We start from the raw sequence: 121,896 nt of genomic DNA, 5'->3' as shown, positions 1-121,896 counted from the left end.
CTGCTGCTCACACGATACTGACGCGCAATAATATTCATTAGCACAATGACCCCCACACACACACGATAATCTGGAACTGATTCGAACAGTAAGGTACACTCAAAACCAGAAGTATCCCTCAAAAGGATACTTTCTATCCTTTTTTCAAGTTCACCCGGCGTCACCCTTTCAAAGGGTATGTCAAAATCAGTACATTTTCGATACCCTTTTAAAAGGGTGACGACGGGTGAACTTGAAAAAGGATACTTTTGATTTTGAGTGTACTGTCAGTCATCCTTGGCGTCGTTCTCCAGGTACCGGATGCTGTTGGAATAATGCTGGTTTCTGGCGATCGAACATTCGAAGCGAATGCGGTTGTCAGGGACTCGACCACAGAGCATTGTACGTTTCTCTCAAAGGTACACGCCGCATGGCATTTCAGAATGTGCCACAGACTTTGTTGCCAGCGATTTTCTGCACTTTTGGAGCAATAAAAAAAATACCGTCGACTCTCTGGTTGTCAATATCCAAGGGACCTTCGAGGAAGAGAATCGTCAGTTTACAGAACGATGCAAAATGAAGACTCGATTGAAAATATTGTTTTCTTGATACCCAGCTATGGGAGAGAATCATGGCAACGTCCAGCAAACAAAAACAAACTAATATCAAACACCCTTCAAAGCTTCGTTTCGCAAAGAAAAATGTCTATGCAAGCCATAAGAAAGTGAAATTATTGACAACGGGACGAGATTTTTAAAGCAAAAAGAATCCAAGGGACCGTCGAGGAAGAGATCCTTCAAGCAAGAGAAAATATTGAGGAATGAAAAGAATTAAAGTATGCAGATTGAAGGGACTGAAGAATTCATCGAATGATGGAGTAATATTGAAATCGAGAAGATCGACAGCCAGAGAGTCGACTGTATCTGGCAACCAGGCCAGCCGATTCAAAGAAGAAGATCAACAAAAACAAAACGCGCGGTATGAGATTTGACAGCGCGCTATTGCCGAAAGTGCGGTGCGTCGTTCCGAGGCTGGTTTGCCACGTGTCTTTTTCGGGAATACGCGCAATACTCATGATTTACTGAGTAACTGTTACTTTATGAATCGACCTTGGACTCGACTTATTTTATCATTTTGTCTGTGAATCTTTCAGAAAACTGATCACCCTATCGTTATGTTCCATGACTTGTTCCACACTGGTAAACAGCATTACACTTTTTTCAGTTCACTTTTACACACTTGTATGAGATTTTTCAGTTCAAGTATGATTACACACTTTCGTGTAATCATACTTGAACTGAAAAATCCCATACAAGTGTGTAAAAGTGAACTGAACAGTGTGTAATGTTGATTATCAGTGCATGATCATTTCCCCCGTTTATTTTTCAGTGGGTTTGTTTGCTTTTAAAAATGACCGAATCAACTGCCAAACCCACCAACGAAAAAACGGCCCAGTTCAGCGTTCGCGCACACAAACAGTCAGTCTGTCGGATCGCGTTTGCATCATTCGTGCGTCGTGCGTTTTTCGTGCCGAATTTCGGAGTTTTCCGGGCGGATTGCGTCGACTGGTAATGTTCGTGCGATTAGTGACGGTTTGGGTGCATTTTTCTGTGCAACAGTGTTGGATTTGAGCTAATTTCATCCCGTGCAAGGCGAAATTTGGGAGAAAAATTTAAATAACCTCACTTTTCTTCCTCTTTCTGTCGCATTTTTCTCGCGGGAGGTTTTGCGTTTGTGTGTGTGTGTGTGTGTGTGTGAATCTGGGGGGAAGTGAGCACGCACACAAGCGAAAAAAGCAAAATTCCGAAGGACGAAGTGCAGTGCTGCCAGATTTTAGGGAAAAAAGGGCAAAGAAGTTGTGTCAAAGACAACTGGAATGGTGTAGGACTACGTAAAGTTTTAATGTGTAAAAATAGGGATTTCTATCTAAATTTCAAGGAATTAGATAGAGACGTTTATCGTTTTGGCATTTCATACAAGTGTACTTACTAAGTGTGTACAAAGTTGGTTGGTCAAAGTCAAACTAAAAACCCGATTTACCTAATATCACCAGAGGTGAAATAGAGCCTTTCTTACAAAATGATGAAACTCCGACAAATATATTGGTGCAATTAATTTTTCAGAAACATAATGATACCACCCAGTGAGAATTTTACCTAAAGCTTCGAATCTTTTTAGGCTAAACCTACTAAACCTAAGAAAAACATATTGGATTGACAATATTAGAAAAATATAAAGGTTACTCAGTCTATAATGTTAGTCTCTGATTAACTTAAAAAAATATGTATCGCTATTGCACTTTGTCGATCTATTATGAGAAGCCAAAAAGAACACTTTCACGCGCAAGCGTAAATGTGCTGGCGTTTATGCTTTGACTTGACGACTTGTCGATCTTTCTAGCGAGAACGTGCCGGAACTTCGAATTAGATGTTCAGTTTATGATTTTGTATAAAACCAAAAATTTTATAGGAAAAAATAAGGTAAAAGTAAGACGAAAAACACTAATATGGCTATATCTCTGGAAATACATTTTGGAAAAGCTCCAAATTTTGAGCCCAAGCAGTTTATGGCGCATTCGTTTGGCTTTTTATTTGAAACTGAATTCGTTTAATTCTAGCAAAACAATGCCAAAGGGCCGTTGTGGGTTTATAAACAAAGAGTGTATCCCTTTCATGACAGATGTAAACATTCTCTAGCGTGAGCAGGACATACTCTTTGTTTACAAACCCACAACGGCCCTTTGGCATTGTTTTGCTTGAATTTGACAGTGTTATCTGTCAAATAGTCCAAAAAATACCTCTAAAAATGGCTTTGACCACATTTACTGGTCGAAAATTGTGAATCGAAAAATAAAATGTTCGTCGTTCGTGCCCACGGCTACAAATCTGAAATATAAAAATTGTGGGTTTTACGAGCGGTTTTCCAGTGATGGAAGACACACATTTTTAAGAGCGGATACAGACATCGCTCATGTATTTCAGTAAAAGAGCTCCCAAAAATCAGACTTTGAGTTCCGGGTTTCGGGCCAAAAGTCAATCGAGCGCATCTTAACCTTCAATTTAGTAATAGGATTTTTTCCTGGGACGAATCCTCGCGGTGTACGATTTTTTAAGATTTCTGAGAAAAGCGTTTTTCCAAAAGCAAACCTTAAACCTTTCTTTTGTAAGAAAGGCAAAAGTGATGAACTGTCACTTTTTACACGGCGCTCACACACACTATCAAAACAAGCGTTTGGTAGTGTGTGAACTCCGTGTAAAAGGGTGTCAAACTAAAAAGTGACCCCGTTCGTTTGACAACAGTTGGTGGCAAACCATCGGGGTTTGAGTGTATTTGAATGAAAATATGTCGGAAACGCCATTAGGCTAAAAAAGTCAGAAATTTACCAACACATTCAAAGTATGTTTACATGGCAGCTAGCGGTTTGTTTGCATTAGATTTGCTATCTCTTTCTAGTGTTTTTTTTTTTTGCCTGACCGCCCGATATGTCAGCCAACATATTTCGCCAGGGCTGTAACAGCTCGAGCGGGATCATTATTTGGATCAGGACACTATGACAAAAAGTTCGTCATTTTTGGGTTAAATTATATTGTTTGCACTGGGCCTAGAAACCCTTAAGGAATGACTAGCCTAGCCTAAAAGAGCATTTAGCTAGCAAAATCTAAACTTAGAAACATGTATTCTCCCTGTAAAGGCTTATAAATTGATCTCAGTTGAAAGGTTCTCCAAATCTCTGAATTGCAAATGTAACATCCTGGAGAAGAACTGTTAAATTCTAATAAACACTAATTCTAATATTTCTAAACTGAGTTTTAGAAGGAAGCAAAAGTGAAAAAATAAAAAAGATAAGATTGGAAAACAAAATAGTGTACTACAGTATGTCAAAAAAGTATTTACACCCCTTGGGCACAATGCACATTTTGTGATGAAACATGTAAAAAATTTAAAGTTTTACAAGAACCTAGTACTACGTTTTGTTCAGAAACTCATGCCAAACATTTTGCTACAAAAAGCTCATGAAAAGATGATTTCTATAAAAAGTTATATAACAAATACTATTACGAAAATAAAAGGTGCAAAAAGTTTGTACACCTTTCGAAAAATTAACATAAATAATGTTATTTGTTGACAAATCACCATAAATCCAGTCTCCCAACTCCAAATAGGCATCCTTGACTGATTAAAAAAATAATTTGGATTGAATATAAAGTTTACTTACTACTTAGTATAAAAGTTTATATAACTCTGGAAATTCTATATAAAACTTATCTAAACTTGATTTTGCAAACTTTCAATTGAACTAAATGTCAATATATTACCATAGAATTGCTAAATAAACATTTTGGAGAGGGTATAACACCGTTTTGGGGGTATTTGTATCGATAGAATAGATTTTTCGTTGGAATTTCGTACCAACCCGGAATTACGTCGTCGGAAAATCCGCCGGCATCTGAACCGGTCCACAATTCACAAGTCAACCTATGTGGCATCAGAAAGGGTATAAAATTTCCGATCTTTTGATACCCATACATCCAGGTTTTCTATAAAACCCACGTTTTTAAATACCTGGGCAAAAAGTAAGTTTGATCCACGAGAACAAAAATTACGAAATTCCATATATTTTTGGAAGGTTGCTCAAACGAAACCATAACAACGTTTTTGCTTAGGTATTTAAAAACGTGGGTTTTATAGAAAACCTGGATGTATGGGTATCAAAAGATCGGAAATTTTATACCCTTTCTGATGCCACATAGGTTGACTTGTGAATTGTGGACCGGTTCAGATGCCGGCGGATTTTCCGACGACGTAATTCCGGGTTGGTACGAAATTCCAACGAAAAATCTATTCTGTCGATACAAATACCCCCAAAACGATGTTATACCCACTCCAAAATGTTTATTTAGCAAGTCTATGGTAATATATTGACATTTATTTGAATTAAAAGTTTGCAAAATCAAGTTTAGATAAGTTTTATATAGAATTTCCAGAGTTATATAAACTTTTATACTAAGTAGTAAGTAAACTTTATATTCAATCCAAATTATTTTTTTAATCAGTCAAGGATGCCTATTTGGAGTTGGGAGACTGGATTTATGGTGATTTTTCAATAAATAACATTATTTATGTTAATTTTTCGAAAGGTGTACAAACTTTTTTTGCACCTTTTTTATTTTCGTAATAGTATTTGTTATATAACTTTTTATAGAAATCATCTTTTCACGAGCTTTTTGTAGCAAAATGTTTGGCATGAGTTTCTGAACAAAACGTAGTACTAGGTTCCTGTCAAACTTTAAATTTTTTACATGTTTCATCACAAAATGTGCATAGTGCCCAAGGGGTGTAAATACTTTTTTGACATACTGTATGTAACAAGCAAATCGAAAGGATTTAAGGATGTGATCAATAACTAACGATGGGGGATGGGCCATATGCCAGAAAGTTGTTTGCCAGAACACCAAATGGCAGAAAATATCAAAATGTCCCGCTGAGAAGTCGCCGTCTGGAACTGAACGGGGCAATTCGAAATTCCAAATATTGCGTTACGTAATGAAAGGCACTCCCATTGAGGAATCTTAACAAAACAGAAAATGCTTGAAGGAATATAAGTCAAATCTGGCAGCACTGCTAAATTTTCAGGGTTTCTTTTTCCTCGTTCGCAGTAAGCGTGGGAGAGTGGTTCAAAATAGACGGCGGTGGAAAAACAGGAAAAAAACCTCCGACGAAACACATAACAAACAAAAAACCCAAGTGACAGTTGCCAGAGTGAAGCGAAAAAAATCAGTGGAAAAACAAAAGTGAAGTGAATCGTGAAGAGGTGCGTTTGGGAAGTTTCACCCGGAAGAATCTAGAAGCCGTCGTGTTCCGCGCTGATCACACATCCGCGCGGTTCCGAGAGTCACGCCGCCGTCGTCGTTGCGCTACTCTAGTGTCTCCTGGTGGTATTGGTGCGGTCCGCCGCCGCGGGGGAACTTTGGCAAAGTATTGGTGCAGGAATGGCCCAGCAACAGCAGCAAGAACTGCAACCGCACCAGCCGCAGCTAACCAGGGACCATAATCGTGGAGTCGCCGGAGGAATCGCTGGCCATAGTGAAAAGCGCAAACATCGCGCGTTAGAGTGTGAGAGTGATGAGGACGACTTTGCTGGCTTCGACGAGGACGCCACGGCCAGCGGCAGCGAAAACGGTAATCGATTTCCTACTCTCGACTCGTAATTCTTTTTTTTTTCTGTTCTCCGTTCCTTCTTTCGTCGTCGTCGTCCCGTGCGTCGTCCGACCGACTCGCGTTCCCCTTCGAGAGACACACAGCACATTCGCGAGGGTTTGCGGTGCGCTTCCATTTTAGATTTTCGCAAGGCAAGCCACGGCGAGGACGGGGACCACGACCGAGGAATTTACAATTTAAAATGTCACCATTCCGGGTCACGTACGACGGATTGTAATCGCTCCGAGTGCGCGCGCCCTCCCCCATAAAAGAAGAAGACCCGTGAAGAGTTTACTAATTATGTAATTTATCTTGTTTTTCTCCGATTTGTGTGGTTCCGGCAAAAAAAAAACTAGGAGTGCTAAATTCGCCCCGCTCAATCACTTCCCTTTCCGGTGCAAGTTTGAAGAAAGCTCGAGAAAGCCAACTCGGGGGCGGAACACTTCCGGAAGACGGCATCGGGGGCGAATCCCCCCTCGGAGCAGGCAAACAGGTATTCTTTTTCCCCCCATTTTTTTTTCTTTCTGCGTTGGCAGTTTTCGTTTCAGTACGATAACGCGAGTTTTTTTTTCTCTTATTTTTTTGCGTCGTGCCAACACAGGACGATATGGAGTCGCTATTGGCTGCCGGCGGTGGGGGAGCTGGGGCGGGAGGAATGTACGCGGACCCAACCAGCAAGATGGCCATGTTGGCGGCCAAGCAGCAGCGCAAGCCAATCGCACCGGTCAATCCGAACGACGAGGCGTTCAAGGTTCCGTTCACGTTTGGCTGGAAGAGAGAACTGGTGAGTGTGTGAAATTGCGGGAATTTGGCACTGGGTTGTGGTTCAAAATGCTTGGAGAGAAGGAGGGGAGTGAAAGTATCTCTTATCTTAATGCGATTTAGCAAAATTATAGTTTGCACGTCATTATTTTGTTGTAAATGTTTTCATTTTAAAAATATACTTGATGTGTATCTAATTTTAAAAAGGTAGATATAAGTAATACCTAGCTATAAAAAAAACTTACTCCATTTGGGAACCATAGTGGAAAGAGTGTCAAAATGTTCAAACTTTGTGCTTCGTTGGCGGTTTATTTTATTACACTGGCCAACAAAAAATTAAAGTTACTGAAAAAAGCATACACTAGAAGCAGGCCAAGTGCGAATGATGCTGATGATACCTCTTCAGTTGACGCTCAGGCGAGGAACATCCTGGAAGGAGCGTCACTGACTACGTCCGTAGTCCTGTTAGATCATTCTTGATCAAGACATATAGCTCTGGTTCCTTGCAAGTCTGGAGTTTTTTTTTGAAAAGGTCCAATAAACCAAATTTTCAGTTGTTGCTTTTTGGGTGTTTTTTAATACCATTGACTCAAGGTGGTTTCAAAAACACCCAAAAAGCAAAAACTAGAAATTTGGTTTATTGGACCTTTTAAAAAAAAACTCCAGAAGTGTCCTATTTTCTTACCTCCACGTTGGCTTGGTTTTCATGATGACCTAGCTGGTGGCCTGTGGAAACGGATTGCAAACCTTTGACCACCGCGGGTCAGAGTCGAGACGGCTGAAAAAAAGGGGCGCGACAATGTGGGAAAGGGAAGTAATTTGTAATTGTAGACGGTATTGTTTTGATTCGGCTGTTGAGTCAACTGCTGTGGATGTACCTGAAACATCGCACAACGGAGTTTCTCTTCTTTCCATTTCAGCTACCACCTATCTTCTGTTTATTTTGTTTCACTGATTTTTTAACGCGGCTTCTGTTTGTTATCCTCCATTTGATTTCGGTTTTACTCATTTGATTATCTTATTTCTCAACGCTTTTCCACTCTATTTTACCAATTGATGCTGCTGTAACAAACTTTCTGCTTTCCCTTAATTTGGCAGCGATGTAAATTTTGTTAACATGTGCCTTTTCTTTATTTATCTATTTGAATAACTTCTCATCTTCCCTGTTAATTGCCCTCAATACAATCTAAGCTTGTTTGTTATCTCAATTTATTAATTATTGTTAATTTCTTTATCGACTTCATAAATTACTACCTTTCTTTTACTATTGATTCTTTACATAGTATATTTCTGGAGTTTTTTTTAAAAGGTCCAATAAACCAAATTTTCAATTTTTGCTTTTTGGGTGTTTTTAGAACCGCCTTGAGTCAGGGGTATTCAAAAACACCCAAAACGCAAAAAATGAAAATTTGGTTTATAGGACCTTTTAAAAAAAACTCCAGATTTCTTTCACTGTCCATTGTTTTCAATCTTCACCTATTTCTTCAAACAAGTGAGGTTCGAGTCCTTACTCAATATATTAAATGATCAAAGTCACACACATAACATTATTGTACTTTTCAAAAGCTTCTATAATATGCTTAGGACCAAAATATTGTAACAAAACACCGCGACAGAAGAAATAGCAACATATAAACACGACTCGACATTAGGGAAGATTTCAGGAGAACACAATGCACAGTAAATTACAATAAGTTTTTGAATTCAAACTAAAAATAAAACAGTTTTTGCTTTCATAAAATTTGATAGGCACACTATAAATGGTTAGGCGCGCTTATACTTGCATCAAACCCTACGTAATGTACCACCCCCGGCCGAGTTAAAATGCGTAACTGGAAAAGAAGGTGTGCATGCCTGGCACGAACACTCAAAGCGTGTTCTAGCGTGTTGCTCGTACTGACTCAGAGCAAGGGTGAGATGTAGGTGTAAGGGCAGTGCGTGTTCGTCGGGAACCTAGTGCATAAGATCGGTCAAGGCCCATTCTTACACTGAAAATTGCGAATTGCGAATTATTGGAGGTGGACAAAACCCCCCTTGAGCACACTTCGAGCCAAACATTTCATTAGGGCACAAAACCAAAAACCGCGATTCGAGAAAATCGCTTGCAAAAAGTGGACAACTTGTTTCAATTCCTATTTAAAAAAGAAGCTTGACTGATGGTATTTTTACAAATGATACGATAAAACACATCATTATCCTTAACTCTGCTTGAATGCTTCCTAATTTATGTTGATTTTCGCAATAAAACTCATAATTAAAAAAAATCTCGTTATTGGGCCCTTTTAACGTTCCAACTGTTGTTCAAAATGGGCCCTTTCTGAATGCAATTTCGAAGAGAACTAAAAGGGCACTAAAGCGCTGTCACCCGATTGTTGTTTTGAATGATGTTTATGGGCCCTTTTGTTTAGTTAGAAATAATGAGGAATCCAGCGGAAATTTTGATAATTACTGAAGTTTTGTGATCGAATGGTGTAGATAAGGATGTGAAACATAAAAATTCTTCAAAAGTGTACTGAACAGCAGCCGCGGGACCGTAACAAATATTGTATTTCGACGAAGCTTTTTTCTGCAGAAATCCTTGGTGAAACGTAAGTCAAACTTTGTTTTGAAGTGAATTAGTGTTAAGAATGTATGAAAAGTTCACTTTATAACATAGAAAGTTCCTCAACTACGAAAAACTAACGAAAAAGAAAAGGGCACAATTGAACTTTTTGTCTAGTTTGGAGTGAGCATTGTTATGTGCCCTTTTGTGTTTGTGATTTTTTCAATAGGAAATTGTTTGCTATCAATCTGAATCTTGGAGGGCATGTAGAGAGTGTACTTATGAATGGAATAGTGGAACAATCCCGAATGTTTACGTTTTGGTTTTGTGCCCTAATGAAATGTTTGGCTCGACTTTCTCAAAAAGGCACAAAACCACCTCATCTTATCGCATCAACAAGTACACAAAACTCAAATGATACAAGACGTGGTCACTCTTAAAACTAACTGAATAAATTAACATAAAAATCACAGTTCTAAAATTTACGTGTGTATAGCGTTGTGTGTATCGTTGCGTCGAAAACCAGTTATCACCTCGACAAAAACTGTTTTTTTTGTCTGAAACTTTGTTGTATATTGATTTTATACGATTACAATGTTCAGAACAGATGTAAGTAACATCAAAACAATGAACTTTGTCGATGACACTGAAGTGATTGGAGCTAGAGATATGATGAGTTTTAGCAAGATTTTGTGATAATTTAGTTAGTTTCCGAGCTAGGTGTACAAAGCCTCGATTAATTTAGGCAAAAACCGTAAAAAAAACCGTACAATAGGTTTTAATTAAAAAATGTCGGGTGAATTTTTCTCGTAAAAATATGCCCAAAAATACTCTGGTTAGGGACCATCCATAAACCACGTGGATACTTTTTTGGGAATCTTTTGCTCCTCCCCCCTTCTTGGACAGTTGTTCATAAAAAAAAAATGTATCACGCTGAAAAATATATTTTGTAGAATCCTGTACAAGGTTTGATTCAACAAAATTTTTGTTGAATATAATCAACGCCAATTTTGCGTTGAAACAAACCTTGATTTTCTCAATTCCACAAAAATATTTTGTTCGCAATTCGCAATTTTCAGTGTAAGAACGGGCCTTGACCGATCTTATGCACTAGGTTCCCGACGAACACGCACTGCCCTTACACCTACATCTCACCCTTGCTCTGAGTCAGTACGAGCAGCACGCTAGAACACGCTTTGAGTGTTCGTGCCAGGCATGCACACCTTTTTTTCCGGTTACGCATTTTAACTCGGCCGGGGGTGGTACATTACGTAGGGTTTGATGTAAGTATAAGCGCCTAACCATTTATAGTGTGCCTATCAACTTTCATTAAAGCAAAAACTGTTTTATTTTCAGTATGAATTCAAAAACTAATTGTTATTTACTGTGTATTGTTTTCTGCTGAAATCTTCCCTATTGTTGAGTCGTGTTTATCTGTTGCTATTTCTTTTGTCGCGGTGCTGTGTTACAATATTTTGGTCCTAAGCATGTTATAAAAGTTTACCAAAAGTACAATAGTAATATTTGTGTTACTTATTTGATCATTCCAAAAATTGAGCAAGGGCTCAAACCTCACTTGTTTTTAAAGAAAAGGGTAAAGATTGAAAACAATGGACAGTGAAAGAAATATACTATTTGAAGAATCAATAATAAAAGAAAGATATTTAGGTATGAAGTAAGAAATTAACAATAGTTAATCAATAGAGCTAACAAACAAGCTTAGATTGTATTAGGGCAATGTATAGGGCAGATGAAAAATTATTCAAATAAATAAATAAAGAAAAGGCACATGATAAACAAAATTGACATCGTTGCCAAATTAAGGGAAAGCAGAAAGTATGTTACTGCAGCATCAATTGGTAAAATAGAGTGAAAAGGCGTTGAGAAATAAGAGAATCAAATGAGTAAAATCGAAATCAGGAGGAGTAAACAGAAACCGCGTTAGAAAATCAGTGAAACAAAATAAACAGAAGATAGGTGGTACATGAAATGGAAAGAAGAGAAACCCCGTTGTGCGATGCTCAGGTACATCCACAGCAATTCCACAAAAATATTTTGTTGTTTTGAAAAAGTTGCTTTGACGATTAGCGTTGATTCAACAAAAATCTTGATATTCAAATCAACAAAACGTTTTGTTGATTCAAATATGCCTTATTTTTCTGCGTGATGGATCGTGGACAATCGCCTTACTTAGGAAAGACTTCAAAATCACTCAAAAATGAACTTCTTAATTTGACCTCCTGGACCCACCTTCACGTATACATATCGACTCAGAAACAAATTCTGAGCAAAGGGACCATCCACAAACCACGTGGACACTTTTTTGGAAATCCCAACCGGAAAGAGGCAGTTTACAAGGTTCGGTCGGGGTTTTATAGGCCAGGGGCGTCTATCCAAAACAATAAGAGATTAGGGATACAATAGAGCAGTTTGGGAGATCTTCTTGGGGCCGTGTGCAAAATATGGTGATTAAGAGAAGCAACTCTCCAGGCCGAGTGCAAAATGGGGACCTTTCTAACGAATCCAAAACATTGAAAATCTGAAACCCTATCAAAAGTTATATAAACTTAAGTGTTATTTATACACCTATTTGATGCCGGATCTCAGATATTTTGATAAAAACGTTTTCCGGATCTATTGTCTGGCCCATTGTTGGTGGGTAATCAGAAGACCTCTTCAACACTTCAAAAGATTGAAGATCTAACAACCCTATCCAATGAAATATATAACTATATCAATGTAAGGAAGGCTTCAACCACCTTAGGGTGGATTAAGTAACATTTTTGTTGTTGTTAGTTTTTACTATCTTTTGCATAAATATTCGAGATAAGTTATTACGTAAATTTATCAACATTTTACATTTATTAGATGAATAAAACAAAGGTTTACTTGACCATTCTAACACAACATAACAGACTAAACTAAGAAACTTAATAGCTTCAGTTTCCTGGAAACAAAATAAAAATAGTTTGATCCTTCCTGACCGTTGGTTTAAAATGAATTACGCTCTAAGAATATTTTTTTAAATTGCAGTCGAAAATCCTTAAAACTAGCTGTAATTAAATACCAAAGTTGTAATTTATGTCCAATGCCCATACGACTTTTTCAAACGCCGCGTGTAAAAAACTTGATTTGGTTTTGACATTACTCGCTTTATACTGCCGTTCTACGCATAATTGTTCCATGTTCAAAAAAGTGCAACTGAGAAAAACGGGATTGAAACTTTTCGACCGTTTTCTGTGTTTCTACGCATAATTGTCCCGTGAGTTCCTATCCGCCCTATTTGTCCCCAATCGCCTAAGTTAGTAGTTTATCACTCTTATTTATGATCCTCTTGCTATCTAATAGGTAAACAAGACACAATGCTTCGTTAAACTAATGATTCTATGGTGTTGTTTTTGATGAATTTCCGAACAAAGTACTAGATTTTATGTGTTTTTTTAAGTGTACGATAAACTAAACTTAAAAAATGTCAAAAAGTCAAAATCGTCCAAAATTTACATGGAACAATTATGCGTAGAACGGCAGTATACCTAGTGGATGACAGTCGTGACAGAAAAAAATATGTGAATTTACTCGAAACGGAAAAATGAATCACATGTAAACTCAGTTGATGTAAACTTGAGATTCGACGTAAACGGTTGAATCAAACGTAAAATCATGTAGGTATTGACGTATAATTTGTCGCAAATTTACATCAAATTGCATTAAAATTTAAATGTTTAATGACGTGCAAAAGTGTTACATCATAAATGATGTAACATTCGGAAATATTTTTTAGTGTGTAGCCGTGCATCAAACACGACTCGTGCCGTTATTTTGCAACTTGTTGCATAAACTACTGTTATATACACTCAGAAGATGCTATCAAGATCGATCTCAACTAAACTTCAACCTCCTTCCTTCGTTTACAGGTTTACCGCGCCCACATGGACGGTAACAGCAAGGACAAGGGCGAAGTTTACTACATTACCCCGGCGGGTAAGAAACTGCGCACTCGGAACGACATTGTAATGGCCCTGCACGACGGCCTCACGATGGACAACTTTACCTTCATCAAGGATCCGGTCGGTGGCTCACCGGACGAGGAAATTATCAGGTGAGGCTTTTGAAAGGTTTTTGATAGAGCGATAGTGGCTCTAATGTTATTTTTTGTTTGCTATTCACAGGAGTGCTAAGACGTACGGCAGTACGCCGCGACGTTCGATGAGTTCGTCCACGGCTGCAGCAGCAGCAGCAGCGGTTGTGGTCGAACCACCGGTGGAAATCGGCAAGCGCGTTCCGAAGCCCAAAATGCCCAAGGGAGCAAGCCCGCCACCGTTCGGGCGTGCCTCCCTTGGTCAGCAACGTACTCCACCTTCGTCGCGATCCAACTCGCAAACGTCCCCCAAGTCTGGAGCCACCGCGCAAGTTGCCTCGCGAGCTTCTCTTGGGTTGGGCGGTTCCGCCGTGGGGCTGAAGCCGAACGAAAATTCGTTTGGTGGTGGCGCGCTTAAATCTGCCAAGCTGAAGAACAAGTGAGTATTTCGATCTTTTCTTTGGAATGATTTCTTTCCCGCCATGTCCCATCGGCCCCCCACAACCGATCCTCGTCCTCCTTCGCCCTCATTGCCCCGCATTCATTTCACCGGTACTACAAAAAACACTTTCAATTCCCTTTTCGCAAAAAAAAAACTCCACCCCACCGAACAATAAAAAAAAAAAAATCCCGAAACGCTTACGAACAAAATCTGTTTTGGGATCTGTCGTGCGCGTGCGACGACGTTCAGGGTGCAAACGTGCTCGATCCAGTGTCTCCCGGCGATGGGGATGATTCCGCAGCTGCAGTGCATTTCCTGCGCCTGCATGTACCACCCGGAGTGTGTGGAAGCGACGACGGCGGAAATACTGGCCCGCCGGTTCACGTGCAAGGTGAGATAGAGACAAAGAGAGAGAGAGAGAAAGAGTAAATAATTCCGTGCAGATTTGCCCATCTGTTAGTGTGTTGTGTTGAACATTCTCAACCGATTGTCGTGTAACTTTGTTTTGAGGAGTAATTATTGCTTATATTTGATTTTTGGATACTCGTTACTTACCGGTTAAAATTTGGGCCAACTTACGCCTTTTTGAAAATTCATTGCGAAATTTTGAAATTAAGTTGACAAACAAAATTGCATAGAGCTTTCCAGTCGAGTAAATTTACTTGTAAAACGGGTATGTTTATGGCACCGTGTTGTAGGATAATTATCACTTCCAAAAAATCACTCGGTTTATCTATTAACCTTCAGTTGACACAATTTCAATCTAATTTTGAGCAAATGGCGATGTGGACTGTAATGAACCTGTGCGGTATTTTATGGAAAAGTAGGTTTAAATCACTCACAAAAACAAAACTGTGTTGCAAACACAGTGTGTTAGAAAGTCTTATAGGAATTTAAGTTTTTTTTCGCAAAAAAAAAACTAATTTCAACCCAATTTATCGTTTTTTTAAGACATGGTTAAGGAGCCATTAGACTATGGCAAACAAATGCGTTTTTTTGTGTTTGACGGTTTACAAAACTCGCAAACAAAGCCAAATGTAAGCAGGCTAACGTTTTTGCTAACAAACAGTGCAGGCAAACTGTCAAAAAGTTTGCTTGTTTGCGTCTTTGTTTGTTTGTTTACCACTAAAAATTTCCAAAAAAACTAACTCTTAGGAAAAACATGAAAATGTTTGTCAAGCCAATGCAAATATTTTTCAAAGTTTTTTTTTGCTGACCTCCCGATGTCAGAATAAAATATTTCGACGGGACTGTGTAAAGGAGATACACTTTTTCATGTTTAACATTTTGCCAAACTCGCAAACAAGGCAAAATTTATGCAGGCTGACGTTTGTACAAACAAATTCAGGGAAACAAACAAAGCAAAGCAAACTGTCAAAAAGTGCGAGTTTGTTTGTTTGTTTGCCGTAGCTCCTTGACAGTTTGGCTTTGTTTGTTTTCCTGCATTTGTTTGCAGAAACGTCATCCTGCATACATATTGCTTTGTTTCAGAGTCTTCCGCAAACAAGTTTGCGAGTTTTGCAAACTGTCAAACACAACAAGTGTGTTTGTTAGTTTACCATAGTCTAATAGCTCCTTAATACGTCTTTTACCTAAGAAATCCTTTGAAATGTATGAAAAATCATTGAAAAAACGTTACCTAATCCACCCTTAGGTGGTTGGTACCTTCCTCACATTTAAAGGGTGCTATCCAAAATGCAAAAAGTGCGTAAATAACACTTAAGTGCTTATAACTTTTGATAGGGTTGTCAGATCTTCAATGTTTTTGGACGCGTTGGAAAGGTCTTTTGAATACCTATCCAACGATAGGTCGCTTAAGTGATCCGGACAGCATTTTCATCAAAATATCTGAGATCCAGCCTCGAAAAAGTGCGTAAATAACACTTAAGTGGTTATAACTTTTGATAGGGTTGTCAGATCTTCAATGTTTTAGGCGCATTGGAAAGCTCTTTTGAATACCTATCCAACGATATGTCGCATGAGAGATCCGGACAACGTTTTCATCAACATATCTGAGATCCGGCCTCCAAAAAGCGTATAAATTACACTTAAGTGCTTATAACTTTTGATAGGATAGTCAGATCTTCAATGCCTTGGGAGCGTTGGAAAAGTCTTTTAAATACCTTTCTGAAAATGTATAGCATGGCGGGTTTTCTTACAAAAATCACCCTTTTAACAATCTTCCGGACTTTTGCTAAAATTGTTTTTTTAGCATAACTTTTGAAGTACTTAACTAAACTGTATAATTTTTAATAGTGACTTATGGGACCCCAAGACGGATCGAATGACGTCAAAACGGACAAAATCGGTTCAGCCAATGTCGAGATAATCGAGTGACCATTTTTTGATAAACATCCCACCACACACACAGACATTTGCTCAGAATTTGATTCTGAGTCGATAGGTATACATGAAGGTGGGTCTACACAGAAAAAAAAATCATGGTAATATTACATCTGGGAAGGGGTACATCTTTTAGGTCAGAAAAAAGGTGTAATTTTACCTCTGGAAATGTGTAATTTTACCACTTTTCTGGTGTAATGTCACTTTTTCAGTCTAAATTGAGGTAAAATTACATCATAAACGAGGTAATATTCAACCTTCCAAAATTACAGCTTCCAAATTTACATTATTTTTTTCTGTGTAGGAGGTCTAATTGAGAAGTTCATTTTTCGAGTAAAAAAAAGTAAAAAAAAACAACTTTCGAATAATCTAGGATACCATAGCTTTTTTAAAAGGTATAACAAACCATTTTTGTGTGTTTTTAAATACCCAACACTCAAGGCTGTTTTTTTTTTTTTTTTTGTCGAGCCATAATACCACTGCGACCAATTATAGGAATATTGTGGTGTGACCCTTTTTTATAGCAGATAGGTTCACCCAGCACCATTTAGCGTGAAGAGCGTTACTTAAAAGCTGCATTCGTCCCAGTTAGGATCGACTCGTTTGATAAAGTCGATTACCCTACTAGGACTCGCTTCCCAAATATCTTTGGGTAGCAAAAATCCTTTCCTAAAAATAAAATTCTTCTTTGAATAAGAGCACTGCATTCACACAGCAGGTGCTCTGATGTTTCATTTTCAATGTTGCAAAAACGACATCTTGAATCCTGTAATTTGTTCATTTTAACTAAATGATACCTACAAGGGCAATGACCAGTTAATAAACCAATTATGATCCTGAGATTTCTTTTATCCAGTTTTAGTAAAACTCGAGATGATTTTTCACAAGGATAAATAAACCTTTTGATTGTCTACAAGCTATAGCCGCATTCCAATTAGACATTACCATAGATGTTTCCCAACGTTTTAATTCCATTTTCAAGGAACAGTCTGGTATTCCAAAGAAGGGTTCCGGTCCAATCAGGTTTGTTCCAGATCCTTCCCTGGCTAGACAGTCTGCCGCTTCATTACCATCTATTCCGCAATGTCCAGGAACCCAATATAGATTAACAGTGTTTTTTAAAGATAATTGTTTCAAAAGCATAATTGCTTCCCAAACTAGTTTTGACTGACAGGTATACCCTTTGAGTGCATTTAGAGCAGCCAGACTGTCTGAGAAGATACAAATATTAGAATATCTATAGTTACGATTTAAACAAATATGAATACATTCAATAATTGCGAAAATTTCAGCTTGGAAGACTGTTGGATATAGACCCATCGATATAAATTTCTTAATCCCAGGGCCAAAACTCCAGCTCCTGTCATATTATGCATTTTTGAGCCATCCGTGTAAAAGACAATAGAGCCTGAACGAAGAGTTGGGCCTCCTTGTTCCCATATGTAGCGACTTGTTGCGACCACATTAAAGGAACATCGTAGTTGGCCCTAGTCGGCATCCAGTCTACTATTGAGTTCAACGTAGGATTCAGATTAAAGGTTTTGAGGAGCTCTAAATGACCCGTCATATCTTTTTCCTGAATCTTTACGGACCGGTTCATCAATAATGCACTTTTAACAGCTTGTAATTCAATGAACTGATTAAGAGGAAGTAAATTCAACAGAGCATTCAGCGCCTCCGTAGGAGTGCTATTCATAGCTCCGGTGATTGAAATACATGCCAATCTTTGAAGTTTGCTTAATTTTTCTGAACAGCTGTTTGTTTAGTCTTTTGCCACCAGACTACGGCGGCGTAAATAATCCTTGGTCGAACTATACATGTAAATCCAATGTATCATTTTGGGACGAAGTCCCCATTTTTTTCCAAAAGTATTTTTACACACCCAGAAGGCGTTAATTCCTTTATTTATAACATTCTCTAAGTGAGGGTTCCATGTAAGTTTCTTATCTAAAGTGACACCAAGGTACTTAACTTCAGATTGAAACTCAATCGTTACCCCACAGAGAGAAAGTTTTTGTAAAGAAGTATTTGTTCGTTTTGTAAAAGGTACAATCACGGTTTTGGCAGGGTTAATCCCAAGACCTTCACTCCTGCACCATTTTGAAGTAAAATTTAACGCTGATTGCATACGATTTGTTATAAAATTATTTAACTTTCCGCGAACTATTATACAAATATCATCTGCAAATCCAACTACTTCAAATCCAAGTTCAGCCAACTTTTTCAGTAGTTTATCAACTACTAGCGACCACAATAGAGGTGATAATACTCCACCTTGTGGACACCCCTTCTGTGGTCTTATAACTAGCCTCTCACCACCAAAATCAGCTGAAATCTCCTGTTTCTAAGCATAGTCTCAATCCAATTTATGACACATAAATCAAAACTCCTTGACTCCATTGCTGAACGCATTGAACAATGGGAAGCATTGTCGAATGCTCCTTCAACATCAAGAAATGCGCATAAAGCTAATTCTTTGTTTAATAATGATTTTTCTATTTTCGTTACTAAGCTGTGTAATGCCGTAATAGTTGATTTACCACTTTGATAAGCAAATTGCGATTTGCTAAGAGGATAATTTTTTAAGTATGTTCCTTTAATAAAGTCATCTAATATTTTTTCCATGGTTTTTAATAGTAATGAAGAAAGACTTATGGGTCTGAAACATTTAGCATTTGTCTTATCTTTTTTTTCCAGCCTTAGGTATAAATACGACCCGTACTTCTCTCCAAGCTTTGGGAATGTAGCCTAGAGAGATGCTGGCTCTAAAAAAGTTCAGTTAATCGTATACTAATTTTATCTTTAGCGTGTTGCAGTAGGGCTGGAAAAATTCCATCTCTACCAGCAGATTTAAACGGTTTAAATGTGCTTATTGCCCATTCAACTTTGGATTGAGTGAATATTTCACAGGATTTCAAGTGGGCGTTTTCAGACCAATCTTTTGTCGGTCCTTCACCCTCCGAAGCCTGATCGCTTTCACTCGATACCACAATTGAATCTGGGAAATGAGCTTTCATCATAACTTCTAATGTTTCAGAACTGTCTTGAGTAAAACTGCCATCCGCTTTTTTAAGATTCCCTAAACCATTCGTATGGTCCTTAGAGAGAGCTTTCTGTAATCTTGCAACAACTGGTGTGCTCTCAATTTTCTCACAAGAGCGGTTCCAGTCTTTACGTTTAGATTTTCTGACTTCAATATTATATTCAGTTAAAGATTTCCTGTATGAATCCCATAATCCAGAAGCTTTTGCTTTGTTAAATAACTTTCTTGATCTTTTTCTTAACGCAGCTAGATTGTCGTTCCACCACGACACCTCTCTGTTTGAAGAATTGTGTTGGAATGGACAGCTAGCGGCATAAGAGTTTAAAATACCGTTTATCAGATGAGAAGAGGCGTTTTCTAATTGATCAACAGTTCGTATTTCACCGCCAGAATTAAATTCATAAACATCAATACATTTTTTGTATAAAATCCAGTTTGTTTTCTTAGGATTTCTATAATTTGTTTTAATAATATCTCCTGCATTATATTCAAACTCAATTTGTCGATGATCTGAAAGCGATTCTTCATCAGATACTTTCCAGTTTAAGATTTTTTCAGAAATAACTTCACTGCATAAGGTCAGGTCTAAGACCTCTTGCCTAGCAGCAGTGACGAATGTTGGAGTATTTCCTGTATTACATACATTAATTCTGTTTGTTGTTATAAAATTTAATAAGTTTTCGCCTCTTTTATTGATATCTGTGCTGCCCCACACAGTGTGATGGGCATTAGCATCACATCCAAGTACAAATTGTTTATTAGTTTTTCTACAATAAGAAACAAAATTTATTACATCAGAAGAAGGAACCTCTTCAACATCTCCGGGAAAATAAGCTGAAGCAACATAAACCTCAGTTTTCCCTCGTGTTGTCGGCACTTCCATTCTAATTGCAACAATGTCTTTAGTAATAAATTCAGTAACAGGAATGAAATTACAGTCATTTTTTAAAAGAATAGCTGCTCTGGGATTGGGTGAGCTGTCATCATACAGAAGCTTACCGGTTTGAGCTGAAATTCCTTTAATTTTATTATTATTTACCCAGGGCTCTTGTAATAGGCCCACGTCGATTTTGTTTTTGGTAAATCTTCTGCTAAGTACAGCGGAAGCCCCCTTAGCATGATGGAGGTTTACCTGAATAAATTGTATATATTTAATCATTGCATATTACTTCCGTCTTCGTGGGGCATCGGATGATCCACCTTATCGGTTTGACGGTTAGCCTGTATTAAAATATTGTTATTTGGAATTAATCTGGGAACTTCTCCAGCAGAACACTGAGCGTTGGTCACCCTGGAGTCCTGCATGGAGTTCTTCCCAGTAACATCATTGTCGGTTTTTAATCTGAGGTCTTCCGAATCATAACACTGGGCGTTGGGCACCCTGGAGTTCAGTTCGGATTGCTTCTCAGAGAAATCATCAAGGCTGTTCCTATAACACCCAGAGAGAAAATATTTTCTTATATTTTTTTTCTACGTGTACATACACGAATATAAAGTGAGCTTAAATTTTGTCAGCCAGCAAAACCAAATGGTGCGCTAGTAATTTTAAAACTTTGAAATTCAGTGAAAAAGTTATTGTCCGTTTCCTTCAAAGGTACACACCGCACGGCATTTCAGAATGTGCCGAAGACATTGTTGTCAGCGATTTTGTGCAAAAGTGCGGCGCGTCGTTTCGTGGTTGGTATGCCGCGTGTCTTTTTGGGCAATACGCGCAATACCTAAGAATTTGCTTCTGCATCGTCTTTTTTATCAAAAAAGTTCTAGCTGTCAAAAAACTTATACGCCATTTTCAAATGTTGCTCCAGCTTTGTCTGTTTATATTTTAAGATAGTTCTAGCTGTCAAAATGCAAAGAGGCCTTTTTCGTGTTGCTCAGCAACCCAAAATTAGAAAAGAAAATATCAGATTCTGTAGTTTACGCGAATACGTTCTAAAAATACTCTTCAGAACAAAGCTGTACTGCAATCGTAGCGATTCTCGGTAAATTTGGGCAAATTTGCGCTGGAATGACCCATTGGTGACAACATTTTGTGTCTTCTTCTTTAAGATCTGCCTGGAGGAGGAATCCGCAATGGCGTCGGAATTCGATGGCAAATCATCGACGAGCCTGGCCAACAGCATTCTGCCGCTGGCCCCACAATCGCTAAACAATGGCAACATGTCGGCTTCGGTGGCCACCGCCGGTGACAAACAGAAAAAACCAACGCCGCCCCAGCAGCCACCAAGAACCGGTCCGGGAACGGCAAAAACCGCCGGAAAGGAACCTCCCATGCAGGACGTGATCGTCGTCGGGAACCATCAGTTTATCGTCGTTCCGAAGGGCAAACCGGCTGCGGCCAAGCCCAACAAGAAGCAGGTCAAATCGTCGCAGCTGCCTCCGCAGCAGTCCCAACCGGTGGTGGCATCAGCAGCAGCAGCAGTAGCTCAACCGGATCATGCCCCTCTACCGTAAGTATTCCGGTTTGTCTAGATCTCGTGAAACATACCCATCTTATTAGTTTCTCTTCAGTTATCTCTGTGCTCTCTCATCGTTGGACAACAACAACAACAACAACCACAGCAATTCTCCACCACAAAACCAAAACAAAATTAGCGCGTGATTCTTTTCTTTTTGATTTCAGGATTCACGTCCTACTCCACAGATCCCCAAAACAGTTGTTCAGAACAAGACTCGTTTTCCCGCTCCTCCTCCTTCTCATTCATTCCCCCGCACACACCTCACAACTCATTGCACGAACTAGTTCCAAAGCGATCTTTTTGAGTTGATTCTACTGTTGTTTTTTCTCTCTCTCTCTCTGTTTGCTTTGTAGAACCGACGAGGTCCGGAAATCCAACACGTCCAAGTCGATGAACAACATTGGCCAAAGCAACAACCGGAACAGCAGCAGCAGCTTCATTGCCGCCGATCTGGCCGCAATCCGGACGAATGATACGGGCGCGGCGGCACGGTCGTCCTCGCTAGCCGCTGGTCTCGAGCAGAACCGGCTGTTTGCGTCCAACTTCTTTTCGAACGTGTCGATCGGGTACGACGTGCTGCAGCAGACGTTCCAATATCTGAAGGTGCAGGAGCTGTTGCGGGCGAGCTGCGTCTGTCGGATGTGGAACCAGGTGGCGAACCATCCGCGGTTGTGGCGCACGGTTCGGATGAAGAACTCGCATGTCAACGATTGGGCCGGGTTGGCGAGGACGCTGCACAAGAACGGGACGAAACATTTGGACCTGCGCAAGATGCTTATCTCGGGGAATAGTGACGAAATGTGGCAGAGCTTTGGGGAGAATATTGCGTACGCGGACCGGTTGGAGCGGATCGATTTGTGTCGGTGTTCGTCGACGGTGGTGGGAAGTTTGCTGCGGTCGAACCCGCATCTGAAGGTGATCAACGCGCTGGCTATTAAGAATGACCCGGTGGATTTCTCCAATTTTGAGCACGGTCGGTCGTTGGAGGAGTTGCGGTTGAAGTCGTCGGCGCCCGTGTCGGTGGACGGAGATTTGAGCCAGCTTGGGTACATGACCAGCTTACGGCACCTCTCGTTGACTTCCATCCTTAAGCTGGGCTCGACGTCGATCGAAGCGCTGGGCGAGCTGGAAAATCTCGAGTCGCTTGAGTTGGGCGAATGTACGGAGATTGGACAGAACTTGGCCGATATTCTGCCGAATCTGACCAAGTTGCAGCGATTGCGGCTAGAGAAGGGCCAGGAAGCGTTCAACATGTTCACCGTGCTGGAAGGCATCTCCAAAGTGCCGAGCTTAAGCCAACTCGAGCTGATCAACTGTGACGTGAAGGTCGGCTTCGATAAGCATCTGCACCGGTGTACCAACATCAAGAAATTGCTCCTCATCCCAACCTACGTCTCGCAATCGGCCGCCACGAACCACATGGTGCTGAGCGGGGTGGCCAAGCTGAAAGACACGCTGGAATCGTTCATCTGGACCGTGACGGTCGAGCTGCTGCGCGTGACCGAACTCTACATCGACCAATGTGATACCAAGAACCGGGACGACAAAAACAGCCCCGGTGAGAGCATACCGATCCTGAAGCCGGTGCCAGGCGTGGAGGAAATCCCCCCCGCGAACAGTGCCAACCCGTCCGACACGCCCGCCCAGGTCGAAATCGTACCGCTCGTCACCGTGACGAGTATCCTCGACCGGTCCGTTCCGAACACAAAGGTGAAAATCCTGAAAATTCCCTTCGCCAGCACCTGGAAGCAAGGTATGATTGATCTGCCCTAGACCGTCGACATCCAGCCCCCCGAGAGACATCCCGAGAATCAGAATTTGCGTCGTTTTAAGAAATGCTTAGCCGTGTAAGAACCTCTAGATGTAATTTATTGCTCCTATGTGTACGACATAGTTTTACACTTACCTAGGCCATAAGATCGATCCCATTTCCAGCGAAGGCTAGCTTCGCTAAATCCCCCGGAAGCGGTGAGTCGGGAGAATGTACATAACTGTGAGCATTTTCAGTTTTCTTTTTAAGAAAAAGCACTCGTTTTCACACAAACTGGGGACATTCACTTGGCTGTTATTTTGTCGAATGAGGCACATTTTTTGTTCTCTGCGATCGTGGTTGAGTTGAGAAATTGCCCTTTTGTTTTAAGGGCGAGAAGAGACAGCTAAATTTTACTAGTTTTGCATTTTTTCTTTGTTTGACGCGTTGCTGTGAAAAGAATGCCGACAGCGAGGAAATGTTCATCCCATACGTTAGGATTAAACTTGGTTGCATAACGAACGAAACTAAGAATAAAACAAACACACAAGATCAAAAGCTTCGACTCAATTCGTCCGAAAGGTTCCTTTTATTCGCGCTTCTCCACGTTACAAATTCTTGTCTTGCACAGCCAAATCGATCTCAAACTGCGGATCTCCGGTGTACCCGTTGTGCTTGACCGTTTCCAGAAATCGCACGTAATCCTCCGGCAGACCCGTCTCCTTGGCGCCCCGCACGATCACGTCCATGTACGTCTTGGACGGTTGTCGCTCGAACGGGCGCTCCTCTTCGCCACCCTCCAGCGGAGCCGGATTCTTGACCAGCTGGTAGACCCGGCACTCGAGCGTTTCCCCACTGGGCGTCCGCACCGGCAGCGTGAGCGCTTTGTAGACCTGGTTGTGCACGCCCTCTTGCTTGTCCAGGTCGGGCAGGTTGGTCGCGTTAATCTCCCACAGGGCACCCCACACGCGATGACCCTGCTGCTCGACGATTGTCGCCGGCGCGCCTCGCCAACGGGCCGCGTAGTGGAAAAAGTCTAGTCTAAAATTCTGTTACGACACTCGATTAGCGGAGGCGAGGAAGGGGGGCAGATTTGCCTAACAATTACTTCTAAATACCCGAATCCTTTCCGCACGGCAGTTGGACTGCCCATGTGAAGGCGCTTGGACCAGAGGTTGCTTCCGAAGGCAAAGTAGTTGAACGTACCCGTAACCGCATCTGGAAGGGCTGATTTGATGGCCGCTGAAACAGGAAAAAGTGTTAATCGACGGAAGTGACCACTTGGCTAAGCTTCTTACCCATTGCAAAGATTAAACTAGCTAGGAAAGAGGCTGAAGTGACCCTCATAATGGAGAGAAATCCGACGGCGACGATGACAAAGTGCAATGAACGAAACAAAAACAAAATTAATCATAAATCATGGCTCGTCGTCAGCGCGAAAGCAGAGCTTTAAATTTTAATCAACCAACAATCACCTCACAGAACGAGAACAAACTGATAACGGCTACGAACGATCCCCGCGAACAGTAAACTGCTGCTGCAGAGCAAAACAAATTTGACTGTAAACACGGAATGAATGGCATCGATGGTCATTCAAGCAGGTTGTCATTCTTTTTGGTCGGGGTAGTTGAATGAATTCATCAAGATCAAACAATAATCTGTACAGACATAGAAACACATATGAAAAGTCTGCAAAATTAGGTTCTACGCCGAATCGATTTTTAGGTTAGAAATTTGACAGTTCGGCTGCACTGTTTACATTTTTTGCACGTGTGTCTCTGTAAAAATGTGTGTGCGTGTGCGCTCGTGACGTCACGCTGTAAAACCTAATACGTACTGACACAAGCAAACATGCCTCACCTTTCCAAAAGTATCACTACCTTGGTTACAACTGTCACAACAACACGCGAGTTGCTGCTGTGTTTTGGATTTGATTGAGTTCGATTGCATAAACTTCCATCGCCGGATCTCGGAATCGGAAATGGCCACCCTGGCTAGATTGTTCCACCAGTTGTCCATCGGCAGCGCCGTTGTTCGCGATGTCCGCCTCCTTCCAGCGTGCAGCATCTCCACCGAGAGTTTGGCACGGGTGATGAACAAACCAAAGCCGGGCACGGGCACGGCCTACCGGCGGATCGTCCACTATCCGGACCAGTACACGGTGGAACCGCTCAAGGTAACGAACCTGGCCGGGCGTGATCCGGAAACGGGTCGACTTATCGCAAAAGGCATTGGCGGCGGAATCAAACACAAGTATCACTGGATCAAGTGGGTTCGGGACGGCCCGGCGGAGGGAGCGCCGCAGGTCGAGAAGGTGATTGACGTCATTCACGACGGATGTCGTACCGCCAAGGTGGCGCTGGTAGCCGTTGGCGACGAGCTGAAATATATTCTGGCCACGGAAAACATGAAGCCGGGAGATTTGATCAAGACGTCACGATTTATTCCGAGAATTCCAGGTAAGAACTCTAATACCCAGATTTATCTAAATTGCAACTAAATTGTCCCCCCCCCTCCAAAACAGTCCGCGCCAACGAAGGGGACGCCTACCCGCTGGGAGCGCTCCAGGTGGGCACCCAGGTGCACTGCTTGGAAAAGTTCCCCGGCCAGCCGTGCCACCTGATCCACTCGGCCGGAACGTACGGCACGATTCTGCGCAAGTTTGGCGACCTGGTCGTAGTGCAGCTGCCTTCGAAGCAGGAGTTTGCCTTCCAGCAGACCTGTATGGCCACCGTGGGCCGGGTGTCGAACATTTACCACAACAAAACGCCCATCGGGTCGGCGCAGAAGAACCGCGAGCTGGGCAACCGTCCGCGGTCGGGCCTGTGGCACCGAAAGGATGGCCGCCACGGGCGCAAGATTCGCAAGCTGCCGCCGATGCGCGTTATCGGCGCTCCGGCCGAGCCGGCCACGGAAGCTATCAATTTGACGCTGAAGTTGTGAATAAATTGCTAGCTTTGTGTTAGTTTGAATGATTACTACAGTTTTTATTTTAATTGGAATTTAATTGGTAAAAAGGGGTCCTGGGCGGTTATCAACTATTCTTTGTGTGAAGGACGGTCGCAGTTCTGTCGTAAGCGTTTAAGAATTCTCACCTCCTAAAGATAAGTGATAAGTTTTCAACGATTTTATTCAAAAGATAAAACAGTACAAGTTTTAAGTCTAGTCTTCATCACTCGTCGTCGGCATCCTCGGACTGCTCAGTATCCATTTCTTCTTCAATGCTGTCGTGATAGGTCGACGTAGAATAGTATGAGTCGTAATCGTCCGGCACGGGACACTCCGGACAACGGCCGTCAGATTCAAAGTCTTGGTTCAGGTAGATGATGTGAGTCACGTAGGTGGAAAAGGTTTCAATCTTTCGGTTAATTCTCGCATAACCATAATTGTGCAGAAGTGGCTGCACCCCGGAGCCTTTCCAACTAAAATTGAAAACCACCTGGGTCTCTCTACAGCATGCAATTTCCGGGAAAAAGATCGTTACCGATTGTTGCTCGTGCTGGGTAAAGTCGTAGAGAACAGTTAGATTCCGCTGATAATTGTCATAATCCCATTGTATTTTGAAACACAACTCAAGCTCCGATTTGATTCGTCCGTACTGCGGCCCAAATTGCTGGTTCGCGCCCAAGCAGATCTTGATTCCTCTCAAAGCAATGCACTTGAGGATGGTCATTTCAGAAGTGTACGAATACTCGTGGGTAGTCTCGAGCATAGCTTCCATCACTTCTGGGCGCTCCGGAAGCGATTGCACGTTCTCCGGCTTCAGCTGGTTCTTCTTCCGGCAAAGTGAAAGCACATTGAAATCGTGGCAAAGCTTCCCAAACTTGGCAACTTTCGTGTTCAGTTCGTGTGCCACATCGGCGGCGATTCCACTCTCATGGTGGCTAATCCAGGCCTGGATCGCTCGTTTCAGTTCGACTCGGGTGCAGCTGATGGGGGAAGAGCCCAACAGCATCCGAACAGCTTCCAGAGGCAGTTCCACAAACGCAATTTCTGCAAGGTACTCGTTTGCGATTTCGCAAATGTTTGAGTTGCATTTGGTCTTCAACGCAAGCATGTCCCACTCGAAGGCCAAGGCGAAGACCTTCAAAATTTCATTCTTCAACGACTCGTTCGTCTCAATTTGTCTGATCATCCATTTCTCAAAGTACAAGTTCATCTTTGAATCCATCAGCAACATTCGAACCAGCGAGTAAAACTCCATTACCTCCTCCAATGTTCCAGCACTCGGAAAGGTTTTCCCAAGATACACAAACTCCATTACTTTCACAAATGTCGAGTACGGAACGCCCGGCAGCCGGATCTCCTTCTTGGTTGCCTCCACGAACGATCCAAACAGCATCGACCGGAAGTAGTCCGACATGGTGGCTAGAATCACCCGATGACCGTGGAATGTTTTGGTCTCGCCGGTCGTGTCTTGTCCATCATCGTTGTCCAGCACGATTGCCACGTCGGAAAGTTCCGGATCGTTGAACAGCTTGTTTACGTTGTTTGAAAAGCCGCCTCCGATTAGAGCCATTTGTCCTTTTAAGAAAGTGGATACGTTAAAGAAAATTGTTTCATTTCAGGTCATGTTTCTAAACCTGATTAGTCTTTTCTCCTGATTTTAAATAAAGAACACTCGAGAACATTGAAAAAAAAAAAGAAAAAAAATCAAGAACTTTGAGAAAGCATTCCATAAAATGCACGCTTATCCCGAAATCATTTAAGACAAGTCCTATTTTCCCACATTACTTTCAGTTTAATCAGAATAACCAAAGTAACCGAGAGTGTCGGTGTGGACGTTAGGGTGGTTCAAATTTGTGCGGTCACGGTCACGACCGTCACAACAGGCTTGTGAATCGAAAGAGACCATCCATAAACAACGTGAACACCTTAGGAGGAGGAGGCGCCAGTATTTTCGCTTCTTCTTCCTGCGGGACGAGGATGTTTAGCTCTCGGCTCGACGGACGGCACCGCTCCAGGTAGCGGAGGAAACTCGGCCGCGGTAAACACGGCTCCTGCCGGCTTCGGCTTGAACGCCTGCTGCCTCGACTGCATGAACTGAACTGCGCACGTTTGGGACAGCTGCGGTCCAGACCCTCTTGGGATCCAGAGCAGTTGACACACTTCTTGGCTTGCGTTTCTTCTGCTTTGCACTTTTCTGTGCTGTGGGGACCCCCACAGCTGCTGCACCTGGGCTTGAGATGGCAGTTACTGGTTCCGTGACCGAACTGCGAGCAGTTTTTACACTGGGTCACGTGCGGTTCTTTGTTCCGGTAGGCCACCCACCGGACGACGACTGGTCCCACTTTCTTCACCTTGCTACTCAACTCCTTGGTACTGGTGTGCCCTTTTTTGGGAAGAGCACAATGAAAGGCGTCTCATCGATGGCGGGAAGCTGCTGCTTCTGCTTGATGGCATGTACTGCCAAGACGTCCAGCTGACGTTCCGTCTTGAGCAGCTCCTTGATGTAATCCGGTTCCACGTTCGGGAGACCTCGCATTACTACCCGGTGCGATCTCGCACTGCGCTTTCCATGCGTGTAGAACTGCACCTTGTTCTTCTTCAGGAGGGCTTGCACCGTGGAGCGCGTTCCAGTAGAACGGCCTTCCATTCTCAGCCCTGTGCTCCATCCACTCACTCTCCACTGTCGCGGCCGCCGCCATGGCCGTTGGCGAATGTTAACAAAACACCGTCAAAAACGCGCTAAGCTAGCTCGAAAGACGACCAAATCCAACGAAAGTTGAACAGGGAATGAATCGAGTGCTGTACTCTCGGCTGTACTAGAGTTTCAGTTCCAAGATGGCGGTAAAACTCGTGCGGAACTTGCGCGAGTTTCTTCAAAGAAACACTTTGACAGCTCTGAGTGCGGCACTCAGTGTGGGACTGATAGATTTCATTTCTAATCCGAGGGCAGGACACAGTTAATCAATTATTTTTACACTAATCAATTAGCGCTGATTTTCGTCAACTAGCTAATTGATTAGCGCTGATTTGACATTCCATTCCCATCGCATATTAAGTTATCTTGTCGTTGAGAAAAGTCATTTTGACAGCTTGAAAATGATCTGAACCGCAGGAAAACCTAGGAAAACACTAGACTAAGTAATCTCTTGTGCGGTTTTATCCGGTGCAGGCAGGTTCCAGGCACAGCCGGAGCATGGATTTCGGCATGGCCTCAACCAGCAGCAAACTCTCGTTGGAGGCCTGCTAAATCCGACCAATTTGGTGCTGCACAAGAAGGCGAATTGAAGATTTTGGCCAAATGAGAGCAGGAGGAGCGCGGAAAGATGCAGCAGGCCTGCCAGTTACGGAAGCTAGACGATGGGATCGATAAGCAGAGCACGGCCATGATGCCATAAGGACCAAAACAGCAGATCTAGGACGCCGCTAGAAAGGAATCGGAACGATGTCTAACCCAAAAAAAAGAAGATCCGGCACGGCACGGCTTTCGAAAGAGAAACAGATCAAGTGGAGGCGACATCGTCTGCGATGACCGTCGTAGAAGTGAACGTGAGATCACATGACAGTGGCATGACCGTGGGCTCCACGTCCGAATGATGCTTTTTGCAGGAGAACATATTTCTGTTTTTTTTTTATTTTTCAAATTTTGAGTTATTTAGTGTAACATTAAACAATTTCCATCAAATGTCCACCCCTAAGTTAGGCTTTTGCTTCAGCAGCGTTTCATAAAGCTCGACGGCCTCCTCGCCGGTCTTGACCCACAGCAGCACCGACGTCGGAACGCACACCAACATGCCGTTGTTCTTGTCCATCCCCTGCACCGGCACCGTCTCGTTCAAAATTATGTTAACAAAATCTGGCCGATGCTGGTGTCTGCCCGCACCAGGGCCTGCACCTTCCCGTCTATCTTTTTAATGTGCAGCGTTCCGATGTAGTTGCCGTTGGCTGTACGTTCCGATGTAGTTGAGTAGTTGCCGTTGGCTGTGACGAACAGATACTGCACGGCTTGGAGAAGATGCTGTCCTTTTCCTTGACCGACGTGAACTCCACCTTGAACGGTTCGTCCTCGTCGTCATCGGTGGTAGCCTTTTCGTCCGGCTTACTGTCCTCGGTGGGTTTGACCACGTTGGGGAATCTGAAGCCCGTTCCGGTTGTGGAACTTGTCGAGCCAAACTCGAAGCTGAATGGTTTGTCTGCCGGTGGAGTCGGTGCCGCGGCCGTGTTTGGCGTCGTCGCTGGCACTTTCAAACGTGAGTCCGCTAGTGGCCGGCTTTACGGCCGTTGGCTCCTTTGTGTCCACCTTCTAATCCAATCAAATCAGACCCTGGAGAGTGCCTTAGGTTAGATTACGCCTAACACTCTACTTGCCATTTATTAACATTTATAATGCGCCATTGCATTAGAATGCATTGAAACATCACATGCGTTAAAGCGGCCAGGCCTACTGTATTGTGAAGGCAGACAAAAATCAAAATACGAGCGCAACCTGTCAAAGCCTGTTGCGCCACAGGTTGATGTACACGCTTACCACGAATGCCCTGAACACTATTTGCCGTGGTTATAGCGCCACAACTCGCTCTCTGTAACAATATTTCTAATTCCAGTCCAAGCTCACCAAGTCGTCATGGCCTAGTTGTTAGCATTTTGGCTTTACAATCCAAAGGACGGGGGATCGAACTCTGCCTCGAGCGACTTTGATTTTTCGTTCATATTCATCATTTCAAATTTCTGTGTTCTAAACTTTCGCGTTGGGAGCAGATAGGCATCGAGAACCTAGAACCATTCGCTTATAAAGCGAACACCCTAACCAGTCAGCCACGGCCGCTCCTTGCTCCATACAAGATAGATTTCATTTGTATAAAAATTGTCCCCGATGGGGGAAGGGGGGTTGAGATTTCAAAAAAAGTGTCCACGTGGTTTGTTGATGGTCCCAAATAAACCACGCGTAGTAAAATAAAAATCTTGTTTTTGTGGTTTGATGTAGGCAATTTCTGCAAATAAAAATAGTACATATTCTATTGTTCATTTTATTAAATAAACAAAAAAGTTGTGTTCACCAACCGGCAGAAATTTTCGTCAATTGGGTCCTAAAATGAAGCTCAAATTCGGACCTAAAATTAAGCCTAGATCACAACAATAAAGCTTATTTTTCTGAGTACAATGACCCTTTCGTGCGATCGCAAAATATAATCGAAAAATTAAAAGTGAGAGTGTGTGCGTGCAACATGGAGTTAAACTTTTTGAAAAGCCTTGGAGAGCTTCACAGAAACTGCACAGAAAGATTAACTCCATGTTGCGATTTGACAGCTCGATAGGTCGAAAAAGCCCCCCCCCCCCCTCGACTTTGGTCAGAGTGGAGGGACATAAACTTCAAAAACTATTTGCAACGGCCTAAACATTAATGTACAGTCATAGACTAATCATCAATTGGCATTCATAAGCTAAACAACATGCGACATCTAGTGTTGAGTAGCAGAACAGAGCGAAGAATGTCGATTGAAATTTCTGCCCTTTGAGGTTATGTATGCGAATTCTGTTTTGTTAAATTCCAGCGTTCGAAACAACTTTTGAGCAAAAATTCGATACTTTGTTAACTTTTGATGCTCTATCATTTAAAACAATATTATTTTTTCAAAATTAGTTTTCTTCCAAATTTTTTTTATTGCGTTAATTTATAGAGGGCAAAAAGTTTACACTCGTACTACTTGAATTTTTTCTCAAAAGTTGTTCTAAGAGCTGTAAATTCAATTTTAAGTTTGCATTCCTATGTAACCGAACAGCGAAAATTTTAATCGTCATTCTTCGATGCTTTGCGCCATCTGTCGGAATTTTTAAGCTTTTAATCTCGAATAGACTAATTAGTATATGTTCGAGCCGTGAAATTTGCTCATTTTGAGCGTGGAAAATCACTAAGCCTAAATTAACTATACACAGGTGAGGAAGACAACAACAACATAATTGTGTAGTTTTCATGTATTCACAATTGGGTACTAAAGCCCTATGTCAACTTTTATGTACAACGGTAAAAAAACACGATTAAAAACCATTTCTGATCGCTTTTTTTCATTTTAATGCAAAATTTTTTTTTGACAAGACAACATTTTTTCGATGGATCAACTATGGTCCCCTTGGAACGAGCTGTCAAGTAGGAGCTTTTCTGTCAAGAAGGACCGCGAGGTTAATTTTTCAAAATTGATTTAAAAATCTATTTTAAACTCTTTGTGGTCGTACAAAGGGTCATTGTACTCAGAAAAATTAGCTTTATCGCTGTAAACAATAATATCAGCAATCTAAGCTTCATTTTAGGACCCAATTCACATGCTTTCCCTTGAATTTATTTTTTACTGTGCACCACACGCATACCGTGCTTTGGCTCTCGTTTCCAAATCAGTGATAAAACTTCAACACCAAACACGGCAGCCCGCCAGAATGGAGCACATTCCATTCGAAGCTGCACTTCCAGGTAGGTCGCTCTGATGCTTCTGGACAGTGATGTCAACAATCGCTACGCTCATTTTTGGTTCGCGGCACATTTTTCGTTTGTAGTGCTTTCCAGTTACGGAATTCGACAATTTGGTGTTCGAAGCACTTGTAGAACTCATCAACAGCAACATTTCTTCAGAACACTGTATAATTGTAAAATTCATACGCAAAAAGTTACAAGAAGATTTCAGACCGCAGGACCAATGGTTCGCGATGCGTTCGTTTGCCTAACGCATTTTTCGTTGTAACTATTTTTGTATTTATCAAAAGTTAATACTATGTTCAGCAAAGTTGTACGATTTGATGTGTTCTACAAGTCCTTCATACACAACGTTGTCAAATTCCGTAACTGAAAAGCACTACAAACAAAAAATGTGCCGCGAACCAAAAATGAGCGTCGCGATGGTTGACATCACTGCTTCTGGACCGTCGTCTTTTTGGAAAAGCCTGTACTTTGAAACAGCGCAAAACCACCGCCAAACGAGCAAATCTCACTCTCTGAGAGAGGGAGGGAGAGAGAGAGAGAGAGCAGCTGCAGGTGTTTCACTCTCTTGGCGTCCCCGGATGCACTTTGCGCTGTTGCGTGTTGCGCATCCAAAACAATACGCGCGCGTGTGAGTGTGGAGCGTGATTGGAGGTTTCTTTTGTAAACTTGTGATGTTTCTTGAAAAATTATTTAGATTTAGGAGATTGATAGTATTAGATTCACTTTCAGTAGATTTGCAATCAATGTTGATTGCGTTAAATTGTTTGTTTTATTGGTCAATTAACAGAATTGCCTTAATATGCTTACTAAACATCGCTACAGAAATTAAAACAAATAAACCAGAGAGAACTCTCTCGTGCTGTGTGTAGTGAAGATGATGCACTTGATGTTGATTCGAGTTTGATAACTTTGTGTACCCTCTCTGGCGCGTCAGAGCACAGTAGCTGAGTAGTTCTCTAGATTTTCGCAATTTTTGGGCAATTTTTTATTTGGATGAAACTTTTTCCATACATATTTCAAAAGACGCTGTAACTATCAAATGATTTAAAACTTAATATCGTTACTTGAGCAAAATAAATAGTTTTATTAACGGTTGAATTGTGTTTTTTTTTTGAGTCAGATGTTACCACATTTCAATTTTTAGATTTAAATTTTTTTAAACTCTTTTTGCGAAAACGTAGAGACATTGCAGTTTCGAGAGTAGTGTGCAATTTTTCCTTGTTGGTTTGCTCTCTGTTCACACTGTTCTGCTCAGCCTCGTAGACTGAGCAATAAATTCATTTGGAGTGATTTCTCGTGTCAGCAACGCGTTTGCTGGTGCTGCTGCTGGGACGGATTTTGCAATCCGTGCAATTTCTTGTGTAGTGTGGTAGAACTCTAAACAGTGATAGTGAAAACTTTTTTTTTCCAAACCTAAACCTATTTTGAGCGCTTCTAGAATTTAGTGCTATTTAGAGGATCGAACTGAAAGAAAAAGTTGGAGTTTTCGTTACGGCTGTTAAAACGAGAGAGTTTGGGCACTTTTGCGTGTGACTGATAACCTTCACGCGAGAAACGCTTTCCAATACGCTAGGGAAAAACAGGTGAGAAAAAGCTGGCTGCTGGACGACGACGACGCTGATTGATGTTTCGAGATAATAAAATTGATTTTTTCCCTTCCTGCCCTTTTACGTCGTCGTCGTCGCGCCTCCGTCGGAAGTGGAACAGCACATTAACATCGAGGGGGGATATTTTTTATGTTGGCGCTGAATTGTGATTTTTTTTTGTTCTGCCTTGGAGCATGGCGATTGAATGATTGCAGAAATTATTAACTTTTGCAGACGCAATAGATTGAATGTTACGGTGGTCATGGTGGAAAAAGTTCATAAATGTGATTTGTTACGTTTATTGTAGTTTATTGGCAAATGAAAATTACAAATCTGAATAAAAAAAAAATACTTTGACGAAAATATTCGCAGCACAAGCCTTGTCTCGTTGAATCTCCTCACACAGCAATTTACGAATTTATTGATCTGCTATTTTAACTTCTTTTCATTTCGCTTCTTGCACTTCATCAACTGGTGAATTTAGAGAAATGGGGCGTAAAGGTTCAGTTTCACTTTAGATTGGGTTAGAGATTAGAGAAAATCTTAGTCTTCATAATGAGTGCATAAATTAAAAAAAATAGAACAAAAGCACCTAATTTACTCTCCGTATAATCTCCCCAGTCGATATTGAGGAAGGTTCAAGTGTTACACATGTGATCCTAGATAATTTTTGGTGTTATAATAAAAATAAAAATTTGGAAATTTTGATAATAGTGCAAACTTAATAATAATGCTTCAGGTTTTAATTAAACATATCTTATTCTTATTGAATTAAGACTCAAATTCTGTGACCCCATTTTAGTAAAAAAAATAGTGATTGCCAGGTTGAATACCAAATGCATATTCTCAATATTTCATCACTGCCGGCATCTTCAATTTCAAAATACTAAATAAATGATTCTCGAGTATTGTATTGGTTATATTTAAGCTCAATAATGAAAAATGAGACAAAAAAAAACACCTTTTTGTGATTCTATTATCTTCAGATTCAATTATCCAATGTGTAATTTTTCTGAGGCCTTCGGGTTATCAATCTTAGACTGTGTTCTTAGAGCTGAACTGTACTGCCGTTGTACGCATAATTGTTTCATGTCATTTTTGGTCGATTCTGACTTTTTAACATTTTTAGGTTTAGTTTGACGTTTACTTTTCGAAAAACACAAAAAAAAATCAAAATCAAATTATTCGCTCTACAACATTGCCTTGGCGTTCTCGATTGCGAGATTCCTACTCGAAACAAGGTGTCTGAAGGCTTGATTGTTGAGGCAATTGCAAACCTCTTTTTACACCATAGCTTCCATCCATCCCGGGAATCGAACTGACGACCTTTGGATTGTGAGTCCAACTGCCTACCAGCGACTCCACCGAGGCAGGACCCAGGGAGACGATTCCTACACCTGAATTGAGCTAACGACCTAACATCTAGGTTAGACCGGGGCCAACATTTACTACCCATCCGACGGAAGGCGTGATCAGACAAATCTCGTCTCGAAAAATGCCACCGGGACCGTCTGGGATCTAACCCAAGCCGACTGGTGAGAGGCAACTACGCTTGCCCCTACACCACGGTCCCGTCTTTCGAAAAACACATAAATTCTAATAATTTGTTTGGAAACTCATTGAAAAACAACGCCAAGTCTGTTTGTCCCATCGTTGTACTTCTACGCATAATTGTTACACCAAGTATTTTCTTTCACGAAATCATAAGTTTTACTAAGTATTGTGGCTTGTTTACCTATTGTATAGCAAGAGGATTACAAATAAGAGTGATAAACTGCTAACTGGGATGATTAGGGACTTATGGGATGAACCCACGGGACAATTATGCGTAGAAACACAAAAAAAAACGATTGAAAAATTTCAATCGCTTATTTCTCATTTGTGGAGTTTTTTTAAAGGTCCAATAAACCAAATTTTCAGTTTGTTGCTTTTTGGGTGTTTTTCAATACCCCTGACTGGAAAACGTTGTTATGGTTTCGTTTGAGCAACCTGCCAAAAATGCATGGAATTTCGTTATTTTTGTTTTCGTGGATCAAACTTACTTTTTGCCCAGGTATTTAAAAACGTAGGTTTTAAAGAAAACCTGGATGTATGGGTATCAAAAGATCGGAAATTTTATGCCCTCTCTGATGCCACATAGGTTGACTTGTGAATTGTGAACCAGTTCAGATGCCGGCGGATTTTCCGACGACGTAATTCCGGGTTAGTACGAAATTCCAACCAAAAATCTATTCTATCGATACAAATACCCCCAAAACGGTGTTATACCCACTCCAAAATGTTTATTTAGCAATTCTATGGTAATATATTGACATTTAGTTGAATTAAAAGTTTGAAAAATTAAGTTTAGATAAGTTTGATATACAATTTCCAGAGTTATTAAACTTTTATACTAAGTAGTTAGTAAACTTTATATTCAATCCAAATTATTTTTTTAATCAGTCAAGGATGCCTATTTGGAGTTGGGAGACTGGATTTATGGTGATTTGTCAACAAATAACATTATTTATGTTAATTTTTCGGAAGGTGTACAAACTTTTTTTGCACCTTTTTTATTTTCGTAATAGTATTTGTTATATAACTTTTTATAGAAATCATCTTTTCATGAGCTCTTTGTAGCAAAATGTTTGACATGAGTTTTTGAACAAAACGTAGTACTAGGTTCCTGTCAAACTTTAATTTTTTTACATGTTTCATCACAAAATGTGCATAGTGCCCAAGGGGTGTGAATACTTTTTTTTACATACTGTATACTTCAAAACATATTTGCAACGGACTCAATTGGCAATCAACTATTAACTCAAACCGAACCTTGGATAATCGACACGGGACTGTATCCTGAAAAATTTGGTAATATTCTGCAAACTTTGGTCCCGCCCGTGTGGATCAATCGGACCGCGCACTGGGCTCACAATCCAGAGGTTGCTGGTTCGAGTCCTAAGTGTACGGACAATTAATACAGACATTTTATATAACTGCATGGCGCTTGCGTTTCGTTTTAACTATTAAATGCAAAATATTTACTGTTGAATTAATCTTGCAAAACTCACAACGAAAACAAGATTCAAAGCTTTTTTTGTGTGCCATATATGCTTTGTTTCTCACGATCTCCATCTTTCGATATTTTCCATCTAATTTCAGCGTTCTAGTAATCGCTAGTAGTAGCACGTGCACGCAACTGGCACCTTCAAAGACTGTTGATAAAATAAAAGCGCACATAAAGAGCAGATTTTAACCGGCACAAAAATGCGCGTCGAAATGAATCTGGACATCCAGGAGACGGGCTGCCTGCGGGACGACATCGACAGTCGCATCGCGGAGTTCAAACAGGATCCGGAAAAAATGAGTGAACTAGGCGGGTTTGTCGACGAGGTGCTCAACGAGGCTCAGAAAAGCGCCGAAGATAAGCTCCAAGATAAGTCGGTACGTGAGATGCACTCCACTCAACTACTAAACTGAATCGGTTTACTAAGTGGGGTTTTCTTTTTTCTCTTTTTCACTTGCAGGCGGATGATAGACCTAGGAATGGTATGTATTAGAGCACGGAGCGCGATACACTCTTAATGATAGTGTGTGATGACTTTGATGTTTTAATTAAGTGATGCGCGTTGGATCTAACGAATGGCTTCCGAAAGGCATCAATTATGACACTGTGCTCCATGATATAGAAGATGCATCGTGAACTATAGAGGGGGTGTATAATTTGCTCGACAGGTGGAAATGATACTCTCGCGAGAATGATTCGGCATCAATCAAGTATAAATTCGAAACAATTGGCTCGTTGATGGTTATTTCCTTCCTTTTTGGCGACTTTTGCCATGGGTACTAAAAGGAAAAAAATCTTTCCTAACTAACTATTCAGCGATGAATAGACACGATGGAACGGTTTACGTTTGTGATATTGGTGTTATTTTTGAAGCTGCTCGGACCCAGTGATGGAGCGGTGAGTATTTTGTGAAATCTGTGAAAAGTCCAACAACTGCTTGAATCCTAAATTGTGATTTAGATGACGATGAAGCAGCTCAAAAATTCACTAGAAATGATGCGAAAGGCTTGTGCGCCAAAATTCAAAGTGGATGATGGTAAGTCCAGTTACAGATATTTCATTAACATAGAGCATTGATAATGTATTTTGTTGTAATTTTAGCAAGCTTGAACGAATTGACAGCCGGAAATTTCCGATCTGATCCCGACCCCGAACTCAAATGCTACACGGTGTGCATAGCCCAAATGGCAGGAACGGTAAGCAATTGGGTCCTAAAATTAAGCTTAAGTTGGTGATATCTGGAGTTTTTTAGAGGGTCCAATAAATCAAATTTTCAGTTTTTCTTTTTGGGTGTTTTTTAATACCCCTGACTCAAGGCGGTTTCAAAAACAACCAAAAAGAAAAACTAGAATTTGGTTTATTGGACCTTTTCAAAAAAAAAAAAAAAACTCCCGACATTATTGTTCACAACGACGAGCTTATTTTTTCTGAGTACAATGACACTTTGTACGACCGCAAAAGATAAAAAAATGGGTTTTAATTCAATTTAAAAAAAAACTACTTCGCGGCCTCTCTTGACAGAAGGCATCCTACTTGACAGCTTGGGAACCATGGTAAAAAGTTGTCAACTTTTTTTTTTTTTTGCTATAAAAAGAAATGAGATCCGAAATTGTTTTTAATCGCATTTTTTACCGTTGTACAATGTCTACACACAATAAATTATTTTTTTTCTGCTCAGTTCTGGGTTCTTGTAGAAAATTATGAAGGAAAAAACAAATGTTTGTTCAAATCAGTATCAAAGTTTTGAAGTATCACCTTTTTCATTTTAATTTGTTAACTTTTTATTGCATTGATCATTTCAGTTGACCAAAAAAGGCGAAATAAGTCTGTCGAAAACAACGGCACAGATCGACGCCATGCTTCCGAATGAAATGAAAGCGTTTGCGAAAGAAGCCATGACCGCCTGCAAAGATGCACGTGTGTACTTCTGTTGGCACTATGCAACCGCCACAAATTAATTTTATTTTAATTTAATTTCAGAGGCTGGATACAAGGAAACTTGCGATAAGATTTACTACTCGGTAAAATGCGTTGCAGAGTTCAACAAAGACGCCTTTTTGTTCCCCTAAAACTGATGATGACCCGGCTAATGATCGATGACCTTCTCCAAACATAAATTTGTGGACAGTTATGGCTCTTCAATGTTTTTTCGTCTAGTTTTTCACTTTTTAATGTATTGTTTGTAATTGTTGTTAAACTTAAATAAATACCACACACACAACTGCGTAATCTGGCGATTTTGTTTATTTACTTTAATTTTTCTATGGATATGTTAATTCTTATATTTGATATATTTTTCAAATTTGTATTTCAGGTAACAAACTTTTAAGTGGACTGAAACAGCACCGAGTCGTCACGCGAACACGTGGCATCGTGCTAAGAATATTCGAAGCCATTTGCAACTGCACCAACTCGGCAACACTACCCAGGCCTGCCGCGGGAGCTGCACCAACTAACGCTAATGCTACCGCTTCGACCGAATCCGGCAAATAATTCGTCGTCGTCTTCGTAAAATGGTCACTTTTGAATAATGCAGGGCACTATAGTAAACCCCGACAGTATATAGGTAGCGCGTAGATCTCGTAATTTCATAGCAACTTGCAGTCTATGAAAGGCGTAATATCGTAAAACATTTTGAACCCTAAAGCTCCACAAAATTCCACATGCAGTAACTGTTGGGTGTTGAACATTGTAACGAAATGTTAAATGTACATCCCAAGTGTTTCTATAATAATGAGAAACATGATACGTATAATGTGTAACATTAATATCAATCAAAAGTCCACCTACAAAGAATCGTTTCAGAGGAATCTTTACACATTTCTATTGTTTTGTTTGGACAACCTTTAAACAGATCGCCATTTTTGGCTTTTACATATTTACGTTTTAATAAAGTGCTTAACCATCTACACCTTTACAAATGACTGGAAAAAAACGTATACTCCGGCTAAACACAATCAAAACGATTCAAAAATCTGGTTTCAAAGAGCCCATAACAATGTCCAATTCTACAGATTAGAGAATTTAGGAACAATAATTTTTCGATCTTCCAATGAGTTGTCTCGGTTAATTTGTAAAGCTAGATTTCTTGACAATCAAAATTACAAAGCAATATCAAAACGTTTATGAGTTTTACTAGAACATGTTGCTCATTTATACTTCATTCAATGAAACCAAATAGAGATGTTTTGATTCACTACAGCTGCATCTGATGTTGTCACTTCAATTGAAATTGTTTGTTAATCTTCTTGCGATTATGTATCGCGAACGCAAGTCGGCTTATTAAATTGATCTCATGATTGGATAAATTTGCGAAAACCTTAATACATGCACTAGAATAACGTAATTCCACCGACTATATTGGTATGTTTTGCTCTTCAGATGAAGTAAGCCTGGTTTCAGCTACATACTCTTTGTTCATTGTTAATTATCGTTGGCATATTAAGCGACTTGAACCACAATGTGAGCGTTATACTATGTAGATGTATTAATCGGTGCAATAAAGAATAATACAATTTCTGTACAATGTAACTAACGAGCCAGTCAGCCATTACTTGTTATGTAGTGACATATCACCTTCCTATTCAACTTTATTTCGAACAAGAGTTTTGTTTTTCACTCTTTCGTGACAATTGCATCAATAATATAGACACGCTTTAGAGAAACAATTCTGTTTCGTTACACTCATCCGACACAATCATAATATTGCACGGCGTGTTTTCTGGGCTACCTTAAGGAGAAAAAATAGTCATCACTACTTTCAAAAGTGTCTTATAGGAAATTTTCTCAGCTTTCCAATGCTTCTAAGAGCGAAATGTTTCATCGAGAAATTTGTGAGATATCTCTATTTTAAGTTTTTTCTTTTAAAATCCTTGATCATTTATTGGAAACTTTTAAATAACAGTCTAGGAAACTTGTCAAATGATGTGTTTCATATGTATTTTACTGACCAAATTGTGCAAAATAAGACAAGAAACAACTTTGTAGAAGGTTGCAAACCGCTAAACATTTTGAAAATTAAGTTTTAACCAAATTTTTGAATATGTGGGATTTATTCAAAAAATAAAATAATAAAACCGTATTGAAATATTATTTTTACAAGAACAAATAGATTATTACATAATTGTTGTGTACAAATAGCACCAGTCTGCTCTGATTCAGCTTGATATTAGCTGATACAACTGAAATTTCTACAGGTTGGAGATTGATAGGGTATTACAAGATTTTTTGAACAAATATCATATTTCCTTAATCAAACACTAACTAGTTGCATGGATACAAACCATGTTTTATACTCGAAATTATACTGCAAATTACTGTTGCTAGCTTTAGGAGAAACACTTTCCATTAGTATGGAATGATTGTTTCAGTTTTTTTTTTTGTATTAAATGATCAAGGAATTAGCAATATTTTAGAAGTTTATAAGACTCTCACCTTCAATCTCATCTTAAAAAAATATATATGTCTTGATTTTTGTTCAAATAGTTTGGAAAGAAAGTTTCTGTCAGATTTTTTTTTGTTAAAATATTATTTAATTTTTGTTCAAACAAAAATAAATGTTTGTGACGGTGTTTTCAGAATTCTGAATTGGAAGACTCGAGTTTAATTGCTACTTTTAAGTGCATTTTCTACAGAAAACATTTTATCTTTATTTTATACTCATAAAAATATGACTTTTGAAGCTTGCTACAGTAATATGTAGTACATTTTTGATTTCAAATCATATTTGTATTTATGTTCCTGGTTAATGTTTGCTTAAGAAAATATCAAATTTATTCATTAAAATTCAATAATACCATTAACAATTACAAACCTGCCAAAGTTTCGGTTGAACAAGCTAAATCAGAGTAGACACGTGATATTTCACGCGATAACCTTCCATCGGATGAGGAAGTAAAATGTCGGTCCCGGCCTTGGTTGTTAGGCCGTTAAGTCATTCCAGGTGTAGGAGTCGTCTCCATGCCATAAGTACAAACAACACACCAAACCAAGCCTACTCCGGTGGAATCGCTGGCGGCGGTTGGACTCGCAATCCAAAGGTCGTCAGTTCAAACACTGGGGTGGAAGGTTCCTTGGAGTAGAAAGAGGTTTGGGTGCTCTCCCCATTCAAGCCTTCGGACTCCTAGGTTCGAGCGAAACCGTGCAATAGAGACCACAAAAGACCCGGGGGTCGTTAATGTGGATGGTTTGATTTTTGACGTGATATTTGTACACAAAAAATATGTAATTATCAATTAATTCTTGTAAAAATTACATTTTTACACTGTTTTATGATTTTAATTTCTGAATAAATCCCATATATTCAAAAACTTAGACAAAACATAATTATCAAAATGTTTAGCGGTTTGCAACCTCCTACAAAGTTGTTTCTTGTCTTACTCATCAAAATGTGCAAATATTTTGATGAGTAAATGACTCGTGAAACACATCATTTGATAAGTTTTCTGAACTGTTAGTATAAAGTTTCCGTTAAATAATAAAGGAATTTAAAACCAAAAAAATTAAAATAGAGATATCTCAGATATTTCCGGATGAAACATTTAGCTTTTAGAAGCATTGGAAAGCTGAGAAAATTTCCTATAAGACACATTTGAAAGTGGCGATGACTATTTTTTCCTGATAAGGTTGTTCTAGAAAACACGCCGTGTATTGAACATTTCAAATCATAAATCAATATTGCAGTTATGCCTTGTAGAGGAAATAAACCCATTATAAGCGGTGTATGCACTTCGGAAGGGATCGGTCAAGAAAAATGTCAAATGGGCAGCAGCGGCAGCGAAAGCAAGCCAGAGAGGTGAAGAAAAGCCCCAAGAAAACGCTCCCTCTCCTTTGTTCTGCTGTTTGTAAAGCTGTTTCTTGACCCCTTTCCTTCCAATCTGCGTACTAGCCTTTAAGCCTAATGAGCGGTTGTGTTTGAATTATGCTGGATATTCTGGAGTGTTCCTTGAAATTTACTAAAATCAAGTACACCAACGAGCAGAGCAACTTTTTGTGAACATTTCTGTTTATTTTCCCTATTACTAAAAGTTATTCTATTCCTTTTACAAGCATTAAAAAAAAAATATTTCCCAAATGTATTCTAATCAAACGAATGCATTGGGCCACGCCCATTTTCCTACTTTCAGCTTAGTTTTTTTTTACTTCCAGCGCTCTTTTGGGTCCATAGACCTATCTAAAGCGGTATACGCACTTCGGAAGGAACCGGTCAAGAAAAAAATTAAATGGGCAGCAGCGGCAGCTAAAGCAAGACCGAGAGGGTGAAGAAAAGCCCCAAGAAAACGCTCCATCTCCTTTGCTCTGCTGTTCGTAAAGCTGTTTCTTGACCCCTTTCCTTCCGATCTCCATACTAGCCTTAAGCCCGATCTCACGCACACTAGCTTACCATTTGTTTTTGCTGACGGGTACAAATTTTAACCTAAAAACCCTTCGTGTACAAACACGCAATACATGCGCACGTAGATAACTCTATAAGTTTGCCTTTGACAGCATAAATAAATATAAGCTTAATTACATTACTCATAACTGAAAATAGAATTTTTTTTTTCAGTGTGGTAGAAACTTGGATAGTATCGAGAAATTAAAAGTGAGAGTGTGTTCGTGCAACATGGAGTTAAACTTTTCGAAGTTCCATGGAAAACTTCACAGCAACTTCACAGAAAGTTTAACTTCATGTTGCAAATTTGACAGCTCGAAACATATAAGCTTACGTAATAAAAACAAGGGAAATATGATTCAAAAAATAAAATCAAATTATTCGCTCTACAGCATTACCTTGGCGTTCTCGATTGCAAGATTTTTACTCAAAACTAGGTGTCCGAAGGCTTCATTGTTGAGGCAATTTCAAACCTCTTTTTACTCCTAAACTTTCATCCACCCCGGGATTCGAACTCACAACCTTTGGATTGTTAGTCCAACTGCCTACCAACGAACTCTACCGAGGAAGACGACTCCTACACCTTGACTGTGCTAACGACCTAACCTCTTGTTAGACCAGGGCCAACATTTACTTCCCCGTCCGACGGAAGACAAATCTCATCTCGAAAAATGCCACCGGGACCTTCTGAGATCGAACCCAGGCTAACTGGGTTAAAGGCAACCACGCTTACCCCTACACCACGGTTCCCGGGATGATAAGAAGTGTTAATTTTACACAATTTTAAGAGGATTAGGAAAGTCTCTACGATATCCTAAATTTAGTTTTGTTTCGAGTTTTTTTTTTTTTTTTTTTTGAAAAGTAAAAAGTCCCTAATGCGCCCTAAGCAAGCTCTGCGACCATTCTGGTTCTCTGGAACCATTTGAATTTCTTCATGAGGAATTTCTGCAGAGGTGTTTACCATGAAATTCGTGTTTTCGGATCACACTATCGCTCACCGCACCGCCCGAAGTGCGACTCTGCCTGCTGTTTCAGCGCCTGTCACTCTGCAGTGTCAAGATTGTCAAAGTCATTTTCTTCATGTAAAGGTGAAAAAAAGATTACTCAGTTCAGTTCGTTCGTGTGGTCCGTGAGTGTGAAAAAATCGTGAAAAACAGTGCTAATTTTCGCGTAACGATGGCAAATCCGTGCGAAAAGGTTGCCTAAATAGCCCGTGAGCACGCAGCACGTGAAATCCGCACCCCGGACGCGATGAATTGTCACCAGATCTTGAGCGGAGCCTGCAACGCTGGCGATCGTTGTTTTGCAGTCGGATCCGTCGAAGGTGTTCCATTTACAGTGAGTTTTTCCTTCTTGGCTGCTGCTGCTGCTGCTCCCAATATCGACGAATGCGACGACGACGACGATGATGATGAAGGAAAAATTCATTTCGTCTTTTCACTCTATTTGATTATCTCATTGTCGGGAGCTGGAATCGACATCCCCATGGGGAGGGTCATTATGGTCCTGTAAATGCCACCCCCAAGTGGGAGATGGGTTGCTGAAGGCTGCCTTTTCCCGAGGAATATGTAATCTTGTGTGCGCTTATCTTGAACCCTATTGGTGACCCCCATTTTGCATCCATTGCTGAAAAGGCTAATTTTCTATTTGTTCAGTGATTAATTTGTTCCTCACGGGACACGGAGTGAGAGGCAGGAGGACGGAACGGTGCTAATCATGTCAAAATATTTGCTCGTGGCAAGAATGGTCACTTTTTGGCTGGCCCTCATCAGAGTGGAGAAAACGAACTTGGTGGAGAAAAAGGAGGAGGAGGAGTAGAAGCAGTGTCACTTGACTGATAAAATTTTTTTCACCCTTATTGCCCATTCATTGAGAATACACATTCACAAACCAACACCAAAAGAGTGTGTAGTGAGTGGAGTCGAGTGTTGTGAATATTCTACTTTTGCTCACATGGTTACACAAGGATTGTGGGGGTGATTTGATTTTTGCGATAGTTGAGGAAGGCGTCGCGAGATTTGTGTGCATGTATTTTGGTAATTTAGTTGCACACATTAGTGTTAGGTATTATTTTCAAATGCATTAGTGAGCTTCCTAGTATTTTGGGTAACTACGTTACAAATAGATTTTGCATATTACAAATAAAAAAGTTTAACTTATTTCATGTCACGTGATGTTTTTTGGTCGGAGACGAAGGATTATAATCTCTGAATATATATAAAAAAAAACATTTTTTCAAGAAGCATTTTCGCAATTTCAAAAAATATTTATGAATGATCTAACTAATGGGCGTCAATATCTAATCTAATCTAATCAGACCCTAGCGCAACCAATCTTTCGAAAGGATCCTGGAGAGTGCATTAGGTTAGATTGCCCTGGACACTTTTTGCCATGGTTATAGCGACACAACTCGCTCTCTCTGGAACAGTATTCCTAGTTCTAGCCCACGCTCACAAAGTCGTAATGGCCTAATGGTTAGCATTTTTACTTACCAACCCAAAAAGGACGAGAGATCGAACTTCGCCTCGAGCGACTTTGATTTTTCGTTCATATTCATCATTTCAAATTTCTGTGTTCTCTTAACTTTCTCGTTGGGATAAGATGGACATCGAGAACCCAGAGCCATTCGCTTACAAAGCGAACACCGTAACCAGTCAGCCACGGCCTCTCCTTCTAACAAATGGGCGTAAATATATTAATAACCCTGAGTAAGATAGTTTAATATACTTACTCACTCGCGTAAACTTCTTATAAGTTTAAATAGAAATTAGGAAATAGTTTTAAGACTCGGATTTAGGATTAAGTTAAATATCGAATTATACTGCCTCCGTACTCGCTGACGGCTAGATTCGAAACAACCTTTTATTAAAACATCCACGATCTCGCACGATCGTTCCCGATCTCACTCGATCGTTGCGAGTTCATCCCGATTATATTCAATCGGTTTTACCGAACACGGTTAATTATTATTGATAATTTTATCTGGACACTACAGATAGAAAGCGAGTTAAAGCCTTATCAGAAATATAAATCCAATAAATCAGAATTTAATTAATTTCGAGAAAAATCGTTTTGAAAACAAAATATTTGCTGTTCAGTGAAATTTCTTTGAACAGATTTTGAGGCTCTAAAAACTGAAATAACAAGCCAAATTTTAACATTTCACTTCAAAAAGGCATGCATTTTACAGCAGTACCGTTCGTTTGCAATCATTAGTTTGGACTAAATGAACGTTCAAATTGACTCAAATATGTTAAAATTGATTATAAACGCAGGAGAATGCATTTTGTATCGTTGGCAGCTGATTGCACGTAACATAAAATTGACATTTTGATGTATTTTTTGAATAGACTAGAAAAGAGGATAACGATTCTCAAAATTTTCAGTTTCCTGGGAATCGAAAGATGCATTTAGCTATTTCCCGGAACTCGGAATTTTAGATTTTTTCATACATTTTAATATACATTAAAATTAATTTGAGTAAACATGTCGAAAGTTTCATAACTTTGTGGTATTCGGTTTACTACAATAGTATAATCATAAATGAAACACGGGGAACACTATCAAAAAAGATTCCACAAATCAACCAAACAGGCTCATATTTAAGAAGAAGGGTGTCTACTGGATAACATTCTGCTAATGGATCTATTTTTGGACGCTCCTTTTCAAAGTTATTCTTTCAAATTTCAAATCACAGAAAATTTATTAAATCTATTTAGAAGATGATTTTCTATCGCTCCTGAAAGTTTCATGAATATATATCATGATCAAACTTAGCAAGAGACGATTTAAGCTCAAAATTTTGCCATGCGTAAAGCGAACTGTCAAACGTTGTGGGCGTTTTTATCTAAACACCGAGTTAACTTACGGGTGCCACAATATCTCTTGATTGGATGGACCAAATTGGCTGAAATTTGGGGTAAAGTCTCGCATGGCGTATCCAGTGTGCATGACATCAGAGTACTTTTGTTAATTTGATTTGGTCAACCGCGGTGGATTTTCTTGAAATAATTCGAACTGTCAAAACCAAAGCATCAACCGATGGATACTTTTCTACCACAGTTTTTTTGTGCGATCAATGTGGTAGATGCTTTGGTGGATTTTTGACATTTCGAATTATTTCAAGAAAATCCACCGCGTTTAACCAAATCAAATTAACAAAAGTACTCAGAGTACCACGAGAACAAAAATACATTTTTGGCTGCTCAAACGAAACCATAACAACGTTTTTGCCTAGGTATTTAAAAACGTGGGTTTTATAGAAAACCTAGATGTATGCGTATCAAAAGATTGGAAATGTTATGCCCTTTCCGATGCCACATAGGTTGGCTTGTGAATTGTAGACCGATTTGGATGCCGGCGGATTTTCCGAGTTGGTACGAAAATCCAACGAAAAATCTATTCTATCGATACAAAGCATAGCATAGCATAGCATAGCATAACGGGTCTGCACCATGCTGTAGGGGGTGCCACAGTGGTCAATTCAATATTCTTAGACAATTTGATTGCTGTCCGGTACAACCAAGAATATCCACACTGTGCTCCAAGGCTACGCCCATACAGTCCCGTGGGGATTTGGGAGGGGATGTTTTTGTTTTTCACTAGTGGCAAAAGTGCAGGAAACCCATGCGACTTTTAAAAGTGAACGGAATATTTTTGGGAGGTTTGAAATGGGGATTTTCATAGGGCCGATGAAAATGGTTGAATGCGTAATGTTTTAAATGATTTCGATGTTTGTAAGTGTAAATATGAGTCTGTAGTGTATTATCTAATAAGCATATAGTTTTGTAATAATGATAAGTAATACAGTCGACTCTCTGGCTGTCGATCTTCTCGATATCAATAATGCTCCATGTACCGATGAATTCTTCAGTCCCTTCAAACTGCATACTTCGATTGTCTTTATTCCTCGATATTTTCTCTTGCTTGAAGGATCTTTTCCTCGACGGTCCCTGGAATTCTATTTGCTTTAAATATCTATTCCGGTTGTCAATAATTTTACTTTTCCATGGCTTGCATAGACATTTTTCTTTGAGAAACGAAGCTTTTTAGTGTGTTTGACATTTCTTTGTTTTTGTTTCCTGGACGTTGCCATGATTCTTTCGTATTTCGGTCAGCAAGAAAAAACAAATTTCAATCGAGTCTTCATTTTGCATCGTTCTGTAAACTGATGATTCTCTTCCTCGACGGTCCCTTGGATATTGACAACCAGAGAGTCGACTGTAAATATAATAAATATAGTAAATAGAATAAATATAGTAAATATAATAAATACAAACACAATCAAGATGATAAATCTATTCTATCGATACAAAGACCCCCAAAACGGTGTTATACCCACTCGAGAATGTTTATTTAGCAATTCTATGGTCATATATTGACATTTAGACTGGATTTATGGTGATTTGTCAACAAATAACATTATTTATGTTAATTTTTCAAAAGGTGTACAAACTTTTTTTGCACCTTTTTTGATTTCTGTAATAGTATTTGTTATATAACTTTTATGGAAGTCATCTTTTCATGAGCTTTTTATAGCTAAATGTTCGGCATGAGTTTCTAAACAAAACGTAGTACTAGGTTTCTGTCAAACTTTAAATTGTTTACATGTTTTATGTGTATAGTGCCCAAGGGGTGTAAATACTTTTTTTACATACTGTATCCACAGAATCTAGAGCTGTAACAATGAGACGCTTTGATTTTTTAATATTTTTGTTATGTTTTCATAAAATTCTATGGCATATTCAAAGAATATTTAAAAGGTATACTTTAGAAATATTGTTATGTTATTAACCTTGGTTTTATTTTTTTGTTAGGAACTTTATTGCTTATTTGTCTAATTTTAAACAGTTACCGAACATGTACTGTAGTTGAAAAGCTTTTTCGAATCTGAAAATACCAGTTCATTTCAAGAACTTGTTATAAATTATATTGATTTTTTCGATGTTTACTTTTCACTTAGTGATTTTCCCTATTATATGACTCATTTTGAAAGCAATTGTCTATATTTTCATCATTTAAATCATCCTAATACATCACCCTGTATAGATACATGATATGCTTAAGACCTTCGGACAATTTGATACAATTGCAAAAATCAAGACACATACAACAACTCTTCACTCAAAACACACTTCACATCTTAACTGATCCGGAGCGTTTAGTACGGTATGTCCACGCCATCCTTCCTTCACTGTAGATTATGTGACCCGTTTATAGAATCCTGTCTGCTGCTAATACAACGCAGTGGGCCTGATAATGAGTGTAATAAATTTTGGGAGTTCTCGGTTCTGGCTGCGCTTTGATTAGATTAGATAGATCCAATCGTCCTAAATCCAAATTTTTTCATCAGCAAATTATCTTTCTTCCTGTTTTAGGCCTACGCGGCGGGATGCAACATCGTCGTGCTAGCCAGCAACTTTGAGCGCGTCCAAATCATCCCGGGCGCGGTCCACAACTACATACGGATTTCGGCCCTGGATTGCAGCACCGACACCGGTAAGATTGCCGCCGCCTACGAGGATAAAGTGTGCATTTTCGAGCCAACACCGCTGATTCACAGCGATCGACCGGCGTCGCACGGCTTAGAGTACAAGTAAGAGGCGTGATCTCTGGGGAGGAAGTTGTACTGATGAGAGTTTCTTTTTTTTCAGATGGGTTCAAACGGGTAGCCTGCAAGCGACCTCGCACATCAGTTCTCTTTCGTGGAACTTGGAGGGAACCCGTCTGCTGACCGGTGGAACCGTACTTCAACTCTGGCACGAGCGGTTGTCCAAGCAAGATGACGACGAACCAACTTGTATGTAACCTTATTTGGATAGTCTTCGTTGTTGCCTCTAATAAGTTTACTCTAATTTCAGCGGTCAAGTTTGAAATCGGCGGAGATCGTGACCCCAAAACGCCAACCAACGAGGAAGAGTCCGACTCGAGCTGGGACTGCGTTTGGAAGTGTCACACCGCCACACCGGTCCACCATATGGCGTTCAGCCCCGACGGGACGCTCTTTGCCACGTCCGGCAAGAGTGACCGCCTGGTGAAGGTTTGGTACGAGAATAAGCACAGTAAGTGTTGAAGACTTGTGTGGCTCAAACCATGATTTTAATTTTTCTCTCTTATTTTAGTTTTATTCCCAAACAAAAGCTTCGACCAGTCTCAGTCGCAGAGTTTCAGCGGAATTCCGGAGACCAGCTACGGCTTCGTGTACGTCGCCCATCCTCGAGCAGTGACCGATCTGTCGTGGCGCAAAACCAGCAAGTACATGCCGAAGGGATCCGTTTCGAACATGCTCGTGACGTCCTGTTTGGACAACATTTGCCGCATTTGGGTAGAGACGGTCCTGCCGGACGATGGACTCGTCAACATGAACCAATTTGACCCCCTTGCATCACAGAACCCCAAGTTCCGGACGCACCGGCACAAGCATCGGTTTATGCAGCGATTGAAGCACATGAAGACTTGCTTCCACATCAGGCGCCACGCGAAACACAACGGAGCGACCGGGCTGAACGGAATGGGAGCGAGCTTCGGAGGGCCCGGGGCCAGTTCCGGCTTTGGAAATGCTCCGATACCGACGCTACCGTCGACGTACAGTGTGCACGATTTCCATTCGTACGGTTATCATGGAACCGGAATGACACCAGGGCTGCACTTTCATCTGGCGGCCTCAATCAACGCCGAGACTGACATTCCGTTAGTTCCGTCGATGCACACGAACGATCCCTCGGCGCAACCCAATTTTATTCTACACTGGCTTAACAATAAGGAGATGCATTTCTCCCTTCAAGCTGAGGCTATTTTACAGGAAATGACCAGGAAGGTGATCGAGAAGGAAGATTTACTGTCCGGCGCCAACAGTGATGGCCACTCGGAGGTTCTCCACGAAGAGGAGCTTCCGAACGGAGACGATGGCAAGAGAAGACCTAAAATGAAGCCCACTTTCTCGCAGGACGAAAGCAACAGCGATGATCATGCACCGCCCTATCCAACCAATCGATCTCATTCGGTGGGAGGTGCATCGCACGCTGGACTGCCAAGTCACCATTCGCTGTCGAACACGACTTCCATCAACTCGCTCGTCAACGACGGAAACATACACGTGACCGATTCGCTGGACATGAAGATCGAGTGTCTGCTGCGGGACTGGCATCACAGCCCGGATTTGCTTTTTTCAATCCATCCGATCGACGGAAGTTATCTGATCTGGGTCGTGGAATGGCTTGACGAGTACCATCCGGGATCGTTCCGCCAGGCGCAGGTTTCGTTCTCAACGCGGATCCCATCGGCGTTCCCGCTGGGCGATGCAATGTCCATGTCAACGACGGTCGCCCTGTACAACACGGGCGGAAATCTCGGCTTCCGGGACATGATCGTGCGGGGACCGAAAGCTACCAATTGCAGTTTGCCACCGGACGTGAACAGTGACATTGTCACTTCGTTGCCCAGTGTCATGGAGGAAAATGAAGTCAACGAAGAAGAGAACGAAAATGCCAGCGTGCAAGAGGATGATGGAGCCAAAGCCGGTGCAGACGCCGCTGGCACCGAGAACGGCGAACAGGCGGACATTCTGACCGCACCTCCTTCGCCGACCATTTCGATGGTAACGAAGCATTCGAACGGAACGCTGAACCTGTGGCAACTGACCTTCGCCGACAAGAGCAAATTTTCGCAAGTTCTTAGCATTGGACATGCCTCGCGTGCATCAGGTCACCGGTTCCGGGTGAACGACATTACCTGCCACCCGGTGCTCCCCCTGCTGCTAACCACATCACATCACAATATTCCAGACATTCCCAACGCCAACGTTGGCTACCCAGGCAAGGAGCAAACGGCGCCAGACGGGACCGACCAGAAACCACCACGGGCAAAGGACGTCTGCGCCCCGTCCGGCTTCTGCTCGGAGCTGATCTTGTGGCGCGTTGACGCGGTCGGTCCTCTGTCCCAGTCCGGCGGAGTTAGCGAGCTGGCTCGTATCAATTCGCCGGAAATATCCGCGTTCAGTAACGTAGCGTGGATTCCCACCCTGTTGCCAAGTACGACGCTAGGAAACCTAAGCAACTCCCCGTCGGCATGTTTCGTGGCCAGCGATGGTGAAAGTCTGCGCGTGTACCAAGCCGTGATCGATGCGCGAACTCTTCTCGCAGAGATATCCAGCTCGGAGCGTCGATTTCGTCGCATGGACTCGATGGTGTCGCTTTCGACAGAATCTTCGTCGGAACAGGTTCCCGGAGTCCACTCCGCATTGCACGACAAAATCAAGATTGTTTCGCAGCAGTCGACGGCCCGTCCCGGTTGCATCATTCAGCTGGACGCGATCGACGATGCGATCCACGATTGGCAGAACACACAGTTCCTGCACGTGTTCCAAGAACAGCTGATTACGGGCGAACGTTCAGAGGAATCCGTCATCTTCAACACCGAAGCCAAGCATGTGGGACTGATGGACGGTCAAATGGGCGCCATGGTTGATCTTCAGCGCAACGCTCAATTCGAGGAACCATTTTATCTGGTGGTTCTGGAACGTACCCAAAACGGAACAACGATTCACATGTGGCGCATCGTCATAGCATCACAACCAGCTGGGCCGGATGAACTCAGCAGCAGCATGATGTACGTCCCCGACAGTAACTTGGTGCAGGACTTGGACGACCCGGAAGTTACGCACCGTGCTTCGATGGCGGGAGTGCAGCTTCCGGATGACGTCAAAATTCCGATCGACCAAAGTCCGCATGTGAACATTTCGACCACGAAAGTGTGCACCCAAGAGCTGCCGCTGCCCGACGGAGTCGACGTAATCCATGCAGCTCCAGCCGCCGGTCATCTGAGCTCCTCGTCAATCTACCCGGCCTGTTTTGCACCGTACATCGTCGTAACGGCCTGTTCGGACTCAACGGTACGGTTCTGGAAGTGCAAGGTGACCAAGAATGGGTCCGAAACTTCGTTCAAGTACGAATGGTGCGAGTGGGAAATGATCCGAAAGGACCAGGAATCGACCATCGACGTAAACGGCCAGCTGCTGCACATCAGCGCTGCCTATTCCGGCCGCATTGCGTGTGCATTCAAGTATGGAAAGTCGTTCACAAGACCAACGAAAAGCAGCGATCCGGAGTCGCGGTACGTCAACTTGTGCGTGGCAATTTACGAGTGCGAAAGTACCGGTGGCAGCGAATGGGTCCTCGAGGACACCATCCACTTGAAGAACATCCATTTGCCACGGATCCAGGTCGATCCACATCTGGACTTGAGCTACTTGTACGACAATAAGACTCTGCAAAAGAAGCAACGTTTGAACCAGATGCTACAAACAATGACCCACGATGACAATCGCTCCAGCCGGAACGGGGACGTTACTCCGGAAGCGCTGGCCAAGCCAGGATCCGGATTGTTGGCGGTGCCAAGCTTCAGCACGCTGCAGTCACTGCGAAAGAGCATCACCGAACATGGAAACACGTGCCCGTTGACGCAGAAGCACCTGGTTCAGCTGGACTGGGTCTCCAAGGAGGACGGTTCGCACATCCTGACCGTAGCGGTCGGCAGTAAAATCATGCTGTTCACGCCCGTGTCCAGCGATTTGGCCCAATCGAACATGAAGGCCATGAAAGAGTCACAATCAACGAATCGTCCGCTGCTGCGGAAGGCAAGTTCCTTGGCACAGCCACACTTTAACGACGAAATACGATGGATGAAGCTGCGTCAGATCGAGCTACGTACGGCGGACAGTCTGCCACCGCTTCCAATGCAGATCTCCTGGGTACGGGACGGTATCTTTGTCGCCGGCATGGATTCCGAAATGCACGTGTATTCCCAGTGGAAGCCACAGCTCAACGCCATCAACCATATGGACATCGAAGATTTGTACGACAATCGTTACCTTAAGGACGAAGATCTGCGCTCGCTCGCTCAGGAAAACACCCAACGACGGCTGGCGAACGTCTCGTCGATGCCGGTTCTGTCGCGAGTTAGCTCCATCAATCTGCAAATGTTGTCCAACGATAGCAAGAAGAAGAAGGTCGGCACAGCCAGCACGGGCCAGATTAACAACGGCGCCGATCAACAACAACCGATCCACGACTACATGACCGACTACGGACTGTTCGAGGCATCCCGGATCGCCTGTCCGGTTCTGCCGCAGTACCATCCGAAACAGCTGATGGAGTTACTCAACTCGGGTAAGATTCGCTGGGTCAAGGCGATTCTGGCCCACCTGGTGCGTTGCATCAGCGGATCGTACAGCGTCCGGGGTGGCGGCAGTGGCGACGAGGAGAGCCTCAACAGACAGGTATTTATCGAATTGATTGTCGCCCTCCGGCGACAAAGCGAGTGTATGTTGTTAATAGAGACAAGCGTGTGATTTATACTATATATCCATCACCCACCACCACCTTCCTGTTGTGCACCAGTTGATATTAACCCAAATATCGATATCATCACGCATTTTGCCTGTTTCCTATCCTATTGAGTTGTGACTAAATCTATATCGCGTCATAAACCACAGTAGATTCTCACTGCAACCCTGGTCATCCCTTTATCGTTACAATCCGAGTTGTGAATATATTTCTACAGACTGACACAGCAACTTCATGACACATTCATTATTTAGCATTGTATTGAATCGCTGAAACTAACACTTCTTCTATGCCACTCTTCACCTTTCGATAATCGAACTGTGGAACTTTTCTATATCTGGTTCCACAAATTTTAGTGGTAAATCTTTGAATACTTCAAGACACGTGCTTCTCTCAGGTTTAGGAATCGATGAATTCGTATTACTTCCTCGTCGAGTAAGTACATACTTCCCGAAAAAAAACAGATACATAGTGCTGAATCGTCTCCAAAGTTGTAATAAACGGATCGAACAGTTCCGGCCTCGACGTTCTTCGCCTACCTTTTCACGTCTTTTTTAGATTTGCTGTTAGGACAAAGAAATTGATTGAGATTATGTAGAACTGCTGTTTTCCAAAACGCAGGGTTGTTACGGACGACGCGGATAGCGCGGATTTGCTGACTGATTTTGCTCAGGCGCGGATTTCGCGGATGGCAATTTTGATCAATAAATAAATTCTTAAATTCTCAAATTCTTAAATTCTTAATTTTTTAAATTCTTAAATTATTGAATTCATAAATTCTTATGGGTCGCGATTTTGTTTATATGGCGCGGATTTCACGCGGAATGGTCGGCGCGGATTTGGCGCGGTTTTTAAAGGCAGTAGGTCTTGTAGGTTCGAGTGATAGACAACGAATGAATAGTTTTATTGCTGCACTCCAAGTCATAGCCTATTCTAATTAATAATTAATTCAACGGTTGCTTCGCCAACATCCCCCCTCAACCGTGAATTCCGAGAGCCTTCCGTGCTTCAACAAATTTCGCAACAGCTACCGGCTTCGTGAACACGTCCGCCTTCTGCGCCTCCGTTGCGACGTGCTCCAGCTTGATCAGCTTCTCCTCGACGTTCTCGCGCACAAAGTGGTGCCGAATATCGATGTGCTTGCTTCGGGGCGAGTAGCCGATCTCCTTCTCCGCCAGGTACACCGCGCTCATGTTGTCACAGTGGATCGTGACCGGTTGAGCGACACCAAACAGCTCCTTCAGCAGTCCGCGCCACCACAGTGCCTCTTGAGTAGCAGCTGAGACGGCCATGTATTCCGCTTCCATCGTCGATAGCGCCACCGTGGTCTGCTTCCTGCAGCTCCATGAGATCGAACCACCAGCCTCCATGTAGACGTAGCCAGTGATAGATCGACGGGTCTCGGGATCGTTTCCCAGTCCGCATCGCTGTATCCGACGAAGCCCTGGTCTCCGTGCTTCGAGTAGGTCAGCTTCATCGTCTTGGTCCCCTTCAGGTACCGCAGCACTCGCTTGGCCGCAATCCAGTGTGCCTTCCTGGGTTGCTGCTGAACTGGCTGACCGCGTTCACCGCGTAGCAGATATCTGGCCGGGTTGATAGCGCCAAATACTGCAGTCCGCCTACCAGTTCACGGAACGGAACTTTCGCCATCTGCTCCCGTTCCTCGACAGTGCTCGGGCACATCTCCTTGGTCAGCTTCTGAGTCGGATCAGCAGGCGTCGAGACGGCATTACACTCGGCCACGTTGAATCGCTGCAGCAACTCGTTGATGTACTGCTCCTGGTCCAACATCACCTTGCCGTCGCCTCTGGTCACTCGCATGCCAAGAACTTTACTCGCCATGCCCAAGTCTTTCATCCGGAATCGCGCCATCAGGTCCTTCTTCAGCTTGGTCACCCACTGCTGGTTGTTCGAGAACACCAACAAATCGTCCACGTAAACGGCAACAATAAGGACCGTGTTGCCCTCCAGCTTGAAGTAGACGCACGTGTCGTACGCCGAACGCTTCAGCCCAGTTCGCTTCAGCTCGGCATCCAGCTTCTGGTTCCATACCCGGCTGGCTTGTTTCAGACCGTACAGCGCCTTCCGCAGCTTACAGACTTTCGTGGGGGCACCTGATTCCGTGAAGCCTTCCGGCTGCTCCATGTAGATCTCCTCTTCTCCCAGGTCACCCTGCAGAAACGCCGTCACTGCATCCATCTGGTGCACCTTGAGATCCAACTTGGCTGCCAACGACATCAGGTATCGGACGGTAGCGTACCGGACTACAGGTGAGAACGTCTCACTGTAGTCGACGCCCTTGATCTGCGAATAGCCTTTGATCACCAAGCGGGCTTTGTAGCGCTCGACAGATCCATCCGAGTTCGTCTTGAGTTTGTAGACCCACTTGCAGCGTAGAGCTTTCCTCCCCTTCGGCAGATCGGTTAGTTCCCACGTCCGATTCTCCACCAGCGCTCCGAACTCCGCATGCATCGCACGTTTCCACTGGTCGCTGTCGTCTCGAGCAATCGCCTCACGGTACGTGTCAGGCTCGACCATCATCAGGGTGAAACGGTTCTGTCTGGGTTGGGAATCTTTTTCAGGTAGGGTACTGCACACATAATCTTTATACTTGCCTGGGGCACGTGCTCCCTACCACTGCGCCTTACCAACACTTGTGGGTCCTCTGGTTGTGGAGGGAGCACCAACGGTTCTTCCTCCGCCTCAACCAGCAAATCGGCATCGCCTTCGACCGACTCGTAATCGCTGAAGTCCGACTCGTCTTCTTCGAGCTCAGCTTCCTCTTCAGCAGCTGGACCGACCTGGATCGGAATACTTGGCACGATCAGCTCCATTTCTTCATCTCCGACCGCAGGCTCCGTCAAAGCAACGTCAGTCCCGGTCGACTTCTCGTCCAGGAAGATGACGTCTCGGCTTGTCACAACAGACTTGGTCCTCTGGCTGTAGACCCTGTACGCCTTCGAGTTGTCGCTGTAGCCGACGAAAATGCAAGGTTCCGACTTCTTGTCCCACTTTCGTCGTCGCTCCTTCGGTACGTGCGCCATGCACTTGGACCCAACACGCGGAGATGCGACAGATCCGGTCGCTTGCCCGTGAACTTCTCCTCCGGTGTCACCGACAGTCCCTTCGCCGGTGATCGGTTGATCACGTGCGACGCAGTTGCCACTGCTTCCGCCCAAAATCTCTTGTCCAGGCCAGCGTCGAACAGCATGCTTCTCGCTCTCTCGACATACGTGCGGTTGCGTCTCTCAGCCAGACCGTTCTGTTCCGGATTGTACGGAACGGTCTTCTCGTGGTGGATACCAGACTTGCGCAGGAATTCTTCCATCTCGCGGTTCACGTACTCACGACCGTTGTCGGTACGAATCCGCTTGATCCGCTCACCTGTCTGGTTCTCCGCAAACGCTTTGAAGTTTTGAAATGCTTCCAGCACCTCAGTCTTCGACTTCAGAAAGTACACGACGGTCTTGCGGCTGCCATCGTCAATGAAGGTCAAAAAGTAGCGTCTGCCTCCGATCGACTCCGTCTCCATCGGGCCGCACAAGTCCGAGTGGACCAGTTCCAGGACTCGCTCCGCTCTCTGCCCTCGCGCGTTGAACGGTTGACGCTGGTGCTTGCCCTCGATGCACGGTACACACTGCAGCCCGTCCTTCACGTCGAACTGCGCGCCAGTCGTCATCTCTCGTAATCGCTTCATTCCGCTAGCAGAAAGATGTCCCATCCGGCGATGCCACAGCTCGAACTGGTCGTCTGCTTGCACCAGATTCGCACGAGATCGCTTGGTTTCTGTGAGCTTGTAGAGACCGTCCGTCTCTCGACCAATCGCTACCACCGTGTCACTCGCGTCCAGCACCGCACACGCGTCCTTCGTGAACTCCACACGAAAACCTTTCTTGCACACTTTACTTACAGAAAGCAGGTTAATCGCCAGGTCCGGAACGCACATCACGTCAGTCATCGTCAGATCCCGGTTTTCTCCATCACAGTCAGCTTCCAGCTTGACAGAACCCTTTGCGACGACGGCGACCTCTGCGTTGTTGGCCACATTGATCTTGGCCGACACACTCGATGGGTTCTGCAGGATTGCTTCGTTCCGGCACATATGAGTTGTCGCACCGGAATCAATGATCCAGTCACCACCGGCTCCTGCCGGTGACTCCACCGCGTTGAACGCAGCAAAGAACGAAGTCACGTTCCCCTTGTGGTTACCAGACTTCTCCTTGCTTTTCGCGCTCGTCCCGTTCGTGCACTCCGACGCGTAGTGTCCCAGCCTCTTGCAACGGTAACACTTCACATCGCACTTCTCGACGGGCTTCTTGAACTTCTGCTGCCGCTGCTTGCTGTAAAAGGCACCCTCGCTCTCGCTCGAGCCCGATCCAGCCTCGACCTTCACCTCCTGCATGATCGTGGCCTTCACTTTCTCCGCCGTCAGCTTGACCCCGGACGACTCCAGTCCGAGAATCATCGGCGCGTACTTCTTGGGCAGACCCTTCAGCAGCAAACTCGACACCCAATCATCGTCGACCTTGAAGCCGACTTCCGCCAGCTGGTTGCAGGTCACCATGACCTCGCTCACATACTCCTGGGTCGACTGGCAGATGATTTCCTCCACCTTCTCAGCTCCCACCAACCGAATCCCGGTCAGTTTTCTCAGGAGACCGATCCTCCGGGTGGAACCGCTGTCCTCAAACGTGTTGCGTAAGATGTCCCAAGCTTCCCTTGCCGTTGCCGCATTCTGGACCATGCCACGTAGGCCCCGGTCCATGCTGAGGCAGATAGTCGCCAGTGCTTGCTCCGAGGTATCCGCGTCCACTTCCGGTTCTCCTTCTACAGGATCCCGTACGGCGCGCCAGGTCCGTTCCTTGATCAGGACCATCTTCGTGGCAAACGCCCAGGAGTTGTAGTTCTCCGAACCACGCAGCACCTCCTTCACCGGCAGCGAAACGGAACTTCCGGGTAGCCTTTGACCGCCAGGTTGAACCGCCGCCACGCCTCGTCCAGCGCCAGGAACTCGGACTTCTTCATCGGCCATCGTTTCAGGACAAACTTCTTCCAAATTCTTCAGTTAACTTCTTGAGTGAAAAATTTTCTTCCTAACTGTTATTTTCTCCAAACAGCCGTTGCTACGGACTGTCTGGGCCCATAACCTAAAGGCAGTAGGTCTTGTAGGTTCGAGTGATAGACAACGAATGAATAGTTTTATTGCTGCACTCCAAGTCATAGCCTATTCTAATTAATAATTAATTCAACGGTTGCTTCGCCAACAGTTTTTTTTTCGACTTTCCCGTAACAACCCTGAAAACGTTCCTCCGCGATGCGTTGCATCTTGCACCTTCGTCTCAGTGACTCGCAGTGTCCATTTTTTTGCCATCTAAAAAAAAATGCTACAGATTCTGCATTAACATGGCGGACAATGCCTGTAACTTAACGGTATTTCAACTGATACAAATTCATCGTAAAGATGACGACACCTTCGTGCAGGATTCATAAACCGGTTTGTAGATGTTGCCTTGCAACCGAAAGACGGACATGTAGCAAACCAACAAGCATGACCTACTTCAATCAAGTGTTCGGTTTTCTCTTCAACGATTCAAAGCAATGCAAATTTTGAAGTCACACAAACCAAGCAACAAAAAATTCCCATATTTTTAGCCATATTTTCAAAAGGCACGCGAGCCGGGCAATAACGCGCAACAGAACAATAACGATATTTCTTCCAGACAAAAGCACAGTACAGAAGAAACAGCGCAAAGCTCCACCACCATCAGCGCTCGAGAATCTCTATCAGAAAAAAAACCTTCACATACTTCACCATTTTTGTGTTTTTTTCTCTTTCTATATTTTTTGTTACGTGTTTTCAACAGCGTGGTTGGTCTAGATCTCGCACACTTTCTGTTAGCTGTCCGGCAGGCACTGTTAGTCCTCTTGAACCAAGAGGATCGACGACACAGGTGCGGATTAGTTTTAGTTTTGCCACTTTCAAGCTATACTTCTACACTATTCTTAGTTGTTTCTTATCTTATTTCTTCAGTATGACTACTAATTACTTCAATCTCGATAAAACCTAATCTTTTCGCTTCATTGCTTGTTGAACTCTCATCAACTATGAAACTCTTATTGGCAGTAAAACGAAACTTGATACTAATAATCCTATTCACACATTGAGCATCAGTACATTGTCAACTATAAATAACATATGTTTTGTTAGTTTGTTAACCAGTTCTTTCAACAGAACGATCCTTATAGATAGAGAAGTCAGAACCATATTTATATAACTTGCATGTAGGTTAAATTGGAATGTATTTGATGCATTCTTTGAATAGTTATATTGAACAATGAATATAACGTTCATTAACTTTGTATGATTTTGCATAGAGATAACGTTAAGCTGTTACGTCTACGGTAAGTGGTTTGATAAAGTTTTGAAGTAAATAGATTGAAGATTGTTACAGGCTAGAAGAAATCAATTCACTCAAATTTGACTTAAGTTTACATTTCTGGTAGCGGTTCTAAAACTTCCAAACAGTTTGTTGCATGTCAAACTTTTGGAGAGCCTTTGCCCTTTCTTTTGATGCAAAATCATTGAAATTCCACTTGTGCTTTCCACAGATTCCGGAAGAGTTGACCCTTGACTATGCGGAAATCACGTCGATTCCTCCGCTGCCCCTTTGGACCTTGCTGGCTGCGGACAAGGAAACGGCGGGACTCAAGGCTCAGCAGAGCGAGGAAGTTAAGGTAGGTCGTAATTAAATTTCAAATCACGCTGATCTAACGTGTTCCGTGTACTGGCAGGATTACAACGAGCTCTTCGAGAGCAACGTGGTCGACGAATCGTTGGACGATTTGCTGGAAGACGAACCAGACATCAATCGGCACGCCGATCGCCGGTCATCGCTGCCGGAGAAGCACTATCTGTCCCACTTTGGACCGCGCCAAGGTCAGCTGTTGTCGCGCCTGTTGACCCACACCCATCTGCCGGGTCTTTCGTCGCTTGATCAGATGCATCTGCTGGCGCTGGCCGATACGGTGTCAACGTGTAATACGGACTTTGCGGAGCGTTTCGCCATTGATGCGGCGAAAACGGCGATTGCCAAAGAGAACCTGACCGGGGTGCCGAATACGGAGGCTGTTTCGACCGACTCGCTGGACGACTGTGGGCTGCGGTTTTTGCTCGCGATGAAGCATTACAACTACTTGCTGCGTTGTCTGCCAATCGTGCAGAGACAGTCGTTCCAGAAGCAGGGCGTGGGAACGGCCAACATCGTGTGGGCGTTCCACTCGGAAAGTGAGGAAGAGTTGTTGAATTTGATTCCGTCTTACGCGAAGGGTCAACCCAAGTGGCATGTGTTGAAGGAGTTGGGTGTTGGCTGGTGGTTACGAAACAACAACCTGCTGAGGCAGTGCATTGAGCGGTTGGCCAAGGCATCGTTTCAAGCGAATCAGGATCCTCTGGATGCAGCGCTGTACTACATGGCAATGAAGAAGAAATCCGTCGTCTGGGGATTGTACCGGTCGAAGCGGGATGAAAAGATGACCGCATTCTTTGCGAACAACTTCAGCGAGGATCGCTGGCGGAAGGCGGCTCTCAAGAACGCGTTTGCACTGCTTGGCAAGCAACGGTTTGATCATGCCGTGGCATTCTTCTTGCTGGCCAACTCGTTGAACGATGCGCTGGAAGTGTGTTTGACGAAACTACAGGATCTTCAGTTGGCCCTGGTCATCACCCGTCTGTACGAAGGAGAGCACGATGCCACGCCACCCAGCTTCAAGCGATTGCTGTACGAGGAAGTGCTCGGTTGCGACAAGAACGGTGAGAATCAGGATCTTAGCCGTGCCCATCCCGATCCGTTCCTGCGCTCGATGGCTCTCTGGCTGCTGAAGGACTATTCCGGAAGTCTGAGCACTCTGCTGAACAGCAACATCGGTAGCATGCATCCGCTGTTTGACGACGATAACAACACTTCCCACTCGGAGGCAGCTCACGCCACGAATCCGAACGTGTTTAACTTTTACGTGTATCTGCGGACGCATCCGCTGCTGATCCGTCAACACATTGCCACTTCGGTGCAGGACAAGAAGCGCGCTCAAGTGGTTCTGGCCGGTTTCAGCTATGGCGGTGAGGTGGCGTCCGCTGCCAAGCCAGGACTCGCTACCGATAAGCAAATCCAGCTGGAAGACACGATCACGCCGTTGGAACGCCAACTGTACTTTACCACGGCTCATGCTCACTTTAAAGCCGGATGTCCAGCGCTAGCGTTGGAAGTGCTCAGCAAGCTGCCAACGAAGGTGATTGATCAGGACTCGAGCAGTCAGCTGCAGAGTCCAAACGATGCGAAGACCACGTGCAATCTGATCACGACCGGTATCCTGGATTGGAGCAAGAGTAGCCAGGGCGATTCCGGTAAAGAGACGACCAGTTCAATTGACTGGGGAGCGCCGGCTTCGTCGACGACCGTCGATTGGAGCACTCCAGCTAGTGGTTTCGACTGGGGAGCACCGGTGACCTCGCAGATTTCAAACGGTCCTGACGAGTTCAAGATAGAGTGGGACGAGGAGGAAAAGAATGACGACGAAGATGAGGATAGTGACGAAGGAATTCAACTGAAGAAACCTGAAAAAGAAGAAAAGAGCGAAGCTGAAGAGAGCAAGGAAGAGGAAGACGGCAATGCAAAGGGCAGCTTGGACATAATGGCGCAACAGTTGAAGTTTATTGCATGTTTGAAGATTTTGATGGAAGAACTGTCGACGTTGGCGACCGGATTCGAAGTGGACGGCGGACAGTTGCGTTACCAGTTGTACGTTTGGCTGGAGCGCGAGGTGGAAGCGTTGAAGCAGCTGTGCAATTACAGCACTGGTGATTCAGACAACACTGCAATCGAAGACAATAACAATCTGGACTTGATGGACAGAGACACTCCGGTGCTTGCAAACAAGTTCCCCCACGACAAGCCAACGCTCCACGAGATCTTGATCCAGGAGAAGCAAGACTTTGAAGCGAAAGTTCAACGAGCCGCCAGGAGAAAGCGCTGGCTAAAGGCGAACGAAACGTTGTTACGAACATTGCTCAGCTATTGCTCGCTGCACGGAGCTAGCGGCGGCGGATTGGCGTCGGTCCGGATGGAGCTGGTGCTGCTTCTGCAGGAACTTCAGCAGGAGAAGACCCAACAACAGCTGCTCAGTCCGTTGCCATTCCCAACGACGTTGCCACTGTTGAGTGCTTGTGTAGCAGGCAACAAAACCGTCATTGCCGATCCGTTGCGATATCTGCAATCCCACACGCACGACATGCTGCAAACCATTGTCGACATGCGAAGTCCGCCGCACGCTCACCGCACAGTCTTCCCTAACGGGATATTCGTGCTGCGGGATCTCGGAGTGGCCCTGTCGGCTTGTATCTACCAATCGCTGTGCGACTCGGACACGTTCAGCGTGAAGCAATCTACGGTGAGCGAGGGATGTCACAGTCCCGGAATGGAAACGATAGCCAAGCTGAACGCCAGCTGCCAAAGCACTCATCTGATGGCGAACGCCGCCGCGCACCAAAGACGACGAAAGTATTCGACAGACGAACCACTCGCAGTAAGCACTCCTCCTTCCAAATGGCCAGGTGTAACCAATCTCCGGGCGCTTCTGGCCCGCGAAAAGGACGAGGACACACCACGGTTGAACGTTTTGCTGTGCGAATCGTTCGTGGCCACCTACATGGCCCTGTTTGTGTACGCCCTGACGACCTGCGACTGCCACATTCTGTACCGCCTCGCTGGCCAGAACTTTACCGACTACACATGGTCGGCGCTGTACGGTGGAGGCGTCAAAAAGCTCCTCCGTAAGGCAACGTCACATGTACAGGCGGTCCAGCAAGCGGTACAGGCGCAGGTCCAGCAGGAAAGCCTCGACAGTCCGACCGTGGCCGACGGTGGAAGCGTCTGGGGAGCGGTTACTTCACTGACGAAGCAACGCGTGAAGCTCAATATGAAGCTGCTTGGGCATTTCGCTGGGCCCCAAGGCCCGGCCAACATGAAGGAGGACAAGCCAACTTATCGCGAGCAGTTCGTCCCGCCCGAGATGTCGATGGTGTCGTACTTCCTGACCAAGCCGGTTCCAAAGGGTACGATGACTAGTGTAGCATTCTCAGCAACTTAAATTAACCGAACCTGTCTTCCAGGTGAACCCGACGAGGAGGACTACGATTCGGCCGACTCGGCCGTGTCGGATTTGGACGACGAAGACGAGGATGAGGACGTGTTCAACGATCCGCTCAACAACGACCCGAAGGTGAGCCAGGTTTCGGCCGCCGTGCGGAAACATCGTCGCGAAAACACCGAACACTCCAACCCGGGCTCGTACTCGTGGTGCATCTTGCGGTTCGCGCTCATCCGGGTGGCCCAGAACCAGCTGCAGACGTTCATCAACGTGGCGGGAATCGAGATGCAGGGTAAGCGGTTTGGGAGCTTGGGAAAGGGGTTGAGCTGGGATTGATTGTGTGTGCCTTTGTTGCAGAGTTGCCCGTTTGCAGTCCGCTCATTCACGGGATTCTGCGGAGTCTCTCGTCGTGGCAGGAATTGTTGAGGGAAGAGCTGGAACACCGTGGTCCAGCGTCGGTAGATTACATTCCAGGTAAGGAAGTTCAGCACATCTTAATCTCTCTACGTGCTATTACAATCTCGTGCACCTTTCCAGGCTGTTTTGTCGAATCGGAGGCAAAAGGCCCCGCAATCCACAAGTATCGTTCGCTGCTGGAAAAGTCCAACACCCCGTTCAGCCCCTGTCTTTCATCGGCCGCACCCGCCCGACGCCTCTGGAACTATCTGGTGCGCATCGAGATGGTGCAGGAAATTTTCATCCGCGCAGTATTCGGCAAGAAGAAGCCCACGCCCAACCTGTCCGACACGGCCATCGGATCGGTCACCAACTCCGGCAACGATTCCGGCACGCCCATTGGCAACGAGTCGGCCGGCGGGGCGGCGACGGCGGCCGGAGGTGGTGCGCCCGCCCACTTGCAAAACATTCCAGAGCCCGTACGGATCATCCACAAGGACCAGGAGCAGATATCGGCCTTCTGTCTGAACGTGGTCAATCCGGGCCTGCTGTCGCTGGCAACGCCTCGCGAGGTTCAGGAGATGGACATTTCGCTGCTGCTCGAATCTCCCAACTGGATGGAGGACGAGTGCGAGATGGACATTATGAACCTGTCCAAGGACATCGAAACGATGCCGTCGAGCAACTTCCTGGTGATACAAACCGCTACAGACAGGTATGTGTTGAAAGCTTCTAAATTACATTGATTGATAAATGAAATAATTCGTTCAAGGCATCTGAACACGAACCTAAACTCCGCACAAAACTTTGGAACACCGGCTAGCCCACAACCTGGAATTGCGGGACAATCGGGACGTGGTGCTTCCGTGGTAAGTGAATCATCAAAAACTTTTAGTACTGAATAATTTTCACACGACCTCTTACACATCCACACACCCTCATGAGCAGTTTGTAACACGTTAGGGACGAAAATCACTTGAAAGCAATTTCATCTTCACAGTACGTCGTAATGCTTGGGCTAACAACATGATATGATTCGCTGAACTAATCTGAAAATTTCGGCGAATATGCTTACAGGGACAGGGATGTAATATTCACACAAAAATCTTATTCGCTAGCAAACTTTCTTCACCCGCCAAAGAGAGATGAGGCGAAACACGCAAATGAAAATCAATCAGTTGAAGATTTTTTGTGAATCTCATTGTTAGCGCCACTAAAATTAATTTGTTTCGTTTTATTTTTACATGCACTGTTTGTCTGTCTACGAAAAGTAACAAACCATTTTTCGACGTGTGACGTTACACCTGCAAGAGTAGTAGTGAAATCGGAGTTCTGCCGGAGTAATCCAGATGATGATTTTTTCGGTTTTATTTTACCGAGCAGCGAATGTCCCCTTCCATTTTTTTCTCTTGATAAACTTCAAAAGATTTTCTTTGGTAAAGATTCTCCCATCGCTATACAGGGATCATTTTTGCTAGTTTCAGCAAATCGAAAGAACTAGTCGTAAATTACAATTACGTATTACCAAAGTATGATTTTCTAGAGACCCATTTTTCTTTCATTTTATTTATTTTTTAATTGACATTGAAATAAGTAATTAAGTTAACCAGAACATAAAAATAAATGCAAATATTTTTCAAAGTTTATGTACATTGAAATTTTGTACATTTTATTTTTTTAATTTTTTGATAATTTTGTTTTTTTTATGTTTGCATATTTTTTATACTTTTTAAGGTTTTTCAAAGGTGTTTGCCGGTTTTTACGCATGTAGAAATTTAGAAAACGAAATAGTTTTTTGAAATAAATAATCTTAAACACATATATACTGCCGCTTGAAGCTAGTCCGTCCCATATGTAATTTCGTCAATTTTGAGGTAATGATGCAGTTTGGTTCAAAATCATGTAAACTATCAGAAAAACCAATAAAATGTAGTACTTTGTTCTAGAAAGCCGGAGATAATTAACTTTTTCGTGAAATTCTAACACGTAGCCTTATGGGCGGGACAACTTTGACACGCGTTTTTCTCGGCTTGCTGTTTTTACATATGGGACGGACACGATTAGAGCGGCAGTATAGGTACTTACCAGCATTCAGAAGTAAAGTTGTGGTCCTTGCTTTGCAGATTTTGTTGTTGTTTTGTTTTGGAGACATTGGCTTTCAGACCTTCTGCCGAGGAGCACGATGATGGGTAGAAAGTGGTGTCTATCGGATAGGGATCCGCAGGTCGTCCCATGTATTGAGACTCTTTGAGACCGTCGGGCTTTCCATGGTGGTTGAACACCTTTTTTCATAATCAACGAAAATAAGATGCAGATCTGCAGTTTAAATAAAAAGATAGCACATTATAAATTATTATTATTTAAAAAAAAATAACGAGAGTTTTACCTTCAAGTTATGACATTGCTTTAGTCCATCTTAATTCTGAAGCTTATCATAGGATCTGAAACAAAGAAAAAAATTAAAACATATTAGGCTCATCATGTAAATTTTCCATAAACTCATTTTAGCCACAACTAAACCATCAGCAATACACGTCGCGTCACTTCATTGCTTTAAAATTCATAAAAAATAACACATTCGATCATCACTCAAGATTTCTACTGTGCTGTTCAGATATGTTAATTGTACGGTGTAATCCATCTTTCCCTTTCCCACCTTTACTAACTTCTCTCAAACTCACTGTGATCACACGCCTCATCAGATAAAAGGAGCAACGTTTCCAGGAAGTCAGTGTCCACGCTTCTGCAAGCTGGTTATTGAGCGTTCAAAGCACTTACTGAAGCCGGTACTTTCAACTCATACATTTGCTCCACACGTTGAAGCATCTTCTGTTAACTATTTGTTTCCTTCGCTCTTGCTTGATGTTATTTTTCAACGTTCTCATTTTAGGATTAGTAAAATTTCTGTTCTTTCCTAAATGTTGCTGTAAATATTCGGTTTTCTATCATCTATTTCATGATAAGTTTGTAGATTTTCAAGTTCTCTTCTTTAAACTGCCCAGTTCTACCAATCTAACTCCACTTTTACCCACTCTCAAAAGGTGCTCAAACACAAGGTCGACAACATCAAGCGGATGAGTGCGCACCCGCTGATGCCGCTGTACCTGACCGGGGGCCAGGACGGCTCGGTTCAGATGTGGGAGTGGGGCCACCAGCAGGTCGTCTGCACGCCCCGCCCGCCCGGCACGTTCGCCAAGGTGACGCGGTGCCGGTTCTCGCAGCACGGCAACAAGTTCGGCATCGCCGACGGAGACGGCAACCTGAGCCTGTGGCAGGTTGGATTAGCTAGTCAGAGTAACAGACCGTTCTTTGTGAGTACAATTTTGAGATGTTCAGTTTGAATGTTTGGTAACGGTTGTTTTTGTTGTTCCAGACTTATCAATGCCATAACAAGGGAATTACAGATTTCGTGTTTCTGGGTTCGTGCAGTCTGGTTGCAACAGGTAATTTGATAACCTCCTTCCTGAACCAAATCAGAAGACTAACTCCTTGATGTCTCCCTCCAACAGCGGGTCACAGTTCGGAAAGCAAAAACGTTGCCATATGGGATACGCTGCTGCCGCAGAAGAAGGCGTTGGTGTCAGGTATGCGAGTCACCTTCTATTTGAGTTCCAAATTTATACAATATTCTGTTCTCTTTCCCCTCCCCGTATACAGCATTCACGTGTCACGACCAGGGCGCGTCCAGCTTGGCGTACGCTCCGCAGCACCAGCTGTTGATATCGGCCGGTAAGAAGGGTGACGTGTGTATATTTGATGTTCGCCAGCGCGTACTTAGACATCGGTTCCAGGTGAGTTGCAAGCTACTTCTATGATGCCTTGGAACTATGATTAACGTTGGTATTTTTTTTTTTTTTTCGTTTTTAGGCCCACGAGAATCCAATCAAATGTCTTGCGATAGATCCTCATGAAGAGCACTTTGTGACCGGATCGGCTGATGGGGATATTAAGGTAGGCGGTTTTGTGAAGGAATGTTGCTCGCTTGAGAGATTCTTATTTTTACTTTTACGAATAACCTTCGTGTCATAAGCTGATGCCAGATGCGTTGTCAATTTACTTCATTCTGGTGCCCCAGGTCACCCGAGCTCTACCATGGAATCTTTGGATGGCATTTCGTATCTACTAGGCACCTTGGTTGAGCCGGAGGGTTCTCTCAATTCCACTCTTCCACGAACTTGCTCACCTCATAAAACTCATCACCATCTACAGTTAGAGCCGCGAGAATTGGGGGGCCGACGTCCTTCGGACACCTTCCTCTCATGTACTTCGTCTTGGTCGTATTCATGCCCAGTCCTACACGTCTTGCTTGTACCTTCGGTCAGGTGTAGATATCTTTCACCGTCTCCACGTTTCTGCAGCCCTCGGCGCGATCCAACGGGTTCCGCTAAATCCCCCGAAACACGCACGTGACACATCACACCATCCAAGGTAGCCTTGATCAGCCGAGTCAGTTTATCCGGAAATCCGTTCTCGTGCATAATCTGCACTCCTCCAGTAGCTTCACCTCCTCCAGATCTTGGAAGTCACACAGTGAAGCGTCCTCGCCAGCTTCTCTCCTCCACATTTGAAGGGCTCGCCGGGTAACCAATCCTCTCTCGTTCTTCAGCTTACTGATCTCCCTCTTCACCGTTTCCAGATCAGGTGCTGGGAACTGTAAATCAGCTGCGGGTGCTCCATGGTTGACTCCAACACCGTCATCGTCCGCTTAATCGCCGTTGAGGTACTCGTTGATGTACTGCTTCCACCTATACAACACCTCGCTCATGTTTACGACAGGTTTCCCTCGTTGTCATTGCACACGTCGGCTCGCGGCTCGCGGCCTTTGCGAGAGCGGTTCACCTTCTCGTAAAATTTTGCTCCGAATAGCTGCTCCATTTCCCACACTCTTGCTGGCGCTTCTTAAGCTTGGAGACCGCGACTTGCCGATTCCGAGCCTGCCTGTACCGTTCCACGTTCACTCTCGTTGCTTTGTGCATCTTCTTGTCGTAGGTTGCTTTCTTCTCGGCGGTAATCCGTTCAAGTAACTGAACCGACTTGTTTAAAATCGTGCCCTTCGTATAGATAAATACACTCACCACTAAAAACTACTTCCATTCGCTTTAGGTTTGGGGACTGACCGTGCACACGTTGCTGTACAGCTTCATGGGCGAGCACGCGCGCAGCAGCTTCTTCAAGCACATTGGCCAGGGCGTTACGCAGCTCCAGATCGACCAGGGCGGCCGGTTGTTCTCGTGCGGTGCCGACGGTTCGATGAAGGTCCGACAGCTGCCAGATCGCGAATCGATTGTTCACTCGTTGTATTAACTAGAAACTAGAAACAGACCGACAGACAGAGGTTAGGCTGAAAAAGAAAAAAAAAACAATATTAAAAACAGAAGAAAAACAGTATAATACAGGACGTTGCAAAAAAAGAAAACAAATACTAACAGCAAAAATATATTGTGTTTAAACATTAGGAAATTTATAACAAGCTCCTTACGTGTTATAGTAATTGTAACAAATGTTGAGATATAAAACAAACAAACCACACCTACGCATAAACAACATCAAGCATTGATAAATTTTACCTCCGGGAGTACTAATATCCGTTAGACGCAGAATAATCTTAAACGAAAGCAAAAACTACACACAGACAACTCACAGACTTTTTCAAATTATTGTCACGAGATAAAGAATATACATAAACAGCAAAAATATACACAAACAAATACTACTAAAGCAAACTTGTGCATCTATCTATTCCTATTCTAAACAAATAAATTGATACTTTCATTAAACTTTACTTGAAGCATCGTGTGAATCGAAAGAAGGAAAATCATACTTACCGCAGACAATACCCTTGTTGAGACGTAAAACTCTATGAAACAAAATAAAAAGATAAAGAACATACCAAAAAAGAAAAAAAAAGATAAAAGTAAGCAGAATATGAAACACATACATCGTACATATAGCAAAGCAAAAGAGAGGATGATGAAATTTTAGACTAGAGCAATGTAGCAATGAAGCAAGATATAATAACTATTGAAAGAAAAACAAAGTCAGAGATGATAAGTAGATAGTCGTAGGCCAAAGCAGCAGAAGATGTTTTACCCGCAAGATAACCAATCTTCTCCTCTCTCTCCTCGAGCGATACTTTTCGATGATATTAACAACTGTTTTCTGCTTTCTTGTTTGGCGTGTTTGCTAATATCCTTCAATTTGCGTTACCACGCGCGTGTATTGTTCATTTCCGGGTATTAATTAAGAGCGTGCGCGTTCGTGTGTTACGTCATTTTTCCGCATTTCGCTTTCGTAAAGGAATTAAAATTAAAACAGAGTCATTTGCCATCCAAGATCGGCACGCGTTGAAGGAGAGGAAGCAAATGAGCAAGTACCACAATAAAAACAACACACAACACATTTTACACCCTAGTAGACACACTAACAAAGTTACTCACACACCCACATTACTATGCCCCTATGTTTGATCACATAAAAAAAAACTACACAAACCCCAAGCTGTTATTAAAAAATGAATCCACCTATTTACAAACACAATTTACTGTTAACAGTCAGAATGATGCAACATTAACGAAAAAATAAAGAAGAAAAAAAATCATGATTTAGGGAATGAGCAAGTGGCTTAGACGCTGCTAGGAATAAGATATAATAAATAAATACAACAAAAGTGAGCAACAAATAGGAACAGGAGTGCGTACGGAGAATGCATAACTTACAACCTAGGGAAAATTTTATTTATTTATGAATAAATGTTTATCGTTGAAAGGCTGTGTATTTTTGAAGAACGAAACTTCCCTGAAAGAATTAATGAATTCATTGCGGTTTTCTGAGAAAACAAAAGAATCTTCGGCGAGTGTGCGTGATCGATGAAAAGAGAAGGAGTGAAAGACAGAGAATGCTTAACTTTGCTGGTAAATACAAGATAAAACAAAGAGAACCATAGTCTCTATGGATCAATCTAGTGCCCAAACCCTTGAAGAGAGCTCACAAGCTGTAGTGACGGTCGCTGTACCCTCTGATATTTTGATGCAGGTATCATCAAATCATAGTTTTTGTCTTACACTCATTTACAACAAAGCTCTCGACCCACGATCGTAATTGGTAAACGGTAAGTCGTAATTTTTCGATAGAAGTTTGAGATTATTCGATCGTAATTTCTCGATCTAGCCATTCTCCCCTAGTTCCGGAATTGGAGTTCAATCTTTTTGAGGGCATTCATTTTTTCTACTGTTAAAAAGAACTTTCTATATCATCGTTGATCGGAAGGCACGCTGACGGTTTGGGTCATGTATTAAGTTTTGAAAAAACTGTAACGAGAGTTTTCGTGTGTTATCCAGAAATCCCTTCCGATAGCATCATAGCTCGGATGGCTCAGCGGCGTGTTTATCGGAAGGCATCGAAAAATCAATACCTTATCCTACTAACAGACATAAAAAAAAGCATATCATTCACGAGATGCTTGGATGAGGTGCTGTGGATTCAAAGGTCTTAGGAATGGTGCGACATGCTCCATGTCTGATGAAGGAGTTATTAGGCTACGACAAACAAACTTTTTGACAGTTTGCCTACATTTGTTTGCAGAAACGTCAGCCTGCACACGTTCGGCTTTGTTTGCGAGTGTGTCAAACACAACAAATTGCGAGTTTGTTTGTTTGTCATAGTCTAATAGTTCCTTCATTTGGCAGTCAACCATGGTCACGTTCAAAGTTGCCAAAATTTTGAAATGCGAAAATGTTTTTTTGTTTTCATATAGATTAAATACAACATAAAAAAATATAGTTCAAGAGTTCAAAAAAAAAACGAAATCATAAAAATATTTAAAATGCACAATACCATAAATAAAAAGGGGTTTACATTTATTTTTTGATTTTGATTCTAAAATTAAAAAGTTCACGAAGTAAACTTTGAAATCTATTTGCATTAATCTAAATATATTTAGAAATATTTTTAAAAATATATATATTTAAAAAATTCACCAAAATAAAAACATGTAAACTGTTTTATTTTTGTATTTTTTAACCAGGTAGCCATAAAAATCTTAATTTCTTAGTTACGTAATAAATAACACTCCGTGATTCAAATTGATTAAATTTTAATTATTTTTTTAATGTTTTATTTCCCAGGGTGGATGGAATACTGTAATATGGCTTGTAGAATTTTAGATCCAAATTTATTGGTTTAAAAATCAGTCAAAAAATGTTGACTGAACTCAAAACTAGTCGATTGAAGATCACAATTCTTCGACAAGACCTTCTAATAGCATCAGCGCTCGTATGGAACGTATGTGAAGCCAGAACAAGTTTGTCATCGCAAGAAATTCAACTATTTTTGTTTTAACGAAGGCTTAGCCGCAAAACGTACTCTATTCTACGTTTTTAAACTTTATTTTTCCTAAACTTTTGCTTCTTGTCCATGTGCTGCTTGGACTTCTTCTTTTTAAACGAGTTCTCATTGTCCTCAAAGGACAGCTCTTTCGCGTCTCCCGGGCGCTTCTCCCCACTAGAAAATAAAAGTTTGAAAAATCAGTTGCTGTAAGAAAAGTGCCGAGCCATCGTTCACTCACCTCTTGATCGAAATGATCGTCGATTTGTTCTTCGCCAGCACGTTGTTCCATTCATCGTCGGTGCCCTTGATCATGAACTGGTCCAAATTTTCCTTCTTCAGCCGGGCGAGCTCCTTCTTTTGCTTCTTCTGCAGTTTCTTCACGTCTTCGGCGAGGTCTTCGTTGATGCTCTTGTCCAAGGCGACCAGTCCCGCACCGGTGTTCAGGTCGCTCTCGTTTGCCATCGTACTCTCGATGGTGCTCTCCAGGATCGAGTGCACGTACTTGGTGAGCTTCTTCATGCAGTCGTAAAACTTGGCCAGCACCTGGCCGCTGGGCATGTTGAACTCTTCGGCGAGGGCGTCCATGGTCTTGTGCTGGAGGCCGATGCCGAGCAGGATGGCTTTTTGCAGCGAATCGATGTTGGCGCTGGCCATTTTGGACTGGAAGTACAGCTGGGCTAGGTCCAGGGTCAGATCCATGATCAGTTTGTACTCGACCTGGTTGCGGGTGTACATTTCTAGGCGTTGTACGTCGTGCGGCAGGAAGATTTCGTCGATCGTCGCTTGGGTGAGCTCCTGGCCGGTGATCTTGGCTGCGCGGTTGTCCAGCAGGGACAGGGCCATTCCGGTGGAGAACTTGCGGAACGATTTTCCCAACAGCTTGAGGACGCGCCTCCGGAAGTCTACGTAGTACTGGTTGAGCCAGTCGTTCGTCTCGACCTTCTCGACGCTGTGGCTGATGGGGGAAATCATAATGCACGAGTGTTCGCCGGTCAGGTCGTTCTCCTTCTGGCTCAAGTACACGGGGATGTACTTTTGGCTCTTCCAGAAGCGCAGCAAATCATTCGTAAGGCCAAACGATGTTCCGAGGTAGTCCAAATGCTCCGGTCGTCGTTCGGCTAGACGCTTGAGTAGGGTTGGTACCTTTTTCCTTGGCTCAATGACCTCCTTCAGCAGATTAACCTCGTCGTCGTCAATGCTTTGAATTCCGTTGTCCTCTTCCTGATCTTTCGGGTTATCATTGAGAGGGGCAAAATTGCCCTCGTAGTAACTGCGCAGCAGTTTCAGCGCCCGTTTGCCGTAACCCATCTGAAATAGAGAGTTACAATGAAAAATCCAAACCTGAAGCAACTATTCAAACTCACCCTCTGATAGTTCGGATGCGTCGCGATGCGCACAATTCGCGCCCCGCTCAGCTTCGGGAACTCCCGATCGCCGTACTGCTCGGCAATGTTCCACGGAATCAAATCTCCGGCACTTTTCGCACCCCGCGCGAGCGAGTTCTGCACCGACTGCGCGGAAATTTGACCCTCCAGGCAGACCTGAATCACGCACAGGATCTCCGGCAGCTGGTCCTTCTTGGTGATCGGCCCGAGCAGACAGAACAAGTGATGGGCAGGGGCGTCGCTCATCATCTGGAGGTCGTTGGGGCTGTTTTTGTAGTGGGACGATACGCAGATGGACACGACACGCTGGAGGAACGCTTCGGCGGCGCGGTGATACGAGAAGAGCGCGTCCCGATCGATGTAGTAGAGCTCGCAAGCGTCCGGGGTGGGGCAGCCAGAGTTGAGGTTCGCGACTACCGAGGCGTCCAGACAGAGCAAGGAAGTTAGCCAGCTTTCGACGGGGTCGGCCGGGTTGTAACGGATCGATTCGTCCAGCTTGATCGGGGGTGGAGCGCTGTTGTCCTTTTGGATTTGCGAGAGCAGTTTGAGGCTAAGGGAGCGACCGGTTCCTTCGTAGCCGTTGATGGTGGAGGCCATGAAGACGAGGTACGGCCCGAGCATGGCTTTCACCAGTGGGAGAGGGATGGCGGCGGCTTCGTCGATAACCAGGAGATCGGCGGCATTTAGCAGATGTGCATCGGAAGGGGAAATGTACTGAATCGTTTGCCGGTTATTCCTTGTTACGTTGATCCTGATGATGGCCTTGTTAAAGTCCGGATTCGTAGATCGGATGATGGTGTAATCCGTGTGCTCCTGGTAATCCAGGGCGTCGAATCCCTTCATGACAAACTCGAAAAGAGTCACCAAATTCTCCGGCGACGGAGAAGTGATGTAGATATTGACATAATTGAACGCAACGGCCGCCGAAATGGCCAGTCCCATGGCGGCGGACTTGCCACGACCACGTCCGGCAGTCAGCGACGTCGGTGGCTTCAACTGTTTCTCCGCCAGAGCGTCAATAAACTGAGCAACAGCCTTGGCCTGGTCGTGAGTTTTGCAAATGTTGACCAGCGGCCCAGCCGGAGGCGTATCCGAGAGGCTCTCCTTCAGCTCTTCGAGCATTTCATCGTTGGCACTCTTGCGAATCGCGTTGCCCTCGACCGGTCTCACCTCAGCGGTTTTCGACGACAGCGGAAGAACCGTAAGATCGTCGTTCACCAGCAAACAGCGCGAACAATCCGCAAACGAGAGGATCAACCGTTCGTTGAACCGACACGTGACATCCTGGTGGGCCTCGGTCCTGTATCGCTTGTGCACATCCATACTCATCGTGTACAGCTGCTTCAGCGAGTTGATGGTCTTCAGCAGCAGAATGATCAACCCGCCTCCCTCAACCGTCTCGACGGTTCTTGCCAACAAATTCGGCGTCAACGCCTCGAAATCCTGCAGCACACAAACGCCGTACGTTTTACCCAGAATCGTGTGCGTGTCCTTGTAGTACCTGCCGTGAATCGTCGTCGACACCCGGAACGTATCGAACAGATCCGACTCGTTGATATCAATCTTGCCGGCTTGAATCTTCTTCGCCCGTTTCTTCCCGTGACTAAAAGCAAAAACAATATTCCATTAAATCGCTCAGTGACCAGTTACTCACCAAACTCACTTCGAAATGGCCTCGTCCTTGTTCTTGTAGCACCACAGCACCGTGGGCCGCGCCTTTACGGACGCCTTCGTCAGCATATCGTACAGAATCGGTACCTGATCGCGACCCTTGTCCCCGACCACCACGAACATGGTCCGGTGGCCGAGCTTGACGCCGTTTTCGATCATCACCCGGATGCGGTTGTCGATCTTTTTCTTGACCATTGTGGCGACGGGGGGGTGTTGGAACCAACGGGGAACCGAAATTAACTAGATTTACCGACGGGCCACGGATTTCACGTGTTTTCGAACGACACGCGCCAGGCAGAATAATCAAAACAGTGCGGCGGTGTTTTGACAGTTTGGCGAGCACAGGGTGACTCGTTTTGATTGGTTGTTTTTTGGGGCACGGAGGGAAATCGAAATTTAAATTCAGTATACAGACTCGTTGAAAACGGTGTACAGAAAAAAATCGAGAAGAAATTTCTTAAAAACTGCAGTGCAATTTAGCCAGATAAAAGGAACTAAATTTTTGCTTATTGATCTTTAAATTTGGATTCGTTTCAAAATAAATTTAAGTTTTGAAATCAAAAATAAATATTTAAATTTGAATTAAATATCAAAAAATTATTAAACGCATGCAACCATTTGAAAAGTTTTCATGTATGTTCTGTTTACAAACACTGGTCAACAAAATACAACAAAAAGTCAAAAAATGTGCGGAATATTTTGCTTCATTTCCAAAGCGGATTTCACCGGAGCCTACGAGGAGATCGTAAGAGACCTAAACAGGAATTAATTCTAAATAATTAAATCCCACTCCATCCACCTTAACAGCTGTCCCAATGCCAGTGCCACCTGCAGAACCGCGGTCCCGACGAGACCGGCCAGCTCAAGTTCGATTCCCGGGTGCTTCTGCTTGGAACGGTCCTCTGGCAACAGGGCGCGACTCCATGCCGTCAACCCGTCGAAGATGACCGGTTCGCACTTCTCTTCAACGGGGATCTCTTCATGGAGCGCGATGGACCATCCGAGGACAGCGATACCCGGTGGTTGTTCCAACAGATTGTGGCCACGAGGGGTGAGGCTAAGGAGTTGCGGGAGCTCTTTGGGGTGTTAAAGGGGCCGTTTAGTTTGGTGCTGCTGGATAAGGTCCGCCGGAGGGTTTACTTTGGACGGGATTGCTTCGGGAGGAACTCGTTACTGGTGGCTGTTTCGGATGATGGAATCGTGGTGAGCAGTGTCCTTGGTGAGTTCTTTGGGAAATTGTTTACGATGTTTTTGTCTAATGAGATCTATGAATCAACAGGTAACAAGGTTCAGCAGAAAACAGTAGAACTACCCCCAAACGGAATCTATTACGTGGACTTGAGTGAAGACAATCTAGATCTTCACATTTTTCCGTGGAACACCAAAACGGAAGAATCGGAATCAGCTCTAAATGTAACGTTCGAAGATCCAATTGAACTTCCATGGTTGCATTCAGTAAACAGCGAGATCAGCTTCAACTACCACGACCTTCTGAGAGGTTCCAACGTAGAACCTGAACAAGTCTTCAACTTTCTGTTAAGCAATCCAGCAGTCTCCAACCTTTGCCACGACCTCATCCGACTGCTTGAACAATCCGTACGTGAACGGGTCGTCAACACACCATTATTCTGTCGAAAATGCCTTCCCTTACGAGAACCTTGTCCACACCCACGACTCGGAATCCTCTTCTCCGGTGGCATTGACTGCACGATCATCGCCCTTCTAGCCGATCGCTTCGTCCCGGAATCAACTCCAATCGATCTGCTCAACGTGGCCTTTGAGAAAATCGTTCGTCCAAACGGGAAGAAACATCCGTCCACCGTTCCTCCACCCATCGACTGGAACGTCCCGGATCGAGTGACGGGAAGATCCACACTTCAGGAACTCCAGCGATTACGCCCCAATCGACGCTGGAACTTTGTCGAAATCAACATAACGCGCCAGGAGTTGAACGACCACAAGCGCCGCATCTCCGACCTGGTCTTCCCGCTCAAGTCCGTGCTGGACGAGTCGATCGGGGCCGCGCTGTGGTTCGCGTCGCGCGGTCACGGAACAACTGATGAAGCTGTCGGATATCGGTGTGACGCTCGGGTTCTTCTGCTGGGATCCGGTGCGGACGAACTGTTTGGCGGATATTCCCGGCATCGGGTTGCTTTCTATCGGGACGTGCGGTCAAAAGATGGTCCAAGTGACGCGGAAGTTGAGCAGGGTTTCCGGAGTTTGGCGGCGGAGTTGGAGCTCGACTGGAATCGATTGCCAAGTAGGAATTTGGCACGGGATGATCGGGTAATCGGCGATCATGGAATCACGCCGCGGACGCCCTATCTTCAGGAGGACTTTGTAGCGTTGGTTCATGGTTTGGGAGCTTCCCAGAGGTGTTACTATCCGCTCGGGGCTGGAGTCGGGGACAAGCTCACGTTACGCCTGTGCGGATATCGGCTGGGATTGCGAGAATCAACCTGTTTGCGGAAACGAGCGCTGCAGTTTGGCTCGAGGATCGCCGACCGGAAACAGAATGCGGCCGACGAGTCAACGTTTCTTGCGGAAGGTTAGTTATGTCACAGATAAATCCGGAATGGCGTAGAGACTTCAAGGACGTGATATGCAGTCATTCAGTTCGGCATTTAAAGCACAAGTTTTAATAAAGAAAGTTTAAAAGTTACCTTAGAATCGAATCTTCACTGCATCATTTCCAGCTCTTGAATCTCCATCTCCTTCTCCACGATCTGGCTCATCACGCTGTCCAGATTGTCCTGCAAACGCTGCCGCAGCGTCTGGTTCTCGATCGTACGGATCTCTTGCTCCTTCTGGATGCGCTGCGTCTTCAGATCGCTCAACTGCCGGCGCAGTTCGTACAGCCGGCTGCTCACCGTGTCCCGCGAGGACGCCATAAACTCGGACGATTCCTCGTTATCCGAGTCCAGCCGAGAGTTGTCCCCGTACTTCGAAACCGATCCCGACTCCATCTTGCTGCGCGATCGACCGCTGCTTCCCTCGCCAGCTCCCCCGCTGAACATGCCCTTCTTGAACTCCGTGGCGCCGTGCCGATCCGACGATTGCGTGCCCTGGAACGAGCTCGAGTCCGACAGGCGACTGTCCTCGGCCTCCGCCGACAGCCGGCTGCTCTCGTCGATGTCGATGCTCTTGTTGATCGGATTGTCGTCCTCATCCGAGTCCGAAACTTCCTCGCCGAAGATGTCGTGCTCGCCGACGTCCTTGTTGGCCGCGCTCTTCTTGCTTCCCTTCGAAGGACTCTTGTTCGGCGCGTTAAAGTCCTTCTTATCATCCCCGCCCGTCTTGTTTGGATCTTCGTCCTCCGTAATCAAATCCCACTTGACATTGACCGCTTCGTTGTCCACCCGGAGCAGACGCTTCACTTCCTTCTCGATTTCCGGCGCCTCCACATACTTCTTCTTCAACGTCTTCCGGAAGCGACGCTTGCGGACGTTCTTGCACGGCGGTGTTATTCCGTGCGGCCAAAGGTACTTCTTGTCCACCTTGTTCGGGTCTTTTTTCTTGTTCTTGTTCGGGGATTCCTCCTCCGCCGACGGCAGATCCGGTTCCTCCTTGCAAATCATCTGCAACAAAACAATCAATCAACAATCGCTAATCACAGTCCTACCAAAGAAACCAACTCACAATCTGGCACAAATCGGCGGTTTTGTAAAAGTTCTTGTTATCAATCGTCTTCAGCGACTCGACAATCGTCGGAAGATCCACCACTTTAACGTGCAGCAGCCAGTGGTCAAAGCGCACCTCACCGTACCGCAAGTCATTATCGAGCCGGATCGTGAGCCGATCTTTCAAGTTGTTAGCCCCACTCTGGATGGCCTCGCGGAGGACGCGAGCGGGTTCCTACGAAAAAGACATTTCCGATTAATCTGAGTGTTTGGAGAGGCAAACAAGGCATCCACTCACCACCGGCATCCGCATGATTAGCTGCGTTTCCAGCTCCACTTCCTCCTTGCGGGGTTCGACCTTTTTCTTTTCCATCGTTGTGATTTGAGGAAAATTGTTTTAATTCGATGAAAATCGGGAAATTTCTCGGGTGCTGCAAAAAAGTTGAGCTGACGCGAAAATGTTGTTGTGTCAACAGAGCAAGGCGAGTGCATTGCAAAAGGTGAGCGTGAGAAAATTGACAGAAACGGTGACCCAGTGCTGCCAAATCTACCAAATTGTCTCAAAACAGGCGTGATTGTTACGAAAATTTGTATTTTGGTATCGAGATGTCTGTACGTATCGGTATAATACCTAGATTTTTTTTGTAAAGGTGATATGAAACATATGAAACACAATTAGCAAAAAAAAAAATCTTCGGAAAACCGAGCCTTTTGTTAGGTTTTTTGGTGATCCGACTTAGGTACATAGTTGAAGAAAAGTAGGAGCACTTTTCAAAAGGCAATTTGTATAGAATGACATTTCCTGGGGGAGCGAATGAAGTAAGCTTACAAAATTATTTGAAAGTTCAAAAAATAATGATTCAAAAATTAAGTATACAAAAACAGTACACAAAACAAAAAAAAAGAATACTTTTAAAATTCTAATAAAAAACTTAACATTTTTTTTAATTTTTAAAATCCGAGTGTTTCAAATACACAAAAAACTGCAAAAAGTCGTCTCCATGGGTCCTGTCCGGTAGAGCCACTGGTAGGCAGTTGGACTCACAATCCAAAGGTCGTCATTTCGAATCCCGGGGTGGATGGAAGCTTAGGTGTGAAAGAGGTTTGCAATTGGGTCCTAAAATAACGATAAAGCTTATTTTTCTGAGTACAATGACCCTTTGAACGACCACAAAGGATTTAAAATGGATTTTTAGTTGAATTAAAAAAATTAGCTTCATGGTCCTTCTTGACAGAAAAGGTCCTACTTGACAGCTCGTGCCAAGGGGATCATAAATTCATCAATCGAAAAAATGTTATCTTGTCAATTTTTTTGCATTAAAATAAAAAAAAGTGATTAGAAATGGTTTTTAATCGTGTTTTTTACCGTTGTACATAAAAATTGACATAGGGCTTTAGAACCCAATTGGATACTAAAGTCCTATGTCAATTTTTTATGTACAACGGCAAAAAACACGATTAAAAACCATTTCTGATCACTTTTTTACATTTTAATTCAAATTTTTTTTTGACAAGACAACATTTTTTCGATGGATCAACTATGGTCCCCTTGGAACGAGCTGTCAAGTAGGAGCTTTTCTGTCAAGAAGGACCGCAAGGTTAATTTTTCAAAATTGATTTAAAAATCCATTTTAAACTCTTTGTGCTCGTACAAAGGGTCATTGTACTCAGAAAAATAAGCTTTATCGCTGTAAACAATAATATCAGCAATCTAAGCTTCATTTTAGGACCCAATTGCCTCAAAATTCAAGCCTTCGGACACCTCGTTTCGAGAAAATTCTCGCAATCGAGAACGCCAAGGCAATGGTACTCAAAACTCAAATGTGCAAAATTCAAAGTCCAAAAAAAAAAAATTGAAAAAATTATTCAAAAATTTTCATGGTTAAATTTTACAATTGTCAAAAACAAAAACTATAAAATAAAAAAAAATGTATAGAAAAATTAGAGAAAAAAACTATTTCCAAAAGTTTAAAAAAAAACAACATAAAATACAAAAAACTAAAAAAAAATAAATTTTATCTTAAACAAATTATAACAGATGTCTAAAATTAATTTTAAAACAAATACAAAATAGAGAAATAATTTACTTATATTTGAAAAATATATAACAATAAAATATAAACATCAAAACTTAGTTTTTTTCATTTATTATTTTTTTATTTTTGTTTCTTTTAATTTTTTATAATTTGTAATAAAATATTTAATTTTCAAATTTCGATCGTTATTTCTCGACCCACGATAGTAGGATTTGTCGATGCACGAAATCTGACTCTGTATTGAGAAGTCTCGATCATGAGTCTTGCACCAAGTCGAGAAATAATCACCACACTTGTTTTTGAATTTGAAATCCTTAAAAAGAATAAACCACAATTTTTTAGACACTTTGAACTTTTAAATTTCCTGAGCGCATGGATTTTGACTCATTTTATTTTTCACCCCCCAAAATCACAAAAGCACATTTTAATTCTTTTTCTTTTTTTTATCATTGATTTCTCAATTTTTGTTTTTTTTTTCTTCTAAATCTTATCTGTTCAGCTTCATATTTTTCGAAATTGCCCAACAGCCTTGTATTTCGGATATCAAACAATGAAAAGCACTAATAATGTCGTTCTATAAAATGTTATATATTTTGCTTTAAACAACTGTTATACACATTATTTAATAGTTTAACCGCACTTTTTTTTCTCGCCAAGTTTACTTCCAAATTACTGATATAAATTGTGAAGATTTTTTAAGTAATGTTTAAGTAAAACGTACCCTCCCTTTCGTTCACTTTTCATCGCAAATGTTTTACGGTTTATTTTTTTTTTCTTTGCCCAAAGTGCAGATTCAATCGGCGTCTTTTTTGAGTAAATTTCTCACACTTGCATTTTTCAGCGTTATCACCGTTTATAAATAATTTCATTTTGGTTGTCTGTATTTGTTTGTTTGTTTATGTATGTGTGTGTGTGTATAGCAAGGCCCAGTTTATGTTTTCGACATGAATTTTTGTTGTTGTTTAAGTGGAGTTGGGTGATCTCTTTGCGTAACCTCTCTCGATCTACTTATTTGCTCTATTGCAGGTTTTTGCTATCGCGTGCGCCTAATTCTAGCGTTCTTTTTTTTAAATGTTTCTATCGATTAGTAATGTTGTGTTTTTTTTTTAATGTATCGTCATCATGAACTTGTATAGCAAGGCATATTTGGGTTGTTTGATCAAAATCGATCCTAATTGATGATAAACTATTTTTTTTGATACTAAAAGGCACTAGTATCCAAAATACTATCTTGTGTAAAGGCATAATTTTGATGCGTTTTTCTCTTTCTGCTTTGCCAATTGAGCACACATTTCCTCGTCTTTTGCAGAACTGTGAGGAATGAAATAACTAACTTTTCTATAATACCGATCTCACTAAACGGAACGAAACTTGCTTACCACGATTCTTAAGTACAAAAATGCTGAAGAAACCTCGTGCATGGAATGGAAATACTAGCGAAGGAATGTTTGGATCAGTGCACAGACTTATTAGATTTATAGATGGAATGTTGTTGCAAATACTTTTTTCTTCTTCCTTTCTACATAAAGTTACGTTTAAACATCGAACAAACATATGTGTGTAGACAACATTAAAGTAAGTTTTTTTTTTCTTTATTGAATACAGAACAATAGTCTGCCGTAAATAGCGCAGCGCAGTATAAACACAAATCTTCACTGTGTGCAAAATATAACGAACGGAATGTTTTTTATAAAATACTGTTTGCTCTTAATTTAATATATAAACTTATAAAACACATCAAAGAAAAAAAAACTGGAAACATACTGAAGTCACAATTGCGTTCGCGGCGAGTTGGGAGGGGGAGTTGATCGACTGTCTCGTAATCGTGAAGGTTCTGGGGGAAACAGGAGGAAGGAGGTGCTAATTAAGATAATTAAAGTACACTCTAAAGATGCAGCACTCCGTCCCGCTGCGTGATGAGGGCGTTCTCCTCGAGCGTGGCGGCCCCCGTCAGATCGCGGATCTCGTCCTGGTCGTCCTGATCCTGGTCGTCCGAGTTGGTCGTTTGGTGCGACTGGTGCGACCCACCCGACAGTTGACTGTTGCGCGAGAACGAGCCACGCCGCGGTGGCGCCAGTGTCCGCTGGTTCGCCGGCTTTACCGTGATGATCAGGTTCGAGCTGTTGGCCACCATCATGTCCGTGACCTGGTCCAGCGTTTTGCCGTTCACCTCGATTCCGTTCACCTCTAGCACCTCGTCGTTGACGGCCAGCAGGCCTGTACTCTCGGCCAACCCTCCCGGGACCAGGCGGGAGATGAAAATGCCCGGCTGCTTCTCCAGCCCGTTGGCCGTCACGCGCACCGATGTTCCGTCACTGAAAACAAACTGAATTAGTAAAGAAAAAACAAGCACTGATGTAACTCCAATAACCCTCACCGAATGTAGAACCCGAGCGGTTTGTCGCTGCCATGCTTTAGCAGCCGAACGCGTCTGCAAGTTTCCGGAACAATGTCGACGTCGATGATCGCGGAGACCTGCAGGGAGAGTCGAGCAATGTTTTAAGTAACAGTCAATTACAAGAGGGGTAAACGACAGCCCACCTGGCGAAAGTCATGCGGATTGGAGATGGCCAGCCCGCGCGATTTGACCGGCGTCTGGCCGAGGATGCTGCTGATCAGGTTGCGCGGTCTTATCGTGCCGTAGCCGGTGATTTCCTCTGTGCTGTCGCCTGTGCGGAAAAGGGATTTGAAGAAAGGGGTAAAATATAATTTGAGTTTGGATTCCGTTAATTTAGTTTGGCATTTTGAATATCTTAAAAAAAAATGCCTCCCCCCAGACGATCTCGGTGGCATTTTTCGAGACGATATTTGTCTGATCACGCCTTCCAACGGACCTGGAAGTAATTGTTAGCCCCGTTCTAACCTAGAGATTAGGTCGTTAGCTCAGTCGTCAGTTCGAATCCCGGGGTGGATGGAAGCTAAGGTGTAAAAAGAGGTTTGCAATTGCCTCAACAATCAAGCCTTGGGACACCTAGCTTCGAGTAGGAATCTCGCAATCGAGAACTCCAAGGCAATGCTATATCAAGGCTGTATATCAAAGGTACTCGTCATCTTGCTTTGCATTAGTGTGAGTGCATGACTCCGTGCCACTAAAACCAAAACAATAACAAAAGAACAAAGGACCGTGCCAGGAAAACCAAAACATAAACAATGTCAATGTCAGTGGAGTGAGAGAGTCAGAGATAGCGATTTTGACAACCGCACTACTACACACTCAATCGCGAGTACCTTAGGTAGAAAGCCATGATGCTATATGTTGCGTGAAAACTAGATTTAAGATGTGTTACGGTGTGGCTAACTGTCCTACCCTGCGAGTAGTGACAGGACTTGCTTGATTTTTTCTTGCCGCGTCGCAGCGGAACTAGATCGACGAAGGGAAGGCGAAAAAGGACAAGAACGAACTGACACTCGCGCAACGCGGACGCGTTTTGAATCGAATAAAATTTAGTTTGTAAAAATACAGTCCATTGAATTTGATTTTGACCAAACATTTGGTCACTTCGAACCTGATATCGAACCGCGAGTGAATATCCGGATTGTTACGCCGGGGACGGAATTTCGGTGAAATTGTGGGCGGCAAGACGGATTCATCCGGTGCCGCTTGGAATTCCGCGCGTAGCTCAGATTGTGGACTCCCGCGAGGCCTGTGGCCAATTTGATTGTTGGGAGGGTTGTTGACACGTTGATTGTGGACGCAACGGGGAAGTGACGGCCGTTTCAAGGTGATTGATGCCCGCTGAACCTGCACTGAAGAGCGGTTCTGCGGCAAGGATTTGATCGGCCGAAGAAGTGAGTGAAAGAAGAAGACGTGAGAGTCCACAAACTGAGCGAGAAGTGTGATTCGGCGAAAAGTCGAAAGAAGAAGAAAAAGTGCTTCTGAAAAACTAAACTGAAAGAGAAAGAAAAGTGAAAAACTAACTTAATCCACCTATGTGGTTGGAGCCTTCCTCACAACAATAGCTGTACACAAGTTTCATCTATTTTTTAGATCCGGCTTCCAAAAAGTACATCGATATCACTTAAGTGGCCATATCTCGAGACAGGGTTGCCAGATCTTCAATGTTTTGGACTCGTTGGAAAGGTCTTTTGATAACCTAACCAACAATAGGTCGGATGGTGGATCCGGACATAGTTTACATACATTTATGTGAGATCCGGCTTCAAAAAAGTACATCAATATCACTTAAGAGGCCATATCTCGAGACAGGGTTGCCAGATCTTCAATGTTTTGGACTCGTTGGAAAGGTCTTTTGATAACCTAACCAACAATGGGTCGGATGGTGGATCCGGACATAGTTTACATACATTTAAGTGAGATCCGGCTTCAAAAAAGTACATCAATATCACTTAAGGGACCATATCTCGAGACAGGGTTGCCAGATCTTCAATGTTTTGGACTCGTTGGAAAGGTCTTTTGATAACCTAATCAACAATGGGTCGGATGGTGGATCTGGACATAGTTTACATACATTTAAGTGAGATCCGGCTTCAAAAAAGTACATCAATATCACTTAAGAGGCCATATCTCGAGACAGGGTTGCCAGATCTTCAATGTTTGGACTCGTTGGAAAGGTCTTTTGATAACCTAACCAACAATAGGTCGGATGGTGGATCCGGGCATAGTTTACATACATTTAAGTGAGATCCGGCTTCAAAAAAGTACATCAATATCACTTAAGAGGCCATATCTCGAGACAGGGTTGCCAGAACTTCAATGTTTTGGACTCGTTGGAAAGGTCTTTTGATAACCTAACCAACAATGGGTCGGATGGTGGATCCGGACATAGTTTACATACATTTAAGTGAGATCCGGCTTCAAAAAAGTATATCAATATCACTTAAGTGGCCATATATCGAGACAGGGTTGCCAGATCTTCAATGTTTTGGACTCGTTGGAAAGGTCTTTTGATAACCTAACCAACAATGGGTCGGATGATGGACCCGGACATAGTTTACATACATTTAAGTGAGATCCGGCTTCAAAAAAGTACATCAATATCACTTAAGGAGCCATATCTCGAGACAGGGTTGCCAGATCATCAATGTTTTGGACTCGTTGGAAAGGTCTTTTGATAACCTAACCAACAATAGGTCGGATGGTGGATCCGGACATAGTTTACATACATTTATGTGGGATCCGGCTTCAAAAAAGTACATCAATATCACTTAAGAGGCCATATCTCGAGACAGGGTTGCCAGATCTTCAATATTTTGGACTCGTTGGAAAGGTCTTTTGATAACCTAACCAACAATGGGTCGGATGGATGATCCGGACATAGTTTACATACATTTAAGTGAGATCCGGCTTCAACAAAGTATATCAATATCACTTAAGTGGCCATATCTCGAGACAGGGTTGCCAGATCTTCAATGTTTTGGACTCGTTGGAAAGGTCTTTTGATAACCTAACCAACGATGGGTCGGATGATGGACCCGGACATAGTTTACATACATTTAAGTGAGATCCGGCTTCAAAAAAGTACATCAATATCACTTAAGGGGCCATATCTCGAGACAGGGTTGCCAGATCTTCAATGTTTTGGACTCGTTGAAAAGGTCTTTTGATAACCTAACCAACGATGGGTCGGATGATGGACCCGGACATAGTTTACATACAGTTAAGTGAGATTCAAATATATGTGAAAACACATTTTTATACATAACTTTTGAACTACTTATCGAAACTTCAATCTGTATAAAACTCGATCTATGGGACCCTAAACCAAGTCGAATGCAACAAGTTCGGGTCAAATCGGTTCAGCCAGTGCCGAGAAACATGAGCTAGTTTGTTGGTCACATACATGCATACACACACACATACACACACACATACACACACACATACACACAGACATTTGTTCAGTTTTCGATTCTGAGTCGATATGTATACATGAAGGTGGGTCTACGACGATTTTATACGAAGTTCATTTTTAGAGCACGATTATAGCCTTACCTCAGTGAGGAAGGCAAAAGGGTATGCAACTGAGGTCTGGGGCAAAAAAGTGCTTGTTTTTTACGCCCTGTGGAAAAAGCCCAGGATCACCAGTGCTCCGAGTGACTACGCCGGTTCTGTCGGTGCGTGAACAGCTTGAAGCGCGAAGAGCAGAGAAGACGCGTATCGCGATGGCGGAGACCGTCGCGGCGCTCGCTAGCTGCTGCGAGAAAACCAAGGCGAAGGTGATGCGGATTAAGCGGGCGGTCTTGACCGCTGAGCAGGACCACAAGAAGTTCAGCGTACACGCGTTAAAGCTGTACCTGAAAACGACGGATGCTGCCTACGAAGAATTCAATTCGTTCCAGAACAAGATTTACCTGGCCGACCCCACGAAGAAAGACGAGTTTGAACCGAAGTTCATCGATTTTGAAGAGCTGTACGAGTTTACTCGTATTGCTCTCTGCGAGATGCTGCAAGCTTACGAGGACGACGAAAAGGCAGCCCTTGCCGCGGCGGCGCAGGTCGCTGCAGAGAGAGCTATCAAACCGGTCGTGAAATGTCAACACGGCGACAGTTCCTCTAGTGTCCCCGTGTCGTTCCCTCCAACCCTCGTGTTGCAGCAGTCAGCGCTCCCAACCTTCGACGGGCGCTATGAAAACTGGTTCCGGTTCAAGCAGATGTTTTGCGACATCGCCGAGAAGTGCACGGCGGATTCGGCGGCTACGAAGCTTCACTACGTCGACAAGGCGCTGATCGGAAAGGCTCAGGGAGCTATTGATCAACAGATAATCCGGGACAATGACTACGCTCAAGCCTGGGTCTCCCTCCAGGAACAATTTGAGAACCTGCCTGCGTTGGTCAACGACACCGTCTCGAGGCTGCTGGGCGTCAAGGCGATGATGAGTGATTCGTATGTCCAGCTGAAAAACCTGCTGGATGACGTCGAGAAGAGTGTGAACTCCTTGGAGTACCACAACCTAAAGATGGACAGACTTTCGGAGGCCATCATCACCAACTTGACCGCTTCGAAGCTTGACATGGCGACACGGAAGATCTGGGAATCCAGTGTTGCGCGTGGTGCTCTCCCCGAGTACAAAAAGATGATGAAGGTATTGCGGAACCAGCAGGCAGTGCTGGAGCGCTGCGAAAGGGCGAAGCCTACCCAGAAGACCAAAGTGACGAACTCGAACCCCGCACATCGACGCCACCTACGAAGGCCCACACGGCGACTGTTGGAAAGCACGAAAGCTGTGCGATGTGCAACGCTGAACACCTGCTGGAGAAGTGCGAAGCATTTCTGAAGCTGAACGTGAACGCGCGGTACGGCAAGGCGAAGCAGTTTGGACTCTGCTTCCGTTGTTTGAAACGTTTGTTTGAACGCGAGCACACCACACGCTGATGCACCCCGACAGCAAGAAAGAACCCGAGAAGCAACCACCGGAAACTTCGGCTGCCGGAACGAACGCTAGCAGCGCCACTGTTAGCAAGGATGGATCGACCTCGACGAACTGCCCCCTCTACTGCAACACCAACGAAACACCAAAGCAAGTTCTGTTGGCAACCGCGGTTGTCAACGTCGTCGATGCATGTGGAATACAGCACAAGTGCCGAGCCCTACTGGACTCGGGCGCGATGGCCAACTTCATGTCGCAGAGCTTCGCGGACCTGCTGAACCTGAAGAAGATGCCGGCCAATGTCCCGGTCGTTGGCGTGAACGGAATGGAGACAGTAGTGAAGTTCAAGGTTGAGGCCAAGGTCGAGTCCCGCACCACGGCGTACAACTTCTGCCTCAACTATCTGGTGATGCCGAAGGTGACTGGACCGCTGCCCGTGGACAAGGTCGAAGTGGAGCGGTGGCCGATTCCGAAGGATTTGGCGCTGGCATACGAAAGATTCTATGAACCCGGCCGAATTGATTTGCTCATCGGAGCAGAAGTGTTCTTCGAGTTGCTGCAGAGCGGCAAAATGATGATGTCTGCGGAACTACCCATTCTGCAGGAGAGCGTCCTAGGATGGCTGGTATCGGGACGTGTAGCTGAAACAGGAACGACGGGCACGGTGCGAGTCTGCTGGCCAAGCAGACACCCGAAGCACAACTGGCTGGTTTGCTGCGGCAATTCTGGTCGGTCGACGAGCAGGAATTTCCTGCAACGACCTCGGAGACGAGCAGTGACTGTGAGAAGCATTTCCTGGAGACTCACAGCCGGAACGAGTCCGGACGCTACGTTGTGCGGTTGCCATTCCGTAGCAACTTGGGCGAGCTGGGACTGTCGAGAGAACAAGCCGAGAAACGATTCTACGCACTGGAACGTCGATTGGACAAGAACGCAAACCTGAAGCAGCAGTACAAGATGTTCATCGACGAGTACATCTCGCTCGGCCACGCCCGAGTGATCGACGACGCCAAGGCGGACGCAAACTATCTACCCCACCACTGCGTACTGAAGCCCGACAGTGCAACCACGAAGCTCAGGGTAGTGTTCGATGCGTCGGCCAAGAGCTCCACCGGTTTGTCGCTGAACGACGTGATGATGACTGGCCCAACAGTGCAGCGCATCCTCTTCGATATTGTGCTGCGATTCCGGTGCCACAAATATGTCTTCACCGCCGATGTGCCAATAATGTATCGGCAGGTGGAGGTGCACGAAAAAGATCGGAAGTACCAGCAGATTCTCTGGAGAGATGATCACCAGCAGCCATTAAGGACGATAGAGCTTTCAACGGTCACCTACGGCACGGCTACGGCCCCCTTTTTGGCGACACGAGCGTTGAATCAGTTGGCGCTGGACGAACGGCATGACTTTCCCGAAGCAAGCACATCCGTACTGAACAACTTCTACGTGGATGACGTGCTTGCCGGAGCAGATGACCTATGCCAAGCAAAGCAGCTCCAGCAGGACATGATCGAGGCGGGTTCCAGCTGCACAAGTGGTGCGCCAACCATGCAGCGCTGCTGGAGGAGATTCCGGTTGAAAACCGGGCCAAGGCGCTGAACTTCGAGAAGAACGACGAGGGCGAGGTTGTCAAAACGCTCGGCCTACTTTGGGACCCGGTGAGTGACGTGTTTAAGTTCAGCGTGAAGCCGTTCAAGAAATCGACGGAACGTCCGACGAAGCGGCAGATCATGTCCGAAATTGCCCGTTTGTTCGATCCGCTCGGGTACCTCGGACCAGCTGTGATGATCGCCAAACTTGTGATGCAGCAGCTCTGGAAGGAGAAGTTCCACTGGGACGACCCAGTACCGGAGGATGTGGCAAAGATGTGGAGAGATTCCGGTCTGAGCTGTGCGAGATAAGCGAGTTGAAGATTCCACGCGCCGTAGCTGCAGCAGCAGACGTGACGAGCTATGAACTCCACGGCTTCGCAGACGCGTCGATGAAGGTACGGCTGCTCTGTGTACTTGCGGAGTCTGAAACGAGACGGTACTGCGGAGATGATGCTGTTGTGTGCGAAGTCGAGGGTCGCACCGTTGAAGGAACTGAACCGCCAACCGAAGGACGACGCTGAGCTGGAAGATTTGACCATTCCCCGACTGGAGCTCTGCGCGTCGAAGCTGATGGTCGAGCAAGTGGTCAAGGTTCTCGACGCCGTTGAACTGGACATCAGCCGCGTTGTGCTCTGGACGGACTCGCAGATTGTTCTGGACTGGTTGAAGCGCTTGAAACCTGACACTTCGGTGTTCGTGCGCAACCGGGTTGCTGCGATTCTGAAACTGAGCAAAAAGTTTGAATGGAGGCACATACCAACCGCACTGAACCCAGCTGACTTGATCTCACGCGGTGTGTATCCACTGAAGCTCATTGTGTGCGACCTGTGGTGGCATGGCCCAGAATTCCTGCGGACAATTGTTGCCACAGTCCAGCCGCCGAACCTGGTTGCCGACGAAGCAAACCCTGATGGCGATCAACCTGGAGATCCCGACCCAGAAATCCATGTATTAGCGGCCTCTACCGACACGAACGAGAATCCACCCTTGGCCGTTATCAACGATTGCAGTGACTACAGGAAGCTGCAACGGATCTTTGGGTACGTGACGAGGTTCCTGTACAACTGCCGGCACAAGCCGGCGGAGCGACGAGGATCCTACTTGAAGATTGGCGAGCTGCGGAACGCGCAGTTGCTGATGGTGATGGTGGTACAGCACGCAGTGTATGGAGAGGAAATAAGCTGTATCCGCAAGAACCAGCCGGTGAAGGGCAAGCTCCGGAACCTGAACCCGATGTACGACGAAACAGAACGTGTGCTGCGGGTCGGTGGACGCATCCGTCATTCCGATCTGCCTCGCGACCAGAAGCACCCCATGATTCTTCCGGAAAGGCAACACCTCACCGAACTCCTGATAAACACACTGCACCGGGAGAACTTACACGTTGGTCGCAACGGGTTGCTGGCTGTGATTAGACGTGCTTTCTGGCCAGTCAACGCGAAGCGAACCATCTATCGGGTGCTGAAAAGTGTGTGCAGTGCTTCAGGGTGAAGCCCAGTGACGTGCCGCAGTTCATGGGAGATCTGCCGAGCAGCCGAGTGACCGAAGCCCTACCTTTTCCAGAACCGGCGTGGACTACGCCGGACCGCTTCTACTGAAACAGGGGAGAATGAGATCTCCTGTGAAGGCATACATCGCTCTGTTTGTATGCATGACGACGAAGGCTCTGCACCTCGAACTGGTGACGTCGCTCTCGGCTGAGGCCTTTTGGGCGCACTGCATCGTTTTGTTGGACGACGAGGAAACGTGTCCGTGATGAGGTCGGACCGAGGCACAAACTTCGTCGGAGGAGATCGCCAACTGAAGGAGCTGCACGAGCTGCTGAAGACGCAGCTGTTGGAGCGCAAGATCGCGGACTTCTGCCAGGTCCGCGGAATAGACTGGAAGTTCAACCCCGCCAAGGCCCCGCACCAGGGTGGCCTCTGGGAAGCAGGAGTGAAAAGTGTGAAGCACCACCTGAACCGTACGTTGAAGGAGGCCTACTTGACGTACGAGGAGATGAACACACTGTTGGTGCAAATTGAGGCGATTTTGAACTCGCGCCCTTTGTGCCAGCAATCCGACGATCCCTGCGACTACCAAGCGTTGAGCCCGGCACATTTCCTCATTGGCCGAGAGCTCACCGCGGTGGCTGAGCCGCTCTACGAAGGAGTACGAGAAAACACGCTGACCAGATACCAAATAGTGCAGAAGAGGAAGCAAGATTTTTGGCGTCGCTGGTCCCGCGACTACGTGACGGAGTTGCAGAAGCGAGGAAAGTGGGACAAGGCGCCGGCGATGATCAGGATCGGGATGCTAGTTATGCTGAAGGAGGACAACACGCCGCCACAGACCTGGCGGCTTGGTAGAATCGTCGAGACTCATCCGGGAGGCGACGGCGTGGTCCGGGTTGTGACGGTCCGTACAAGCAACGGTGCCACGTTCAGTCGGCCGACTACGCAGATCGCAATTCTGCCGATCCAGGACAACGAGGAGGAGAAGGATGAGCCCAGCTCAACGGGGGGAGAATGTTGCGTGAAAACTAGATTTAAGATGTGTTACGGTGTGGCTAACTGTCCTACCCTGCGAGTAGTGACAGGACTTGCTTGATTTTTTCTTGCCGCGTCGCAGTGGAACTAGATCGACGAAGGGAAGGCGAAAAAGGACAAGAACGAACTGACACTCGCGCAACGCGGACGCGTTTTGAATCGAATAAAATTTAGTTTGTAAAAATACAGTCCATTGAATTTGATTTTGACCAAACACTATAGAACGAATAATTTGAATTTGATTTTTTGAAAAATTTAAAAGTTTTCCTAAATCAAAAGTCAACGATATGTTTAATATGCTAAAACATGCATGCAGGTCGAGCGTGATTTTTTTTTATTTTTCGACCTGTACCGCGGAACTCCTTCGGCGTGAACGCCGGAACTTTCGGACTCCGCTTATCCGTGTTCCGGTAGACCTCCCACCAGATGTGAAATCTTTTCAAGCGGCATAATGGACGTTTGGTATAATTATTGCTATTTTTTTTGTTTTATAAAATTAGTATTTATTTTCTGTAAAGTATAATAATTTATAGCTTTTTTCATATTTTCTAAACAGGTAATAAATAAAGCTTTTAAATGCATTTTTCCATAAATTTATTTAAATTTTTTTTAGAAAGAGTCTAAATAATTTTAAAAAATTTCTCCTTTTGAAAAACTTTGCAGCTAATTTTTGGTATGACATTTTTCCTTCTTTTATTTAAAATTCAACTAACAAAGAGATGTAAGTATTGCCATCAATATTTTATACTATTTTTCCTTTTCCCTCCTTTTTTGAATTCAACCTGAAGAATGTATGCATATTTTGCTCTTCCATAAAGAAATGCAATTAAGATTTTTTTCTCTTCTTTAATTTCAAAACTAAAAGAAGGAAAAATTTCTCAAAAGATTTTTTTTTTCAATATTTTGCAATTATTTGTTTAATGCAATTTTCCTTTCTTTAATATTCAACCGAATTAAGGGATGTACATTTTTTCTTACTTTAAATATCTGACATATGATTAGTTATGAAATTTTCCATTCTTTAATTTTAAATTCAACTTTTAGAAGGGTAAACCTCTAAAAAAAACTTTTGAATATTCGACAATTGAGTTTGTTTATGAAATTTTTCCTTCTTTATATAAAATTTAACTTATAGAATAAAAAGTCTCTTTGAAGATACCCATTTTGCCACTCTTTGAATGTTTGATAATCGCTTATTTTTATGTTTTTGACCTACCTCTATTCAAAATATCAATTTAATTAGCAATTATTTCTTTTTTAAAACAATAGTCCCTTCTTTAAGATTAGTTTTTTAATAAATACAAGAAGGGAAAATTGCATAAACAACTTTATTGCAAAATATAAAGCAACAGATAAAAAATGTGCAAAAATGATAGAAATGTTTAAAGAGAACATCTATAAGAGAATTTCCCTTCTTCATGTTGAATATAAAAAAGATGGGAAAATTGCAAAAAAAAACTTAATTGAAAAATATTTAAAGAATAGCAAAATCGACATCCCTTCTCCCAAAATACAGGGTCGAGAGTATTGTTGTTCCATCAACAATTATAGAGAGCTCAACCTGCAAAACAATTAATTTCATTAATTAATTAAAACAGTAAATCTTCAACAAAAGTCATACATCGACATCTGACTACTCTTGTGTCACCAAGCTGTTGTAGCTAAGACATTTTAGGTTTATTGGACCTTTTCAAAAAAAACTCCAGGCTTTTTGTTTTGAAGGATGAACTTTTCCTTGGAATGGACTCGAGGGCATAATTCTCTTGGTCATCTAGAACTGTGTTATCTGTGTCTGTAAATTTTACCGCTACTCTCGTGTCGGACGAGTGCTGCCCAGTTCTAGGTGTTCTAAAGATTAAATCCGAAAAAAAGAAGGGACAAATGTGAATTTATCTAGAGATTTTTCCTTCTTCAAGTTAAATTATGACCAAAAGAAGGGAAAATTGCATTATAACAGCTCAATTATCGAAGATTTAAAGAGTTTTTTTTATGTTTAAGTTGAATTTCATATAAAAGAAAAGAAAATTTTATTTTAAAAATATTATTGCTAATTATATTGAAAGGGGAAAAATGTAAAGCTTACAAGAGGTATTTCCTTCTTTAAACTAAATTTTCAATAAAAAATATCGAAATTTCATTAAAAAATTTATTGTAAATTAATCAAAAAGGAACAAATTACTATTGGGAAAAAATATAAAGATACCTAATTTAACTCTTAAAGTTATGTAAAAAGGTAAATAAACAATACATTTTCATTCGTGAAAATAAGGAATACTCATAAAAAAAACTAGAAATCTCGGATTAGTTTTCAAAAAGCCATTGGTAAACAAAGCCCTTTTTGCATCGGTATTCGACCTACTTACGAAAAACCAATATCAAAAATGCTCTAAATTGTTCATCTATAGGTCCTTCAAGTGCCCCATACTTAAAATAAATTAAATTTTGTTTTATTTTCGATAAAAACGAAAATTAGTGTCGGAGGTCACGGTGGCTCTTACGGCTTTTTGAAAAACTCACCGGAAAAATAACTATGCACAACGTCCATTATGCCAAACGCCCTAGATAGTTTTTAAACAAGTAATGCCAAACGTCCTTCTTGAAAACCCGTTATGCCAAATGGGGTACACCCCCAACCGGAGTCAGTCTTCTTCCGCTTCCGCGTTCCGTTTACGGGACGTAACTCGTTCCCATTGAAGGATTCTTCCACCTCCATCCGTAAGCACTGTGTCGCGCAACGAAAACAGCAGAAAAAAAAAACAACCGCTGCCTGCAGCTGTCAAAACCGGATTTTAGCAGATTGCAGACTGGATTTCGTCATGTTATAAGAGGAAATTTTCGTAGGTTTGGCTTTAATTCCGCCTAACTTGGAAATTCTCACCGTTGAAACAAATTGTATCCAGATTTTTAAGCGAAGATGGCGTTGTCTAAGTCACGCAGTGGTACCTACCAACATTACGAAAAAAGTGTACCATGGCATGACAGTCCATGGCTTTCTACCTAAGGTACTCGCGATTGAGTGTGTAGTAGTGCGGTTGTCAAAATCGCTATCTCTGACTCTCTCACTCCACTGACATTGACATTGTTTATGTTTTGGTTTTCCTGGCACGGTCCTTTGTTCTTTTGTTATTGTTTTGGTTTTAGTGGCACGGAGTCATGCACTCACACTAATGCAAAGCAAGATGACGAGTACCTTTGATATACAGCCTTGATGACAGTCACATTTTTTTCTAATGTTGGTGCTACTGAGGGATTTTGACATTTCGGACGTTCACAATTCGAACGCCATCTTCGCTTAAAAACCAAAGTTTTGCCAGAAACTTGATCGCTCACTCCCCATTTAAGCTATTCATTGATGAGGTTTTTGGTACTACTGCTTTGGTGGCTTTTCCTACCGAATAAACAATCAATCAATATGGGTGGAAAACGCTTGCCAGAAACTGTAATCGAACGCAATCATTAGGGAAATTGTCGCAATCGCAATCGTTATGGAAATTGTCAACGAGGGGGAAGGGGGGCTGAGATTTAAAAAAAAAAAGTGTCCACGTAGTTTATGGATGGTCCCATACCAGGGGAATAGTAAATGCGATTTGTTGGTTTTCTTTTTTAAGGGTTTAAGGAAAATTCTCCAAGGTATCCCCAAGTATGGATGTTGACATAATTATTTGCTAGTGTTCTCATTTTCTGGGCAGAACTTAGGAGACCATCCATGAACCAAGTTGACTTAATGTTAGAGGGAGAACCAGGGTTGCGAATGAGCGAGCGCTCACGGAAGGCGCGCTCGCTCCAGCTGGAGCGTGAGTTTTTATCAGGTAGCTCGTGCTCGCTCACGCTCACCGGAGCGTTTTGCGCTCACGTGAGCTGGTGAGCCAAAGTAGGTAGTTGTTTTCCCCTGTTGAAGCATCTGCCTGTTTGAAACGAAGTTTCTAGAACTATCTCAGAACAGGCAGCAAAAACAAACAAGTAAGTGGTCAAACGAACAAAAGTAAGCAATGAAATGGATTTAGTCGGCGAACTGAAATATACGTTGTATTTTATATTCAGAATTAGCCAAGGGTTCATTTTTGAGTGAGCTAACAAAAAGCTAACTCATTCTTAATGTAAAAATTCATTGGCGTGAAGAGATTCTTTGATATGTACAATTGAATTAATTGACAAATTATGTTTATTTTAAGTTTCTAAAATCTGGAGTTTTGACTCACGGCGGTTTTAAAAACACAAAAAAATTGCTGATAAAATCGGAGCAAACGTGAGCTAGCTCGCACAGCGCTCCTCCTCACGAATGAGCGAAAAATGAGCGCTCACGAGCGCGTGAGGATCGCAACACTGGGTAGAACCCTACGTTACACCTCGAAGCAGGGATGGTATTTACTCGTTTCCTCGCCGATGGCGAGGGCTTTTAGATATCGTCCCTCGCTCAAATCATCAAATTTTCGGCCTTCTCCCAAAAACTGCATCAAGAGAGCGAAGCGAAAACGACGCCGATGAAATAGCGAGCAACGAACAAACCGATGCGTAAGACGGAAAAAAATCTCTCACACAGCCAGTCCCCTCGCTCAAAAAGCAAGAGAAAGAGCAATCGTGAAATTCTCTCGCCCGTAAGCCCAGTAGGAATGAGTTCATTTGTGTGCGTGAGCTCCAGCGAGGGGCGCGACAATAGTAAAAAAATTAATAATTTAATTAATTAACTGCCGAAATTAATTAATTAACGTTTGTTTACGATCAAAACATCGCCACCTCTTTTTCCACCACATTGATTTGACAGTTTGACATTGCGAGTAATGTTGTTGTGTTTGGTGCAATTTTTTTGGTGCCGAAAAGTCGGTCTTCAGGAATGTTTTCTCCCGGTGGTGGTCCATAGATCATTCCGGTGGACATTTCGGTAGCGGAGACTCTGAATTCTTATAAAAGTTGGCATGAGCACCGGGCCAACGGCGGATTTGACGGTGGATACAGGAACGATGCAAGTGGGTGGACGATGAAATGACTGCAACGGAAGAGGTCAGTCTACTCCCAAACTCGCCAACGCGCCGGACGATGGTCTATGCTGCCTCCTCCCGAGCCAGGTGTGCATCTCCTAGTTGCAGTCAAGCGTTTTGCGACAACGGCGTCGAAACGAAAAGTTCAAGTTCCGTCCGGAGATTCCGACAATTGAGCAAAATGCCGCTAACGTTGCCGGTGCGGATCGTACCCGTTCAGCGATACGAAAACGTCCGCCGAGCCCGATACGTTCAAGAGTAGAATTTGGCCAGGCCATCTCGGAGTTGTAGGTGCATCCCGGTGGCGAAACCGAATTCAAAATGAAGGTATTATAAAAGTTGATTTAGTTGGACACCAATGATTTAATTCACTGCTGCATTCTTTTAGGCCACCTTCATCTACGTCGCGATAAAGATACAAACGTTCTAAATCATGCCGGTCCACGACCTAACAAAGTTTTCCAGCTACCAAGTCTTCTTCATTGGTGAGCGACGTAAACGAAACTATTGGCACTACGCCCCCCGGGGCATGGCCTTCCTCTAACGTGGGATTTCTGCTCCAGCGCCTCTGACGAGACAGGAGAAACCGGGACCGACGTTTTACTTCACCATCCGATAGAAGCTCAGTGGATAAGGCGGGAATCGAACCCGCGTCTCATAGCATCATCGGGATCGGCAGCCGAAGCCGCTACCCCTGCGCCACGAGACCCACGTGTCTAGCTCAAATCCCGGCTCCCTGCACCTTGACCGATGTGTACGAAAGTAACTTCGCGGATGTTCGCTGACCTTGGCGGTGGTTCCCAGAAGGTTGCATGATCGATGAGTGAAAAAACAAACGGTTCAGGGTCACTGGGAATCAACAACGTATTCCTCTGCAAATGGCGTCGACCTCCTTCAAGTCCGCCGGGACGGTTGAACTTCGTCAGATCGTCGCTTCAAGAAACGGATCTGTAATAGCGGGATTCGTTTAGGGATTCCTTTGAAATTCAAACGAGGGTCAGACTGGCCAGGAGCTGAAGGTGAACCCCGCGAAAGGCCATCCCGATTCTACAAGCAGCATTCTCACCAATCGCAGCCGGACGAAAAATACACGTCTTCGTCGGATCGAATAAAGCCCCGGTAGTTAAAGGTGCTCATCGATCGCTCGATTCTCACATTATGGTGGCCAGAATTTGATGCATGAATTTGCTTTGAAATATAAACTATGGTATAAAATAGCTTGTATTTATTTATAACAATGGGTAAATAAAAATCACTATTCTACGCAAGTTCCGAGCGCGGAACACGCAAAAAAGTAATCGTTGTAGTAAGGTGTGATCTTGTTCCACTGCGACAGCTGAATCACCAGCTGGCACTGCTTGTCCCGTTTGCTCGTCAGATTCGCGTACGGTTCGTACTCCACGGATCGGTTCAGCTTGCCACGATGGTGCTGTATCTGTTGCTGGTTCTGGAGCAGGTGCAACGGCGGCAACGGAGGAATCATTTTAAACGGTGGAGAAAAGTTCACAGGAAACGTCGACGGCGGCTGATCAATTATGCCAGGAAATCGTCTTCCGAACAGATGGCATCTAAGCCGGATTAGACAACGGGAAGCTTGGCGGAAAACCGACAAGGAAACCACCTAAAACAAACACAAAATTAATCAGCAATCTTCCATCGTTCAAAATCCCCTCCTTACTTTGCTCCCCGCCTATGGTGCTGCTGCAAACTCTCCAAATAATGCTGCTGCATCGCTGGAGGTGGCGTCGGACACTGCGACCTCGGCGGGTCAACACGTTCAGATCCAGCTGCAACCTCTCCTCCCTCTGTTACAATCGGACCAAATCCTCGTGCACTCCTCCCAGTCGTTCAGCCGATGCCTCCGCCTCTGCAATTCTCCATTGGATGAGTTTCGAAGCCAAACATTTATGGCAACGACCTCAAATCCCAAGTATTTCATTAAAAAAAAAATCTAGCTCGCGACGTATCTTCTTTCTAAAACTAAATCAAAACAAACTTGACAGCTGCGCGAGCGAAAGTGACACGAGGCAAATCAAAGTTTTCAAAGTAGGTGTGGTGCTGTCAAATATCAAATGACGCGAGGAATTTAATTCCTTAATGTATTAAATGGAAAAATTAATTCATTAAGGCCAATGTCACGCCCCTCGAGCTCCAGTGTATGTATACAGCAATTTCGTGTGCGTGCCTCTCCGGTTGGAACGGTAGTTCCATCAGAGCCAGTGTTCGGGGGAATTTTTCACTGGTCGGACTTCGCGAATTCTTTCGTGGTTTCGAGCGAATAAAGGGAACACGTCTGCTCGGTGCAAGAACGGTTTTACTTGTGTATTTCAGTGTCAAAGTGTCATAGTTTTGAGGTGTGATGGGTTTGGGGTTTACAATGTGTTAGTGTGGGTACACTTGGAAAAATGTGGACTGTAAATTTCAATGCAGCGCAATCATACTCCCCCCGTTGGGTCGTTAGAGTCAACATCCGGAAACAGGCAGATCCTGGTCACTGCCCGCTTGTACTCGCTGCTCGCCGTCTTCACGGTGACCACACGCACCACACCGTCCTCGCCGGGATGTGTGGCTGTGATGCGGCCCTTCTTCCACTGCTGGGGTGGAATGTTCTCTTCTCGCAGTAACACCAAGGCTCCAACCTTGATGTCCAGCACGCCGTCCTTCCATTTCTGCCGCTGCTGCAACGTGTGGAGATAGTCCGCAGACCACCTCTTCCAAAAGTGCTCTCTCATGTACTGCACGTGCTGCCACCTGGACAACCTGCCGATCTTCTCCTGCTCGTACGAGGGCTCTGGTAGGGCGTGAGCCGGTCGCCCGATCAGGAAGTGGGAGGGCGTCAAAGCCTGCAAATCGTTTGGGTCGTCCGAGAGGGGGCAAATCGGACGAGAGTTCATTGTTGCTTCAGCCTGGGCCAGGAATGTCGTCATCTCTTCGTAGGTGAGTCGTGTTTCACCCACGACGCGCTTGAGCAGGTACTTCATCGCTTTAACTCCTGCCTCCCATATCCCGCCAAAGTGAGGGCTACGGGGTGGAATGAAGTGCCAGGTGATGCCTTTCGAACTGCAGAAGTCGGCCAGCTTGTCCTTGTGCACCTGGTTCTCGAACAGTTCCCGCAGTTCGGCCAACTCGTTTTTGGCACCGACGAATGTCGTGGCATTGTCGGAGTGCAGGTTCGATGGGAGGCCTCGTCGACTGGTGAACCTCTGCAGTGCTGCCAGGAACGTCTCCGTCCGCAGATCCGTGCACAGCTCCAAATGCACCGCCTTGACCGCCATACACACAAACACTGCTACGTAGGCTTTGTAGAACTTCGGCTTTCTGCCACTCTCTCGCAGTGTGAAGGGTCCAGCAAAATCCACACCGGTCGAAGCAAACACTGGCGCGGGTGTCACACGGTAGCTTGGCAGCTCACCCATCGGTTGGTGTACTTGTGGAGGTCTGTGCTTGAAGCAGATGACACAGTCGAAGGTGACTCGCTTGACCGTGTTCTTCACTTTGATCGGCCAGTACTGCTGGCGGATCATCGATACTAGTGCGTTTTGTCCTACGTGCAGGTTCAGTTCGTGCAGGTGGCGAACCAGTAGAGTGACGAACGGGTGCTTTTCGGGTAACAGGATTTGGTGCTTGCCGGCGTAGGGAATGTTCGAGTACTTTAATCGCCCGCCAACTCGAATCAAGCCATCGCCGTCTAGGAAGGGCGCAAGACTCGACAGCTTGTTCCGCTTCGCTTGTCCCGTACGCAGTTGCTTGATCTCCTCCGTGAATGCCTCCTGCTGGATGATCTTGACGATGGTTGTGGTTGCCCTGGACAACTCACTCGCCGTCAACGGGTTGCTGGGAGGATTCCTTTTCTTCGATCGGGTGATCTCAATAAACCGCCACACGTAAGCCCACGCGCGGTACAGTCGGTTGATGTTGCTGAGGCGATTAAAGTTCGTGCACGGCTTCTCCACGGTTACAGCAAGGACGACCTTCGCACTGCGCAGCTCCGGGAGTTCTTCATCAGCCAGTTCAGGAACCTCGGCTTCGCTGGTGTCACTGGGCTGTCGCTGGTCTGGGTCGCAGTCCCACCAAAGCTCGTCGTCGATCAGTTCCTCGGGGTCCAGGCCTCGTGACAACGAATCAGCGGGGTTGTTCTCCGATTGGACGAATCCCCACTCGTAGTTCTGAGTCAGTTCGACGATTGTGGCCACTCGGTTGCACACGAACTCGTTCAGTTGCGCCGGGGACTTTTTCAGCCAGTTCAGACAGATCATGGAGTCGGAGAAAAGGCGCACTCTGTCGAACTTCACGTTCAGGGCTCCCAGCGTCTTGTGTGTCAGCTCTGCCAGCACCACCATTCCGCATGCTTCGAGTCGAGGGATCGTCGTGGGTTTCAGTGGGGCGACGCGTGACTTGCTGCACACCGGTTGAATGTTGATCGTGCCGTGTTTGAGCTCGCTCTTGACGTACAAGACCGCTCCGTACGCCGCCTTCGAGGCGTCGCAGTATCCAAGCAGCTCCAGCTTCTTGGCGTCAGCCGGGATGACGCATCTCCTCTTCTTGATATTCCGCACAAGTACGAGTTGTTCGCGAAACACCAACCACCGCTGCATCTGTTCGTCCGGCAACTCGGTGTCCCAACCAAGTTTTAGCTCCCAAAGCTTTTGCATCATCAGTTTCGCCTTCGTTACCACCGGTCCCAGAAAACCAAGTGGGTCAAAGAGCTTTCCAATTTCCGAGAGCACGATCTTCTTTGTGGGCCGACTTCCCTTGAGCACCAGGTGTGGAACGTTGAAGGTGAAGTAGTCGTAGTTCGGATTCCAGATCAGCCCAAGCGTCTTGATCGTGTCGTTGATCTCGGAAGTTTCGAAGTCTACCAGCTTCTCCTGGAGCTCGGCCGGGATGTGCTTCAGGACTTCGGCGCTGTTGGAGCAGAATTTGTGCACACCGAATCCACCTCGACTCAGCATGTCCTTCAGCTGCTCGTAGATCTCGACGACGTCAGCCGCCGTTTTTCCGCCGGTGAGAAAGTCGTCGATGTAGCTATCCTCCTTGACTACTCGAACCGCTTTCGGGAACTTGTCCGCTTCGTCCGAGGCCAGCTGCGTCAACGCCTTCGTGGCGAGGTACGGCGCGCTCGAACAGCCGTAGGTGACTGTTGCTAGTTCAAAGGTAGCCATCTCGTTTGCGTCGTTGAGCCACAGAATTCGCTGGTACTTTCGATCGTCAGGGTGCACTTGTACCTGTCGGTACATCTTAGGTACGTCCGCTGTGAGCACTACCTGATGCGTACAGAAGCGCAGCATGATCGTTACCAGGTCGCTCTGCACCGTCGGGCCCACCAGCTGGGTGTCGTTGAGGGACACGCCCGTTGTCGTCGCCGCCGAGGCGTCGAAGACCACTCGAACCTTTGTCGTTGAGCTGGCCTCCTTGTAGACCGCGTGGTGCGGTAGGAAGTAGCCCTCCTCCGGGCTGTGGTTCACTTCCTTCATGTGGCCCAACGCCACGTACTCCTTCATGAACTGCGTGTAGGCTTCTCGCTTGGATGGGTTCTTGGTAAGGCCAACCATCAGCCTCCCAAATCGACGCTTGGCGCTCTCGTACGAGTCGCCCAGTTGACTCTTGAGTTCGTTGAACGGTAGTCGGACAACGTACCGTCCTTCGGCGTTGCGGCTGTGCGTCTCCTCGAAATGCTTCTCCACCGCACGTTCCGTCACGGTCATCTTGCTGGAGAAGTACCCTGACTCCAACTCCCAAAACTTGGAGAGAGTACGGTTGACGTCCTCGAACGTGGTGGCCAGTTGGCAGACTCTTCTCTGCCCAGCTGGTAGCTTGGTCCGCGCAGGACCGCTGACGACCCACCCGAATGCTGTTTCGGCTAGTGTCGGGAAGTCACCGCCGATCTTCACACGCCCCTTCTTCAGGACGTCGTAGAACAGCTCAGCGCCGATTATCACGTCGACGTCGTCAGGGACATTGAATGTGGGGTCAGCTAGCTCAATGCCAGCAGGGAGGGGCCAAGTATGGGTTTCTACCTTACCTGTTGGTAACTCGGTGATCGAGGGCGTTACGATGAAGTCGAGCACGGCTGTGAAATCGCCGACTCGCGACGACACCTTCGTCTGGACGATCTTGTTCGCCGTCGTCTTCATCCCGTTCAGTCCGCAGATCGTGATCGGGGGTTTCATCTCCAGCATCTGCATGTTCAGCTTTCTGGCCAACCTCTCCGTGATGATGTTGGACTCGGAACAGCAGTCAAGCAACGCTCTACAGGTCGTAGTCGCATTGCCGGAACCAAACACCACGATTTTCGCAGTAGACAGGAAGATCTGCTTCTGGGCCGCTTGCGTTTGCGTGCAGCAACTCACTGTGCGCTGCTCGGGAGCAGCTGGTGTTCCTTCTTGCTTCTCTGCGTCCACTGGGTTCTTCGGCTGGTCTGGTTCGGTATGCTTCTTGGGATTATCGGGGCGCTCGCTGTGGAGGAGGCTGTGGTGCGGCTTGCCACAGGTCTTACAGTGCTGAGTCGATGCGCAGGCGTCGGCACGATGTTGAGGTTTAAGACAGTTGTAGCACATACCTGCCTTCTTCACCTTCTCAAACCGCTCACCAACAGGCAGCTTCCTGAACTCGGGACACTTGAAGACGGGGTGCGAGCTCGAACAGCACGGACAAGACTCCTTGTTGGTTTGCACGAACAGCTTCGTCTGCCTGGGCTTCGCCACTACCTGCTGCTGACCAGGGGCTCTCGGTGCCGCTTGTGACTGACTCGTGCTGGCGTTGCTCGGCAACCTTTGGAGAACTCGGCTCCGATCCTTGAGGAAGTCGATTAGGTCATCGAAAGACGGAAGATCCCCACGAACTAGCGACGTCTCCCACACCTTTCGGCTCTCTCGATCCAATCGCTTGCTGATCAGGTTGACGAGAATCATCTCCGACAGGCCCTCCACCGGCAGTTCACGATTCTTGAGGGCGTCCACATGCTTCGTGCAAGTCTCCACCAGTTTTCGCATCTCGTCACCGTTCTCTCGTGTCAGCTTTGGAAGATCCAGCAACGCATCGATGTGGGTATCGATGATTAGGCGCTCGTCTTCGTATGTGTCTTCCAACAGTTGCCATGCCGACTCGTAGTCGTTATTATTGATCACGTCTTGATCAATCTTGCCCGCAGCGCGCCCTACCAGAGAGTTTTTCAGGTGGTACAGTTTAATCGCTGGCGATTCGTTGGGGTACCGACCCATCACTGTTTGGAACATGCATTTGAATGCGTACCAATTCTCTGGGGCTCCGTCGAAGGAAGGCAACGGCACGTTCAGGTGGGGGACGTTTTGTACTACTTGCGTTCTCGGGAGGAACTCTGACGCGCTGGCGTTCAATGTCAAAGCCCGGTTCGAATCAGCTTTCTGGAGATTGGCGATCTTTGTCTGCACGTTCACGTACAACTCACCGTGTAGGGCTTCGAAGTTCAGGTACTCCTGGTTCCACTTAACTTTGTCTTCCTTCTTGACGAGAGCGACGATTTCGCTGTGCAGCGTGTCGAATTCCTCGTTGCAGCGCTGCAGTGTTTGCAACTGGAGGTTGAGGTAGTGCACATTGTCCATCGTCCCGAGCGCCTCCTTCATGCGGAACAACTTCTGCTTAATCGTGTCCACACGATCGCTCAGGTTCTCCAAGTTGCGCTCCATTTTTTCCCGTTCCTTTTTCCGCCGATCCAACTCCTTTTGTTCGGCAATACTCAGCACGGCGCTTCCGGCTGGTAGCAACGGCTCTGGAAACTGTACAGCTTTTTCAACTGTCGTGACAGCGTCCTCACGATCGGCGCCCGATCCCGTTAACGCCGCTAGCAGATTTTTCCTTGTTACACTTCTCGTTACTCTTGGAGTAGCACTGATTTCTTCTTTTACTTTCTTTTGTTGTTCACTCATTTAGCTTTTTCTTCATTTGCACTCTCACTTTAGGTTACGTATAACCTCACACTTTTTTTTCTTCTTTCGCTCGACGAACTCGCAAGCACGGAGCTTTTCCTCTCTTCTTTCGCTCGACGAACTCGCAAGCAGGGAGCTTTTTCTCTTTTCACTTCCGGTGGCGTAGCGCCAGTCCGGGACACTCGACCGCGTGGCGATCAAACCGCACTTGGTGCGACACTTCAATACTTCACTTTTTCCTACCAATGGCGCGGCGCCAATCTGGGAGAAAACGACCGCTTGGCGACCTACGCACTTGGTGCGTCACTTTTCACTATTTTCTTCCAGACCGGTGGCGTAGCGGCAATCCGGTAGATGACCGCGTGGCGATCTTCCGCACTTGGTGCGTCTTAAACACTTCACTTTTTATGCGTCCGGTGGCGTAGCGCCGATCCGGGACAATTTCCGCACACGGTGCAGATTTACTTTTCGTGCTTCTAGAAGCCTCGCACTTCTTCCACACGTCTCTTTTGTGCACACCACCGACGCGACGGTACAAAATGGCGGCACGCTTTTGCACGTGATGCAAATCCGAGAACTTTTCTTGCACTCGCGACCGATCCGCGTAACCGAGTCACTTCCGAATCGCGAAATGTCCTTATCCGGTTCCGTTAGGACCAAAATGTTCGGGGGAATTTTTCACTGGTCGGACTTCGCGAATTCTTTCGTGGTTTCGAGCGAATAAAGGGAACACGTCTGCTCGGTGCAAGAACGGTTTTACTTGTGTATTTCAGTGTCAAAGTGTCATAGTTTTGAGGTGTGATGGGTTTGGGGTTTACAATGTGTTAGTGTGGGTACACTTGGAAAAATGTGGACTGTAAATTTCAATGCAGCGCAATCAGCCAGCGAGAGGGTATTTCTCGTCGATGTGATGGGCTTTCGATATTCGCGATAGCAAGCCGACCATCACTCGGCTGCGAAAAAGAAGAGAAATTTTAAGAGACGAGGAATATAATATGCATCAATGATAGTGCGATGGTGATGGTTTACCTACCCTGCCTCGAAGGTGTTGCAGGCTGGTTGGAACAATAAACAGTACTGGTCAAAAGTATACTTATGACATTGGAAGAATTGTCAAATGCTGGTGTTCGCTCATGTTTCGACCAAACCTCATGCAATTTTCAGCATAAGTATTTCGGAAGAGGTTTTTTTTTTTTGAAAAATAGCTACCTATTATCATTTTGAAGTTATTTACATTTTCGTAAAATATGCGATTTAGACCGACACCAAAAATATTGATTGGACCAACTTCATATTTTGAGCACTTAATCTTGAGATAGTTACTTAAAATTTCCCCAAATTTCAGTCAAATTCATTCACAACAATTTGGCCACCAACGGCGCCCACCATGCAAATTTGTAGATCTCGAGTTTATGAGACAAGATTGTTAGTTAATAGTTTGGCGCTCGGAATCACATTTGGTGAACTGTCGGAATCAGTATATACTTGTAAGTCAAAATTTTGCCGAATTCGTGGTTCAAACGAATGGTGGCCGAAATCGCAATTAATAGTTCATTACCTAGTTAAAATTCTGAGGTAGAAGCGTTCCAGATGGAAAGAAGTTTGTGTAATATTTTTATGCAATCTTGACTTTTTTAAACTTGCAGTTTTGTAACAATTTAAAAAAAAAATCGAGAAATCAAAAAGAGATATGTGCCTCCATGTTGCACTTGGCAGCAGGCTTTGCCGAATGGTTACGCTGTCGCACAAACAACACACCAAACCAAGCCTGCTCCGGTGGAATCACTGGCGGCGGTTGGACTCGCAATCCAAAGGTCGTCAGTTTGAACCCTGGAGTGGAAGGTTCCTTGGAGTAAAAATAGGTTTGACTGCCCTCCCCATTTAAGCCTTCGGACTCCTAGTTTCGAGCAGAAACTTGCAATAGAGACCACAAAATACCTGGGGGTCGTTAAAGTGGATGGTTTGGTTTGATGGCACTTAAATTTCTCGATTGCTACATAACAAGCTACATAACAAAATACATAAATCTAGCTGATTAGTACGTCTTTCGCAAGAAGTTTTCAACAGTCCATTCTTGTTTAAATCTAATCCACATTTGGCGTCGAGCAGAATTGCGCGATAAAAACATTTTTTTCATTCCCCGCCAATCAATTTACAATCGTTAATCACCCTCATTTAGTCAACACAACGCAATACAAACAGAGTAATCCAAAACAACGAACCGTTTTGTACTCGTGCAAGCGGAGTTAAGCAAGCATAATGAAGCACCGACTCAACGAGTCAAACTTGGACTTGCAGCGACAACGACGTCGACGACGCATACTCAAGTGGCTTAGAACGTATGACTAAGCCTAGCTAGGTGGCTTATGCCCGATAGCGTCGAGTTCCATCGACAAACAAGGGATTGAACCAACTCAATTATGGAAGAAGGCCTACCTTTCCGCTGGATGATGACACGCAGCAGGGGGCGGGCCGTGGTCAGCGCCCGGCCAAAGTTGTCATCGTTGTTGATCGGCAGCAGATCGTTGTCCCGCGGGTCGATGTACGACACCAGCAGCTGGGACCGGTCCAGCTTGTGCAGGCGCTCGAGCAGCGACTGGAACTCGTCGAAGCTGTGCTGCTCGGATCGCTTCAGCGACCACCGCCGGAACTCGGCATCAAACTGTAAACGGGTCATGACAGAGTTAGCATAGATTCCCCGCGGAATTCCCAACGGGATTCGTTTCCTACCTTGGACTTGACCTCGATGTGATCGCTCTCGAGCTTGGAGGTGGCGATTTTGTTCTTCGACATTGTTCAATGCATCGACGGACGGAACGGAACCGAGGTGGGAGCAGCGAGGGAACCTTCCGGCTTGGGCCCTTTTCCCTTTGTTATTGAACGGACTTTTTTTTATCTTTCTTTTTGCTCCCTTGCCTTCAAATGCACTTGCGAAGCGATGAAGACGACGACGGGTGATGATAAATGATCGCGATTCAACGACGACGACGACGACGGACGGGACAACGACACGGCACGGGAAAGTGCAGCAAGAGGCAGCAGCAGCAATGGAACCTGCCTCTAAAGTGAAACTTTTCAGCAAAAGTTGTGCGCCGTTTTCATGCCCGAGCGCATCGCTAAACGGCACCGATGACAATGTTCCCGCACGCGCGCACTTGCAAGCTACCGAGCGAAGCACAATTTCTAGCGATTTGAGCCCTTTTTGGAAGCGAAATTATACAAAGAACTTAGGCTCGGAAATTTCTGTGTGATAAAAACCTAAAAAAATGTTAGACGTTTTCGCGGCACTCACGGCGCGAGTGCCCGCACTGTCAACTGTCAAAAGAAGCAAGGTGGAAGCATTGAGAAGGTTACTAAAATTTCGAGGGATGTTTTTTGTCGGAGTGTCGAAGTTTGGGGAAAAGGCTGATACGCAGATGGGAAGGAACGCAAAACTCCATACAAAAAAACGCCCAAGAAACGGTCAAGGAAAGGGTCACGAAAAGATTTTTCTTAAGCGGTACGCAGCTGAAAAGTAACAGAAACGGAAAGATAGCGTTTGACGTTTCTTCGCGCGGTGCTTGTTTGTAATATGTTTTGATGAAAAAATCAAAGAATTGTAATTTTCCTTTTTGAATGCGACTGATAATTACAAACGTTTCAATAATTTTGTATTGAATATAATAATATTTAAAATTCCCGATGAATCTAAAAAAGCAGAATATTGAAACTAAAAGGACAGATTAAGTTTTTTGGTCGAAATGGAGTAAAAAAAAAAGTTGTCTTTATAGATGTCGGCCATCGTGTCACCAACAATTTATTGCTAGTACCAACCAGCTACCTCTGGATTATGAGTCCCCTGCGAAAAACGAAGTTGACTTTATAGCTGTTGGCCAGGTTGGCCACCGTTGCTAGTACCAACCACTAGTGTCTTCCTTTTTATCTACAAGGACTTCGCCGCCCTGGGCTCCTAAGTGAATGAAAGTATGGCACGGAGCGACGGCGCCGAATACCCATATTTACACAAAGAATTTTAGAGCTCCCGCCGCGGGATTCGAACCAGCGACCTCCGGATTGTGAGTACCCTGCACTGTCTGATTTATCCACACTCGAAGACCAAAATGAAGTAAATCAGAGTGAAATTAAACTTGACAATAATCATACAAATATCTATGTTCTTACTAAAAATACAATAATAATCTGAAATTTTGAAATCCAACCAAACAACAAATTCAAAAATATGAAAAAACAAACATTTCAGAAATTTCAAATAATTTTTTTTTAAATAATGAAGAAAATTTCAACAAAAATCTGAAATTTGGAAAATCGCAATTGGGTACTAAAGCCCTATGTCAATTTTTATGTACAACGGTAAAAAACACGATTAAAAATCATTTCTGATCATTTTTTTTTTATTTTAATGCAATTTTTTTTTTACAAGACAACATTTTTTCGATGGATTAACTATGGTCCCCTTGGAACGAGCTGTCAAGTAGGAGCTTTTCTGTCAAGAAGGACCGCGAGGTTAATTTTTCAAAATTGATTTAAAAATCTATTTTAAACTGTTTGTGGTCGTACAAAGGGTCATTGTACTCAAAAAAATAAGCTTTATCGCTGTAAACAATAATATCAGAAATCTAAGCTTCATTTTAGGACCCAATTCGCAATTTTCAGTGTAAGAACGGGCCTTGACCGATCTTATGCACCAGGTTCCCGACGAACACGCACTGCCCTTACACCTACATCTCACCCTTGCTCTGAGTCAGTACGAGCAGCACGCTAGAACACGCTTTGAGTGTTCGTGCCAGGCATGCACACCTTCTTTTCCGGTTACGCATTTTAACTCGGCCGGGGGTGGTACATTACGTAGGGTTTAATGTAAGTATAAGCGCCTAACCGTTTAAAGTGTGCCTATCAACTTTCATTAAAGCAAAAACTGTTTTATTTTTAGTTTGAATTCAAAAACTAGTTGTTATTTACTGTGTTTTGTTTTCTCCTGAAATTTTTCCTAGTGTTGAGTCGTGTTTAGATGTTGCTATTTCTTTTGTCGCGGTGTTTTGTTACAATTTTTGGTCCTAAGCATTTTATAAAAGTTTTTTTCAAAAGTACAATAGTAATATTTGTGTTAACTCTTTGATCATTCCAAAAATTGAGTAAGGGCTCGAACCTCATTTGTTTGGTGAAGATTGAAAACAATGGACAGTGAAAGATATATACTATTTGAAGAATCAATTGTAAAAGCAAGATAGTAATTTATTATGTAGATAATGAAATTAACAATAGTTAATAAAAAGAGGTAACAAACAAGCTTAGATTGTATTAAGTGCAATTTATAGGGCAGATGAAAAATTATTCAAAAAGATAAATAAAGATAAACAAAATTGACATCGCTGCCAAATAAAGGAAAAACAGACAGTTTGTTACAGCAGCATCAATTGGTAAAATAGAGTGGAAAAGCGTTGAGAAATAAGAGAATCAAATAAATAAAATCGAAATCAAATAGAGGATAGTAAACAGAAGCCGTGTTAGAAAATCAGTGAAACAAAATAAACAGAAGATAGGTGGTAGCTGAGAATGAAGAGAAGAGAAACCCCGTTGTGCGATGTTTCAGGTACATCCACAGCAGTTGACTCAACATACTGCGAATCAAAACAATACCGTCTACAATCACAAATTACTTCCTTTCCCACATTGTCGCGCCCCTTTCTTTTAGCCGTCTCGACTTTGACCCGCGGTGGTCAAAGGATTACGATCCGTTTCCACAGGCCACCAGCTAGGTCATCATGAAAACCAAGCCAACGTGGAGGTAAGAAAATAGGACACTTGCAAGGAACCAGAGCTATACTGTCTTGATCAAGAAATGATCTAACAGGACTACGGACGTAGTCAGTGACGCTCCTTCCAGGATGTTCCTCGCCTGAGCGTCAACTGAAGAGGTATCATCAGAATCATTCGCACTTGGCCTGCAACAAAAATCTGAAATTTGGAAAATCAAAATTAAAAATATGCAGAATTGAATAATAATTTTAAATTTAAAGTTTTTTATAAATTCAATAGATCAACAATGTTAAAATTCGAAACGAATGTACAAGTCGAAATTCCAAAAGTATTAAAATCGGAAATATAGAAATTCGTTAATACAAATTTACGAAAACCTCGAAATTATTACAATCAAAAACTCTTTTTTTTCAAAATTAAAAAATCTCGAATAAAAATTTAAGAATAAAAAAAATTTAAAAAAAATAAGAATTTAAGAATTTAAGAATTTAAGAATTTAAGAATTTAAGAATTTAAGAATTTAAGAATTTAAGAATTGGGTACTAAAGCCCTATGTCCATTTTTATGTACAACGGTAAAAAACACGATTAAAAACCATTTCTGATCACTTTTTTTCATTTTAATGCAAAAAAAAAAAATTTTGACTAGACAACATTTTATCGATGGATCAACTATGGTTCCCTTGGAACGAGCTGTCAAGTAGGAGCTTTTCTGTCAAAAAGGACCGCGAGGTTAATTTTTCAAAATTGATTTATAAATCCATTTTAAACTCTTTGTGGTCGTACAAAGTGTCATTGTACTCAGAAAAATAAACTTTATCGCTGTTAACAATAATATCAGCAATCTAAGCTTCATTTTAGGACCCAATTTAAGAATTTAAGAATTTAAGAATTTAAGAATTTAAGAATTTAAGAATTTAAGAATTTAAGAATATAAGAATTTAAGAATTTAAGAATTTAAGAATTTAAGAATTTAAGAATTTAAGAATTTAAGAATTTAAGAATTTAAGAATTTAAGAATTTAAGAATTTAAGAATTTAAGAATTTAAGAATTTAAGAATTTAAGAATTTAAGAATTTAAGAATTTAAGAATTTAAGAATTTAAGAATTTAAGAATTTAAGAATTTAAGAATTTAAGAATTTAAGAATTTAAGAATTTAAGAATTTAAGAATTTAAGAATTTAAGAATTTAAGAATTTAAGAATTTAAGAATTTAAGAATTTAAGAATATAAGAATTTAAGAATTTAAGAATTTAAGAATTTAAGAATTGAAGAATTTAAGAATTTAAGAATTTAAGAATTTAAGAATTTAAGAATTTAAGAATTTAAGAATTTAAGAATTTAAGAATTTAAGAATTTAAGAATTTAAGAATTTAAGAATTTAAGAATTTAAGAATTTAAGAATTTAAGAATTTAAGAATTTAAGAATTTAAGAATTTAAGAATTTAAGAATTTAAGAATTTAAGAATTTAAGAATTTAAGAATTTAAGAATTTAAGAATTTAAGAATTTAAGAATTTAAGAATTTAAGAATTTAAGAATTTAAGAATTTAAGAATTTAAGAATTTAAGAATTTAAGAATTTAAGAATTTAAGAATTTAAGAATTTAAGAATTTAAGAATTTAAGAATTTAAGAATTTAAGAATTTAAGAATTTAAGAATTTAAGAATTTAAGAATTTAAGAATTTAAGAATTTAAGAATTTAAGAATTTAAGAATTTAAGAATTTAAGAATTTAAGAATTTAAGAATTTAAGAATTTAAGAATTTAAGAATTTAAGAATTTAAGAATTTAAGAATTTAAGAATTTAAGAATTTAAGAATTTAAGAATTTAAGAATTTAAGAATTTAAGAATTTAAGAATTTAAGAATTTAAGAATTTAAGAATTTAAGAATTTAAGAATTTAAGAATTTAAGAATTTAAGAATTTAAGAATTTAAGAATTTAAGAATTTAAGAATTTAAGAATTTAAGAATTTAAGAATTTAAGAATTTAAGAATTTAAGAATTTAAGAATATAAGAATTTAAGAATTTAAGAATGTAAGAACTTAAGAATTCCAGAAAAAAAATTAGACCAGCCTCATTTTATAATTTCCAAATTTCCTAACTTCCTAATTTCCTAGTTTCCGAATATCCTAATTTCATTATTTCCTAATTTCCATCTTAACTTCCATAATTCCAAATTTCCTGATTTCTTAACTTCCTAACTTCCTAAACTCCTGATTTTCTAGTTTCCTTATTTCCTAACTTCCTAATTTCCTGATTTCCTAACTTCTTAATTTCCTAACTTCCTAACTTCCTTTCTTCCTAACTTCCTATTTTCCTAATTTCCTAACTCCCTTACATCCTAATTTCCTAACATATTATTTTCCTTATTTCCCAATTTCCTAACATCCTAATTTCCATACATGTTAGTTTCCTAATTTCTTAATTTCCTTGTTTCATAATTTCATAATTTTCTCATTTTCTTTATTTTTCTAATTTGTTAATATCATAATTGGGTCCTAAAATGTAGCTTAGATTGCTGATATTATTGTTTACAGCGATAAAGCTTATTTTTCTGAGTACAATGACCCTTTGTACGACCACAAAGAGTTTAAAATGGATTTTTAAATCAATTTTGAAAAATTAACCTCGCGGTCCTTCTTGACAGAAAAGCTCCTACTTGACAGCTCGTTCCAAGGGGACCATAGTTGATCCATCGAAAAAATGTTGTCTTGTCAAAAAAAAAAAATTGCATTAAAATGAAAAAAAGCGATCAGAAATGGTTTTTAATCGTATTTTTTTACCGTTGTACATAAAAATTTACATAGGGCTTTAGTACCCAATTTCCAAATTTCCTAAATTCCTGGTTTCCTTATTTTCTTATTTTTTTATAAGGCTTTCTAGGCCCAGTGAAAAAAATATAATTTAACTCAAAAATGATGAACTCCTCGTCACAGTGTCCTGATGCAAACAATGATCGAGCTGTAGCTGTCACAGCCCTGCGAAGTATGTTGACTGACATATCGGGCAGTCAGTCAAATAAACCAGCTAGAAGTCGCTTGACAAAAAAAATTTGCTAGAAAGAGATAGGAAACCTGATGCAAACAAACGTCCAGCTGTCATGTAAACATACTTTGAATGTGTTGGTAAATTTCTGACTAGAAAGCCTTATTTCCTTATTTCATAATTACATAGTTTTTTAATTTCCTTATTTCATGATTACATATTTTTTTAATTTTAGTTTTTCTTGTTTTAGAATTTAAGAATTTCTAAATTTGCTTTTATTTTTTGAATCCTTTATTTTGTTTATAATTGGGTCCTAAAATGAAGCTTAGATTGCTGATATTATTGTTTACAGCGATAAAGCTTATTTTTCTGAGTACAATGACCCTTTGTACGACCACAAAGAGTTTAAAATGGATTTTTAAATCAATTTTGAAAAATTAACCTCGCGGTCCTTCTTGACAGAAAAGCTCCTACTTGACAGCTCGTTCCAAGGGGACCATAGTTGATCCATCGGAAAAATGTTGTCTTGTCAAAAAAAAAAATTGCATTAAAATGAAAAAAAGTGATCAGAAATGGTTTTTTATCGTGTTTTTTACCGTTCTACATAAAAATTGACATAGGGCTTTAGTACCCAATTGTTGTTAAAAGTTTTTAAATAAACATTTTTAATCTATTTAATTTTAAGTTTTGAATATTTTTTTTTATTTTTCTCATACCGAACTGTCAACTTTTCTTGGGGGGTCACGAAAAGAACACACAACATTTCTTGACCGCGTTCCTTCCGATCAGCATACCGTACTTAAAGGGTGACGACGGGTGAACTTGAAAAAAGGATACTTTTTACTTTGAGTGTACGTATTTACCACAGACAAACAGACGGTACACTCGAGTGCCGAACCATCGTCCTTCAAAAACGGCTATTTCAAATGCAATTTTGTTTCGGCATCCACTCACCCGGCAATGATGGCGCTGCTGTCGTGACAGCTCGCCCGTCTTTTCTCAGTGTGTGTAATGCGTGTTTTTTCTTTGTTTTTAGGTTGAGCGTGAGCACGTGTGAGGCAGCAAATGAAAACAAAAAAAAAATATAATGAAATTCAGAAAATCCAACGGTAATCCACTATCCAGACTTTGCGGGTCAAATTTGGGGAAGTTTCGGCCAAGGTCAGATGAACGTCTGACTAGCGAGGGCATACCCTTTACCCCACTATTAACCAGATAGGCTGGATCCTGTGGTGGAGTCATCTCCTTCGGAGCAACCTGCTTATCCTTCGCGGACTGCTGCTCAGATTGCTGCTGCTGGTCGTCCTTTTGGCATTTTGACGATGTTGCGTCGATCGTGAGCGTCACTCTTCGCGATTTTTTTCGTCTCATTCGGCCCATTTGGTTTTGTTGGCTGGCAACATAATTGCGCCGTGGACACGCTCCCTGCAGATGTTTCCAAACGCCCATCGTGGGGATCAATTCCGTTAGTTTTGAATTGGATTTTCCTATTCCGGCGGCCACTACTGGTGTTTTCGTGACCGGGATATCTTGTTGATGATGGTGTCAGGTGTAATGGTTCATGTTTTCGGTGGAGGAGGAATCTTAGACGGAACATGCAAGCAACGGAGAGGACCAGTGGTTTGGTTTCTGTCATTGTGTTTGTCTTGCATCGCTGCAGGTGCTGCCACATGATTTGCCTCACGAGGTTCTGCCATCGGTAACGGAACCGACCCACCGTAATTTTCGGCCGTCGGTCTTGATTTATTTATTTTGATTTGTTACTGATGATCAGCAACAACAACATTATTTCGAATCAGCTGTTAATGTTTACAATCGTTAAGGCTTGATTGTCTCACGCATACACTGACATGACACATGACAGTAATGGGTCTGTATTGGTGTGTTTGGGCTGAGCTTCGGCATAAGCTCACCAGGCAGCGCTGACGTCGCCGTGATTTGGAGATTTGATGAAGGACGATGGATTTCAAAAATAATTTGTATTGAGAGTCACGTCTGTTTGTCTGTGTATTTACGTTACGTAACAAAAGACACTCCCATAACACTGGTAAACAGCATTACACTTTTTTCAGTTCTCTTTTACACACTTGTATGGGATTTTTCAGTTCAAGTATGAACTGAAAAATCCCATACAAGTGTGTAAAAGTGAACTGAACAGTGTGTAATGTTGATTATCAGTGAAGGTAATGATTTGTCGGAGTTCAAAGTTTTCCGCAAACATCACTTTGAAAGCAGTGAACCACCCTACCCGGTGAGTTCCCCCGTTCTTTGCGCCCGCGAAGAGGAGACAAGAAAACACAAATTTTCGTGCGGTGCGTCTGTCATTCGCTTCGCAGCGGTCGTCGTCGTCGCGCCTCGCGAGTTCGGTGTGTGAAAAACCTTTTTCTACTTTTTCTGCTGCTGCCATTTTGCTAGAATTTTTCGCTCGCGCGTCGGTTCCTCCAAAACCTCCTCACGCCAAAGAAATGTCGTCCGGTCGTAACGAGTGCCGCATCTACGTCGGAAATCTGCCACCGGACATCCGGACCAAGGACATCCAGGACCTTTTCCACAAGTTTGGAAAGGTTACGTTTGTCGATCTGAAGAATCGTCGAGGGCCGCCATTTGCCTTCGTAGAATTTGAAGATAATCGGTAAGAATCGCCTTGCCAGTTGGTCGGAGTCGGTCGTTTCGATAAATTTGTTTTTTTTTCTTTTATTTCCTCTGCAGCGACGCGGACGATGCCGTGAAGGCCCGCGACGGGTACGATTACGATGGGTATCGGCTGCGGGTGGAGTTCCCCCGGGGTGGCGGGCCCGGGAGTTACCGGGGCAGCCGGGGAAGCACCAGCGGTGACCGCGGTGGTGGTAGTAGTGGCCGCGACCGGGGTGGAAACAACCGTGGCCCTCCGGCACGCCGGTCACAGTTCCGGGTGGTGGTGACGGGCCTTCCGGCGTCCGGTTCGTGGCAGGACCTGAAGGACCATATGCGGGAGGCGGGCGATGTTTGCTTCGCCGATGTGTACAAAGACGGAACGGGAGTGGTCGAGTATTTACGCCACGAAGATATGAAATATGCCATCAAAAAGCTGGACGATTCGCGCTTTCGGTCGCATGAGGTGAGTTCAAAACAAGCGAAAATGAAAGATAATTCAATTATGCAAGCGAGGGAAGGAGTGGGCGTTTATGCTGCGCACCAGGGTGACTAGGAAAATTGGATTTAGTTTTCCTTATTTTAAAGTTAGCTTTTGGGTCGCAAATGGGAAGCGATGTCGATGACAATAACGCTTTCTACGAGCTTCTTGACCGCGAGTATAGGAAGTGTCCAAAACATGACGTCAAGGTTGTCATCGGCGACTTGAACGCTCAAGTTGGCCAGGAGGAGGAGTTTAGACCGGTTAATGGGAGATTCAGCGCTCACCAGCAGACGAACGAGAACGGCCTACGACTCATCGATTTCGCTACCTCCCGAAACATGGCAGTACGTAGTACCTTCTTCCAGCTCACCCCTCTTTACAAGTACACCTGGAGATCACCAAACGAGAGTGAGCTCGCCGAAGCCTCTCTGGAAGCCTGCTGGAGCTGTATGGAAGCAACCATCAACGTAGCGTCATCAAGCGCAATCGGGTACGTGGACCGAGTTCGACGGAACGGATGGTTCGGCAAAATGTTCGAGGAGGTGGCTAGGATGTGCACCGAATTTAAACGGGAAACGGAGAAGGTTGGATTGAAGGTGAATGTGGCGAAGACGAAGTATCTGCTGGCAGGAGGAACCGAGTCCCTCAGGGCTCGCATAGGACCGAGTGTGACGATCGACGGCGACGGTTGTGGAGGAGTTTGTGTACCTCGAGTTGTTGGTAGCGTCGGAAAAATCACAAATACAACCAATGTTTAACGCTGCACTGCGAAACCGGATATTCAAATATCAAGCACTCTTATTGCTCTGCACACACTAAGCAACTTCCGAAGTTACATGATAGTGCAGGCAATTTATACAAACGTTAGGCCGCTTTGGGCTCATTTATCACGTCAATAGTTTGGGAATGTTTTGCTGGGAAATGGTTTTAAGTGGTTTGATTACAAGTGATACATAATTATACAGTTCATATGTTAATTAATAGTTCTATAATTAAATGTTGGGAAGTCCTTTGTCACATTAAAACGCGTGTCGTATCTAACCAGCTTTATTTCTCCTCCCCAGGGCGAAGTTGCCTACATTCGTGTACGTGAGGACTCTGGCAACGACGACCGCCGCGGCGGTGGAGAGCATCGCGATCGGTGAGTATTAGACGGAATTTAAGTTGTTCCAACTTAAAATTAAATTTCCCCTCCAGGTCATACTCGCCTCGCAGACGCCGCGGAACGCCAACCTACTCGCCAGTCCAGCGCAGCTTCTCGCGGTCCCGTTCGCGCTCCTTCAACTACTAGGCCTCGGGGACGGTCGGATGACCACCTTTCGGATCCGGATTTCCCCGAGTTGGAATGGATTCCAAGTAATTTGATGATAAATATGTACATTTAGACAGACGGAAGAGAGGCAAATCAACTTTCAAACTTACACAAACACACAGACACAGATTTTCCGCGTGACGACCCTCTACACACAAGAGCTGTAGAAACACACACATTTTAGTTACGATGCGATTGCACCGGCGGGTGCGGTCTAATTTTAAGGAATATTTTAATCATTTTAGTACATTCCTTGCAAAAGAAGTCACACTTGAAAACACACACAGATGAGCAAATTAAGTACGCTGGAAATTCTATCGATCGGATATCTCTAATTTTTTTTTTGTATAGATCACACTAATTAAACTCCCCAACTTTCCGAAACAATCAGAGCAAGGGTTGAATCTTGAGTGTAAAGTACGTTCGTTTTGCGTTGTTGATCTTTTATTTCTTGCTTGAGAAACGATAACACGATTCTATCGAAATAATTACAGACGCTTGCAATCTCTTCTAGCGCCTGAAGTTCGACACGAAGAGCTCGATCGAAAATGTGGGATGAACCAACTATTAATTCTTTTTTCCTTTTTTTAATCAAATTTGCCACCCACCGACGATTTGCCACCTGTTCTAAAGCCTGTTTCTTCTTCTTTCAAACAGGACGAAAGGAGATTGTCTCCTTGCTTGTGTGGTGTGAGTTTGCTTCACTTCACAGGACTCGTAGGAATCAGGACTCGGGATATTGAAGGACCTCCTCGGATTCTCTTTTGCTCATTTAATAACATAAAAACGGATCACTGGATCGCGCAGATCAGGACAGGATTCGGGACTTGCGAACTGGAACTGGAAACAGGAAACGAACGCCGCAGGAACGCCCCCACATTTGGATGGAACGGTTGCTGCTGCTTTGATAACTGAAGGTGTGTGTTCCACCCGTTTCGCGTGGTGGACAACCTTCATTTTTCCAAATTACGACACGTTGCGTCGAGACATCGATGCCGAGCTCAAGTCTGTAGCGTCGGTTTGCGATGCCCCCTGGATTTTCACTTCAATTTCTCCCAAGGATAAGGAAGAAACGCGCTACAAGGAAGTTTCAAGTCAGGAAGGACTCTTGGCACGCGTGGATAATTGTCAAAACCGGATTTCGAACTGTTTCATGGAAGTGAACCGACGCTACGCACGACGATTCTTGGCAGCAAGTGCTCTCGGCGCAACATTTGACCAATTGTTTCTCGAATTCCTGAACGAACATTGTGGAAATTTTAAATTTTATTCATACTAGCGTAACGGTATGAACCAAAATGCAGCTAACGCAAAAAAAAGGATAAATTGGATGGATGGAGTTTGGACAAATTGACTTTTAACCCCCCACTCTGGAAGGACTTCGCGGGATCGTGTTGGGACAATGTCAGGATTTGAAATTAGCCCACGTTCGTGTCGAAAAACTCTGCTCTGGACGACGTGGGAC

At 43.7% G+C, this 121,896-nt stretch overlaps 12 protein-coding genes and 1 long non-coding RNA gene across 21 annotated transcripts in view; 7 read left to right on the top strand and 6 right to left on the bottom strand.

The window, feature by feature from the left end:
- Window positions 1-1,427: 1,427 nt before the first annotated feature.
- LOC6041154 lies at window positions 1,428-24,151 on the top strand. 5 transcript variants are annotated; one of them, XM_038251141.1, is made up of 9 exons: window positions 1,428-1,547; window positions 5,637-6,159; window positions 6,534-6,670; window positions 6,779-6,961; window positions 13,396-13,580; window positions 13,651-13,998; window positions 14,251-14,392; window positions 21,434-21,834; window positions 22,197-24,151. In XM_038251141.1, the coding sequence occupies exons 2-9, from the start codon at window positions 5,970-5,972 to the stop codon at window positions 23,614-23,616; spliced, it is 3,006 nt and encodes a 1,001-aa protein (XP_038107069.1). In that variant the 5' UTR covers window positions 1,428-1,547; window positions 5,637-5,969; the 3' UTR covers window positions 23,617-24,151. The 5 variants fall into 5 exon arrangements, with proteins under 5 accessions (XP_038107069.1, XP_038107074.1, XP_038107070.1 ...); XM_038251142.1 differs by having other exon boundaries at window positions 1,448-1,552; XM_038251144.1 differs by having other exon boundaries at window positions 1,451-1,547; window positions 5,614-6,159.
- Window positions 24,146-25,178, bottom strand: LOC6041153 (gamma-glutamylcyclotransferase). 2 transcript variants are annotated; one of them, XM_001850400.2, is made up of 4 exons: window positions 25,069-25,178; window positions 24,892-24,924; window positions 24,702-24,835; window positions 24,146-24,642 (listed from the first exon to the last, which is right to left on the bottom strand). In XM_001850400.2, the coding sequence occupies exons 2-4, from the start codon at window positions 24,893-24,895 to the stop codon at window positions 24,202-24,204; spliced, it is 579 nt and encodes a 192-aa protein (XP_001850452.1). In that variant the 5' UTR covers window positions 24,896-24,924; window positions 25,069-25,178; the 3' UTR covers window positions 24,146-24,201. The 2 variants fall into 2 exon arrangements, with proteins under 2 accessions (XP_001850452.1, XP_038107076.1); XM_038251148.1 differs by lacking the exon at window positions 25,069-25,178 and having other exon boundaries at window positions 24,892-25,062.
- Window positions 25,179-25,465: 287 nt separating this feature from the next.
- Window positions 25,466-26,571, top strand: LOC6041152 (39S ribosomal protein L2, mitochondrial). The gene is made up of 2 exons (XM_001850399.2): window positions 25,466-26,052; window positions 26,118-26,571. The coding sequence occupies exons 1-2, from the start codon at window positions 25,575-25,577 to the stop codon at window positions 26,534-26,536; spliced, it is 897 nt and encodes a 298-aa protein (XP_001850451.1). The 5' UTR covers window positions 25,466-25,574; the 3' UTR covers window positions 26,537-26,571.
- A 137-nt stretch (window positions 26,572-26,708) lies between these two features.
- LOC6041151 (kelch-like protein 13) lies at window positions 26,709-28,239 on the bottom strand. Its single transcript, XM_038251147.1, has 2 exons — window positions 28,177-28,239; window positions 26,709-28,117 (listed from the first exon to the last, which is right to left on the bottom strand). Exon 2 carries the CDS (start codon window positions 28,110-28,112, stop codon window positions 26,766-26,768), a length of 1,347 nt encoding a protein of 448 aa, XP_038107075.1. The 5' UTR covers window positions 28,113-28,117; window positions 28,177-28,239; the 3' UTR covers window positions 26,709-26,765.
- A 5,959-nt stretch (window positions 28,240-34,198) lies between these two features.
- LOC6041150 lies at window positions 34,199-41,175 on the top strand. The gene is made up of 4 exons (XM_038254684.1): window positions 34,199-34,591; window positions 37,736-38,017; window positions 38,101-38,122; window positions 39,955-41,175. The coding sequence occupies exons 2-4, from the start codon at window positions 37,841-37,843 to the stop codon at window positions 40,131-40,133; spliced, it is 378 nt and encodes a 125-aa protein (XP_038110612.1). The 5' UTR covers window positions 34,199-34,591; window positions 37,736-37,840; the 3' UTR covers window positions 40,134-41,175.
- On the top strand, window positions 38,373-39,873 carry LOC6041148 (general odorant-binding protein lush). The gene is made up of 5 exons (XM_038254683.1): window positions 38,373-38,537; window positions 38,601-38,676; window positions 38,742-38,836; window positions 39,443-39,557; window positions 39,621-39,873. Exons 1-5 carry the CDS (start codon window positions 38,472-38,474, stop codon window positions 39,707-39,709), a joined length of 441 nt encoding a protein of 146 aa, XP_038110611.1. The 5' UTR covers window positions 38,373-38,471; the 3' UTR covers window positions 39,710-39,873.
- A 3,912-nt stretch (window positions 41,176-45,087) lies between the features above and the next one.
- LOC6041147 (dmX-like protein 2) lies at window positions 45,088-72,659 on the top strand. Of its 3 annotated transcripts, XM_038250525.1 has the most exons (19): window positions 45,088-45,351; window positions 50,391-50,608; window positions 50,667-50,812; window positions 50,874-51,074; window positions 51,135-55,288; window positions 61,220-61,306; window positions 61,965-62,090; window positions 62,148-65,463; window positions 65,521-65,790; window positions 65,856-65,972; window positions 66,036-66,609; window positions 66,667-66,763; window positions 68,597-68,680; window positions 68,936-69,205; window positions 69,268-69,337; window positions 69,404-69,478; window positions 69,552-69,685; window positions 69,762-69,845; window positions 70,998-72,659. In XM_038250525.1, the coding sequence occupies exons 1-19, from the start codon at window positions 45,265-45,267 to the stop codon at window positions 71,196-71,198; spliced, it is 10,311 nt and encodes a 3,436-aa protein (XP_038106453.1). In that variant the 5' UTR covers window positions 45,088-45,264; the 3' UTR covers window positions 71,199-72,659. The 3 variants fall into 3 exon arrangements, with proteins under 3 accessions (XP_038106453.1, XP_038106455.1, XP_001850447.2); XM_038250527.1 differs by lacking the exon at window positions 61,220-61,306; XM_001850395.2 differs by lacking the exon at window positions 68,597-68,680.
- LOC119766130 lies at window positions 67,977-71,035 on the bottom strand. The gene is made up of 3 exons (XR_005276947.1): window positions 70,970-71,035; window positions 68,281-68,335; window positions 67,977-68,176 (listed from the first exon to the last, which is right to left on the bottom strand). It is a non-coding gene; the product is annotated as an uncharacterized LOC119766130 (long non-coding RNA).
- A 1,560-nt stretch (window positions 72,660-74,219) lies between the features above and the next one.
- Window positions 74,220-77,602, bottom strand: LOC6041146 (RNA cytidine acetyltransferase). The gene is made up of 4 exons (XM_038250528.1): window positions 77,268-77,602; window positions 75,584-77,207; window positions 74,458-75,527; window positions 74,220-74,393 (listed from the first exon to the last, which is right to left on the bottom strand). The coding sequence occupies exons 1-4, from the start codon at window positions 77,468-77,470 to the stop codon at window positions 74,270-74,272; spliced, it is 3,021 nt and encodes a 1,006-aa protein (XP_038106456.1). The 5' UTR covers window positions 77,471-77,602; the 3' UTR covers window positions 74,220-74,269.
- A 307-nt stretch (window positions 77,603-77,909) lies between these two features.
- Window positions 77,910-79,942, top strand: LOC6041145 (asparagine synthetase domain-containing protein CG17486). The gene is made up of 3 exons (XM_001850393.2): window positions 77,910-78,020; window positions 78,083-78,494; window positions 78,555-79,942. The coding sequence occupies exons 1-3, from the start codon at window positions 77,961-77,963 to the stop codon at window positions 79,826-79,828; spliced, it is 1,746 nt and encodes a 581-aa protein (XP_001850445.2). The 5' UTR covers window positions 77,910-77,960; the 3' UTR covers window positions 79,829-79,942.
- Window positions 79,899-81,374, bottom strand: LOC6041144 (transcription initiation factor TFIID subunit 7). The gene is made up of 3 exons (XM_001850392.2): window positions 81,194-81,374; window positions 80,915-81,130; window positions 79,899-80,853 (listed from the first exon to the last, which is right to left on the bottom strand). Exons 1-3 carry the CDS (start codon window positions 81,266-81,268, stop codon window positions 79,954-79,956), a joined length of 1,191 nt encoding a protein of 396 aa, XP_001850444.1. The 5' UTR covers window positions 81,269-81,374; the 3' UTR covers window positions 79,899-79,953.
- Window positions 81,375-83,500: 2,126 nt separating this feature from the next.
- LOC6041143 (partitioning defective 6 homolog beta) lies at window positions 83,501-110,547 on the bottom strand. Its single transcript, XM_038250529.1, has 5 exons — window positions 109,991-110,547; window positions 109,697-109,922; window positions 85,473-85,600; window positions 85,309-85,406; window positions 83,501-85,246 (listed from the first exon to the last, which is right to left on the bottom strand). The coding sequence occupies exons 1-5, from the start codon at window positions 110,051-110,053 to the stop codon at window positions 84,817-84,819; spliced, it is 945 nt and encodes a 314-aa protein (XP_038106457.1). The 5' UTR covers window positions 110,054-110,547; the 3' UTR covers window positions 83,501-84,816.
- A 7,772-nt stretch (window positions 110,548-118,319) lies between these two features.
- LOC6041141 (serine/arginine-rich splicing factor 1A) overlaps window positions 118,320-121,896 on the top strand; it is a 4,418-nt gene continuing 841 nt past the window's right edge. Inside the window, exons 1-5 of one of the 2 annotated variants that reach the window (XR_005277294.1) lie at window positions 118,320-118,636; window positions 118,714-119,101; window positions 120,184-120,260; window positions 120,317-120,475; window positions 121,089-121,896. The exon at window positions 121,089-121,896 is cut by the window's right edge and continues 841 nt beyond it. Coding sequence is in view for 1 of the 2 variants with exons in the window: in XM_001850389.2 (XP_001850441.1) it covers window positions 118,470-118,636; window positions 118,714-119,101; window positions 120,184-120,260; window positions 120,317-120,410 (726 nt within the window). In the remaining variant the exon portion in view is untranslated. Of the gene's footprint in view, window positions 118,637-118,713; window positions 119,102-120,183; window positions 120,261-120,316; window positions 120,852-121,088 lie in introns of those variants that run through there. The other variant, XM_001850389.2, reaches the window with a different exon arrangement.

Source organism: Culex quinquefasciatus, chromosome 2 (genome assembly GCF_015732765.1).
Source record: "Culex quinquefasciatus strain JHB chromosome 2, VPISU_Cqui_1.0_pri_paternal, whole genome shotgun sequence".
In the NCBI taxonomy this organism is placed as follows: Eukaryota; Metazoa; Arthropoda; class Insecta; order Diptera; family Culicidae; genus Culex; species Culex quinquefasciatus.
This window is presented reverse-complemented; position numbering and strand designations above follow the sequence as displayed.

What these genes read in the sequence shown, in the direction of transcription:
- LOC6041147 (XM_038250525.1), top strand. Translation starts at nt 45,265, where the DNA reads ATGAATTGTCACCAGATCTTGAGCGGAGCCTGCAACGCTGGCGATCGT. An exon ending in TTGGTACGAGAATAAGCACA is followed by an intron (nt 51,075 to 51,134) that starts GTAAGTGTTGAA and finishes CTCTTATTTTAG; the next exon opens with TTTTATTCCCAAACAAAAGC. An exon ending in AGAGTAACAGACCGTTCTTT is followed by an intron (nt 69,206 to 69,267) that starts GTGAGTACAATT and finishes TTGTTGTTCCAG; the next exon opens with ACTTATCAATGCCATAACAA.
- LOC6041145 (XM_001850393.2), top strand. Translation starts at nt 77,961, where the DNA reads ATGTGCGGAATATTTTGCTTCATTTCCAAAGCGGATTTCACCGGAGCC. An exon ending in CCGGAGCCTACGAGGAGATC is followed by an intron (nt 78,021 to 78,082) that starts GTAAGAGACCTA and finishes CCACCTTAACAG; the next exon opens with CTGTCCCAATGCCAGTGCCA. An exon ending in CGTGGTGAGCAGTGTCCTTG is followed by an intron (nt 78,495 to 78,554) that starts GTGAGTTCTTTG and finishes ATGAATCAACAG; the next exon opens with GTAACAAGGTTCAGCAGAAA.
- LOC6041150 (XM_038254684.1), top strand. Translation starts at nt 37,841, where the DNA reads ATGCGCGTCGAAATGAATCTGGACATCCAGGAGACGGGCTGCCTGCGG. An exon ending in ATAAGCTCCAAGATAAGTCG is followed by an intron (nt 38,018 to 38,100) that starts GTACGTGAGATG and finishes TTTCACTTGCAG; the next exon opens with GCGGATGATAGACCTAGGAA. An exon ending in GGATGATAGACCTAGGAATG is followed by an intron (nt 38,123 to 39,954) that starts GTATGTATTAGA and finishes TTTGTATTTCAG; the next exon opens with GTAACAAACTTTTAAGTGGA.
- LOC6041143 (XM_038250529.1), bottom strand. Translation starts at nt 110,053, where the DNA reads ATGTCGAAGAACAAAATCGCCACCTCCAAGCTCGAGAGCGATCACATC. An exon ending in TGTCATCATCCAGCGGAAAG is followed by an intron (nt 85,601 to 109,696) that starts GTAGGCCTTCTT and finishes TTTTCCGCACAG; the next exon opens with GCGACAGCACAGAGGAAATC. An exon ending in CCGCTCGGGTTCTACATTCG is followed by an intron (nt 85,247 to 85,308) that starts GTGAGGGTTATT and finishes GTTTGTTTTCAG; the next exon opens with TGACGGAACATCGGTGCGCG.
- LOC6041146 (XM_038250528.1), bottom strand. Translation starts at nt 77,470, where the DNA reads ATGGTCAAGAAAAAGATCGACAACCGCATCCGGGTGATGATCGAAAAC. An exon ending in CGCATCCGAACTATCAGAGG is followed by an intron (nt 75,528 to 75,583) that starts GTGAGTTTGAAT and finishes TCTCTATTTCAG; the next exon opens with ATGGGTTACGGCAAACGGGC. An exon ending in ACGATCATTTCGATCAAGAG is followed by an intron (nt 74,394 to 74,457) that starts GTGAGTGAACGA and finishes TTTATTTTCTAG; the next exon opens with TGGGGAGAAGCGCCCGGGAG.
- LOC6041144 (XM_001850392.2), bottom strand. Translation starts at nt 81,268, where the DNA reads ATGGAAAAGAAAAAGGTCGAACCCCGCAAGGAGGAAGTGGAGCTGGAA. An exon ending in TAATCATGCGGATGCCGGTG is followed by an intron (nt 81,131 to 81,193) that starts GTGAGTGGATGC and finishes TCTTTTTCGTAG; the next exon opens with GAACCCGCTCGCGTCCTCCG. An exon ending in CCGCCGATTTGTGCCAGATT is followed by an intron (nt 80,854 to 80,914) that starts GTGAGTTGGTTT and finishes GTTTTGTTGCAG; the next exon opens with ATGATTTGCAAGGAGGAACC.
- LOC6041152 (XM_001850399.2), top strand. Translation starts at nt 25,575, where the DNA reads ATGGCCACCCTGGCTAGATTGTTCCACCAGTTGTCCATCGGCAGCGCC. An exon ending in ATTTATTCCGAGAATTCCAG is followed by an intron (nt 26,053 to 26,117) that starts GTAAGAACTCTA and finishes CCTCCAAAACAG; the next exon opens with TCCGCGCCAACGAAGGGGAC.
- LOC6041151 (XM_038251147.1), bottom strand. Translation starts at nt 28,112, where the DNA reads ATGGCTCTAATCGGAGGCGGCTTTTCAAACAACGTAAACAAGCTGTTC.
- LOC6041154 (XM_038251141.1), top strand. Translation starts at nt 5,970, where the DNA reads ATGGCCCAGCAACAGCAGCAAGAACTGCAACCGCACCAGCCGCAGCTA. An exon ending in GGCCAGCGGCAGCGAAAACG is followed by an intron (nt 6,160 to 6,533) that starts GTAATCGATTTC and finishes AAAAAAAACTAG; the next exon opens with GAGTGCTAAATTCGCCCCGC. An exon ending in CCCGCCGGTTCACGTGCAAG is followed by an intron (nt 14,393 to 21,433) that starts GTGAGATAGAGA and finishes TTCTTCTTTAAG; the next exon opens with ATCTGCCTGGAGGAGGAATC.
- LOC6041148 (XM_038254683.1), top strand. Translation starts at nt 38,472, where the DNA reads ATGGAACGGTTTACGTTTGTGATATTGGTGTTATTTTTGAAGCTGCTC. An exon ending in TCGGACCCAGTGATGGAGCG is followed by an intron (nt 38,538 to 38,600) that starts GTGAGTATTTTG and finishes ATTGTGATTTAG; the next exon opens with ATGACGATGAAGCAGCTCAA. An exon ending in GACCGCCTGCAAAGATGCAC is followed by an intron (nt 39,558 to 39,620) that starts GTGTGTACTTCT and finishes ATTTAATTTCAG; the next exon opens with AGGCTGGATACAAGGAAACT.
- LOC6041153 (XM_038251148.1), bottom strand. Translation starts at nt 24,940, where the DNA reads ATGAGGGTCACTTCAGCCTCTTTCCTAGCTAGTTTAATCTTTGCAATG. An exon ending in TAGTTTAATCTTTGCAATGG is followed by an intron (nt 24,836 to 24,891) that starts GTAAGAAGCTTA and finishes TTCCTGTTTCAG; the next exon opens with CGGCCATCAAATCAGCCCTT. An exon ending in AAGGATTCGGGTATTTAGAA is followed by an intron (nt 24,643 to 24,701) that starts GTAATTGTTAGG and finishes GTGTCGTAACAG; the next exon opens with AATTTTAGACTAGACTTTTT.